The 135,992-nt window shown below is 36.9% G+C and overlaps 2 protein-coding genes across 3 annotated transcripts; one reads left to right on the top strand and one right to left on the bottom strand.

The window, feature by feature from the left end:
- Positions 1-40,987: 40,987 nt before the first annotated feature.
- On the bottom strand, positions 40,988-93,549 carry MRRF (mitochondrial ribosome recycling factor). Of its 2 annotated transcripts, none has more exons than XM_074292987.1 (7): positions 93,440-93,549; positions 86,594-86,804; positions 84,045-84,200; positions 77,498-77,616; positions 66,228-66,319; positions 49,475-49,634; positions 40,988-41,699 (listed from the first exon to the last, which is right to left on the bottom strand). In XM_074292987.1, the coding sequence occupies exons 2-7, from the start codon at positions 86,775-86,777 to the stop codon at positions 41,622-41,624; spliced, it is 789 nt and encodes a 262-aa protein (XP_074149088.1). In that variant the 5' UTR covers positions 86,778-86,804; positions 93,440-93,549; the 3' UTR covers positions 40,988-41,621. The 2 variants fall into 2 exon arrangements, with proteins under 2 accessions (XP_074149088.1, XP_074149090.1); XM_074292989.1 differs by having other exon boundaries at positions 93,327-93,479.
- On the top strand, positions 93,497-125,278 carry RBM18 (RNA binding motif protein 18). The gene is made up of 6 exons (XM_074292990.1): positions 93,497-93,679; positions 100,704-100,822; positions 111,004-111,130; positions 113,296-113,382; positions 117,038-117,123; positions 123,103-125,278. The coding sequence occupies exons 2-6, from the start codon at positions 100,710-100,712 to the stop codon at positions 123,260-123,262; spliced, it is 573 nt and encodes a 190-aa protein (XP_074149091.1). The 5' UTR covers positions 93,497-93,679; positions 100,704-100,709; the 3' UTR covers positions 123,263-125,278.
- Positions 125,279-135,992: the final 10,714 nt, after the last annotated feature.

The raw sequence follows: 135,992 nt of genomic DNA, 5'->3' as shown, positions 1-135,992 counted from the left end.
TCCAAATTTTCTCCTCTTTCTCCTCATCCCCTCCCCTAGATGGCAAGTAATCCAATACATGTTAAATATGTTAAAATATATTTTAAATCCAATATATTTATGCATATTTATACAATTATCTTGTTGCACAAGAAAAATCAGATCAAAAAAGAAAAAAAAAACTGAGAAAGAAAACAAAATACAAACAAACAACAACAAAAAGAATGAAAATGTTATGGTCCACATTCAGTTCCCACCGGCCTCTCTCTGGGTGTAGATGGCTCTCTTCATCACAAGATTTTTGGAATGGGGCTGAATCATCTCATTGTTGGAAAGAGCCATGTCCATCAGAATTGATCATCATATAATCTTTTGGTTGCCATATACCATGATCTCCTGGTTTTGCTCATTTCATTTAGCATCAGTTCATGTAAGTTTCTTCAGGCCTCTCTAAAATCATCCTGCTGATTGTTTCTTATAGAACAATAATATTTCATAACATTCATATACCATAACTAATTCAGTCATTCTTCAACTGATGGGCAGCCACTCAGTTTCTGGTTTCTGGCCACTACAAGAAGAGCTGCTATACACATTTTTGCATATGTAGGTCTTTTTCCCTCCTTTAAGATCTCTTTGGTATATAAGCCCAGTAAAAATACCGCTGGGTCAAAGGGTATGCATAGTTTGATAACTTTTTGAGGATAGTTCCAAATTTATGCATATGTTTTAAAACTAAAAAGCTTTAATTTAAAAAAAAGAAAAAAGGAAAAAAAATCAGGCTTCATGTAGAAATGGCGCTTGAGCTTTGACTTTCAAGACAAAAAGAGGAGTCTTTGAGGCAGAAGTCAGGAGAGAGTATATTACAGGCACTTATGATGGTCAGTCCAATTACATAGAAATAGGAGGTAGAATGCTATTTGGAAAACACAGAGGTCATTTTGGCTGTTTTGCAGAGTGTGAGAGGACTAATGTCAGCTGGGAATGGAAAATTTAATTGAGGCCAAGTCAGGAAAGTTTTAAAAACTAAACAAAAGAGTTTATATTTTATCCTAAAGACAGTGGGACCAGTAGAGTTGACTGGAGTGGAATGATATTATCAGATGTAGGCTGCTTACGGAAAATTATGTGGACAGCATTGTGGAGGATGGGCTGGAGTGGAGAGAAGCTTGATAAAGAGATACCTGGTGGCAGTGATCTAGGTAACTTGGATGAAGACCTGAACCAAGGCAGTATCTATGATAGTAAAGAGAAAAGATCAGATTCTCAAGAGGTAGAAACAGATTTTGGAAGAGAGACAAACTCTTAGAAGAGGAACTGTCAGCCCCTCCAAAGGAAAACTGAGAAATGACAGTAGAGGAGGAGGAGGAAGAGAAAGAAGAGAAAGAAACAGAAGGAGGGAGAGGAGAAAAAGGAGAAGGAAGGGAAAGGGGGAAGAAAGGAAGGAAAAGGAAGAGGAAGAGAGGGGGAAGGGAAAGAGGATGAATAGGGGAGGAAAGAGGACATTAGGCCCTCTAGAAGAGAAGTTGTTTTTTGTTTTTTTGGTTGTTTTTTTTTTTTTTTTTTTAACTGGATTTAGAGTCAAAAACACTGGGCTTGATTTTTGGCTCTTCCATTTAGCTATGTTCTTGGCCAAGTTATAGTATTCAACTTCTCTGAAGCTTGAGTGTTCCCATCTTTTAAAATGACTAGGTAATTTTGAAGATTCTTTTCAACTCTAAATCTATGATCCTTTGAGTCATATCCTTGTTGGGGAATTCAGAGTTGAGTCAAAGAGACAAAAGACACAGTAAAAATAGCATTCAGAAGTCACATATTGTCCTGAAGTCAGGAGGACTTAAGTTCCAATGTGGTCCTGGCTATGTGATCCTGGGCAAGTCACTTAACCTCAATTGCCTCAGCCAAAAATAAATAAATAAATAAAAGAAGTCTTGAATTCACAAGTGCCCAATAAACACACCTAATCAAGTATATAAACAATGCTAGTTTTCCAAGTGCTGGTCTTAACACAAACTCTTCTGCACCCTATGTCCTGAATTCAGGACATTTATTTGTGCAAATCACTTAGACCCCCCAAGTTTCAGTTTCTTCATTTGTAAAGTAAGAGGCTTTGACTTAGTTATCTTTAAGATCTTTTTAATCTTTAACACTGCATGAGTATACTATGAATATATTAGGTTTTTGGTACATTTAGGTACATTTTTATTTATTTATATATAATTAGATATATTTAATAATGTACCTGCCAGGAAAGAAATTTCTAATGGCTTGGCCTAAAACCAAGCTATGGGAGGGAAGGGTAAGAGTTCTCTGTTTAGATTCAGATGGGACTTAAGGTTCCTGGTTTGTTTGGTTTTCTAGGGAGGAAGTTTAAAATTTTATAGAGTAAAACTTCTTCCTCTCCAAGAGGTCCAGAGCTCAAGGTTTTTCTTCTTCTAGGCAGAGAAATTTGTTATTATTATTTCCTCTTGAGCCCCTTCCCTCACACTTATCTTTTCTCTGAGCTTTTTGAAATCCATTTTTCTAATGTCTAATCCATATGCAAGATTCTCTATCTTGGATATCAAAAATTCTAAGATGACAGGATAACTGTGTCATGTCATAAAAAATTTAATTAAACCACTTGAGGTCATATTTATCTGCTTTCATAAACATTTAAGTTTGCTTTGTTTTCAACCCATACTCAGTGCACTGATATAAAGAAATCTGAGGGGCAGCTAGGTGGCACAGTAGATACAAAGTACCAGCCTTGAAGTCAGGAGGATCTGAATTCAAATCTGGCCTCAGACACTTAAAGACTGCCTACCTGTGTGACCCTGGGCAAGTCACTTAAGCCCAATTGCGAAAGGAAGAAAGAAAGGGAGGGAAAGAGAGAAAGAAAGAGAGAAAGAAAGAAAGAGAGAAAGAGAGAAGAGAGAAAGAGAGAAAGAGAGAAAGAGAGAAAGAGAGAAAGAGAGAAAGAGAGAAAGAGAGAAAGAGAGAAAGAGAGAAAGAGAGAAAGAGACAAAGAAAGAAAGAAAGAAAGAGACAAAGAAAGAAAGAAAGAAAGAAAGAAGAAAGAAAGAAAGAAAGGAAGAAAGGAAGGAAGGAAGAAGGAGGAAGGAAGGAAGAAAGGAAGGAAAAGAAAGAAAGAAAGAAAGAAGAAAGGAAAGAAAGAAAGAAAGAAAGAAAGAAAGAAAGAAAGAAAAAGAAAGAAAGAAAGAAAGGAAAGAAGAGAAAGAAAGAAAGAAAGAAAGAAAGAAAGAAAGAAAGAAAGAAAGAAAGAAAGAAAGAAAGAAAGAAAGAAAGAAAGGAAAGAAAGAAAGAAAGAAAGAAAGAAAAAGGAAGGAAGGAAGGAAGGAAGGAAGGAAGGAAGGAAGGAAGGAAGGAAGGAAGGAAGGAAGAGAAAGGAAGGAAGAAGAGGAAGGAAGGAAGGAAGGAAGGAAGGAAGGAAGGAAGGAAGGAAGGAAGGAAGGAAGGAAGGAAGGAAGGAAGGAAGGAAGGAAGGAAGGAAGGAAGGAAGGAAGGAAGGAAGGAAGGAAGGAAGGAAGGGAGGAAGGGAGGAAGGGAGGAAGGGAGGAAGGGAGGAAGGGAGGAAGGGAGGAAGGGAGGAAGGGAGGAAGGGAGGAAGGGAGGAAGGAAGGAAGGGAAGGAAGGAAGGAAGGAAGGAAGGAAGGAAGGAAGGAAGGAAGGAAGGAAGGAAGGAAGGAAGGAAGGAAGGAAGGAAGGAAGAAGAAAAAGAAATCTGAGGCTAAAGAAAGAAAGAAAGAAATCTGAGGCTACAGATACCATGTTTCATTTCTTTAAGTTTTAATTTTCTCTTGAAAATGACAGGATCACAAGACTAAGTGTTGGAAGGGACCTTTGAAATAATCTCTTCCAGTCTTCCTTAATATTCTCATGTTTTAGATCAAGAAACAAACTCAGAAAAAGCTTAGTGACTTGGTCAAGTTAACACAAGTAATAACAAGTTAAGCCTGGGATTGTATACCCTCCAACTCCCATCTTCTCTTATTTCAGTTTTCTTGTCACTACTTCATGATAGCTCCTGATTGACCGTGAACATGGGTTTACAATGAGTACCTTCAAGGTGGGAGAATCAGTCAATCAACAAGTATTTATTAAATTCCTACTATTTTTCAGGCACTATGACAAGGAATAGTCAATCAACAAGTATTTATTAAATTCCTACTATTTTTCAGGCACTATGACAAGGAATGGGGGATACAGAGATAAACATGAAAAAAGATCCAACTTGCAATGAAATATCCTTACTTACATCCCAAGATAGCTTGGTTATGATAAAGAAAAGAGCAATCAGGAAGTAGAAATAGGCATTAACTTATTTTCATATGCCCAGGAAAAGGGGGAAAAAAGTTTTTCATGGTATAGTAGAATGATTGGCATATTTGAAGTGAAAGGGCTTGGGTTTTAATTCCAGATCTGTAAATTTTTTCTTGTGTGACTTTGGCTGTCAGTTACTCTCCTTATGCCTTTTTTTCTTTTTGTGTAAATGAAGGTGTTAGACTAGTTCATCAGGTCCCAAAGTATAGTTCGTAGACCTTTGAGAGTCAATCTTTAAAAAAAGTTTTATCAAATATCTTTTGTGAGCCAAACATGTTGCTAAGTGCTGCCAGTACAAAGAAAGACAAAAGACAATCCCAGTTCTTAAAGAGTTTGAAAAGAGAAACTGCATACAAATTGGAAATATTCAACAGAGGGAAAGTACTAACCTTAAGGAGGACTAAGAAAGGCTTCCTAAAGAAGACATTTTAGCTAGAACTGAAGTCAGGGAAGCCAAGAGATGGGTGCCTAAGATTTTCAAGGAATATGCAAGATCAAAACTATTTTTTATGATTATACTGAGATGTTTTCATGTCTAATTCAGTTAATATCAATAGATATAACCCAGATAAACAAAAGCTCTTTGGGGTCCTCAGAGACCAAAGTTCTGGAGAACCACTGAACAAAATGATCTCTAAAGTCCATTTCATTAGGATCACCCTATGATCTTACCAAAGGAAAGGGCTATAAAAGACCTTCTAAACTTAGGAGACAAGCAGGCTCAAGAAGCAAGCAAGTCAGGAGGATAGATAATGCTTCAAAGATTCAAAGACAGATCTGGGAAGTTAAGGAAACAGTGAAAGGAGGACTGCCTGGGATCCATTCCAAGCTGGAATCCTCAGGAAGCTAACATATTAGCAAAACTTAAGGCCCATTGACTAATCCTTTATAATATCCTCCAACATTATGCTTCTTTCTGAGTCATCACTTTCTATTTTGTTATGTCATAGTTTCCACTTTTATAATTTCCTCTGGACATTTTTGTCCTACCCCCTTCATTTTCAGTTAAAAGTGATCTTTCCCTTCAAATACTTTGTCTCTTTGCTACCTCTCTCATATTTTTTCTTGACCATATTTATTTGTCTCTGGGTCTCATCTCTCTTATAATATGTAATCTTGAAGACAGGGACTATGTGTTTTTTTATGTTTTTGTATCCTTAGCACCAAGCTATTTGAATATAGCAAATCCCTTTAAATTTTTTTTAACTTTGCTGTAACATTTTGTCTGTGGTCAAACTGTTTCCTGGTTGGTAAATTTATCCTTTTTTTTTTTTTTTTTTTTTTTTTTTTTTTTTTTTTTTGGTAAACTTGTTCTTGATCTTCTATCCACTAAAATAGAACTACAGCTTCACTTTCCTAATTGCTTTTGGTTTTTTGTTTTGTTTCATTTTTTCAATTTTTATTCTGAAATTGAAGACCCAAAAAAAGCATTTCCATATACACAGTACAACATTAAAAAGAGCCTCCCCTATGAAACTTCAAGACTATTTCATTCTACCTACCTTTTTTTCTTTAAAATATATAGTAAATTATCCACATAGCTCTCAACATTGCCTTGTGTGTCTGTATTTACTTCTGAATTAATTTATATCTTTTATGTTTTTTTTAAAATGTTTCAATGTCCCTCTTTTTTTTTTCTCACCACTATTGCTAATTCTCTAACCTCTTCCCTTGTCTCCTCCCACAATTAAAAAAAAAAAAACTGAGAAAATGAGAGAGGGAAAAAAACCCTCTTGTAACAAATAGAGTCAATCAAAAATACAGTGGTCATGGCACCAAAGATTATGTCTTTGCACCTTGTTTGTTTCCATCACCTCCCTCCCTATCAGAAGGTAATTCTGTTTCATCATAGGTCTCTGAAAACATAGTAGTTCACTATATTGATCTTTATTTTTAAGTCTTTAAAAGTGGTTTTTCTTTACAATGGATTACATTCTTTATAAAAACTGTTCTCTTGCTTGTGCTCACTTGACTCTACATCAATTCATACTGCACAGGATTCTCTGATATCATCTATTTCATTATTTCTTCCAGCACAATAATATTCCATTACATTCATTTACCACAATTTGTTTGACCATTCCATAGTTGTCTAAAAGGGAATGTAAAACTTTCTCTTGGATTCTGGTTCTTTGGTTTTTTTTCCCTCCCTTTCCCACCCCCAACCTTCTAATCTCTCCTTTAGGATCAGGAAGATTGTTTTGCTTGTGACTATTAGTTCCCTAGTATTTTGTTATTTCTTAACTACAACCCTTCCAATCTTTATTTTTTTCCCCTTCCTGAGTTTGATGTATTTCTACACCAAATTGTTTCTCTGTGTGTTCAAGTCTTTTCTATCTGTTTCAGATAAGAGTAAGGTTCACTCTGAGGAGTACTGGAGCCAGCTTTCAAGAGGCAACTGAAAATTACTAAAGCTATAAATCTAATGCTTGATTTATTGTTTTCTTGATTATCTAGATTTAAGGAAGTAATGAAATATCAACAATGCAGATTAAACTTTAAAAAGTTATGCACTACTTCCCCCACCACCACCATTAGTAGCTAAACATTTAACAGCACACCTCTGCATTTATATGATACTTACACTTCCCATGACTTCTTTCAAGGTTGTATACTCTTCTCAATTATATTATCATACAAATCCTCCCAACTGCTCAAACAAATTTATCTTCCTAGGTTTTTCCAGACTTTTGTGTTTGTAATTCAAAGTTCTTATTCAGCAAAGTTTTTTTCAACAGAAAAGTTTGAGAGTCCTCTATTCCATTAAAGATTTACTTTTTTCTCCTCTAGGATTATACTCAGTTTTGCAGGGTTAAGTTATTCTTGATCGTAAGCCTATATCTTTTGCCTTCTAAAATATCCTTCTAGAATCTCTTCTGGTTTATAATAAAAGCTTTCAGGTTTTATATGATCACTTAAATGCCTTCTTTGAGGATTTTTTTTAAAGTAGTTTTTCTTTGGTATGAAAGATCTGGATTTTGGCTAGGGCATATCTGAGATTTTTCTCTTTCAAGGTTCATTTCAGAAGGGGACCAATGGGCTCTTTATTTATTTTGTCCTCTGGTTCCAATAAATGTGGGAAATTTTCTTTTTTATAGTATTTTATATTTTCCAATTATGTATAAAGACAATTTTTAACATTCATTTTTATGGAATTTTGAGTTCCAAATTCTTCCCCCTCCCTCCTTCCCCTCTCCTCTTCCTAAAATAGTAAGCACTTTGATATATGTGCCATAATATAAAATATATTTCCATATTAATTGTGTTATAAAAGGAAAAACAAACCAAAAGGAGAAAATCACACCAAAAAAATTAAGGAAATATAATATGTTTTGCTCTGTATTTAGAGTCTATCAGTTCTTTCTCTGGATGTAGATAGCATTTTCCATCATGAGTCTTTTGGAATTGTCTTTATAATTTATTATTAGTAAATGTTTGATTTGTATATCCATTGAAAAGAAAAAACTGCATACAAATAAAATATATACAGGATAAATTGGAAATATTCAACAAAGGAAAGGTAATAAACTTAAGGAGGACTGGGTTGCATAAAAATTTTGGGGGTGAAAGGGGGTTGCTAGTGGAAAAAGTTTAAGAAGCCCTGCCCTAGAGTATGAGGACTTAGAAAGTCCAATTTTACCCATCTTGAGATAATAAGCCTTCTACCTATTGTACAGTTTCAGTGGCTCACAGTCTCATCTATTTCCTGTTCTTATCTACCACATTCTTCCACTTGCCAACCCCATGACAGTGGTTTCAATTCCTATCTGTTACCTCAGAATTTCTTCCTTCCTTATTTCCTTCTTGGGTTATTTCTTCCATCCCGAAGAGTAACTCTTTATCATCTCTACAAGCCAGAGTACTCGAAGAGATTCCTTTGAACACCTTTTCCTTTTCCTTTATGAATGAGATCAGCTGATACTTAATACACACCTGATTGATGAATGCCTCAACTAGAAGAACAAATCTCTGCACATCCTTAATCAAGCTCCCCCCCGCTCCCACCCTGGATTCCCAGAGGGTTGACATGGTAGAGTAGAGTTGGGGTCAGATTTCTCAGGTAGAATTCAGACACTTTATGCCTTCTCCTGAAAATTCCAGGGACCATCAAATTTAGAAATGCCTAGGGTGGGGACCCCTGAGAGCAGCAGCAGCAGCAGCAGCAAGAAGAAGAACCAATGGGAACCATAGAACTTGGACAGTCCAGACTATGAGGTTCTAGTCCTTATCTTTTCTGTTTATAATCTGCCTCTACCTTCTCTGTCTATAATAAATGAATTTCCAGTTCTCTTTAGTTTCACCATGTTATAGTTTGCCAAGAGCTAGCTATATCCCAGAGGTATAACCACAAGGGAAAATACAAAGCAATGGTAGCAAGAAAACAAGGAGTGAGCAGCTATTCAATTCCATTAATGAATAATCTCCTGCTCAGTGGTAAGCATAGGGTGCTTTGACCTTGGCTGTTTCCCATTTTACACAAACAAAAAGGATCATCTATTCCATTTTTTCCCTGGGAAGGAATCCTCCCAGGACCCAAGAGCTCCCTCTATGTTCCATTCCAAAATGTCACAATCACTCAACCAGGAAAGAGAGGCAATATAGTCGAAAGGAGCATTAGAATTGTGATTAGGAAGACTAGGTTCACATCATGATTCTGACACTTAACTGTTTTGTGACTATAAGAAAGTCACATAATCTCTATTATCATCTATCTCATCTACAAAATGAGGACATTATTTTGTATTCCCTATCTCACAGAGTTGTAATCAAAGTGCTTTGTTTACCTTAAAATGTCTTGAAAATATCTAAATATTGTCTTCTTGCTATTTTATTATTGTGGCACGGTTCTCTTTTATTGTCCTGACTCAGTTTCCCTAATTGTCCTGCTTCAGTTTTCCCTGAATTGTTCTGCCTCAGTTCCAAATTGTTCTATTCAATCCTGCAACACCACTCTTCCCTCTTAATCATCAGAATGTTGGATAGAATAAAGATCTTATATCTTAGAATATCAGGTGCCTCTCCCCATCCCAGTTAATTAGAATATCAGGTGCCTCTCCCCATCCCAATAATTAGAATATCAGGTGCCTCTCCCCATCCCAATTAATTAGAATATCAGGTGCCTCTCCCCTTTATGTCATCATTGTTGTTACCCTATAAAAGAATCTTTGTATCACACATTCGATGCTGAATTCTTGGAGACTATAGTCTCATTCATCCCTGGGACCAAACCATGGATTCATTTGGCCCCAGCAAATAAAACATTAAAAACTCTGTAATCTCTATCCTGCCTCAGTTTCTCTGGCATTACATCGTCTGTATCTTGCTACAGTGATATCACTAAAGAATGGATTTGTAATGGTGGGATCTCAGGCAGTTTGAAGGGGACAACTGTAGGTGCAAGAGAGTACTAAATATTAGGTCATCTAACTTATCCAGTCACTAGATATCCCTTGGGCCCTAAGGGAAAGGCTGGTACTGCCTGCTCAGAGAAGCCTAGACCTGTAGTTACCTGGACCCAGGGCTGCTCCCAGCCAGTTGGCCCTGAAAAAAAAGGAGGAGTAGAAGACCCATTGTTCCTTAAGCTGAGGAAAGCAAAGGGTGGGGAGACCTCATTGTTCTGGGAAAATAACTTACTAGCCAGAGAGTGTAACAGGAATAGATGTGGTATTCCTTTGGGTTCAGAAAGTGGGGAACTTAACTGGGCATGGGAAGACTAAGGACAATTCCTCTCAAAAGGCATGCAACCCCCCTCCAACCCTTTCTACTTCTCTCTCCCCTACACACACACACACACACACACACACACACACACACACACAAACACACACACACACACACACACACTTTGAAGTATGATTCTATGGAAGAGTCATACATAGATTTTTGCTGCTTAAATATTAGCTATATTCTCCCTCTCTCCCCATCATTACTTCCACACCTATTTACTCACCTTTCCTCCTTAAACTCAATCCCCTGGGCTGTATGGCAAGACCCAAGCTGCCCCACCCTAGGGATGGGGCCACATTCCTCACCCTCCCAGGAACTAGGTCTATCCAAGCTCCAACCTTCTTTCACCTTCACTTCACCTACTAGTACTAGGTTAATATTCAGAAGGGGCAAGGGAAACCATGAGCTAACTGCAGAAATACTTCCCAGTCCTCACAGGTTTATTCTAATCGTCCTCTGACTTCACCCTTGATAGAGTCCTTTTCCAATGCCTCATGACTTTCAGTCACCATTGTTATCATTCTCACCAAAATTTATCTTATACTTATGATATATGTTTTATATACACTCTTTATATAGATATTGTCTCCCCCTATAGACTGTAACCTCCTTGAAGGCAACAATTCTTTCTTTTTTTTTTTCCCTCTGTATTCTATGTTACCAATTCAGAGGTGTCCAACTTGCATGAGTTTGAAGGAGGTTAAAATTAAAATGTAATTTTTAATTATTTATCATAAAAATAAAAATATAATACAACATAGATACTATTAATTTGTGGTTTTTTTAAGTCAATATGTTACCTGTAGAGATCTGTTTCTGAGTTTAACCCCACTGACTAGACCTAGGAGGTACTTGAAAAACAGATGATAAATTGAATAGATGGCCTACCCATGCGTCCATCTGCTGCAAGGAGAAAGGATGCTTTGGAAGGACTCTAGCTCCCAAGTCCCAGGTCTAAAGAGCTGGAATTTTAGAGTTTAGAGTTAGAAGGAACTAAAGAGATTATCTAGTCCAGCCCCTTCATACTACAGATTTGGAAACTAAAACTCAGAGATATTAAGGGATTTGGCCAAGGAGAGACAGTAAACAGAAGAGTGAGGATTTGAACCCTCTGACAAGACTGCTAGATTGAGTTCTGCATGACACTCCTACTTCTACCCATTCCCTGCAGCTCAAAGGAACAGGGAATGAACTCTGCTCTGGGACTTCTTCAGAACTTTGAAAAGTCTTAAAATAAAAAGCAGAAGCACATGGTTGTGGCCTGGGTAGTCTGCTAGAAGCTGGGGAACTGAGTGGTGAACGAAGGGAATCAGTAACCCCTTGTTTTCTACCTTACCTCTTCTTCATCAGACTATTTTTAATGCTTTTAGGACCCCCAGGATCCCAGACTTCTTTTTCCTGACTGGTTCTAGCAATAATTGTCTTTCCCAAATTGCAGAATCTTAGAATAGTAAACAACCTTTTAGATACTTAAACACAAAAACCCTAGTCCCTCCTCTTCTTTGTAGACTGAAACCCAGAAAAGGGGAAAGACTGGGAAAGGGAAGGCCTAGAAAGCACGTACTTGAGGTTACTTATCAAATTGATGGCAGAAATGGTGGCAGAGATGTCCTAAGAGCCCAAGTCCGGGATTGGAAGTACTAAATCTCAGACTGGAAGTACTATAGAATAATGAAAACACCCCTGAATTCACTCCAAAGCCTTGGCCCTAGAACTCAGCTCAGCTGTTTATTTACCTGTATGATTTGGAGCACACTCTCTAGAGTTTCCTTTAAAATCCTTTCCAGGCCTAATAATTCATTTTGGGTACAATGTAAAGAATATGTTAATTAGAGTCAGTAACATGACTTGGAATCTTGCCTTCCTTAACTGGCTACCTATGTCACCTAGCTCAGACTTTCTTTTTTTGTTTCCTTAGATAAGGAGATGGGAGTGGGGGAGTGAGGAGGAGAAAAGGGTTGGACTAGATTATATCTAAAGTAGTGGTTCTTAACCTGAAGTACTTGAATTTATTTGTTCTTTTTTTTTTTCTTTTATCTATTAAAAAACATTTTTATAATTGCATTTAAATAGAATTGTTTCCCTTTATAATTTTATGCATTTTATTTTATTCATACATAGATTCTGGGAAGATGACCATAGGTTTTCCCATACTGCCAAAGGAGGAAGAGTCCATGACACAAACAAAGTGCTTCTAGTTATTCCTCATGTAGGGATCTTCCTTCCTCTCCATCTGAGGAAGTTCCCAGGGGCTTGAATCCACTATGGGTCCTAGTCCTTATCCTTCCAGAGGACTCTTTTTACCATCCATACCCAGGTTTCAATAGCAAGGGACACAAAAGCTATTGCCCACAGGACAGTCTTCTTGTTTCCCATCTCAGAATAAATCCTCTTTCTAATGAGGGAAGTCAGCATGTCTGTCCACCACTACCCCATTCAACCCTGGTCAGAACCTTTTATTGAAGTAAACAGTGAAGATATTCCTAAAGTCCTCCATCCTGGTCTCTGGATCTTCTACCCCATCTCCTTCTTTCAAAGAGGAAACCCTGGCTCAAACTCCACCCTTTCCTCTCCCCTCCTTTTCCCTCTCTCTCCTTTTGACCTCAGCCTGGTTTTCCTTCCCCTTTCCTCCAACCATTCTTCCCCCAACCTAAAGCCCCCTCTTCCCCAGGCAGTATTGGAGAGGACACAGGAAGGACAGAGTACAAAGAACATTCTGAATTTGGAAAATGAAGCCTTAGGTCCTGGCTCTACTTCTTACTAGCTTCAAGCCCTGGGCAAATAACTTTCTCATCTATAAAAAGATGGTTTCTAAGGCACCTTTGAGCTTTAACACTATATTCTAAGACCCCTTCCAGCTTTAAAAATATTTTATCGGGCTGAGGCCTGATTGGTTTTAATAATAATAATTACAACAATAAGTTAGCACTTATAAGGGCTTTAAGGATTACAAAATATTTTACAAATATATCTCTTCTTATCTTCACAACAACCCTAGGGATAGGTGCCAATTAACTCTCATTTTACAGATGAGAACTTTAGTAGAGAGGTTAAAGGACTTTCCCAGATTTAAACAGTTAATAAGTGTCTGAGATTAGATTTAAACTCAGGCTTTCCTAACTCCAACTTCAATACTGAACCTACTGTCTCTCCACAAGGTGAGGGATTAGGGGTGGGCAAAAGGAGTTAGTTGTTAGAAGTGCCCATGAGACTAAGCCCTACACCAAAGGTACCTGCCTTTCATGTTTCTTTTAGGTTTATAACACTGGGGAAATTGTCATAATACTATGAGATATCATCATGATTTTATAATCTTACTAGCCCAGTTATATAGCTAGGATGCATCTAATCTAGTCATAGTATGAACTTGGTAGTTTTGATTAACTTTTTTTTTTTTTTTTTTTTTTTTTTTGGAACATGTGCTGGCAGCTAACTTATTTGTTCTTCCAAAAACTGAGGTTTTTGAATGTTACCATTAGTAATTATAATTCCAGATATGATATGGTTGAAATTTGAGGTGAAAATAAATCATAATATGGTGTCATTTAAAGTGAAATGTGTTCTCCTATTAGAATAATTGTGGTAAATCAGAACTTAATGCAAAATATATTTACTATGAGACATATCAACTGATGCTGAGTGAAACGAGCAGAACCAGGAGATCATTGTACACTTCAACAATGATTCTGTATGAGGATGTATTCTGATGGAAGTGGATATCTTCAACAAAGAGAAGAGCTAATCCAATTCCAATTGACCAATGATGGACAGAATCAGCTACACCCAAAAAGGAACACTGGGAAATGAGTGTAAACTGAGAGCATTGGTTTTGTTTTGTTTTGTTTTGTTTTCTCTTCCCAGATTATTTTTACGTTGCGAATACAATCCTTCCTTTGCAACAACAACAACAAAATTCGGTTCTGTACATATATATTGTACCTAGGTTATACTATAAGATATTTAATATGTATGGGAATGTCTGTCATCTAGGGGAGGGGGTGGAGGGAAGGAGGGGAAAAACGGAACAGAAGGGAGTACAAGGGATAATGTTGTAAAAAAAAAAAAAAAAAAAAAAACCTACCTATACATATGTACTGTCAAAGAAAATGTTATAATTATAAAAATTAATAAAAAAGGGGAAAAAAAGAAAACTTTACAATTTGAATATATATATATATATATATATATATATATATATATATATATATATATATATGTATATATATTTACTATTTGGCATTAAAGCAACATGTTGGGACCACGTATAGATTAGGAAAACCTGAATTCAAATCTGATCTCAGAAATTTATTAGGTATGTGACCTTAATCAAGTTACTTCATCTCACTTTATTGAAGTTTCCTAATCTGTAAAGGGGATAAATGATAGCACCTACCCCCGATTTGCTGTGGACAGAATAATTGTAAAGTGATTAGTGTAGGGGCTGGCACATGCTAAGAACTATAAAAATAGGAGCAGCTAGGTGGTACAGTGGATAGAGCACCAGATAGAGCACCAGCCCTGAAGTCAGGAGCACTTGAGTCACCTGAGTTCAAATTTGACTTTAGACATTTACCACCCTGGTCAAGTCATTTAATCCCAATTGGCTCAGCAAAAAACCAAAAAAACAAAACTACATAAGTGTTAAAAAATATAAATACTCTACACTGGTCATTAATGCAATGAGTTTAGAATGCTAAAATCAATAAAATAAATGAGTTTCTATGTAAAATTACTTAGAAATGCATTTAACTGAATTGATGTCATCTGACTGGCTATAAGTTTTGTTTCATAATTTAAATATATGACGTTGTATAATATATATATATATATATGCATATATATATCATTATATGTATAATGATATATATATTTCCAAAAAAGTTCTTATCTTGTGAAATTTTGAGAAACCATTGTAGCAGAAATGCTATTAAAGTAATTTCTCAATCTGAATCCTGTTAGTTATTAAAGCTAACAGCTATTAGCTGTTAAAGAATGTGACCAAAATGTTTGAAAGCTATGAAATATTTTATTGTATATATTTTGCTCTAAAATGCATAATAATAATAACTTACTGTTTTTTGGGGAAATATAGCAAGTTGTCCTTATCAGTGAAGTTTTAGGACTTTTATTCTGGGCAGGGTCAAAAGATCTTATCAGTCTTGCAGACAGAATTATGATAAAATTTTAAAGTACTAAAATTTGAGAAATTAGGACCACACCCACCAAGGGAGGAGAGATGGAGGACCTTACAAGTTTCCTTTTAGTAAAGAATTAACTTTATGTGAGGTTATTTGACCATGACCTATAAATATTTTTATGTTACATTTTTTATTATAGTTTTTTATATATAAAACATATGCATGGGTAATTTTTCAACATTGATCTTTGCAAAAACTTCTCTTTCAACTTTTCCCTTCCTTCCCTCCACCCCCTCCCCTAAATGGCAGGTAATGACCTATAAAAATTATGAAATTTTTGTTGTTGTCCAGTCATATCTAACTCTTTGTGATCCTATTTGGGGTTTTCTTATCAAAGATATTGAAATAGTTTGCCCCTTCCTTCTCCAGATAAGGAAATGAGACAAACTGGGTTAAATGCCTTGCCCAGGATCACCTAGCTTTTAAATGTCTGAGCCAGATTTAAACTCAGAAAGATGAGCCTTCCCAAATCCAGACCACATACTTTATTCACTGTGCCACTCAACCATTGAAATTGTACCTGATAACAAATAGTATATTGAAATTACATCTTTAAGCCAATTTAGTAACACTAGAACTTAGACTGGAAGATTTCAATTTTACCTTAGAGGTTAATACGGATTAGGCATTTACAGTTGCCAGAAATTTTCTGGGGGGGTCTTAAGTAAGCTATCATGTATTCCTTGTATGTGTGAAATTCCAGAATATGGAATTTCTACAAAATAGAATACATACATCCTTCCCCTCTCCACCACACAGTCCTCACACATCCCTTGGGCCAATAGCCTCCCACAAGGAAAACTTGGTTAATTATACTGTCAAACATCTCCTGACATCCTCCCTAAAAGCTCGTCTTCATATCAGAGCAACTGGAGGAGTTCTTGTCAAAATGAATACTAATGATTCTCAACTTTAGACTTGATCCCAATGTTCATCCCTCAATAGCCACATGGTGGCAGCACACAGCCACCTAACAGGGAAACAACGGATTCCAAATGACAGGGAACAAGTAGTGAGCCACTGTGTGGTGTCCAGTACCTCCCCTTCCCTCAAGAACGCTTTGTGCCAAGCTCAGGGAAAGGTAAAGCTGGATAAAAGAAAGGCTGAGAATAGTTATAGAATATTAGCTTCAGAAAGAACCTCAAAAGTCATTTTGTCCAACTTGTACCCTGTAGGACATTCCCAAGCAGTGGTCATCCAGCCTCTAAGACCCTGTGAAAAGAGGACTTAACTCCCTGAACTAAATTCTTCCACCTTTGAATAATAATTTTAGATAGTGAGACCTGGATGAATCTATGATCACATCAATATGAACATCCCCATCAACTCTAGACTGGATGATTCATCCATGCCCGAGTACCTTATGAGATCATTGTCACTGTATATATCACATTTAGAATTAGGAAGATAATAGCTGATTAAAATTAGGCTTATAGAATTATCGATTTAAAACTGGAAAGGACTTTACTGCTGTTCAATTATTTTTCAGTCATATCCTACTTCACAACCACATTTGAGGGTTTTCTTGACAAAGATGCTGGCATGGTTGGCCATTTCCTTCTCTGGCTCATATTATAGATGAGGAAACTGAAGCAAATAAGATTAAGTGACTCATCCAGAGTCACACAGCTAGTATCTGAAGCTAGATTTGAACTCAGGAAGAGTTCATTCCATCAAAACCAAAATATGAAACCAGTTGGGTAGCTAGAAAGGCTACTAGGGCTGACATCTTTGGCTTCTAGAACCACTTTGGCATTCTCAGATTGAGGCCCCTGTTGAGTCCTTTGGTTTGCATATATACACAGGTATATTATTGCATTGGGGAGGCCTCTCTAAGGGAAGACCTGAGGATGGGGTACAATGGAAAGATAATAGGATGAGAGGAGATACAGCCATAGGGCCTGGGCATTAGACTTCTATAAATCAACTGAGCATTAGAAGGGACCATGTTGAGGAGGATCATGAGATGTGAAATGGGACTAGGGGCTAAAGGAACCATGGGAGCTATGCAAAGGTGTGCAGGATTGGGAGGGGGTGGGATGCAGGCCCTGCCTCTCTCTCATTAGTAAAGCTTTGTCCAGGACAAAAGACGAAAAGCCAAACTTTGGGCACCTGAATCTCCAAGTCAGAATCGCTCAATTACTCTGGATTCAAGCAAAACATCCTCTCTTTGAGTACTTCCACAGCCCGCCCCAATGCATCCTGATTGCCCATAATTGAGGCCATTACAGTCCCTTCTTCCCAGTACAAAGGGGCTGCCGAAGCTGCTGCTGTTACTGATGCTGCTGCTGCCGCCACCACTGGCCAACCGACTCCCTCCCCTCCCACCATTCTGCGCAGCTCTCCCAGCTGCTCAGCTCCAGTTGGAAAGAGAAAGTGCCCTGAGATCAGGAAGGGGCTGAAAGGTCAGCCTCCTACCTACCTGGCCCAAGTCAGAGACAATTACACTCAGAATAAGGGTTAGTTCAAGGACATAGAACATGAGAATCCAGAATGTAATAAATGGAAGGAATGTTAAACCATAGAATGATGGAGCTGAGTGCAAACCCACATGCTAGTCTACTTGGAAGGGACCCTTGGTGTGGAGTAGTAGAAAAGGGGGTGGGGTGATGCTCAGACCTCAGGATCTCAGCTGTCGCCTGCCTACTCCTATCCCCTGACCGTCCTAGGGCTGGGGGCTGGGGGCATGAATGAGAAAGGGTTGACAGACAGCATTTGAAAAGGCAACAGATCCAAAATGAAAAGGCCAGGCTGGACAGGAAGTCTGGTAACTTGTAACCCTATCCCCAGGAAAGAGGAATTCAGGAAGGAGCTTTTCAGCAATCATATTCATCAGGCTCAGCCTCCTGGCTCTGGGACAGGCCAAGTTTAGGTTGGGAGGCAAGGAGGTAGAGACCTCCGGCCCAATCCACCTAGAGAAGAGAGGGAGCAAAAAGGGAGGGAGGGAGTGTTGGTGGTAGTGGGGATGGTGGTGGTGGTAGATGGATAGAGGGCCAGAGGTTTTGCTTCCAGACAATAAATGGTTCCAGCTCCTTGGGTGGATTCCCTAGGTCACAGAAGCATCTGATGTCAATTACTACTACCCTGGTATAGGGTTCCTTGACTTGGGGCGGGGGAAGGAGGATATGGGGGAACAGTGCCTAATATACATACTAAGGCTGAGTTCTGGAGGACCCCCACATTTCACCTGAAGTTGCTTTGTTACTGCCTGGTGAAAAGAGGGAGAGGGTGGGGGATAAAGAAGTTTTTCAAGTCTGTTTAAGAGGTCCCCACCCAATTTGCTCTATGATCTATTCATTTCTCTGGGTTTCAGTCTTTCTAGCTACAAAACAAAGGAGTTGGACTGCAGGACCCTGGATGTCACTTCCAGCTCAAGTATTCATTTCATGTTTTATCTTCTAATAATTTCATATTCCCAGGATATCTAGGTTACCAGGTTCGAACTGTAAGCTCCTCCTCTGGATATCTTTTTAAAGTATCTCTTCATGCTCTAATAGTATATGTTCTAATATTCTGTATTACAAAGTTCCTTCCAGCTCAAGTATTTTATATTTAGGATTCTATTTTCTTATAGCCCTTTCAGTTCTGACATTCTAGAATTCTAAGTCATTTGACTTCAGCATTAACTGTGGAGATTCAGCCTCATCCTTTTGATGATGAGTTGGTAAAACAAAACCACTCTGAAATCCTGGATGGAAGGGTACTATGGAAACCACAAGGGATGCTGTTTTCTTAGTTTTATTTCTCTTGTTAATTACATATTAATGTCCTCAGACTGTACAGACCAAGCCAAAGAGCATCACCTCTGTGCTGCTGATGTTTAAATCTTATTGATACAATAAATATCCCAATCAGTGTCTATACATTGTATATTAATATTTTAATCCTGTTATTAAAAATACTTCAAACTAGCAGGAGAAACCCAGGATGAATTAGTGAAAAGTCCATACAATAGCAAAATTATTTCAGTCCTTCAAAATAACTTGGATTTCATCCATGAAGGTGTTCCTTCATAGGTGAAGACTACAACCTCTCCAAGAAGAACAAGAACAAGAAGAAAAAAAGAAGAAGGAATGGGGGAGGGGGGAGAAGGAGAAGAAAAAGAGTTTATATGGACTTTTAAGGTTTGTTTGTACATGTTAACTCACTTGATCCTCACAGAAACCTTGTGAGATAGGTATTATCATTCTCATTTTACAGATGAGGAAACTGAGGTAGCAAACAGGAAGTTATTTGCCCTGGATCATACAGTTTAAGTGTCTGAGGAAGGATATCAACTCAGATCTCACCGACTCTTAAGACCTTCACTCTAACTACTGAGGTACTAAGTTGCTTATATAATTTCACCCATAATTGAGACCTCAATTTTTTTTTCACCTTCTAGTGATAAGCCTTTGGACAATGGACACCCACCCATAGCCTGTGCTCAAAGGTTTTCTAGCTTAGAGAAGAACCAGCCAAAATTTGTTCTCTAATGATAGAATCATCAACAGTCAGGCTCATTTTCACACTATTGAAGCATCAGAGGCTTTATTAATGTTAATAACTATTCAGATATACATAAAGATATCATTCAAGTTTTATAAAATACTTTACTCACAATAATTCTATAAGATAGGTAACACCAGGATTATACTTAATTTTATAGATAAAATCAAAGAGAGGGTCATAGAGTTATCAGGTGTTAGAACCAAAATTTGAACCCATCTTTTGAATCCATCTCTTTTCATAGTCAACATTGGAGGAGTAGCGAGAAGACTAGTACAATGCTTTTAATGGAGCTGCAAAATCACCAAACTTTTCTAGAAAACAATTTGTAATTTACTAGGAAAGTTGCAAAACTGTTCATATCTCTTGACCCAAATATCCTACTGCAGGTCATATTACCTCAAGGAGTTCAAGAGAAGAAGAAAAAAAAAGTCCTTTATATTCCAACATATATATAGGAACACTTTTTGTAGTAGCAAATGACTAGAAATAAAATGGGCACCCACTGGTTGGGGAATAACTCAACAAATTGCAGTACATAAAAGAATATTATTGTGCCATAAGAAATTATGAATATAAAAGATTCCGAAAAACATGTCACTATTTGTGTGAATTGATAGAGAATGAAGTAAGCAGAATCAGGAAAACAATATACATAATAGCTACAACAATGGAAAATGGAAAAGCAATAAAACAAAGCTGAATGCTACATAATTACAATGGTCAGTCTTTGCCCTGGAGAGGAGATGAAGAAATATAGCTCCTTTTTTTCAGTGGTGAGGTTAGGGAATATGGTTGTGGAATATTGCATACCCTGTCAGATATGGTCAGTGTATCAATTATTGCCCCTACCCCAAGAGAAGGTTTATTGGAGATGAGATATTTGGAAATGACTATGATGTAAAGCACCATCAATAAAACTTTTAAAAGCTCAAGGTGTTATTACTTTCAATTTTTTAAGCAACCTACTAACAAAGTGCTACAAAAGTGTTGCCAAATAACAGCCAGCCAGGACTGATTTAGCAAAAAGATTAGACTCCTTTGTAATCTTTTATACTGTTTTCCTAACTGCTCTATCTGCCTCATGATTCCTGCCTGTCCTGCCAAGGCCAGTAGATTTATTTTCTAAATGTACTCTGAGAATATCACTACACAGCTCAGGAATCGTCAATGGCTCTACCTAATAAATAAAGTTCATTATCTTCAGCCTGAAGTTCATAGCCCTCATGATCTGACCCAAGTTTTTCTTCAATCTTATCTCCCACTATTCAGCTCTAATTTAATATGTGCTGAACTGGAAACTTTGTAACCCCTCTGTCCATCAATATATCCTGTTTCCCAATCCCTATGTGCTAATGCCCTTCTTGCTATAATATATCTGCTGAAACTCATCCTATTCTTTAAGAACCAATACAGATACCATTTTTCTAAGAAATCTTCCCTGATCACCTTCTAGCAGACATGATCTCTCTTTCCTCTGAATTCCTCAAATACTTTGTCTTATTATCATGTTATCACATCCTCTCATTCAATACTGAACTAAGCACTTCAGATACAAAGAAAGGCAAAAATAAAAACAACAACAACAACAACAACAACAAAAACAGTTCCTGACCTCAAGAAGGTAACATTCCCATGCAGGAGACATATTCCTAAATAAGCAGATGTAAGACACATACAAAATAGAAAGTAATCTTAGAGGGGAAGACTGGAGGAACCGTAGAAATGTCTGTTGAACAATAATTATAATACCTCCTATTCTTTCTTTTGTTTAACCTCTAAGGTGCTTTTTAAAAAATCAAACAATCTACAATCCTTAATAAGCATCACTTTATGTCAGCTATTGTTTTAGGCACTGGGTTTATAAATTCAAAGAATTGTCAGGAGTGGAGATGCATGTCTGTAATCCCTTCTACTAGTGGAGGCTGAGGATGGTGGATTGCTTAAGCTCTGGGGTTTTCAGCTGGTGCCAATCAATTTTGAGATTAAGTTTATGAGAAGCCATTGTATTTCCAGCCTAGGCGAGAAAGAAGAACCAGTCTCAAAAAACAAATAAAGAATAAAATAATCCCTATTCACTTAAATAAAAAATTTAATTGATGCTTTTTAATTTTTACTGCTCCACTAATTTTCAATATGATTCCTCTGCATTGAACCATCTTACAACAAAAACATTCAAGGAAAACTAGCCAACAACCACTTTACAGACTTGATGGCATCTTTACCATTTTGCATCTGTAGTCCCTTATCTTTCTATAGAGAGGAAGAAAATATATTTCATAAACTGTACTTTGAGACCAAGATTGATAATTTCAATTAATCTCAGTTTGGGTAACTCTTACTTCTATAGTGTTTTCAGGACATTATTGTACCCATTTGACAGAAAAGGAAATTAAGGCTTGAGCTTAGAGATAGGAAATACTTCCCAAATTTACACAATCCATAAGGGGTCTAACAATAATTTCTGCTAAAATGATAAATGTGGAAATATGTTTAGAAGAAGTGTACATGTTTAATCTATATTGGATTACTTACTGTCTAGGGAGAGGAAGGTGGGAAGGAAGGGAGAAAAATTCACAAAACACAAGTTTTGTAAGGTTGAATGGTGAAAACTATCTTTTCATGTATTTTGAAAAATAAAAAGCTATTATTATAAAAAATAATTTCTCCTAAAGTTCTTGAAATTAGTTGGCAGGGGTCCTTTTAAACCTGTTGTAATGATAAGTAAAGCATGTGAAATTCCCAGAATAATTTGTGAAAAAATATGCTGCAAAAGTCATCCTTGGAAACAACTGGTTAAACTTCACACCCCATTCCCCTCACTTACTCCTACCATCCCCCATCCTATTCATCCCTCACTACCTTGCAATCCTAAACAAGGGTACAATGCAAAGATCACTCAGCTAGAAACTAAACAGGTGTATTTCTGTTTGAAGCTCTGTCATTTACTGACTATGGGATCTTAGGGACATCCCTCAAGCTCTATGGGCCTTTATTTCCTCATCTATAAAATGGGAATAATGATCCTGTACTGCTTCCTTCATAAAACAAAGACAGCACAACTCCAATGGGCAAGCCACATTGCTCAGATACTAAATGTACATTTGTCTAAAAGACTATTTTATGTAGAACTCATGTGAGACAAGTGCTCACGTGGAGGTCAGAAGAAGCTATATAAGAATACTCTTCAAGGTCACTCTGAAATACTTTGGAATCAATTGTAATCCATCGGAAAAACGGACCACTCAGCATGATGTGCCTGCATTGCATCAAAGAGAGTGTGTTCTGTGAACACAACAGAATTCTAGTAATTCAAAAGAAATGGGAGATGTGCAAATTCAGAAACATCGCCACTCCAAATGTTCATATAGACTATTTGTGCCCAGCCTGGGGTAGAGCCTTCAAAGTTCATATTTGTTGTCTGACCAGTCATAGTATGACACACTATACCTTGACCCCAATATAGTGATGACATTTTGGTCCATTTTAAGCACAAAGGACAAAAGTCATTACCATTTTTTTATTATAGCTTTTTATTTACAAGATATATGCATGGGTAATTTTTCAGCATTGACAATTGCAAAACCTTTTGTTCCAATTTTTCCCCTCCTTCCCCTCACTCCCTCCCCCAGATGGCAGGTAGACCAATACATGTTAAATATGTTAAATACAATATATGTATACATATCCATACAGTTATTTTGCTGCATAAGAAGAATCAGATTTTGAAATAACATATAATTAACCTGTGAAGGAAAATCAAAAATGCAGGCAGACAAAAGCAGGGATTGGAAATGCTATGTAGTGGTTCACATTCACTTCCCAGAGTTCTTTTGCTGGGTGTAGCTGATTCTATTCATTATTGAACAAGTGGAGCTGATTTGGTTCATCTCATTGTTGAAGAGAGTCACATCCATCAGAATTGATCATCATATAGTATTGTTGTTGAAGTATATAATGATCTCCTGGTTCTGATCTTTTCACTCAGCATCAGTTCATATAAGTCTCTCCAGGCCTTTCTGAAATCATCCTGTTGGTCATTTCTTACAGAACAATAATATTCCATAACATTCATATACCACAATTTATTCAGCCATTCTCCAATTGATGGGCATCTATTCAGTTTCCAGTTTCTGCACTACAAAGAGGACTGCCAGAAACATTTTTGCACATACAGGTCCCTTTCCTTTATTTAAGATTTCTTTGGGATATAAGTCCAGTAGTAACACTGCTGGATCAAAGGTATGCACAGTTGGATAACTTTGGGGGCATAATTCCAGATTGCTCTCCAGAATGAAAAACCATTACCATGGTAAGGATCAAATAAGATATTATTATGGGACTGTGCTTTTTAACCACAAACCTAAGGAATTATTATGACTATCAGTAATTTCTTATATATTCAGAGGGAAGTTTGAGTTTGTAATCTTAACAACAAATTAATAACAAATCTCACATTTCTCTAGCGTTTTAGAGACTTACCAAGTGTTTTTCTCAAAATAACAAGTAAGAGATTGTTTTAACATTTTTGAAAAATCAGTAGATGAAGGGTCAGAAGAGTGAATCACAGGGTTTGTTGAGTCATTTGCAGAATAAGAGAGTTGGACCCCATGTATCCAATGTCTGCTAATATCACTTCTAGCTCTGAATCCTCTGTTACTAGATGTTTGGTATAGTTGTTATTATTATTCTCATTAGTTGAAATATGAAACTTATGCCCACAGTAATAAAATATCTTGCACTGGGCCACAGACCTAGCCAGAGTCAGAGTCCACTTGAGTCTGAAGTCCCTAAAAGCAATGGCTTTTTACCACCTTACCATGATTTGGGCAGATTAAAGAGGATGACCTATAATTGATTAATGATCTGGGTTCCAAGTGGCCTACCCAGCTGAGGGAGGAAGCTGCTCCTCCCCTCCCTGCCATGATCTAAATGTTTGGGGAACTGGTAGGGGAGGTGAATAAAAAGGATGGAGATGCTAGCTGAGGATCAGGGTCGGGCTTCCTCCCTGAGAGGCAGCCGCCCCAGAGCCCCACCGGCCTTGGGCCAGCTCCCCCGACTATCTCCTTTTATGTCCAACGGGGCAGAGGGAACTCCCTGGAAGGAAGCCACACTTCCCCTCCCTGTCTCCCCCCACCCCCCAAGTGAACAATGCAGCATTTCCTCCTGCTGCCTGGACTAAGGAATCTTCAGCCCTCCCAGGTCCCCCTGCCTGGCCTGCACTGTCTCTCTAGGGGCAGAAGGTCCTCATCTGGTCAGTCCTGCCCAAGCGCCAGGCTTCCCTTCTCTCCTGTTCAGCTCCTGTCTCCAGCCAGCAGGTCAGAAACAATAGCCTTAAAGGGGAATGTTTGCCCAATGAGACCCAAAGGCCTCTGACTGGTGGGAGGGGGGGTGGAGAAGCGGGGAAACCTGGCCAGGGCCCAAGGACAGCTGGGTGGGGAAGGAGGGCGGAGGGAGGAAAGAGGCAAGGATGGGGAATGTGGGCCTAACCACATGTGATGGAAGGGGGGATGGAGGGTTCCTCTCAAAGAATCTGCCTGTCTGCAACCTCTGGTCATAGGATTTTACTATGGGAAGGAACCTTCAAGATCATCTCTTCCAACCTGCGCATTTTATATAAAAGAAATTAAAATCCAGAGAGATGTCAGTTACCTAAGACCAGATGGAAATTAATGACAGAACTGAGACTTTAACTCGGGACTTGTGACTCCAAACCCAATTTTCTTTCCATTTCACTGATCAGATATAGTCTATGAGAGACCAAGTCAACATTTGCCTCTGTTGTCTTTACAAACATTAGGACAAGGTGTAAGACTAGAAGTGAGAACAAGGCTCATAGGCCTAACATTTTACATCCATTATTCTCATGGGTCACATATCCAAATCCCATAAAATTATATCAAAGGCATATAGATAGATCCCATTTCTGTGGATCACACACATAGACACACATGTATATCGCAATCAATTTACAGATTAGTCAATTATGAAAAATAAAAATCATAATAATAATAAATAAAATCCCTTTCACACATAGTTCATGCTACAGATTATAGAACTAGATAAATAATATATTTTCATCTTATATTACAATTATTTAATGCTTTCTTTTCCATTATAAGAATCATAGAATTACAAAAGCTAAGAACTGCAAGAGACCACAGATATTGTATAGTTTGGTCCATACCTAAACAAGTGATTATGCAACCTCCTCTCAAAGGTCTAAAAGGTCATTTTATTCCACTTTTGGAGAGCTCTCAGGAAGTTCTTCCTTATATCAAGCCCAAATTTGCCTCTTTCCACAACTTCTTATTTCTTCTAATTCTGCTTTACTGGGCCAAGAAAGCCAACAGATCAATTAAGTACATAATAAGCCAGATACTGTGCTAAGTGCTGAGGATACAAAGAAAATTAATAACAGCTTCTGCCCTCAAAAAGCTCACAGTCTCATAGAGAAGATAACATGTAAACAACTAACTATGTATGTAAAAGATATATACAGGGTAAATGGAGATAATCTCAAGCCACTAGTATTGGAATTTAAGGGGAATTTAAAAGCTTAGCAGAAGATGGGGTTTGAGATGAGATTTGAAGAAAGCCAGGGATACTTGGAGGCAGAGATGAAGAGGAAGGCTATTACTGGAATAAGGAACAGTTAGAAAAATCCAGGGAGCAGTGGAGTATCATGTGAAAAAACATGTCACTAGGTCCTAGAATACATGGAGAGAAGAAAAGTTTAAGACAGGAAAGGTAAGAAAGGGTCAGATTATAAAGGACTTCAAAAGCCAAATGAGAATTTGTATTTGATCCTGGAAGTAATAAGAGAATCATCACAATTATATGGTCAGACTTGGACTTTAGGAAGATCAGCTGACAGGTGAGTGGACAATGGATTGAAGAGGGACTGGCCAGAAGGCTACGGCAGTAATCATGACATGAGGTGATAAAACAAAATTAACCCCTCTTTCCTGTGAATGTCATTCAAATACTTTTAGATACTGAATCTCTCTATATCTCTTTCTTTAAAATATACATCCTAACCAAGCTCTTTCAACTTACCCACCCACAGTGATCACCAGTTCATTCATTGCCACTTTGAACCCTCCCAAATGAGGAGCACCTAAACAGAGAAGATATTATTGGGCCAGTCTTATGTTAAGTAACTTGCTCAATCATACATCTGGTAAATCACAGAAATGGAATTTGAACACAATTTTTGATTCCAAATCCTATGCTCTTTATACTATTCCATGATGCTACACACCGATCATACATGTCTTTATACACACATATATGTATACACACACACACACACACACATATATATATATAAATATATATATATGTATATATATATATATGCATATCAGAGATAGTCTGCTGGCAACCCAGACATATAGGCTAGAAGGAAGGAGATTTGGCTCTGGGTTCACAGGGACAGACCTTACTCCATCCCCCATCCCTAAGGACCACAGGACTCAGGTAGCCAGAAGACTTCCTCTCTGGAAGGAAGGAGTCATCAAGTGTCAATGCCGGAGGCCAGGAAATTGTAGCAGACACCAAACCAAACCAGTCCTCCTCCCAGCTCAGGTAATCAGGCTTCTCCAGGATTCGGATTGACAGTTTAAATGTTTTAATTCTGTTTCCAAGGCTCCCTTCCCCCACAACCCCCTGTACCGGCTTTCTCCCCAAACCACTCTCAAAGGATATCCAGCCATAATTGGACACATGTTGCATTACCCTGAGATTAGACAGGTTACCGACAGGGGACATGAGCAGCTGGAAAGGAACAATCTACCTTATGGACTTATTTACCTGATTATATAGTTTATTTTATAGAAATTGCTTGAGTGTTCAAGTCTCCCCCAGGCTGGGGTGGGGGTGGGGGTAGGGAGTGAGCAACATACCCAACTCTCAGGACAAGTGGTTTCTGTCTAATGTACCTAAATTTACCAAGAAGATCATTCTTCCTCCCCCTGCCAACTTCCCATATGACTCCTAATTGGAAAGAGTTTTTTTCCCATTAATTAAAAAACACTTAAGAAGATTAGAGCATGCAGTGTCCAGCTGCCAGAACTCTCTGCCTCCTCTCTCAGGTGAGTGATCGTGAGGAGGGGGCTCTGGGCAGGAGACCAGAAGAGAATCTCGTCCTAAAGCTATGGTCTGTGTCTGATGTGATGATTCCCACCTCTGTGGGTCATTATTTCTCTCTGGGACACTCCGTACTTTCCTCTTAGTCCTAAATATATTTTCAGAATCTCTCTTCTCTCTCTCCTCCTAGAAGACCTGCTGAATGGAGCCTGTGCATTCAGAAAAGATTTAATAAACCTTGGGAAACTTGATGATGCTTGACAATGCACATCAGCTTCCCCATGGAGAATCTTTTCTTATGAATTAGATTTGCCTCCTAAGCTAATGGGCAGCTAAGAAAGACATGAAGTCAGGAAGATTCATCTTCCTGAGTTCAAATCTGACCTCAAACACTCACTACCTATGTGAGCCAGGACAAGGCACTTAAATTTCTTTTTGTCCGTTTTTTCTTCTATAAAATGATGTGGAGAAGGAAATGGCTAATCACTTCAGTATCCTTGCCAAGAAAACCCCAAACGGGGTCACAGTCAGATAGAAGTAAAAACTACCAAACAACAACAACAAAATAAGTCAAGGCCTTATCTGTTATATTAAATTGGACAAGGAAGCTAGGAGGCAAAGTACAGAGAACACAGGGCATTGAATTACAAAAACCTGAATTCAAATATAGCCACAGACACTTATTAGCTGTGTGACTCTGGATAAGTCAGTTAATTTATTTGCCACAGTTTCCTCAACTGTAAATTGAATTTAATAATAGCACTTATCTTACAGGGTTGTTGTTAGGATCAAATGAGATAATATTTGTAAGGTGATAGGAATAAAATAAGTTCTTAGTCAATGCTTATTTTTTTCCAAATCATATTGACCTTTTCTGGACCTCAACTTTTTTTCTGGAAAATGAGCAGGTTGAATTTGAATAAAAGATTCTTTACCTGAAATTAATGAATTTGTTTTGTTTTTTTTTTCCTTTTTAAAATTTTGATCACTGTATTTCAACATAATTTGTTGCTTTTGTAATGCTATATATTTTATTTTGTGCATCTAGAAGCATGATTGTGAGAAGGGGCTAACAGGCACCAGACTGCCAGAGAGATCCATGTCACAAGCAATAACAGAACTTCTATCCTAAATGACCGCTTAGGACCCTTCAAGTTCTAACATCTCTTTTCTTATGTCCCTCCTAATTCCTTTTTCCTATACTCTAACATCTTGGGGGTCTAAGAACTCAACATTCTATGAGTCTATCAACTTTGCTTTAAAGCATAATGGAATTTTGACTGGGTGTTTAGAAGTGATAGAATCAAAGATTTAAAACTTTAGTTCAATATATCCAATGAAAAATGGGGCCCAAAGACAATAATGAATGACTTGCAAGTAGTAAGTGGCCAGGTTTTATTTATTTATTATGCAATTCTGCCCTTCACCCACTGAAATTATTTAGAAGTCCTTAACAAATGCTCCCTTTTATACCCTGATCCTAAAGAATAGTGGATAGAATGTGAATCTTGTGGGAGATGGGGGTTGGGGGTAAAGAATTTGTTCAAATCTTGTCTCAGATGCTTATTAGTTATATAATAAAGGACAAAGCTACTGATTTTTCTTTTCTTTTTTATCATAGCTTTTTATTTACAAGATATATATAGGGGTAATTTTTCAGCTTTGACAATTGCAAAACCTTTTGTTCCAATTTTTCCCCTCCTTCCCTCCACCCCCTCCCCCAGATAGCAGGTAGATCAATACATGTTAAATATGTTAAAGTATATGTTAAATACAATATATGTTTACATATCCATACAGTTATTTTGCTGCACAAGAAGAATCAGACTTTGAAATAATTATAATTAACCTGTGAAGGGATTAGAAACGCTATGTAGTGTTTCACACTCATTTCCCAGAGTTTTTTCCGCTGGCTATAGATGGTTGTATTCATTATTGAACAAATATAACTGATTTGGTTCATCTCATTATTGAAGAGGGCCATGTCCATCAGAATTGATCATCATGCAGTATTGTTGTTGCCGTGTACGATAATCTCCTGGTCCTACTCATTTCATTCAGCATCCGTTCATATAAGTCTTTCCAGGCCTTTCTGAAATCATCCTGTTGGTCATTTCTTACAGAACAACAATATTCCATAACATTCATATACCATAATTTATTCTGCCATTCTCCAACTGATGGGCATCCACTCATTTTCCAGTTTCTGGCCACTACAAAGAGGGCTGCCGCAAACATTCTTGCACATACAGGTCCCTTTCCCTTCTTTCAGATCTCTTTGGAATATAAGCCCCTATTGATTTTCCTTTAGCTTCCTTAGATATCTCTAGCAGGACTAGTCCTGATATTATGTGTGTACAGCATTAAAAGCACCCTATAAATGTGAGTTATTATCGTTGCGCAATCCTCCACAATGACTCCAAAGGTCAGCAGGAACATCCAAGAATCATCTTATTCCTTCCTCCTGCCTTCAGTTAGGATTCTCTCTTTTTGTGAAGGTATATGTTTTTAACACCCACCAACAAAACAGTATTTGCCTGCCCAAAAATCTCTTTGTAATCCAGTGGTATAAGATCAAAAGTAGTATAGGAAGTAATGGAAAAATCTATTATTGGGGGATATACTTTTGATCTCAAATTTAGCCTCCGCTCTTAGAGAGGCCAAACAGTTAACTTGGCATTTCCAATTATTCACATTAATGGTACCCATCCCCAGTAGTATCAGTAATCAAAAGTTGGATCTATTTCTAATCCTATCAGTGAGCAAATGTAGTTTTCTCCCTTGAAAAGGTAATCAGCCTCTCTTGGATTTTTCTACAACCTTCTATTTAATTTCAAGCTCTCAGATTTCCTTGATCTCCCCCAGAACAGAATACCTGGGGGGTTAATTTAATCAATCTCTAAAGCTGGGCCTTAGCCTAGGCCTTATCTTATCCTATCCCTTCATACAGCCTGCTTTTACCTGCCTTCTAGTTCTCCAATTCTGGAAGAAGTACAAGAAATTGGAAATTTACCACTTCCTAAAAGGCCAGCTTAAGCTGCCACTGATTCTCTGTCAAGACCTTAGTCAAAGAAGGAAAGAACTCCAGAAAAGTTGGCAAATAATCCTATAAGGTCCAACATTACCATGGCTATTGTTCAAGTTGTAAGAGATAGAATATTTGAGCTGGAATGGCCCTCAGAACACAAAATAATAGAGCTAGAAGGGACCTCAAAATTATCTATGATACAAATATGATATGTACAAAAAGGGGCAAGAGACATCTGAGGAGGAAAGGGTCTCAGGTTTCTCTTGGAAACTCAAAGAAGTGACCACAGAAAAAGTAACATAAGAGCTGGATCTTGAAGGATAGGTAGGATTTTTATGGGTAGAGTGAAATAAAGAAGGACATAACAGGTTGGGTTCAAAGAAAGACAAGCTTTGGTAGGAGGAGAAAGGAAAAAAGAGGGAGTGGGGAATATTGGTAGATTGGGCTTTGAGTGGCAAGTAGATATAACTTAAAATAACATCAGCATCATCCCTACCTAGAGGCAGCTAGGTGGTACAGTGGATAATATTCAGGGGAGGAAAGAAGACCTGAGTTCAAATCCATCCACAGATATTTCCTGGCTATGTAATTCTAACCTGTTTCCTCATCTATAAAATGGGGATTATAATAGCACTTAATTCCCAGAGTTGTTGTGAGTGCCTTTAGTAAAGTAAGATGATATTTTTTAAGTATTTGGCACCAACACTTAATAAATGCTTGTTTCCTTATCTGTGAGTGTAAGAGAATAATGCTTATTCTCTGAAACTGGAGATGATCAAAGATTTAGGCCTGGACTGAGAGTCACTTGTGTATGCTACAGGGGGCTACATCACTGGGCTAGTCAAGAAACTAGTTCTGTCACTCAGAACTTGGACAAATTATTTTCTTCCTTGACACTAAGTTCTGATATCTGGGAGATCAAGAATCTGAAAGATTCATCATCTAGTCCGATCTCTTCATTTTACAGATGAGGAAACTGAGGTCCAAGGAGGTGAAATGAGTTGCTTAAGATTCTACCGTGATATTTGGCAGAAATGATAGTCCTCCAATTCCAAATCTAGCACACTGCCTTCCAATAAGATCTCATTTCATCCTGATATTCTATGGTACTTTGGGTCACACATATCCCAGGCTATCCTTGGGAGCCCTGGGAAAAAGGAATCTGGGGAAAGGAACAAGGCAGTTTCAGGTCACACAGAGAGTAAATGTCTCACCAAAAAATAAGACTTAAGGCAAAGGGGAAAAGAAATAAAGTCTGTTTGCCTGAGGCACTACAGAAAAGATCCTTCATGTGGAAAGCTGCTCTCCCCACTTCCCTCCTCCCCCATATAAACTCCTCTCTGGTGACCTCAGCGCTGATGTATCCCAGTCGAACTCTGGGAACAGTAATAAAATGGGTTCGTGAAGAGAGAAAGAGTGATGGCTTTCTAGAAGCCTTTCCCCTCCCCCCATGCCATCCCAGGGGAAGAGGAGAAACTCACATTACTAGAAGATGGATGGCCAGGGGGGCTCTACCCCAGCCAGGGAGGGAGGTCACTGCAATGGGGCTCCTCGAAGTTCAGGCTTACCCACCCCCATTCCCCAATTCCTAAAGACCACTCAGACCTGCAAGGAGAGGGGGGGGGGGAGGTCAGCTCTCACTCAGCTGCAGATACAGCAGGGAGTGCTAGAGAGACAGGCAGGAAGGCAAACAAAGGAAGCTGAGACAGAGAGAAAGAGAAGCAGTCAGAGACATAAAGAAGGAAGAATGAGGGGTGAAAACAGAGAGAGGGAGAAAGAGAAAGAGACAGGGAGAGACAGGGAGACAGACAGAGAGAGAGACAGAGAGAGAAAGAGAGAGAGAGAGACAGAGAGAGAGACAGAGAGAGACAGAGACAGAGACAGAGAGAGACAGAGACAGAGAGAGACAGAGAGAAAGAGAGACACAGAGAGAGAGACAGAGAGAAGAGAGAGAGACAGACAGAGAGACAGAGACAGAGACAGAGAGAAAGAGAGAGAGAGAAAGAAATAAAGAGAGAGAGACAGAGAGAAGAGAGACAGACAGAGAGACAGAGACAGAGACAGAAAGAGAGAGAGAAAGAGAGAAAGAAAGAGAGAGAGAGAAAGAGAGAGAGAAAGAGAGAGAGAGACAGAGAGAAGAGAGACAGACAGAGACAGAGACAGAGAGAAAGAGAGATAGAGAAAGAGAGAGAGAGAGAGAGAGAGAGAGAGAGAGAGAGGAGAGAGAGAGAGAGAGAGAGAGAGAGAGAGAGAGAGAGAGAGAGAGAGAGAGAGAGAGAGAGAGAGAGAGAGAGAGAGAGAGAGAGAGAGAGAGAATTTAAACCATGGTGCTAGTTCTCCCTTCATACTCTCAGGGTACTTCTTTGTTAGAGCTGGAAGAGAACCTTAGAACAATAATAGGATGGTAGAACACAGAAGACAGAATGTTTGATCTGGATGGAAATTTGAACATGGAATGTTAGAACTTGAAGGGACCTTAGAATAAATGGAATGTTAAAATTGAATATTGAAGACAGAATAAACCTTAATGGCGATCTAGTCTAATTTCCTAAATGTACAAAGCAAGAAACTAAAGCCTAGAGAAGGAAAATGACTTTGGCTATAACTACTAAGACTTAGTGGCAAAGCTGAGACTGCAACTCAGCTCTCTTGCCAGTTCAGAGATTTTCCCACTATGCTATGAACTATAACTGGTGGGCTGATTGTCAGTTGTCAACTTTGTACTAAGAATAAACTGGTCATAGGGATAATAATTCACAAGTATCTGTGTATAAGCTTTAGTTTACAAATCCTTTGCTTGTATAAGTGCAGAGACCAAACTCAAACCAAGATCTCCTGGCCCTCTTTGCTGTGATGCCTCTCAAGAGATAACTGGAAAACAGGATTCCTCTTCCAAGCTGCTGTGTCTGGAGCCATGTGCAGGTGCATGTTTATTAGCATTCTCCAAAAGCTTGTAAGCATCTGCCTGCCTGGGCACAAGACAGAGCAAGGTAGCCAGACTACTACTTACTGGAACAAGGTCTCAAAGGTGTTTGGAGCTTGAGGCTGCTCTTTCTTGAGTCTCCATATTTCAGAAACCTCAATCTTGACAATTCTCTAGCTCACAGAAGGTACAGGATAGAGAATAGGATAATATACTTTCAAGGCTGGACAAATCAGCCCAATAAAAAAGTCATGTGAGAGAAATCTGAGCTGTCAGGACCTAGTTTGAGGGCACATTAGTAAAGCACAAAAAAAAAAAAAAATCACTCTCTGATTTCCTGAATCAGAAAATCTAAATTCAAATCCTACCTTAAATGATTAATGTCCATGTAATTTAAGAAAAATCACTTATTTGCCCTGGATTTTTAGTCTCCTCATCTGTAAAATGAGGGGAGTGAGGTAGATGGTTTTTGAAGATCCTTGCACCTGCAAATCTTCAATTCCATGATAATCCTCAAAGGTGGTCTAGAGGTAATTTGTACCAGCTTTTGAACTGGTTGCTAAATTTTCACTGTGTGCATTTGCACCTTAGAAATTGGCAAATATTACAAATCAGGGCTTGATTTAGCTTTTTATTGGCTGCCTAGTTTTAGAATATAGTTGAGAAAATGTTAATAATTTAGTTTAAATTTAAAAGTGTGTCATGTATTTTCAAAGAGCCAGTTGTTAAGCATTTACTAGCATACTCCTTATCCTTATCCTTAAAACAGAATATTTCTGGGAATGAGCATTAAAGGAGATTTGTCTCTAAGATGGTCTCCCCGAATTTGACCCTGTGGGCCCACATGGAATGAGTTCTAAAGTCTGAAGGACAATTTTTCTTGTATGTGGATTTCTTATAACTACAAATAGTCAAGCAGAAGATAGGTCAGGAATAATTTAGATACACTTCTCCAAGGTCCCTTCCACTTCTGAAATTCTATGTTCTCATAGTTTATGGTCTTTAACCTTCTATGCTATATATTCTAACATACTTTGTTTTAAGGCCCCTTCTAGTTTCAACATTCTATGGTCTCTGTTCTAATATTCCATGTTTTAAGATCCCTTTTAGTTTCAGTATTCTAGGCCTATGTTCTAATATCCTTTTCAGTTCTAACATTATCATACCCACTAGTTTAGTTTGTGTTTGTACCCATCTCTATAGGCTCCTGTCTTTGCTGCAGATCCATCTCATTTACATGTGTATTGCGCCTGCCGCCATGGGTGCTGGGGTCAATTGAAACTCAAGAAAAGGGAAGAAATTTATGCAAAACTGTTGATTGCATTTGTATGTAATGAAATCATCCAATATTCATCTGACTATAGAATCTAATCTGAAAGGAGAACTGGAGGACATGAGAGTCACTGCAGAGCAGTAATGAGCCTCGGTAGTGATTAAAAAAGCACTTGAGCTTTCTGAAAATCCAGGCAGAAATAGTGTCTAATCAACACTGAATATAGGAGGCAGAGATTGGACTGATACATTTTGCAGAGCTTGCCACAGAAAATGTCTGTGAGCGGTAAACTCTGACACACCATCCGTATTCTGTTTTATACAAATCTGGGAAGCGCACAATCAGGCGAATGGCTCATCCCTGCACAAAGCAATCTTAGTGTCTCTTTTGGATCACAAGGAGCCCAATCACATCTATTTTGAAGAGCAATGTTGGTTTTTTAACCATGTCAAGAGCTTGTCAGAGTCCTAAGGGTTTTTCTCCCTGCTGTTTCTGTGGAAGGTTGTGTTCCCAGCAGGCCAGCCTTAGGGTGGGAACAGCAGGGGGAGGAGGTGTCTCTGAATGATCTCTGTGCCACAGAAATATCTCAAGTCCCAGTTACAAATGGGCTTTGGGCATCACATAGGACTACAGGATGTTAGAATCTTAAAACATAGTACATTATAACATGGAACATGGTTTATAGAGCTGGAAGGGACCTTAAAACAAAGCATATTGGGGGAAAAAAGATTACTGACGGTCAAAGGCACATTAAAATACAGAATGTAAAAATATACAAGACCAGAATTGGAAGAGATGCTAGATCAGAGAAGCAGCATGGTGCAATGGAAAGATCAGTGGACTTAGAAGCAAAGGACCTGGATTTTAATCCTCATCCTGCCAATTACTACTTATGTGACCTCAGACAAGTCATTTTACTTGATGAACCTGTTTCCTCTTAGGTAAAAAGAGGGGCGGGGTTAGCTGTCCTCTAGACAAAATCTCATTAATCTCAGAATCTATTAATCTAGAATCTTAGAACAGAGAACATTCTATTTGGAAGGAACATTGGAAAATTCTATAAAGTCCTATAAAAATTCTGAGATATTTTTAGATCTAAGCCTCTTATTTTACACTGGAGCGAATTGAGGCCCAGAAAAATTCAATGACTCATCCAAGGTCACATAGTTGATTACTGGTTTAAAGTTTAAAGATCCAGGCTTCCTTACTCCTGACACAATGTTGTTATTTCTCTCTCTACTCTCCTTTATAGCATTCAGAGCAATAACCCTAATTCACCAACTGAAAGGATTGAACCCAGAACTTTTTCCTTATTAACAAGATGCTTTCAGCACTAGCCTGTCTGCTGGCCATGGTGCTGATTCGCTTAGGTCTCATTAGTACTTTTTAGTACCTGGATGCTATAGAAAATAAAATCCAAATAGAGACCTCCCACTTATACCAGCTGAGACACATGAGACTTATCAAAACATAAAATGTTAGTGACAAAAGAAACAAAGTATTAGAAGATAAATATTAGAATACAGAAAGGGAAGGATCTTCACACAGAAACTATCAAAACAAAACACAGGATATTAGAGCTAATATTAGTACCCGGTAAAAGAGATAACAATCATGTCTGCAACCAACTCTACTAACCAGTTACTGACATGGGTTATAATAAACAGGTTTTTACTGTAGTTTGAGTTTGCAATAAATAGGAGTCTAGAAAAAGGCATAGTGAAAGGCATCAGAGTACAATAGAAAGAACAATGGAATTGAAATCAAAAGACTCGAGTTTAAGTTATTAGGTTTTTGGAATGCAGAGCTGCAAAGTTAAACAGATCCCATAACCAGGAAAAAACATGGGACAAAATAGTCTCCCTGAGGAGACATTAGGCACTGAGTCAATGAACAGAGAAGAGTGATAGGAAAAACAAAACAATATTTGTTATATTACTGTATCATTGCTATTATTTTTGTTTGTATTATTATGCAATAATTATTGTTAATAATTATGAACAATTAAAACAATAATAGCAAAAAATCAATCAACAAAATTCTTCTGAGGGATCTGGACCTCAACTTTCTAATTTGCAAAATGAAAATAATAGTATCTGTACTACCTACCTTACACAGAGTTGTGAGGATAGCATTATTAAGTGTACTATTGTCAATTCACTCTGATCTTGAGTTAACAGTCATTACTAATGTTTTAAGGTTAATCCATTATGGAAGATCATAGAATTTAGAGTTGGAAGGAATCTGAGAAATCTTCTACTCCAACCATTCATTTAAAATAAATGTATGTATACATGTATACACATACACATATTGCTATTCTAAACATGACAAACATCAACAAATATGGGCATTTCCAAATACAAAGAATAAAAAAAGAGAACGGTGCATAAAAAAAAGTGAATCTCTATCATGTACAGGTTGGGATTTTTAGCAAATAATAAATTCAATATGTTAATTGCAAATATCTTGTCTATATCCCTTTTGAACTCAATCTTGTTCTCTTTTATGCATTTTTAAAAATTCTTCACTGATGCTTTTATCATAATTTTTGTTTCTGTTTAACCACCACACAATTCTTCTCAGCTCCTACCCCCAAATTTCGCCTTCTCTTATAACAAGGACAGCAAAAAACAAAACAAAACAAAACCCATAGTCAAGCAAAGCAAATCTACACATTGACCATGTTCAGAAATGTGCATGTCATTCTGTACTACTATTCTATCACCCTTCTGTCATGAGGTCAATCTCTCATTTTACAAATAAGAAAAATGAGGCAGTGAAAAGTTAACTGACTTGTTCAAGGTCACACAACTAGTGAGTGTCAGAACCAAGATTTGATGCCCAAGTTTTGATTCCAAATCCAGTGAACTTTCTACTATAACTCTGCCTCTCACCATGTCTTCATTACAAAAGTAAGTCCTTCTCCCTTTTTATTATTTATCCTCACAGTGGCAGATGGCAACAAATGAAACTATTAATTTTGTTCCCTTCTTTTATAAAAGTTTATTTCTTAGAATTTCTCTGCCTTTGTATATTTGTCAAAGCTCTTCCTTCCCCATAATTGTTTTATTAACATCAACACCTTCTGCTCGTTATTCCCCTAATCTAGTCTTTGTAGCCTTCACCAAATCTTCATCTTGTTAAGTTTATGGATTTGATTCTCTTAACAATTTACACTGGGGCAGCTAGGTGGCGCAGTGGATAGAGCACCAGCCTTGAATTCAGGAGGACCCGAGTTCAAATCTGATCTCAGACACTTAACACTTCCTAGCTGTGTGACCCTGGGCAAGTCACTTAACCCCAGCCTCAGGGGAAAAAAACAAAACAAAACAAAAAAACAAAAACAATTTACACTACCACCTAGGCTTAGGAGATCATTCCCTCTTCAATCTATGTACTCAAATGTATCCTCAGAAGAACCTTACTGATTGTGTTACTGTATTTGACCACTTTTCATCTCACCCACTCAATACCTAATGCCCACTCAGGTCAAACTATTTTTGCTCATTTCTTGTCATTTTGCCACCCTCCATCCCTGGTCTCTGCATCTGTTTTAATATACTCTCTTTATTCCATATTACCTCGTATCTAGAATTTAGATACTCTGATTATAACTATTTATCTTAAGAGTGTTAGAATGCTAAAGCTAGAAAAGATCTTAGAACATAAGATATTAGAACAAAGAATGTAAGAGCAAGGAAAGACCTCAGAATGAAGAATAGTAGAGCTAGAAAGGAACTTAGAAGACATAACCAAAAAATAGAGGAAATAAGAGAACTTGAGAATGTTAGCATATGGACAACTGAGCACAACTCTCTCATTTTATAGATAAGAAAACTGAGATCCAGAGTGGGGGAAGTGATTTACTCAAGAATATGCTTCTAATTAAAGGAAGCTGGAGCTTGGATCTGGATATTTTGACACCCCCCCCCCCAATTCAGTGTCCTTTACATTACAGTACACTGCTTCTCCATCCTGATCTAGCTTTTCCCCTTTTAATAAAAGCTCAAAATCACTTGCTCCAGAATTTCTCAACTTAATTGGGCAGGTAAAGTCATCCAGTCTCTGCTATCTACTCCTGCAACACAGACATAGAGAGGGACCAAAAAACTATTTGATAAATGTCAACTGAAATAGAGTAATCAGCTGAAAGCCATTTGCTGAGCTGTCTGGACTGCCTTGGGCTCGAGGTTTTCCTTTATTCATTTATCATGATATAGGGCTCTGGCCAAAATACACACAGGGGAGAAATTGTTGACATGTGGAACCCGAGTATAGAAAATCTTTCATTTTTTCCCCGTCTGTTCACAAAATAAGTTTTTGTTTATTTAAAGACTACAGAGGCCTCAGCTGTTAAGAACCAAATGCCTTTGGAGTGGAGTTACTACATAATTTATCATTTCCTCTGTTTATTAAAAAAAAAAAAAAAAAGCCTGTGTTGGGGGGTGGGAGGGAGTCTATTTGCTGTTGGAGGTCTGTTTCAGCCACTAATTAGAAGCAGTTATTGCAGAATCTCAAGGTTGGAAAGGACCTCAGAGGCCAAAGAATCCAGCCTAATCCTGACCAGGAACCCCCTCTGTAACATCAAGCATTTTCTTGAAGATTTAAGATAAGACCCACTCCCATCCATGGCAACCCATTCAACTCTAGAATGACTCTGGTCCTTTAAAGTTCTTTACTGAATCAAACCTAAGTTTATCCCTCACTGATAAGAAGCAGAATAAATCTAATCTGTCTTCCACATGATACTTGAAGACAACTATATTTTTTCCATTTCCACTTCCATCTTCTCTATGACAAATATCCACCCCCTTCCTCTGACTGCTGTTCATTTGCCAACATCTCAAACCCTTTCACAATCCTAATCAGCTTCCTCTAGATACTCTCCTTCCTGAAATGTGGCAACCCAGAAGTAGGAATCTTAGTGAAGAAGTGGTCTGACTAAGGCAAAGAACAGCAGGACTGTCACCATCCTCACTTTGCACACTGTGCTTTTCTTTCTTTTCTTTTTTTTTTTCTCACTGAGGAAATTGGAGTTAAGTGACTTGCCCAGGGTCACACAGCTAGGAAGTGTTAAGTGTCTGAGACCAGATTTGAACTCAGGTCTTCCTGACTTCAAGGCTGGTACTCTATCCACTGTGTCACCCAGCTGCCCCCTGTGCTTTTCTTAATATAATATAAGACTTCATTAGCTTTTTTTGGCTACCATATCAAAACAGCTGATTCATATGAACTTACAAGTAACTAAAAACATCAGATCGTTTTAGGAGGAACAAAATTAGAGCTGTGACATTAAATGGAAAGCATTTATCATGTGGACTATGGAAAGAAATGCTTGCCTTAAGATTGGTGGGCTCCATGGAAAGGTAGCATGATGTGACCCAGGTTTAAATCCTGCCTCAAATATATCCTAGCTGTGTAATCATAGGTAAGTCACCCAAACTCTCTGAGATTCCACGTTTATAAAATTGAAGGAGCTGGACTTGACGACCTTGTGGCTCTTAAGATTTTGTTCCATTCTAAAATTCAATGCATTTTAATCTCCCTTGTAATTCTACATTCTATGATATTTGCATTATGTGTGTTCTATTCATTTTCAGGTTCAACACTGTATGTTCTAAGGACCCTTTCAGTTCTACCAGTTAGTGATTCTGAGACTCAACGTTTCTATTTCAAGTTTGAGCCTCTTGTTTTTCCCCAGACAATTATATCCTTTGACAAATATAGATTCAGTAAGTTGGGTAAGTCACTTAACTTGTCTTGAAATATTTCTCTGTATGTTATTTCTATGTCTCTTACAGCCCTAAAATCTTCTATTTCCATGTTTCTAACTTAACTAAATTTCTGGAGGGTTTCTACAATTGTTTTGAGGTTTGTTTTTTAGTTACTGGAACAAGTCAAATATATTATAATGGGTGAGAAGAGATGGAAATGAAAGATTTCATCCTTGTTGGTTGTTTTCAATTATTTCATTTTATTTAGACTTAATTCATCAATGAAAACCCACAACAGGCAAAATACAGAGGCATTTAATATTGAGGCCTGGCTTCAGAACATGAATTACAGTTAAAATTTCCCAACATTGAACATGGAGTTCAACCTCAGAAACGATTAGTGGTATGAAATGTACCCACTTTCACATTCAAAAGGAAGAAAATAAGCCCAACATTAAATATTCCTTGAGGTAATATTTAGCAGAAAACAGAGATAGTCATAATTTACTAATATTCCTGCTCCCTCTGGAACATCAAAATAAAGAAAACTAAGCCCAACAGGGTATATTTCACTACTATAAGTGTTTATTTAGTGGAGGCTGCCCCTGCTAATAGGCCCAGCATTAAACATCAAGGTCAGCGAAGAGTTGTAATGGTCCAGTGCTATACAAGTGGATGCTGTGGGGGGAGACAGAAAAGAATCTTTTGGCTTGAATAAGACACCCAAAAATGACACCTCCTAAAAGTAACATACAAAGCCCAGGAGAGAAGAGTGCAATCAACTGCAATGCTCCAAAGCTCTGGCCCTAAACAACAGCCTAGGACACAGCTGCTTCTGCAGGCTTCCCATAGCTAGCCTCGTCAGGAGCTTTTCTTATCCCAGGAGTTCCTTGGTTTTCTGTGCCAAGTGCTTGTCCATTTCAACTGCTGTGTCATCAGCCATTTGTCCAATCTGTAGCAAGACAGAATAAGAAATTCAATACTGGGCAAATTCAGTGCCCCAATACAAGGATGCTCATGTGATGTTGCACCAACCTATGTCATTTGGGGATAATAGTAGGAATATGTGGAAATTTAACCCCATCTGAATTTCTCGTCTAATCCTGTTTTTCCTTCTGTCTATGTGCTCTGCTTGGTGGAGAGCATCAAGTCTGATCATTTAAAAATGACTGCCAAAGATTGTAAGAATAATTAAGTTTGAAAGACTTTGTAACTTTAGTGCACACTATGACCAATCATAATTCCAAAGGACTCAGATGAAACATGCTATTCATTTCAGTAGAGAGCTGATGGAATCAGAATGCAGATGAAACATTTTTTCTCCCTCATTCTTTTTCTTTCTTTTTTTGAACATGGCTAACACAGAAATTTGTTTTGCATAACTAATACATCTTTGTAATGAGTTTTGGTTTTTTTGCCTTCTCATCAGTTCAGGATGGGAGAGGCAAAAGGTGAAAATTAGAAATCAAAAATAAAATAAAACTGAATTAAAAAAAAAAAGAATGTAGTTGCAGAGGCAGTTAGGTAGCACAGTGGACAGAGCATCAGTCCTGAAGTCAGGAGGACCTGTGTTCAAATTTGATCTCAGACACTTAACAATTCCTAGACCTTGGGCAAGTCACTTAACCCCAATTGCCACAGCAAAAAAAAAGAAAAAAAAAAAAAAAAAAGAAAGAAAGAAAGAAAGAAAAAAAGAAAAGAAAATTAAGAAAGAAAGGGAAAAAGAATATAGTTGCTAGTAAAGTCCAAAGGAGATATCATTCCTCATGCCCCATTCCACACTTGGCCCCACCCTTCCCTAGAGAGAAAAGAGGAAAGAGATCCTACCCGATAAAATTATTCTCTGTTCCAGTGGTTTTCAAAGTGTGATCTAGGAACCCCTGAGGATCCTTTCAGGGGGTCTGTGAGATCGAAATTATTTGCATAATAACACTAAAACATTTTGATTTCTGATATGACAAATATCAATTAATATATTTAGCCATAAAAGCAAAAGTACTGGGGAGGGGGTTCAATAATTTTTAAGAGCATAATGAGATCAAAAGTTCAAGAACTACTGCTCTATTCTAATATCATCTGCCTACCCAGATGATAATACCCAGGTATTGCAATGCTTTTCTAACAATCCTTCCCACCTCTACTCTTTCTCCCCTCTAATTCATTCTTTATAGAATTGCCAGGTACAGATCTGGTGAGGCCATCCTTCTGCTCAAACTCTCCAGTAGCTCCCTATTACCTACTAAATGAATTGCCTTCCAGCCTTATGTAATATGTAAATATTACTTTCCTCTTCTTATTCTATAATCTAAGCAAACTGGAACCCTACATGTTCTGTGCCCTCCCCATCTACCACATATCCTGTTATTTGCCTTTCTTCCCCCTTTTAGGAAATGACCTTGAGAGGTTAAAAAATTAGAAATAACTTTGAACCTCCCATAGTGCTTCACACGTAATATAACATATTGTACATTAGCAATTCCTGTGTGTGTATCTTATCCTATATGGTCTGAAGGGTGTGTATCTTACCTAACCTTTCTATTTCTCACAGCTCCTGAAGAGAGCAGGTGCTTAATAACTATTCCTTGAATGATCAACTAAATTACATTTAGAGAGGAAAGGAGGATAAAGACAAGGAGAGGTAGGAAGAAAAGGGTAATAGGGGAACTAAGGGCAAGAGATTCTACCAGGAGAGGAAATAAAAAATGAGAAAATTCAATAGGCTTTCAAACTCCTCTAAGTTTTATTCTGCTTGTTCCTTCACCTCAAAGACTAACTTTCTTCTATTGTGAATGTATCTTATATGTTCATAAATAACTATGTTATTTACATGTCATCTCCCTCATTAGATGTGAGCTCTTTAAAAGAATGGATTATATTTCTTTTCTTTGGATACCCAGTGATTAGTGCACTATTTCACTATTTTCATTGATTCTTTTTGACCGTATAGAATTCCCTTTTTGATTTTAAATTTCAAAGACTATTACCAAGAATATATTTCCTATTGTCCCTACATTACTAATCCACCTAATAACTTGTTTTCAAGGAACCAATGACATTAGTCAGGATGTGCCCAAACTAATAATTCTCCCAATATTTAATCACATGCTGAAGATAAAAGATTAAGACCTCAAGAAACCTGAAACCAGAATATTTTTTTCCTAATATTCCCTAATATTACCAAGTTGAAAAATACTTTACCCTTGAATTCCTAGGTTAGCATTATTACTAACAACAGTATAATTTACTGCAAGGATATATGACTTGATTATCAGTGTTAACACTTCTTCCACTGCTATGGATGCAAGCCCTTGTACCCATCAGGACATTGTCTAGGAAAGTTGCTGTGGACAACAATTTGTCACCCTATAACTAATTAGATGATGGATATATCCGTAGTTGAGCTGATTCTCAAAGAAGACACACAGTCAATGGAAAACCCTTAATGGAAGCCTTTCCAGATCAGTGTGACCTGGAAACACTCTGGTTTCACTAAATTGGTCTTGAAGGACTCAAGAATCAACTCTGCAATTCTAGAAGATACTGTCTTAAAGATTGCAGGCTTTACAGCTGGATGGGGACCTTAAAATTCAAACTAAAATGAAGGGAAGTAACTTGTTTAGAGTCACAAACATAAGTATCTGAGGCAAGATTTGAATTCATGTCTTTATGAGTTCACTGTGCCACCTGTCTACAAAAGCTGTTGGCGTAGAGGAGGAGAGGAGTAGGGGAGAGGAGATCAGGAGAGCATTACAAATCTGGTACCATTTTCTCTCTCAAGTCTCATCTCCCCTCCATCACTCTACATTACATCCAGGCAGGGTTCCCCTGTTTCCCCAAAAAGCTCTGCACTTCCCCAGTACAATGCCTTGCTCATGTTGTACTCAGCAGCTGGAATGCAGAGGGGTATCAATGCATTCCCTCCCTAACTAGCACCTATCATGATTCTTATCGACTCATTACAGCTGAATTCATATAGTAACTGTTTGATTTTGAGCAGGTCACTTTTAGGCTGACAGATTTAAAGTTGAAAGGCACATCAGAGAGTATATAATCTAATCTTCTATTTTGACAGATAATGAAACAGAGGCCCAGGGAGTATGACTTGCCCAAAAGTCAGTCAGGAAGTAGCTGAGTCTGGATTTCTAATTGGCTTTCTAATTCCAAAGCCAACACTCTTTCTACTATATAATAGTGACTCCCAGATAATTTATATCCAGTGACAAAAACACATTCATGGTCACACACACACACACACACACACACACACACACACACACACACACACACACACACAGAGTTTTCTTTGATCCTAAATGTCACCTCCTTCAGAAAGCCTTCCTATCCCACTTCTACTCTAAATAATAATGACCTTTATCTATCTCAAATTTCATGCAGCACTGACTCCAGCTTTCTGATACATTTACTTTGGATTATTGAATGTTATAATTATTTGTGTATTTGACATATTCCCCTTCTAGACTATAATCTCTACTGAAAACAAAGACCATACCTTATTTTTCTAATAACTCAGCACTATACTTTGTATACAGAAAGTGTTTAATACTTAATTGAATTGTTTAATATGTTTCCTCATTAAACCTTCTAATAACATGATACGCTGCTTCTCAGTACCTCAGTACCCAGGCTCTGACATTGTGAAGAGCTCTTAAGAAAATATGCAGGAATGTTGAAGCAGGAAACAACTTGGAGGGCAGGAGAGGAACAGATGTAAGGTTAAGGAGGTGTCCTCAACCAATCAGCACTTCCCTCTATCCCATCCATATTCCAGAATGCCATCGTGGGCCAAAGAGGACCATGGCCAGCTTGCTTGGAATTCTGCTTTTTCCCCTCCTGTTCTATTTCTCCATCTGTCTTTTAGTAGAAATTACTCCATTCAACTCAATTCCATTTTGAAGAATACTATGTGAGCACTGGAGGGAATTTGAATTTAGATAAGGCAAAGTTCTGGCATTCAGGAGCTTACAATCTTGAAGGAGGTGGAATAGCTCTGATATCTCTGCTATTTTAAGATTTACAGAGTGCTTTTCTCATCACCCTGTGAGGTGAGTAATGTTCAGCGTGATCACTCCCATTTTATAGCTGTCAAAACCATGATAAAGGAATGTGCTCTAAAGTGTGGAAGACAACTAGAACCTAGGCTTCCAGCATCCTCTCTTGTACCTCATGCTGCTTCCATACACACAGAATAAGACCTACATACATAATGTGATATGACAATTATGTCAACAGGTATAAACAAAGAACTCAGTGAGGACTGAGGAAGTTCCCTGGAGGGAGTGCAGTTAAGGTTTCTGGGAGAACATGACATGTGGGCTGGTTCCAGGAGGACAGCAAGAATGAGAATACCATCTTGTATTTTGAGATCCACCTTAAAAGTTGCCTCCTCAAGCATGCTCTCCCTGACCTTTTCTCCCCTACCTCTACTCTTTATCTCAACAGCTTTTGTAGACAGTTAGGTGGCACAGTAAACTCATAAAGATTTCAGTTCAAATCCTGCCGCAGATACTTATTTATTTGTGTGATTCTAAACAAGTTACTTCCCTCCATTTTAATTTCTCCATCTGTTAAATGGGAATAACATTAATAGCACTTAGCTCCCAGGGTTATTATAAAGATAAAATGAAATAATATTTATAAACTTTACAAACTTTAAACATTATATAAAAACTAGCTATTATTATTAACAATAATTGACCTTTTCTACCCTTTAGCTTCATACTTTCATGTGTCTTTTCTATTTTTGTCCTATAACAGTTTACTTTATGGAATTACATATTTATTTAATATCATGTTAAAATGGCAGGGACCACATCATCATTATTTCTGTACCAAAATCAACTCTAGCACCCAACAATGATTGGTACCTAGTAGGTACTTATAAACATCTATTGAAATGACTTAATTTAATTGCTATTCCCAACTCTTCTACCCCTAAGATCTGGCATACATTCTATAATTTAATTTTCAACACCTAGAAAAAATATGATGTCATGGATGGACATAACCACAGAACCAAGAAAATCTGAGATCAAGTTCTACCTGTAACTCATGCTGATGTTGTGATCTCAGAAAAGTCACATAAGTTCTTAGAGCTCAAGGCCACAATTTGGCACACACTATGTGCTTAACTGGGCAGCTAGGAGACAGTGGAGAGAGCATTGGGCTTGGAGTCAGAAGATCTGAATTCAAATCTATCCTCAGACCAGTTGTGAGACCCTGGGCAAGTCATTTAACCCTGTTTGCCTCCTATCCTCATCTGTAAAATGGGCTGGAGAAGAAAACGACAGAATCTCTGAATCCAGTCTCTCTGCCTAGAAAACCCCAAATAGGTTCACAAAGAGTTGGATGTGATTAAATGACTAAATAGTTCTCTAGGGGCTGGGAAAAACATAGTTTAATCTTTGCTTATAGAATGAATACAAAGTTACATTATTATATGGTGCTTTGTACTTTCCAAAGCAGTTTTACAAATACTATCTCATTTAATTCTCCTAACACCTTCATGAAACAGGACAGGGATAACTCCCCATTTTATGGAAGAAGAAAGTGGAGCAGAGAGGCACAAAGCAAGTTGTCCAGGGTCGCACACAGTCAAGCCATGGTTGATCTGGGACAGAAATAAAAGTTCCCTTCCCTAACTGCAAGGGAAGGGCCTGTTGTGCTCTCCTGGAGTGATGGCTCTAGGGTAGAGTGCTTCCTCTCTTCTTCTCCCCGCCCCCACAATTTCCTGAGGCTGCTGGGAACAGAAAAGGGAAGAACTAGAGGGAAGCTCACAACACGAATGTAGGGGAGGAGAGTTTTTGTGGCAGGGGTGGGACCTCAAAGTCACTGAGGACCCTTCCAACTCTGAAATTCTGCTTCCATGGACAGGGCTGCAAGGGACCACAGAGACCACTAGTCTAAAACCCACATTTTATGGGTAAGGAATTTGAGGTCCAGAGAAGAAAACTGATGTGCCAAGTCACACAAATAATTAGGTGGCATTAGTTTTGGGGGAGTTGAGTCCTCAGGATTAGGACCCCAAGGTCTTTCTGGGCTGGTCCAGCCTCAGGCACATGGCTGGCTTCAAAGAAAGAGGAGAGTAGGCCATCTGAAGTCTTCTATAAAAGTAGGTCAGCTTTCAAGACTACCTTTCCCAAGCATGCCTGGGAGTCAGGGGAAGGAACAGCCCCTGAGGCGAGTTCCAGCACCCTGAATTGATAGTTTTCCTCTCTCAATCTCCCAGCAGCTAGTACACTGACAGTGTACTATTTCTCCGTCCCCACTGGCAACATGGTTAGTTTATTTCTGAGTGGCTTCACTCCTCTGAAAGGTTTGTAGTGAAAGCTTCTTGGCCGAAGACGTCACCCGTAGCTGCCAAGTGCTTTCATGTTTAGCAGGCCTGTTTCAGCAGCAGGACAGATCGAAGATAAAACAGAAGGCCAGCAGATGTCGGAGCCAGAGAAGGACCTCAGTCCTCACTCAGCACAGCTTTGCCAGGTCAAGGGGCTAGGAGACTGGGAGGGAAGAGAGGGAAACTAAATCTATAGGGACAGAAGTCTAGAACTTTCCTTTCTTATAAACCCAAAGTAGACTGTTCTTCTCGAAAAACAAAGGCAATCTCTTCATTGTGGAGGACCAAATACTACAGCAGACAATATTTGGAAAGGTAACACAAAGTAGTGGAAAGGGTACTAGGTAAGAGTGAGAAGACTTGAATTGGAGTCCCAGGTCCTCCACTAATTTGCTATAGGATCTTAAAACTGTCAGCCCCCCTTCTCTGTGTCAAAATTTACTTACCTGTAAAATGGACATAGTAATCCTTGTATTGCCTACTTTAGGTCTACTATAAAGAGAATACTTTTTTTTTTTAAACTATAAAGTGCTACTGAAATTCAAACTGTTAAGTGAACTAATATTATCCTCATATTAAAACTTGTGCATGCATAAAGGAGATTTCGAAAGAGATTTGCAATACTTTTTTTTCCACAAAGAACCAAAGCCTTTTGATGACATTATTGCTGGTCTCTGTGCCATCAACAAAAACTCCAGCTCAATGTTTTAAATGATGAATAGAGGAAATGAAACTAAAAACAAAGGTATACTTCCAAAAAATCTATGATTTCACCCTTGTGGGTATTCCCCAAGAAAAATCAAAATTCCTCCATGATTTAGTAGTTATCTTCCTGAACTTCCTTGGCCAAAAAATTAATTATCTAGTGGCCAATCTTATAGTGGTGGTGAGCTTCTTTACACAGAGAGATTGAGTTCACAATTCGCAATTATAGATGATCACAGGTTGAGGGCTAAAAGGGATCTCAGAGGAGATCACTGCTTTACAGATGAGGAAATAGGCTTTAAGAAGTCAGAAACAATACCTAGATAGGGCCTATAGTTATAATAAAGCAATACAACAGACATTTATTAGACCTTATTGTGTGTAAAAAGCAAACTGTCAAATGCTGGATAAAATAGAACTATCTTTCTAACTGGGTAGGGAAGGGAATGCTAATAAGAGTTTGTGCTAAACTACAGGTCATCTTTCAAGGTCCCTTCCAGGTTATTCCATGGTTAATATTTTATTTGATATCTTGGCTTCTAAACTCTCTTCCAGCAATATTTTAACATTACTTCTATATTTTTATTTTTAACATATGACATCAAATAGACAACATTGTTGTGTACAATTTATATACATTTATGTGCTGATGCGAAAGTAACAATTACCTGTTTCTCTATTAGTTTAATTGTATCTTCTGCCACTGTATCCTTGGATTTCTTCAGTTTATTCATTGCATTGGTCCGTACTTTCCTTAGGGCATCCTTAGCCTTGTTTGTATTCTGTTTTGCAAGCTTGACCAACATTTCTCTGTGTTCCCTTGTAACTCTGATCAACAAAGAAAGAGGGCAGAGGGACATTAAAAAAAAAAAAAAAAAAAAAAAAAAAAAAAAAAAAGAACATTTGTTACTGTATTTCAGGTGCTGCTGAAAAGAGAAAAATAATGAGTTAGAAAGCCTGATCATGCCCAGGTACAGAAACACTGGGATTAGTGTAAAATCTGGAGAGCTATATGATGTTAGAAAAAGCCCATGACCTCTCTGAGTCTCAGGTTCAAGCAGAGATTGGATAGCCATTTGTCATATGAAAGAAGAGATTTTTTTGAGTGGGTGTGGGTGACTTTTGTGAGTACTCTTCATGGTTATGTGATTCATTTTTTAAAACACAGATAAGAATATTTGCATTCTTGTACAAGGATATTTGGAGGATCAAACATTTTATTCAGGACATAAAAACACTTTGTAAATTTTAAAGCACTATACTCAACCTAACAGTGGTTTATTAAGCACTGATATATGCATAAAATCCCTTGTCTATTGCAGAGGACACAAAAATGGAAGAGTACAGTTTCCACCCTTAACAAGCTAAAAAAGAGGAAATAAATGTTTATACATTTGCATAGTAGCTATAATACAAATCAGAATAAGGTAAAGCAGATCAGCAGAACTAGAAAAGTGGGGAGAAATAGTGGAAAGACAACAATCCTAGAGTCAGGAAGCGCTGGATTCAAATCCTGCCTAAGACACATATTGGCCGTCACCATGAGCAGTGTTCCAGGCAATTCTCTAAGGCTAGGAATTAGAGATGTGTTATTGATCTGCTTTGGTGCAGGTAGTTCTCTCTGTAGAAGTTCCCTATACCAGTGATGTCACCAGTCCAAATCAGTGGGTTTTTTTTTTTTTAATAGCAGTGTTTGTTTTTTTTTTTAAATAAGGCTGCTTTACAGCTTATACTTCACTTTATTCACAATCATCTTTTGTGATGAGTAAGTACAAAAACTAGTACTCCTATTTTATAGAATAAGGAACTGAGACTAAGAGAGGTTAAGCTATTTTTCCAATATCATACAACTTAGTCAGTGGCAGAATTGGACTCCAAACAGATCAGAGTCCACATTCCCAGAGCACCTGGCTCATTAAATAGTACTTTATTGTACTTCATGGGTTTAAGATGTATGATTTTTTAAGATTCCCTGTGAGATACAATGTGGGTATCTCTTCCTGTATGCTGCTATACCTATGCTTCCACATTCTTACCCTCCCCTCCTTTAAACCAACCCATTCAATCTCCTTGTTAAAAGTTTAAAGAAATTTAAAGAACAATGGAAAAGAGAGCATTTTGAAGAACAAAGAATATGCCACAAAGAGAATTGTGTGTCAGAATACCCCATGCATGAGAAAGGGAAGAAGAGAGCATTATACATAAATCACATACATTTAGGCACCTAAATTGTGCCTAAATGAATATTTTTTAGGTTCTAGACAGAATACACTTTCAAAGTAAAAAAAATATGAATCCCAGAGCTGAATGGGGGATTGGAATTTAACTACCATGTCAGTAATTTAAGAATTTGGACTAGCTCATGTTGCTTTCGTGATTTTCAATCCAATTAATGAAAAATCACCAATGATGTTCTTCTTTCAGGTTCGATTTTTTGGCAAAGTAAAAGAAACAAAGAAGGAGCATGAAAATTGAAACTTGATCCACCCAAAAAAACAAACTCAAACCTTAATCATATTGTAATGCCAGGAAGAACATTATGAATAATCTGTGTCAGTGGGAAGCCATTTAAACTTAAACTAAAACTAAACTTAAACTTCCATCACTCAGTACTTATGTGACTTTGGGGAGTCATTTAATCTCTGGGAAAAACACTACTTGCCCCTGACTACTTCACAGGATATTTGTGAGACTCCAATGAGCTAAAGATTGTAAATATAATTTCAATATTGTAAAGTGCCATAAGGCTAATATCATATTATCATCACTACCACCACCAGCAGCACTACCACCATCATTATTCCACAATTAGAGGCAATGAAATAAGGCACAAATAACTCAAATTTTTACAAAGGCTTAAGTCAATCATTTCCAACCTGTTGATGATGATTGTTAACCTTTATCAATCACAGAGCCCCCAAAGGAGTAAAATGGCAAAAACATCAAATACTGAAGATAACTTTTTCTTATATTTCATAATTTTGTTAAAAGGTGGTCCTGGATATTAGCATTTTTCTTGCTAGGGAAGAAGCTACTACTATAAACTGCTGGGTTCAATGCCCTTAGAAACTAGAGACATGTTTGTTTCTCACATCATTTCAAGGGCTTCATCCATTCAATCCAATAAGTTTTGATTAAAATATTGTGAGAGGCAAGCCAAACATAAAGAACAAAGGAAAAACAGTATCTGCCCTCAGGAATTTTACATTCTTCCCCCCCCCCCCCAGGCTGGGGTTAAGTGACTTGCCCAGGATCACACAGCTAGGAAGTGTTAAGTGTCTGAGACCACATTTGAACTCGGGTCCTCCTGACTTCAAGGCTAGTGCTCTATCCACTGCACCACCTAGCTGCCCCCTAGGAATTTTACATTCTACTGGGGAATATAAACACCTTCAGTTCAAGTCATACAGGCATTCTTCTCCTCCCCTTTTCAAACCATGAACAATGTAAACTCTATAACCTTTCTTATGACTTTTCTCTTTTAGAATATTCTCTTCTCCTTCAATCTTTGAGATCTATACCCTGATCAAAATTCCTTCATTTATGCTTAAGTTCCCCCACACACACTTTCTCTTATTTGCAAAGAGTATTCCCTCTCTCCTACATATTCTGATATAAATATTCTGGAATATTTACTATTACTGCTATTTAGTTGTCAAGTAACACTGTCAAGTAAAATTAGGGAAGAAAAAATTGTGAGAGAATCTTTAATTTAAATGAATGAGGTAAAACCCCATCCAGGTCTGGTCAAACAGCATAGATACCCAACCTGTAATTAAAAGCCATCATGAGAACCACTGAAGATCTACAGTACAAATACAGTTTGATAAACTGCAGAAAATGAATAGTCTGAAAAAGATTAGAATAGATGTTAATGGCTTTTGGAAGATGCTCATAGAACATAATTTTATATATACATACATACATATACATATATGTGTGCTTATTGTATAGAAAGCATTTTATCAATCACATTTGTTATGATTTATTTTCTGTTGCAATACAAGCCATGAAAGAACCTAGCAAAATGATATAGAAAATTATCTTGGAATCAAAGACCTAGTATAATTAGGAATTGATCAGTAGCAGCATAAAGAAGGGAACATGGTAAAAGAGCACAGAATATAGTACAAAGAGCAGTGAATGTAGTCATGATAGTTTTCAGTTCTGCCCCTTGGATTAAAACAGAATTCTTTTTCCCTGTAATAGTATATATAGTCCCTGAAGATGATCTCGCCATTTTCCTGTCGCTCTCCATTGCCCTTACTCCAAACTTTCAAATTCAAGGTTCTCTTCAACTAGATCTTTTCCTCTTCTTTCTTTTTTAATTGTTTCCCCACCTCTCCCAGGCTCCCATTCCACCAATGATGGGCACGAGAGCCTTGATACACTCTTTTCTTTCTGGGCAACTTTAATCCTGAACTAAGACAGATGGGCCCTCAATACTGGTGTCAAATTTAGCTCAGACATGCAATTGGTTTAGTCTTATTCTTACAACTAAGTGATCCACTAACCTTAACTTCCCCAATAACAGGAACCTTAAGTGTGGGCCACTATTCCTAATCCAGATCTTTCAATGAGGCAGCCAGGAGGACAGAATACTACAAATGGAACTAGGAAGACCCGAGTTCAAATGCTGCTGCAGACACTAGCTGGGTAACCCTCAGCAAGTCACTTTAGCTATATGGACCTCAATTTCCTTATCTGTCAAATGAAGAAGCTGGATTCAATGGTCTCTAAAATCCTCTTCAGCTCTAAATTTGTCATCCTATGATATTGTAAAATGATAGGAAGAATAATATAGCAGAAAGAACATCAGATTTGGAATCAAAGGAGCTCAAATCCTTATGTAGCTACAATCTATATCAAGTTCACTTTACCTCTCTGGGTCCCTGTTTCTTGTCTTTAAATAAAGGAGCTCTGGAATAGATAATTTTTTAACAGTATTTTATTTTTCTTAATACATGTTACGATAGGTTTCAACATTCATTTTTGTAAAACTGTATGTTCCAAATTTTTCTCCCTCCTTCCCTTATTTCTCCTTATTTCTGTCCCCAAGAGAGCAATAGGCTAAATTTATGCAATTCTTTTAAACATTTTTTCCATATTTGTCATGATGTGTAAAAAAAATCAGATCAAAAGGAGAAAAAAAAAATCACAAGAAGGAAAAAAAGCAAGGCAACAACAACAATAACAAAAAGGTGAAAATACCATGCTTTGATTGGTCTAGAAATGTTCTACTTTTAATTCCATTTCTAAAACCTGTTACTCTTATCATCTCAAGCCCTCTCTCCATGCTAACTGTCCTCCTCTGAAAGTGTTCCAGTTTCTTAGTGTCCCTTCTTAAATGTTGTGCTTAAAAGTAAAAATACCAATCCAAATGTGTTCTGCACAGGGAAGGTGTGTGGTGGTACACCAGGGCAGAGTACAGCAGGGATAGTGTCCCCCTCATTCCAAAGGACTCCACAGACTGAATGTAGAAGGGCTCCAGACAGCACAGGGTCCACCCTCCAGGCGTAGTGCCAGCTGATGAATACAGCAGCCCCTTCCGTTAGGGTCAGAGATCCCCCATGACACAATACAAAGGTTTTAACCACTCAGCAGGTTTGGCCCTGGCCACAGGGTGAGGCATTGTTTAGACAAACTTTGCTGGTTAGGTCTTCCTGATACATCCAAGACAGACACCTTCCTGGACTTCTTAAACATATCCCCTGGAACAATGTGCAAAGGGCACGCCCCACTCCCAACACGTGGCAGACAAGAGTCCCCACGGTAAGATAAGTGCTTCCTATTATTTACACATCAGTAGGACAAATGTACATAGAGCTATCTACCAGGTGATGAAGGAAGAGAAGGCAACACACATAGACGTAATGACTTCAAAAGATAGCTATTAGGAAGAACATTCAACTTTAAATAGTTTTCTGATTACACTTATGAAAAATGACTTTAAGAAGTTTTCAATTCAATTCAGTTAATATCTACCAAGCACCTACTATGGGTCCAAACTTGATATCTTCCCTGCTACCTGGCACAGTGCTTTATCTACAGCAGACATGAATACATATAGCACCTTGTATCAAAGCACCATGCTAGATATTGGGAATATAATATTTTAAATTACTGTGTTATAGGAGAATATTTTTTCACCAAGACAAGGGAGCAACTCCATCTGCAGCTTACTACATAGTCTTTGAGAAATGTTATGGGAAAAATCTGTATCAGTCTATAATGAGCTTCTACAACTTTGACAATTGGCCTTCAGACATCGGATATATCTAGATTCTTCACCAGAACCATATTTGAGAGTCTTTTACTACCACTACCATTATTTGCCTAATACCAATGGGAGGGTCTGTAAGAACCCCATGCAGCCCGTGTGTGATAAAGCATTGGAAAACAGCATTAGAACTAATATATATTAGGTATTAACTTTGTGCTTATACTTTTTGTCTTTCCCATCATAATGTTTCATACAAAACAAGCATTTAATATATACAGATTCAAATAAATTAAATTGCAAAGTACTATATCAGGTGCTAAAATACATATTTAGCCCAATTTTGCAAATACTTTTTATTTACTACACTTAAAGAAAGGTACACATTTAAGGTAGGGAAAGATACATCTGTGCCCTCACAATCCTGGTTTTCTATTAAGAGAATAGAAGCCAGTCAATTAATGAACTATGATGCAAGGAAGAACTACTTGGAAGTAGTTCAAAGTAGCCATCAAGGCAAAATGTCACAATAAAGTAAGGAAGGGAGAGATAGATCCCTTTCAGTTAGGTACAATGAACAGGGAAAGCTTCATCTTTGGCAATTCCTTCTAAAGCCCAGGGTTACTTACATACCTCCAAAGATTTCAGTTTGGCATTTACTATTTACCAAACACCTTCTTCACAATGTCTCTATGAAGTGCATGCTAAGAATGATCTGACAATTTTACAGAGAAGGAAACTGAGGACTGGAGAGGTACTTGACCAAGATTACATCACTTAATGCCAGAACTGGAGCAAACCAAGATCTCCCAATCCCCAACTCTGTGATCAAGATGATACTTGCAATGTGTTATTATACTTTGTTCAGTGCACATTTTATAAAGAGGAGTCTATTTTTCCTAGACTCCTAGACTCTGTATTTTTCCTACTGACTTGCTTTAAGTCCTAGAAGAGTACTATTTACATGCCTAATAGATCTTCGATCAGACCCCTAGATTTTTTATTTATGGTTCTCCAATCTAGACCTCACTGTCACTCTTTTCATTCCTGAAAGGGATCTTAAAACCAGTTTAGTCCCTTTATTTTACTGATAAGAAAACTGAGGCCTAAAAGGTCTGATGACTTGTTCAAAGAGAGCTGGTTAATAAGTAGGAGAACATGATTCAAACCCAAACCTTCTAATATCTCAACCTGGTGTGGTATTCCTTCCACTAGCCTACAGTGCCACCACTAAGATAAGAATTTACAAACCAAGGATCTTAATCTATGGTTCAAAGACCCCTTAAATTACTAGGGGTTCCTGACCCCAGATGGGAAAAAAATATATCTTTATTTTCACTAAACTCTAAGTGAAATTAATATTTCCTTCAATTAAAAACTAAAAACAATTAAAGCTAACCGGGCACAGAAAAAAATTCAGGATTCTGAAGGACACAATAAAGGATCCGGACTTTAATTCCTGGCTGCATTTTGGGATTATTGGAAGTGAACTGAAACTAAGGTTGCCTCCAGAAGCTCCCCAAGAGACCTGCACCCAGAGAACGTTTACCAATTTAGAGAGAAACAGAACATTACATTACATTAAAAACAAGAAAGGGATCCATAGGTTTCCCAGAAAGCCAAAGGGACCCATGATACAAAAAAGGTTAAGAACTCCAGTTATAATAAATAATCAATACTCTACTAATCTTAGTGTTTTTCATATTTCTATGATCTTTGTTACAATGTCTATTATAAACTGAAGATCCTTTTGTTAATGAACCATCATCTCTTAAGATCTGAAAATATCCAGATACTTTCCCTAATCTAAAAAGTGCCCTAGCTGCTGAAGCAGGAATTCAAAACAGCAGTTGTGACAGTTAAGTCAGCTAAAATATGTAAGTGCCTACTGTGTTCCAGGCTGTGCTAAGTACTGGGGTTTACAAAAAAAGTCAGATCTGGTCCCTGTCCTTAAGAATGTCAGTCTAATGAAACAAGAAACTAATATACCCACTTTTTTTCATGAAATTAAAACCTTTCCTTGCCTAACTCTTTGAAAAATATATTTTTTGAGTCTCTAACTCCCTCATCTGTAAAATAAGAGAACTGGACTAGATGATCTCTTTTCCAAGATTCTTTCCAAATCTAAGTTCAACAATCTTATCAGGCTCTCTACAACTTATAGGATAAAATACAAATTTCTAGGCCTGACCTTCAAAGCCCTGCTCAATCTGATTCTAGTCTACCTCATTTCACACTATATCCCTTTCATGCCCTCTAAATTCCTGCCAAACTGTACAATTCATAGTGGCCAATCTCATCCTGTTTTCCCTAGAAACTGCATTTGGGCAGCCTGTCTTCTGTCCTCTGGTAAATATACCCTCCTCCACCTCCCCATCTCTAATTGTTGGAATATCTCTTTATTCAATGTCTAATTCAAGCATGAAATTCTCCCCCTATATTACAAAGCTTCTTGAGCAAGGTGCTTACAAATCTAAAAGACATATCAAAGTTATCCTATGCATTAAATGAGAACTGCTGTACTTTAAACCTTCTAGGCCCAAGATCTGGCAAAAGAAATCACACAAATAGATTCCAGAGAAAAAGAATGTTCTGCTGTTCTAGGGAAAGGGATTTTTCCAGCACTTCATCTCTAACCTTCTTAAGAGGCCAGGGGAAATATAGGAGTGTGAATCTAGCCATCTTCCTGCTGGGATTCTGTGAAAAGAACTCCTCCCCAGGGATGGGAAGAGCAGGACGGCAATCTGCCGTGAGCATACTCACCAGCTTTATTGTTTTCAGATAGGGGCAGCCTGGGGACTTGGGGCTGCGAGGACTTGAAGGAAATGTTTTTGTTTGTGCAGTGTGGCCTGATTTCCTATGCTTCTTGGTTTGAGGTCACAGAGCTCATGCATCCCCATCTGTCTGACAAATACTAATGCCATCTCCCATTTAGGTAATTTTACCTTTTGTTGTTAACCTTTTTACCCAAAACAATGACAGGTTATTATAGGAGAATTGATCTAATTCTTGGACCTTAAAAGTCATGGAGTCCAATCTCTTCATTTGACAGTTTAGGAAAGTGAGGCCAAGAGAAGCAACATCTTGGCCAAGGTCATGTGACTACATAATGGGGCAAAACCCAAATTTCACCAGATCTTTGACTCAAACCCTAGGGCTCTCCACATCCTACTAAAATATGAAATTAGTCAGAAGAGATTCCAGAGGTCAACAACTTTTACCTCCACCTGAGGTGGAGCCCCAACAAGCGGCCATCTGTCCTGGGTGTGAAGACCCTCTGGCGATATAAGATATAACCACCTCTTGAGAAAACCCATTCCACTTCCCAAATCCTACCAGATTTCACTGAGTTGAAATTTGCTTCCTTATAACTTCTTCCCCACTGGTCCTGGTTTTGCCTTCCAGAGCCAAGAAAATAAAGTCTTGACAAGTTGTCAGATATTTGAAGATGATAATAACATCATGCTCCAAGTCTTCTCTTCTCTAGGCTAAACAGTTCCAGTTCCTTCAATTAATCTTTGTACGGCATCATCTACAGTCTCCTCCCCCAATCTAGTCAATGTCTGGACAGGCTCTGACTTGCCAATGTCCCTCCTACAATGTGGCACCAGAATTGAATGCTGCACTGCAGCTGTGGGATCAAGGTTGCTGCATCCAGCCCTGCTCTAAAAGAACTGTGCTGTGACAATGCTGTGACCCCATCAGTGGTACTGGGAAATTCTGAGCCCGTGTAGATGTGTAATTAGTCACTGTTGTCCCTGTCCCTCTTCCAATCTGAGTGCAGCAGGAGGGGTGTCTGCTCAGAGGGGTTAGACACGTTAATGATGCTATCTAACCTGGAAGATTGCTGGCAACTTTCTTTGCATTTTAAATCAGTCTATTAGGTGATGGAAGAAGATATCAGAGAGAAGAGGACAGAAGTGGCCTCTTATTTATGCAACGTTTTGCATAGGTGTTGGTGACAACTTTCTCTCCAGTTTCTGTTGAAAGCTCAATTCCTTTAGAAGTGTGTCTGGGAAGCTGATTGCTTCTCTTTGTGTCTTTCAATCAGGCAGGCAGGTGCCTAAACACTGGGTCTCCTGTCTTAGGAGTATGCTGCAATTATTCAGACAAGGCAAACCATGGAAATATGTGGGCCTCTCTAGAGCTGAAATACAACTTCTCTTGAAAAATATGGTTCTCTTTTGGATGTGACAAGGCTAAATAAAAGAAAGCAAGTGTCCTGCAGATTGATGGAGGCCCACCAGATACTTACTTTTAAAAAGCTCTATGTGTGGAAAATCATCCGACAGAATGAATTACTCAAAAATGGACAGCAATGGCTGGTATGGGTTGTAATGAAAGAAGTAGCAAACTCCACTGTAAACAGCTGCAGTTGCTCAAAGGAAATTTGTGGGCTCTCGATCCAAAATGAGGTCTTTGAGTCATTCTTAACTGATTTTTCTCTTTAGAGAAAGCCAAAGTTCCATGTATGCGTGTGTATGTGTGTGTGTGAGAGGATATTACCAATATTTCCTGGAATGTATAATTCAGACACACTATCCCTCTAGCACAATTAACCACAAGACAGATATAGTAAATGCACATAGATGGAGGAGGGTAGCATTTGGGGCTCATCATATTATAGGAAAAAACTTTGGAAAGATTGAATTTAGGTTACAGTACTTCAGCTGAGATCATAGGATTTCAAGTAGGAAGGAACTTAGAGCACATTGAGTACAACCTAGGGAAACTAAGGTTCAGAGATAGAAAGGGATTTTCTCAAAGTCCCAAAGAGGAAAAAAGCAGAACTGGAATTTGAAACCTATAACTTTTACTTGAATTCACTGATATTTTTCATTATACTATATGAAACTTTATGGTGAGCAGCCTATCAATTAAGGATAGGAAAGTCCTAGACAAAAGACTCTGATTGGAATTTTCTTGATTATCAGGCCCCTCCTCAAAAAGGCAGAAGGCACACTAACTTCCAAGTGCACAGGGGCAAATGACAACAATTATTTCAATTGTTCCCAGGATGTCAGGACTAAAAGAACTCTGAGTGGAAAGATGATAAATGTGATTTTTAAAAGAATAGGACCAAGGTCGCTAACCTCTTCCTCATCAAAGAAACAAAGGTATTACTAGAAATAGAATTAGTTGTTTTTGTTTAGGATTTACCTACATTCAAGGAATAAAGTCTATGTTCATTAAAATCAAACTACTCTACAGTAATTTGAGCTGAATGAATATATGAATGAAAGAAAAGACATTTAGGAAGCACTTTTATGACAGGCAATGAACTAAGTTTTGGGGATACAAATTCAAAGAGACAATCCCTAAATTCAAGGAAGTCAGCTAGATTGATAGAGCCCTAGACATAGAATCAGGAAAACTTGAACTCAAATCTAGTCTCAGACACTTCCAAGCTTTGTAACCATATGCAAATCACTTAACTTGTCTGCCTCAGTTTCCCCAACTGAAAATGGAAATGATAATAATACTCAAAAGATTGTTATGAAGATCAGATATTTGCTAAGTGTATAGCACTGTGTCTAGAACATTGTAAGTGCTTAATAAATGCCTGTTCCCTTCAAGGAGTTTATAATATAGTAGAAGAAAACAACACAAATAGGGAAGTGATAACTAGGGAAGGGAAAAATGGATAGGCAGGTGGATGATCTGAGAGGAGATGTGATGAGAAGGTTGAGACATGATCTACAATCAAAGCAAAAGGAAATATGCCAATTCAAAGATAATCAGAGTGGATGGTCAGCTCTATCTATCCCCAAAAAATGGCAGAAGAAAAAGAGACGTAGCACAAAAATCAGGGCATGAGAAGACATTCAATTCTAGGTATCAGTTTTTTCATGGGTAAAATGAAGACAATGGTATTTGTGCTATCTACATTACAAGTTTATTTTGAGGTAAGTACTTGTAAACTTTAAATCATCATACAAAAGATTTATTAAAGACAAGACTGTACAGAAAAGTCTGTAAAGACTTACATGAACTGCAGCTGAGTGAAATAAGTAAAACCAGGAAACTATTGTCCACAGTAACAGCAAGACTATGTGATGATCTTAGCTCTTCTTAGCCAGACAGTAATACAATTTCATAGACTTTAGATGGAAAATACCATCCATATCCAGAGAAGAACTATGGATGCTGAATGTGAATAGACGCATACTATTTTCACCTTTTTATTATTGTTGTTGTATTCTTGTAGTTTTTCCTTTTTGTTCTGAGTTTTCTTTCCCACATAACTCATATGGAAATATTTTTTAAATTGGTTGTACATGTATAACTTTTATCAGTTTGTCTGCTATCTTGGGAAGGGGGAAGGTAAGGGAGGGAGAAAGAAAAAAAAATTGGAACTTAAAAATCTTACTAAAGACTTTCCTCTAGTTCACAAATCCTAATGGAATATTCTGGTTACACACCTCTTTGCATGTGGGATAGTCCTAGAGTGACAGATGATGACAGATATGTATGGACTTAAAAGTCCATATTCAAAACCTTTCCAACTTGGTGGAACTGACCAGAGCTTGTACTCTCAATGGCAAAGACTCTGAAATTCTAAATCATACCTCTGGGCCCCTCTCTCTTTTCTTCCCCTACCCCTTCCCGAATCTGTGTGTGTATGTAAAAATATAAATATGTGTGTGTGTATCATAAATATGAAGATCTATTCTCTAGTTCTATCTTCAATAATTCATTTATATAGTTATTTAAAGTTGATAAGTATGTTAGTACAATTAATTCAAAGATACCATTAATGGATTCAAAGTAATAGATGTTTTTCCTATAACATTAATATCTTATTTATATAGTTTCTACCTTTTTAGGAATTCAAAACATTTAATACATTATCTCTATTACCCCCACATTATTCTTCTAGGTATATGTGTCATGTATGTCGATGAGATAACTGATAGAAAGGACACCAATATTTTATCTACGGTAATCAAGTTAGGGCAAAAGCAGAATAAGAGCCTAGGTCATCTTGCTCCTACATCAGTTTTCTAAATCATGCTATCTTGCCTTTGTAATAAAGAACAGAGAAAGCAATTTCTAGCTGGAAAACTCCCCAAAACATAATCCAATAATGTCCTCATGATCCTCACCTACTCTGTTAAAGGAAGAAAAAAAAGTATGTAAAATAGAGTTTACAGAAGCTGAAATGCTTGTTTTGTCATTTTTCTTGGATTACCATTATTCCTTACTCTAATGGAATAGATTCCTTTGCCTTTGCAAATGATAGTTAAATTCCTCAATCCTTCAGTCTGAAATTATATAGTTCACACTAAAAGGAATGAAATTTTCTAGGATTGCAAAATTCTACAATGTGCAAGTAAGATGTCTGACATACAAATATCCTTATGAATGGGCCTTAGCATTGGAGAACAGATCCATTACAACAATGTATGTTTAATCATAACAAATCTTGCAGCGAGCACTGCACAAGACCTTAGAGAATGTCAAAACTTAAGAGAATAGAACAATGGAATTAGAAAAACTCTAATATAAAATAGAGGAAAATTGGCCATAGGATATAAGTAGTGAAAGGGACCATAAGACTACAGGATCATTTACTAGCCAACTCCATTATCATCTCCCATCCACAAATTCTACACAAAATAAACTCCTAAACATGATCTGGTAGATGAGATTTTGCCTTAACTTGCCCTGAACTAGACCTCTCCAATACTTACTAGCTACTGCCACATCATGCCACAGCACATATGGCTGCACCACCACCTCACCCCCAACTTCTCATCTTCTAATTTATTCCCTTTTCTATGATAACTTCCTTCATTAGAATTCTGCTCATTGAGCACAGGGACTATGTTACCTGCTTATATATGCATCTAAAGCATTTAAGACAATGTCTGACACATAATAAGTATTTAATCAATGTTCCATCAGATGTTAAAATACAGGAAAACATCATCTCAGTGCTATAGGAGATCTTGTAAGATCATATAGTCTAACTCTTCATTTTCAATACAAGAAAATGAAGGCTAGAGAAGCAAATGACTGAACCAGGATTGCCTGACCAGATAGTTAGTGGCAAAGCCACAGCTGAAAGCTGCTTCTCCTGTCTCCTAGTTGAGGGTTCATCCCAGTGCAATGTGCCACTAATCTGGACAATAATATTAATATGAGTGTACTAAGGCATCTGTTTAGAATCTAATAGGGAAGGGGAGGCAGAAAGTACCTGATAAGCTAGTTAGGGGCCAAAATGAAAGCATTCTGAAATTTTACTTTAGTCTCATGAAGTCTAAAAACCATATCCTAACTAACTTTGTACCACAGCCAGCTACTCTGATCATTTATAAAAATAGATGGAATGACAGACATATAGATTGAAAAAAAATCCACAAGGATCTTAAAGTAAGAAATCCATCAACAAATTACTCTATAATCCATAATGGACAAAGGCTAATGGCTGGTCAATATGGTTATTAACAATGGACAGAGATCAAAGAAAGAAAACCACATGAGTACTAGTTACTGAGTCTTTCCCACTCAAGAATTTGCTTACACTGGTCCCCCTAGCTGGAATGTTCTGCCCAATTCCACCAGCTAAAATCCTCAAAAGACCTATCTCACATGCTACTCCTTTTATCAGACTTTCCCAAGGATTTAATCCCTCCTTTTTTTTTTTGACAAAGGAGGGCAACATGTAACTGAACCCTATTAAAAATTTGTTTTTAACTGACTTATGATATCAATAATTCTCTAGGAAACAGAAATAGTATAACACAGTAAACAACTTGGAAGTTAAAAGATCTAGGTTTAAGCCCAGGCCTTTGTCACTTTCTAGCTATATGATAATGGGTAAATCACATAGCTTTGGTTTTGTCTGTAAATGGAGATGATTATTCTCATGCTATTTACTTCAATATACAAATATGAATAATTATTACTACATTTACAATTGTTATGATATTTATTTATATACTTTTCTCAACTCCCCAAACCAAACTATAGTTTCTCTGAGGATAGCAAGAATAAGACAGGGTCTTATATTTAACTTTAATTGTTTCATTGGACTGAACTGGAAATCAGCTCCAGTTTTCAGATGTTCCCTCTTTGAAGCATTCCATCAATTAGTTTTGTTTGGGTTTTTTTCTTTTAATTTTTTTTGCTGAGGCAATTGGGGTTAAGTGACTTGCCCAGGGTCACACATCCAGGAAAGTGTTAAATGTCTGAGACCATATTTGAACTCAGGTCGTCCTGACTTCAGTGCTGGTGTTCTATCCACTGAGATATCTAGCTGTTCCTCATCAATTAATATAAATAAAAAACAAAACAAAACAATACAAAAAAAAAAAAAAACAACAACAACACAAATATTTATGAGCACTACAGATTATGCCATGGAGTGTGCCAGTGTGCCAAGTATAGGGATGCCAATAGAAAAATGAGTGTCCCTGTCTCCTCCTAGAAGTTTATATTTATCCTGGTAGGATATGATATGTTCACAAGTAACCACAAGAATTATATGCAAAATAAATACAAAGTGACTGGGGGAAGGGCTCTGACAACAGGGGGAATCAAGAAATACCACTTGAAGAAGACAGTATGTGAACATAGCCTTAAGGGATCAAGAGGTTCCAAGAGGTGGAGAATATTCCAAGCATATAGGATATCCTGGGAAAAGGCATGGAGGCAAAAGATGGAGAACTGTATACGTAGAGAAGCAAAGAAAATGGTTTGGCAGATACTAGACGGTGTGAAAAGGATGAATTAAAATCATCCTAGAAAGATAGGCTGGAATCAGTTTATAAAAGGTTTTTGAAAGTCAGACAGAAGAGTTTGTATTTTATTCTAGAAAGATTGGAGAACCACTGGAATTTTTAAAGTAGAGAAGCAACATGATCAAACCTGTACCTTTGGAATATTAAAAGGGCAGCTGTAGAAGATGGACTAGGGAGAAAAAACTTGAGAGTCTGGATTTAGGGAGCCAACTGTGAGGTTACTGCAATAGTCTATATGAGAAATGATGAGGGTTTGAAGTATGACCATGGGGTTTATGAAGAGGAAAATTTAAATATTTATGTTATATGAAATGTTGTGGAATGAGAAATGACAAGACATATCAATATATTATATATAAGTAATAGGTAAGAGTAAAAGTTGAGGGATAATGCTTAGGCTGAGAATTTGGGCAACTGGAAAAAACAGAATGATTAGGTTTAAGGGAGAGACGATCCATTTTGAAAATGAATTTGAGATGCCTTTGAGAAATCCAGGTGGAGCTGTCCAGCACACAGTTAGAAATCCTAGACAAAAAAGCTAGATAAGTAGATTTAGAAATTATCTGCATGATAGTTAAACCCAAAAGACCTGATGAGATCAAGAAGAGAAATATGACAAGAGAGAAGAAAACCCAGAACAGAATCCTTGGGTCTTCTCTTACAAGGGAGTAAGGCATGGATGATGGCCCTAATAAAACTGACAATTAAGGTTTACAAAGCACTTTATACATCCTTTGAAATTCATGGAACAATCCTGTAAAGTAGACCCTATTATCCACACTTTATGGATGAGGAAAATGAGGCTTAGAAATGTTCAGTGACTTGCTGGATGCCACAGCGCTACCAACGGCCATGAGCAGAATGTAAACCAGTTCCCCTTGAATCCAAATCCAACACAATGTAAAATAAGTCATGGGTACAGCTATGTTCTTCCACATAGTAAGTTCTTTCTCCTTGATTTTCACAGCTCTTGGCCTAGACTCTAACTTTGACCTTATCTTAATTTCCTATCATATCAATATATTTGTGTATGTGATATTGACACGAGCAACTTGAAAGCAAAGCCTGTGTCCTATTTAATCCAATTTAATCCTCAACAGCACCTTTAATATACTGGCCACCGAATAAAAGATTTACTGAATTTATAGGAAACTATCTGGGCAAGTCACATGGCATCTCTAGACCTGCTTCCTCATGTATAAAATGATATATAAAGGGACAGTTTCTAAAATTAATTTTCCTTTCTTAATAATAAATGTTCTAAAGTCTCTCCAATAGTTGATATTTTTCCCCCCTGGGATTGCTTCCATTTCTGACATCCTAGAGATAATAAAACCATGATGATAGCCCATCTATCTCTACATGCCCAGGCCTAGAATAGAGCATTGCACTTAAAACCTATTTGTTGAATTCAGTTGAACTGTATGAATTTCACCTGAAAGTCACTTAACTTACTTGGGAATTGGAACCCGAATTACTGTCCCATCGACTTCTGGGTTCAGATTCATTCCACTTTCTCTTATGGCCTTGATAGCTGCAGCTGTACACTGCAAACCAGATCAAACGGTAAGTAGAATTAGTAAATAATTATTGCCAGATGCAACTGCTCTTTCGACAGTTGGCGATCCATCTCAGCTGAACATGGAAACATTTAGTTCTGTTCCCCGTAAGATCAGGAAGTTACATTGGTGCAGACTGCTTTGATCAAGCAGAATAGCAAACTGTGTCCACTCTTGGTACCAGGATACTGCAAAAGAAAAAAAAAAAAAAGTAACAAGGAGAAAAAAAAGGAAAAAAAAAAAAAACTTCTGCTGCTTTGAAAAGATTTCAATGGTTTGAGGCAATGCAGATCAAAACCACAATAAATCCTCCAGGGAGGGGGCTGGATTGTGCAAAGATTGGTGTAAAGACAGATGAAAGATTTTGTCTGTTAAAAATTCAGTTGACCAGAAATCTCCCATGCCGATTGTGAAAGATTAAATCAATTTAACTCCTTAGGTGCTAGATTGTGTTCACACCAAACCTATTTATTCTTTTTCCTGAGTGATGAAATGCCTGGTTATATGTTCATGGGCGTGGTGAAAATGTCTATCTTTAAGGATCCAAGGAATTCTGTCTTTGAACTCAGGGGCTGATGACCTGTCTTCAACAGCTCTTGGAGACTGATTTAAACACAGTCACAACTTACTAAATACCACAGAATTACAGTCACTCAAAAGTTAAAAGGTATAGGCATCTCAGAGATCATCTAGTTCTGGGATTCTTAATCTATTTTGTGTCCTGGACCCTTTTAACACTCTGATGAAGTCTGAGACCTATCCTCAGTATTTTGAGATGCATAAAATTAAATAAGATTGCAAAGAAAACCAATTATACTGAAAATAGTTAACAAAATAGTACGTATACACATACACACGTTCATGGTCCTTTGGTTAGGAAACCCTGATAATTCAATTCATCCATATCCAAAGAAGAATATACTTTATAACATCCCTAACAAGTGGCTATTCAAGCTCCATAAATATGTGTAACCTTTTACCGTTCCAGTCCATTTTTTTTATTAGGAACAGCTCTTATCCTCAGAATATTTTCCACTATGGAAGTCCAAATCTACCTCTCACACACTGCTCCAGGTGGTGGGGTGAGGACTCTGAATATCTCTGAATATCTGAATATTTAATGACTTTTCCTCATTTTAAAACATTGCTGCAGCTATATCTGCTCTGCCATACTAAGGAACAGCTCAAAACCGAGACATTTTCATTGACTGCCTGAAAAATTAATGAAAGCAGCCTCCACTAAAGACATTTTCTGGAAATTAAATCTGACAGTGATACCCATCCAAAACCTGTTAAAGACCTCAATATCTTAATTCTAAGTCCAGCTCATCTTCCTCCAGATATTCTCAAGTTCATGTTGAATGACTTTCTCTGAGAAGGGAATGGAATGAATGAAATCTGTTCTCTTCCATTCCCAAAATATCTTTGCTTCCATATTCAACATTTATTCATGAAACATTAAAGGCTATTTTGTGCAGAGCACTATTCAAGGTACAGGTTCAATAAGAGGTGTGACTATAAAGTAATGGGATTTTACTGACTGTTGTCATTGAGGTTTTTTCTTTTTAATATAAAGAAACCAAAGGTTATTTATCTGAATGACTACCTTATCCAGTTCAGTTGTCCTCTTAGGACATAATAATAATTTACATTTACAAAATACCTTTAGATTTACAAAAAAGTCTTTTCACAAAAATTTAAGTAGAATCCAGAGCCAGAATCTAAATGCAGATGTCTTCAGACTTCTAGAACAATATTCCTCCCACTATATGACACTGCATTTCTCTAAATTTATACTTATTCCAAATATGCTGCCACTGCCCAAGCCAGTCTTAGAATAAGGTTTTCAGTATGTTCTTTTGAAAATCCTCAATGATGGCAGACCTTTACCTTCTAACTCATAAGTCACAGATTACTATTTGACCTAATTTCCTGATTTAATTAAAGAAAAAATAAAAACTCAGGGAGTGAACTGTGCAGGGTCACCAAGCACATTAGTAGCAGAAGGATAAGGCCTCCAGTTTCTCAGTTCCCTGGGCCAATTCACTTTCTACTTATACTAAGCTTCCTGTATCATCTCACCATCTTTACATCTCCTCAACCTTTACAGTAACATATGTGTTAGATCAGAATGAAGAGTAGTCATTGGGGGATGGATCTGACTTATGAATACAGCCAAAAGAAATTTGAATAAATCTAGCACATAATATGGGTAAATGAATGATCAAGTTCTGAGATCAGGTTCTAAAACTGGCTCCCACCTATTAGCTGTGTGATCATAAACAAGTTTAGCCTCCTTGAACCTCAGTTTCCTTATCTATAAAATAACAAATGATAATAGCTGTGTTTATAGTGACAGTGGCACCATAGTGCACAGAGCACTGGGCTTTGAATCAAAGATTCATCTTCCTGAGTTCAAATTCAGCCTCACTTACCTGACCCTGGGCAAGCCACTTAACCTTGTTTGCCCCAGTTCAACTGCAAATTAGCTGGAGAAGGCAATGGTAAACTATTCATGTACCTTTCCCAAGAAAACCCTAAAATGGGGGTCAGAATCAGATATAATTGAAACTGACAAACAAAATACATAGGTTCATTAGGAAGAAAATCTACTAGAAGTCTTTAAATGTCTTGCATTTTCACCTGTACACTCTACATATAATACACATTCTGCTTAGGGTCAAAATTGGGATATGCCTACAAAATCATAAGGTTTATTTCTAGGCACAACTCATACTTTGGCCCTAAAATCAAAACTAGGGACATCATCTTAGAACACGCAGAAAGACAATCCTAAAAGATCTACTTTTAAGAGGACAATATCCATTTCCACATATGTAGCTCTATACATTAATGGATTAGTGATTGATATTTATGCCCCCTTAAGCAATACAAATAACTCTCCCATATCTTCTCAGCCACTACAATTCTTGCCTTTGGCTTTTCTTTAAAACTTGCATGAAGGATGTACCCAACAAACTAAAAGCCTTCTTCTGGTTCTCTTTTTTATTATGAACTTAGCAATTATTAACAAATATTTCAATATACAAAGGATAAAAAGGATTGTTTTTGAATTTCTGTTAGTTTGTTTTATTTAACAAGATAGTAATACCTTTTGTTTAAAAGAAAATTTTCTTTAGAATTTTTTTTTTTTGGCTTCCTTCTGCGTATTTTTAATTTCTCATTGACGTTCTTTTCTCTTTTTTTGTGCCTCTTTTGCCACTCATAATATATTGTAAGGAGCCTCACAAAATAATAGATACTGTCAAAGAAAACACTCTAATACATGGGCCATGTCTGATGCAGCTCCAGTGACATCCTTTATCTTCTAAAGTCATGAGTGATCCAACATTGCATTTTCACTCTTTTTGTTGTTGTTTGCTTGCATTTTATTTTGCTTCTCTCTTTTTTTTTTTTTTTTTCTAGTTTGATTAGATTTTTCTTGTGTGGCAAGATAAATGTATAAATATGTATGCATATGTTGGATTTAACATATATTTCTACCATGTTTAACATATATTGGACCACTTGCTATCTAGGGAAGGGTGTGGGGAAAGGGGTGGGGAGAATGGGAACACAAGGTTTACAAGGGATAATATTTAAGAACTGTCCACACATATGTTTTGAAAAATAAAAAGCTTTAATAAAAAAAAAATTTATAGACATATATATATATACATATATATATATATATATATATTTATATGCCCTGTTAAAAACTGATAATTATACTAAACTTATTTACTATATTATAGATTATGCTTAAAAAGCTTTGTAGAGACTCAATAAATTTACTACAGTGTCTTTGAACTGAATCACTCAGAAAACATCTTCATCAGTTAACTAATCAATAAACATTAAGTACCTTTAGCAAAAAATAATAATAATAAAGTCAAGAGTGATCTTATCTGAAGGCAACTTTTCATGTTTAAAATGAGAATATCAGTAGCACTTACCTCACAAAGTTGTTATAAGAATAAAATGAAATAGTGATAAGCCTTAAAAAAGTTTATCAGCTATTATTATCAACAACCATTAAAAAAAATGCTCCAATTAACCACAAGGTACTTAAACATATTGTTGTAGGGCTATGATTGGTTCAACCACTCTAGAAAGTAATTTGGAAAAGTAATTAAACATCTATATCCTTTGACCCAGAGAAACCACTGATAAGCATATACTTTCCAAAAGTAAAAGAAATAAAGGTCACATGTGCAACAAAATATTTATACTTTTCCTTAACACTGCTCAATGATTCAATGCCAGAAATGGATATGGTTTTATCATTGGAAGTATTGGAAAAGATATGTTCCCTTGTGCTTTGCTGCTGCATTCCAAGGGACATGGGACCTCTGCCTTTGATCTGCTACTGATATATTGTCTCTTTATAATAGAATGTGAGCTCCTGCTTATCTTTCTGTAGCTCCAACCCATAGCAAAATGCTTTTTACTTAATAAACATGCAATAAATGTTTTTTATTCATTCAATAAGAGAAGGATGTAAATAGAAAGAATGACCCCCCCAAAATCTGAATTATAAAAAGAGAGATTTAAAAAATTGTCTTCCTCTCATTTTCACAGAAGTAAAATCTTTTATATGTGGAATACTGTATTGTCAAAATTCAAATGATACCTCATTTAATCGTGCTAAGTTGTTTTTCTTCACTTTTTAAAATTCACTGTTATATGGGAGGGCTTTTTGGGGGGAGGAAAGATATATTTGGAAATAAAGGTAATGGGAAAAAAATTAATAATTAAAAATTTATAAAGAAAAATAGAAAATATCCACAAAGCACATGACACTAGCAAAATAGATGGGATGGTATATTAGAAAGATAACTAGCTAAAGGAGGAAAAAAAAATTTTGAATTACACTTCTAATACTTACTCTGTGGTTATATTAAAGCACTTAGTACAAGCCCTGGGATATAATAGATGCTAAATAAGTGCATATTCCTTTCCCCTTACTCCACTATTGGCAAGTCACTTAGCCTTTTGACAGCATAACTCCTTATCTTTTAAATCAGAATTTCTTAAACTTTTTCCTGACTCGATCCCTTATAAACCGAAAAATTTTTATGTAACTGGTTATATGTAGTTATATAAAATAGGCTTACAAATCAAACTTTACTAATAACAAACCATAAAAAAATTTATTTTAAAACAATTCTTTGGTATACATATAATTTTACCATTTATTAAAGACAAAAGCAAATTTGTATACTAAAAAAAAATTTATACTTTTCATAGGAGCAAAAACAGGAACTAGGGCTATCAACTAAGGAATGGCTAAACAAACTGATATGTGAATGTAATGGAATATTACATCACTGTAAAAAAAATGACAAATAGGAAGAATGCAGAGCAGCACAGGAAAATTTACCTGAAAATGATACAATTAAGTAACCAGAATCAGATAAATAACATACATAATGACTATAATATGTAAAATGGAAAGAAAAATTGAGAATGGATGCTATGTAATTATGATGACCAAGTTTGGTCAAAAAAAAAAAAAAAGATGAGAAAATACACGTTGTTTTTTTCTTTGCAGAGATGGAAAACTATGGAATTAAACACTTTGCATATGCTATGTCTTGATTAGTTTTGCTGAATTGCCTTTTTTTCCCTCTCTATTTTATTCTTGCTGCAGAAGATGGCTCTTGGAAAAAATTATATTGGAGGAAGGAAAGAAGTTCAAAAAAATCATCAAAAACTTTTGAAAAGGGAAAAAAATGTTCCCAATCACTAAAGAGAAATGCATATTTTAACAACTGAGATTTCACACCACATCATCTATCAGACTAGCAAAGATGATAAAAGATAAAAGTAGTTAATATTAGAAGGGCTCTAGAAAGAAAGGAAAATTAACATACTGCTCTTAGAGCTTTGAATTGTTATAAAGTTCTTTTAAAAAAAAAGAAAGAAAGAAAGAAAATAAGACTTAGAATTGAATAAGGAAAGCCACTAAACTACAAACCCTTTATTCCAGTAATTCTAATACTGGGGATGAATCACAAAGAGGTCCAGGACAAAAAATTCTCAAATAAAAAAAAATTCATAGAAGCACTTTTCAACAAATGCTTTTATAGTAGCAAAAATCTTAAAACAAGGTAGGTGCTTATTGAATAGAAAATTCCTAAACAAATTGTGGAATTCTACTGCATTGTAAAAATGACTAATATGAGAAATACAGAGAAGCATGGGAAGACTTTGAGTGAACTAATAGAGAGGAAAAGTAAATCAGGATTACAATATACATAATGATTATAATAATGTATATGAAAACATTATAAGCCAGGTCAATTTAAGTTCAGTGACCTATCTTGATTCAAGAAAGATTTCCTTGCCCTCAAAAGAAAAGTAGAGGACTAAGGATACAGAAAGCTGCCTACACTATCAGAAATGACTTCTGAATCAACTGGTTTTGCTTGACTGTTTTTCTGTATAACAGGAGAGGGTACATGGTAAGAAGTGAAGAATTGGGGTACTTTGAGAAATAACTGTTGGGTAAAAGCAAAAAAGCAGCAATAATTATTTCTAAAGATTCTGGCATGCTGGCTTAAAAAATACTAATGACATTATACTCCATCTATGTACCATCAAATAAAGTGAATTTTGAGTTTCTGATTCTAGTTTTCCATACTATAATGAAAGAATTCTGATTTCACAAACAGGGAAAAACATAATAAAAATATCTTTCTACTTGAGAAAGATATAAAATATGTACAGTTTACAAAACATTCTTGAAAATTAGTTTTAAGTCTACTGGGACAGAAGTCAGTACTTTCAAAGAAAAAGAAGGTTTTATACAATGTGTTATTTGAACAATTTATTTTTCACACGTAAAGTACAACCTAACATTTACACACAAAATGCTTTGAATTTCATTACATTCATGCATAGCTAGAAAAAATTCAATCCACAGATCTCATTTGAAAGATAACTTAAAAGCTGAGAAGGTGATTTGCCCAAGAACCACAGAGCTGGGAAATGGCAAGGCAGGGATTAGTATATAGGTCCTCTGATTCTCAAATTCCTTTAAACCATGTTGCCCTATTTAAACTCTCTTGTCTCTACTTGCAAATGTTTCATGGGTCACATTAGCTGTACCCCTTTGGGAAGAACAATGAAAAGATGTGAGCAAAAACCACAGAATAAGAGTATTAAGGGGATAGATACAATTTGTACTATAGAGAGAAGATACAAACTGATGAGGTCATGGGTTCTTTGGAGTTCTTATAGCCTTCACTAAAATATTCCTCTAATGCCTTGTCATGGTATAAAGGCAAAATTGAACTCTACTAAAGACCCTGACAATAGATTGCAAGCTCTGGCAGCTCTATCCAAGCTAAAAAGCCTCAAAATGTAGCACGGGGCTAGCCTACACTTACTGTTGGAGAAGTATCCCAGTCAAGGGTGAGGGACAAGCCCAAGCCACCCAATGCCAAATGAAGATAGACTGCACGTAGGCCTTCACAGGTCAGGAAAGGTGGCCAGCTCCCAAGGATTATATCACTTTAAATGGTAAGATTCATTTTAAGTTGTCTGAAGTCTATTTAATTCTAAGAGTCATCTCGGAGCTGGTTGGAGACCTCGGAGATAATCTAGTACAAATGTTTTACTTGACAGAGGAGGAAATAGATTTTGCTAAGGAATTTGACTTGGCCAGTATAACACAGTATAGCAGTTGCCGTGTCAAGACTAGGGTCCAGGTTTTCTGATTCAATCTAGTGTTCTATTACATTGTGTATATATGCGTGTGTACAATGTAAGCATCATAAGATTCAGTGAGATAAAGTATCTGAGCAAGATTTGAACTTCGGACTCCAAATCCTGTGCTTTCATCCTTATTTCTAAGTAATCTCGTTGCTGCAAGAGGGCAGAACTGGGTGTAGTTTTTTTCCTACTTGCCTTGTTTGGCTAAAAATCAGGCTGTGGTTTCTCTTTCTTTCTTTTCCCATCATTAACTCTAGCTGCAGGCAAGTCTGTGGATGGCAGCTATAAGCTTGTATCATTTATCAGTCAAGACATATGTTAAACAAATGCAAAAGAGTTTTTTTGGGGGGGGTTTTGGGTTTTTTTTGCTTTGTTTTGTTTTGTTTTCATGGTGCAATAGAAAGAATGCAGGGCTGGAAATCATAAGACCTGGATTCAAGTCACAATCCTGCCACAAACCTGCTGCGTGACTTGGGGAGAATTATTTCCCCTCTCTAGGCCTCCACTTCCCTTTGTGCAAAATAGAGAATTTGCATTAGATGATATTGAAAGTACCTTCCAGTTCTTACACAAAGCACTTAGTTTTGAATCAAAGGATGTGAGTGAAAATCTGAGCTCTGCTTCTTCCCTTCTGGGTAACCTTGGACAGATCAGTAAGCAGTTCTGAGCCCGATCTCCTGCCATGTAAAATAAGAAGGCCGAGACAAAGGCCTCTCGGATCTCTTGGCTCTACATCCTATGAACTCTGACCCTATGATGCTATGGTGCACCAACAAACATCCTCAAATTTGAAAAGAAATCAAGTCAACAGATGGAAGAATAGGTCAGCATGTTGAAATAGGCACATTCAATCCTTTATGTACTGTTCCTAAGCTATAGGAAGGAAATATTTAGTTACAGCATATGCTATTCCCAAATAACACCAGACAACACAAAAGAATCACAAAAGCAATGAGTAACTTATATTTCCTCATGATGCCCCTGGTAATGAATTTTTGTTCCAAGTCATCTGAAAGTGCTTCTAAAGTCATCAAGTTGTAATGGGCAAAAAATGAGAGTGAGACAGTCTGACTTCAAAAAAAAATTAAGTGCTTTAATTTCTATGGGTCCTCTTCCTGCCTCCTATCACCCTGCAGTGGCCAATCAGGTTCTTCCTTTGTGAATGACATTTTATATTTAATAACAGAAGTGGCTGGAACTGCAAAGCAATCCCACTGATGAGGTCTTCAAGCTGTGCAATTAGGAGGCCATTCTCTAAATTGGCTCTGCAGTACCATTGGTATAAAATAAACTAGCTAGGTATGGCTGAGGGGTCTAAAGGAAACAGATATGGGAAATGTTTTCCAATTCTAAATCTCCATATTCCTGTCTCAAAGGGGCAACAATGATTCTCATGAAAGGGCTCACCTTCTCAGGACAGGGTCTGATTATTTCCCACCTCCCATGTTTTCAGCAGTACTGGTTTTATTGAATCCAGGGGTGTCCAAACAAAGCTTTGGGGTTGGGTGGGAAAGAATGGGGAGTAATATAGAAACTTCTTTCTGTAACTGCTCTTGTCAAATGTTCTCTGGCTCAACAAGCTGGACATTTGTTCCAATGATATCACTATTGCCTTCAGAATCAAATTATAAGTCACTAAAGAAAATGAGATTCATTAATCTATAACCAAAATGTTCTGGGGTTTGTTTCTTATTTGAAAGGCTTTGGGGCAGAAGGGCAGTTGGGAAGAAAGGAAGAAGAGAAAAGGGATTTAGATCAGTGCTCTATTAGATCTATTAGATTAGAGATTTTAGATCAGAGAGTATAACATAAATAATGTAGTATAATCTCCTTACTTTACATATTACTATACTTAGAGACAAAGTGCTTTGTCCTAAGTCACATGGCAAACAGGCATGACCAGAATTTAAATCCACATCTTCTGGCTCCAAATTAAAGGTCCTTTCAATTATATGAAAACTGTCTCCTTATAGTAGTTTTTCTTGCAAATTGCTAGTTTACCTTATGCAAATCATTTGGCTCTAAGTAACTTTTGGTTGCTTTTTTTAATCTAACTGCCCAATTCCACATCACAGCAAAAGTTGAGGAGGATACAGGAATTGACAAGAAAGTGTAGTAGAAAGCTTTGGAATCAGTAGACTCTGGATCTATTCCTATCCCTGATAACTCAGAGGAGTTAACTGAGTTAATTCAGTGGAGCAAATGACTTAAACCCTTTGTATTTTAATTCTCCCTTCAGCCAAATATATGGCTTAGATTAGACATTCTCTAAGGCAATGGTGTCAAACAAATAGAAACCTGATCCTTGTATATGTGAGAAATTCACAAATTAAAATATCTATTCTATTCTATATTTTTATTTACTTTGTTAAATATTTCCCAATTATATTTTAATCTGGTGGGAGAAGGAGGTAGGGATGGGGAAGAGGTGTATCTGTTCTAAAGTCCCAATAATTATATGAATCTATGGTTTTCAGTATGTCATATAATGCATGGATCCAGTGTTCAACATAGGCTGAATTCACACTGTAGAGATGACAATGAATTTTAGGAAGTAAAGAAAAAAAGAATTTTATAGAATTTAGACCTAAAAAAAGGGAAATCTGAAAGTGTAAAAACTTGTATTTTATAAGAGTAAATTGGACCTAAAGGAGTAAAGGGAGTTACACAAAGATGCACTAGTAAGCAGCAGAACTAGGACTTAGAACTAGGTCATCATCATCTATTTTTTTAATAGTATTTAATTTTTCCAATTACATGCAAAGATAATTTTCAACACACATTTTTATAAGATTTTTGAGTCCCAAATTTTTCCTCCCTCCTCTTTCCCCAAGACAGCAAGCAATCTGATAAAAGGTGGAACTAGGTCTTCTCACTCCTTATTCAGTGCTAATTTCCTTACCTAGCCTCAGAAAAATTGAATCCCTCTCTATATTCCCAAATGGTCCACTCAGTCCCATTAGAAAGCAGTATTAATGATGTAGAGGCAGCAAGATGGTACCATCGATAAAAATGCTGGGCCTGGAGTCAGTCTTTGTAAATTCAAATCTGGCTTCAGACACTTACTAGCTGTATGACCCTAGATAAGACACAATTTCCATGGCCTTAGTACACTGGAAGAGGAAATTTCAAACTACTCCAATAGCTTTGCCAAAGGATAGCATAGTCATGAAGGGGTAGACAATGAATAACAACAATTAATGGTACACTTTGCAACACTACAGTGCTCCATAATCAACCAAAAAGAAACTGAGTAGCAAGGACATTTTTCTTTATCCCCAGATAAACATTCTCTCTGCATTTCTATTCTATTCTATTTTCTATATGAATCTGAAAAAAACTGTGGGAGCAGAGATAGAAATGTTTCCTTCTTTTAATCTAGCCTTTTTGCCTTCCTTCCCACTTCAATTTCAGCCTGCATAGAACCCTTTAGCAATTCAATCTTACCTCTGGGAAATTGGTCATGTTTACTAAAATCAGCTGAGGCGATTTCAGGGAGATTTGACCAATCTGATTTAGAGCAAACTTCCCATCACCAGTTGTCACAGATATATGATCCAGGGACCCTGAAAGAGAATATTCCATGCTTCTCCATTACCTTGCTTGCATACAGTTTGTAGATCTTTTCCTCAGGCCCTCCCCCCCCCAAAAAAAAAAAAATTTAAACTTCTAACAGGGCAGGGACTATTTTGATTTGTACTTTGTATCCCTCTGGAACTCAGTTGTTTTTGTTTTTGTTGTTGTTGTTGTAGTTGTTGTTGTTGTTTAACATAACAGACACAGAAAAGTCTGAATTAAACCAAATTTTTGCCACTTCAAATTCTCTGTACTGAGTCCCACCAAGCTCACCTTTGGAAAACACTAGTGCAAAGCCTGACAATGGCAAAACCCTTCACAGTTATTTATACTTTAGTACTTCACAAACCAATGATTTCATTGGGACTGATGTTCTCTCTTCTAATGTTAGATAGATAATGGCTCTACCAATTTTGGCCAGCTTTTTAGTCACATTTTAACTGGTCCTCAGAGACTAACCTTCATCTATCACTGGGCCCAATCCCCAGGTCCTTCTACCTTGGATTGGCCTTCCCAAACATGTACTTTGCTAACAGCTATAAGGATCAAAGATAATGGGGTTTGGTAGAGGTACATCTATAATAAAAGCCAGAAAAAATACTTTTTTTCAAATTCCCTAATTTCCTGGGCAAAATATAACCACAACAATAGGAATCACTTGACTATTGACATAGAGACTGAGAGAACCAAACAAAGCAAAAGAAAATAAAAGGTCACTTGCAACTAAATTTTAGACTACCTTGATCCACTTTTGTTATTATAATTCAATACCTTGCCAGGAACATAAGAGCTGAGCCAAAGTCTTAATCTGAAATTGTTGCCTTCAAAAAGTATGTTTGTTGGAAACTACCCAATTTACCAAAAGCAAAACAATGGGGACCACTGCTCTGAGTAAATTCAGCCATCATAAGGGACTTTAATAGCATATAAAGGGAAATAAGGAGAGGAAGAAAAATCTGGTCAATTGATAATGAAAAGGGATTTGAATGTGTACCCTATGAATTAAAAGGCTCTGATTCCACTAGACTAATTGAATATGATGGTGAAACAAAAAAGAATGCCATACTTAGAATCAAGAGGCTTGAGTTTAGGTATTTGCTCTGTCACTCATCAGCCCTGTGAATAGTGAGCAACTGACTTCTTATTCCTTAGCTTCCTCAGCTGTAAAATTGGGATAATTATCTAAGTACTTGTCCGTGGTATAATAGAAAGAACAGCTAATCACTAAATTTCAGAGAGAAGGGATTTCAGATGCTAGTATATCCCATATCCCCAAAATAATATCAATAACAACATCCAATAGTTGGCTATCCATTTTCTGCTTGAGAAATAACCTCTTCCAAGACCATCCACTCCACTTCTGAATAACTCTATTAAATAGATCCTCTTGGCATCATGCCAAAATCTTCCTCTCCATCTTCTACTCACTGCTCCTACTTCTGACTTTTGTGGTCATAGCAAACAAGTTTAATCTCTCTTCCATGTGACAATGCTTTACCCTGAAAGACAACCCTCATGTTCCCTCTCCCCTGGGACAATTTTTATTCTATTCTTTCAACCAATTCTCTTATGGCATGAGTTCCAGGCCCTTCACCCATTTTGGTTACCCTTCTCTGAACCCTTTCTTGCTTATCAATGACTTTCCTAAATTGGAAACAAACATGATATTCTAGTTGTGGTCTGACCAAAACAGAATACAGAAAACAGAGCATCACCTTCTTCTCAGAAACCATGCAGCCCAAGATCAAAACAGCTTTTTTTGATGGCATATCACTAGTGCTTACACCAAGCTTACAGTCTGCTAAAATCTCCTAGTCTTTTTCAGACAAATTGCTAAGCATGTCTCCTTCCATATAATACTTTTAAAATCTGTTTCTTTTTTCTTCTTTCTTTTTCTTTATCTTTTTTTTTGAGGCAAATGGATTAAGTAATCTACCCAGGGTCATACAGCTAGTAGTCCAAGACTACATTTGAACTCAGGTCTTCTATTCCAGAGTTGGTACTCTATCCACTGTGCCATCTAGCTGCCCCTAAAGTCTGATTTTTTGAATCCTATACCTTTATCCAAATCATTAATATAAATGTTAAACAGCACAGAGCCAAGTACAGATCTCTGTGGCACTGCACTGGAGACCTCCTGCCAAGCTGTCATTAAGCTACTAAGAGCTGCACTTTTTTGTCTTGCTCTAGTGATTTACCAAGCTCCAGCTCAATCTAACTCTACTATTCTCAAGCCTATCTCTGTCCATCTTTTCTGCAAGAACAATCAGAAAGATTTTATCAAATGTTTTGCTTAAAAAGAAAAAAAAAAAGGGTAGACTACATCTTCAATGTTCTTTTATACACCAGATTAGTAACCCTTTTGGAAAAGGCAATAAGGCCTAGGATGCATTCTTGATGCAAGGATCCATCACAGCTTTCTTCAACAAATGGTAGCAAACTATATCTCTAATAAAGAGATGATAATAATCTCTAACAGAATTCTGCCAGAAACTGAAATCAAGGTAACTCTCCTATGGTTTCCAGATTCCATTCACTTCCCTTTTTTGAAAATTAGGACATGTAATCTTTTTCAATCCTGCAACCCCTTTTCTGTTCTCCAAAGTCACTTAACAATTATTGATAGTGGCTCAGAAATCACATATGCTAGTTCTTTCAGGAATAGAGGAAACAGTTCAACTGGATCAAGTGTCTTGAATTCATTAAGGCCTGATAACGTGCTCTCTAATGATTCCTTATTTATTTATTTACATCATTTCTGTCCTGTCTTCTCCAAGGAAAAGATCACTTTTCTTGGCAGAAAAAACAAATAGAATAAGAATTAGACAGTGATCATTTATCCTTGTCCTAGTCATTCTAAGCAATGATTCTTCTCTTTCCCACCATATCATTAAAAACACAACAACAAAACTTATTCTTGTCTATTTTTCCCTTGCTAACATCAGCTCATTCAGAACTTTGGCATCTCTGAAACTGTTGGTATAGTGCCATAAAGGCACCTCCTTGATGTTTTCTCACCTGGGGCCACACCATAGAAAGCCTACCCTTTATTCCTTTCTTGTCCAGTTCCAGAATATAATCACACTAATTTTGTCGCTGCTCCTAAAGAGGATATGTCTGTCCACTTAAAGGCTCTATGATTCCACTCCCCATTCCTATAACTTTCAAACCAAAATATCTCTCCCTGACCACCACTCTCATAGATGTGTTTTCTCCCCAAAATTGTAACATCTAATGGCCTTTATTAAATCCTGATTCTTTTTTCCCTCTCTGCCAGCCTTCAACACTATGGATCATTCTCTTCTCTCTAGGTTTTCATGATACTGCTCTCTTCTAATTCTCCCTCCTATCTGGCCATTTCTCATTCTCCTTTGCTGGATGCTCACCCAGGTCATGCCCACTAAGTATGCTAGTCCATGAAAGCTTTGTCCTGGCCCTCTTCTCCCTGATGATATCATCAGCTCCCATGGATTCAATTGCCATCTCTTATCTCTTGACCTCCAGTTCTCTATCTCTGCTCACTAGATATGTAGAATTTAATATCCTATAAATACCTGAAACTCAACATATCCAAAAACGAACTCCATCTCTTTCCCCCAAAATCCTCCTCTCTTGCTAACTTCTCCCTGTCAATTACCAAGGCTCAAAACCAAGGTGTCATCTGTAACTCGTCTCAGTCTCTCACTCCACTATCGAATATGCTGCCAAGCCCAATTCTACCTTCCCCATCTCTCACATGTGCCTTCTTCTCTCCTCTGACCTTGTCACCACCCTGATGCAGGTCCTCATCATACCATCCATGTACAGCTGCAAAAGCCTTTAAGTTATTCACACTGCTCAAGTTTCTCCCCACCTAGTTCATCCTCCACTAAGCTATCAAAAGTAAACCTCTCTGAAGCACAGATAACCACATTATTCCCTATTTAACAAACTCTAGTGGATCCCTATTTTCTCCAAGACAAACAAACTCCTCTGGCTTTTAAAGCCCTTCATAATCTGGCCCCTTTTTATCTTTCCAGTCTTTTTAAATCTTATTTCTCCTCCATATGTTCTAATCTGGGTCTTTTCATTGGCTTTCCCTTATGCCCCCAAATCTCTCCTTCCTCAATCTCAGTCTCCTGGATTCCTCAAAGTACTAACTAAAATCTCAACTTCTACAAGGAGCCATTCCTGGTCCTCCTCAATGTTAGTACCTTCCCTTAAAGATTCTTTCTCATTTTTACTGTTAAATAACTTATTTGTACAGTTATCTATATATTGTATCCTCAATCAGCTTCTTGAGGGCAGGAACTAGTTTTGCCTTTTTTGTATCTCTGGACTCAGCACAGCAACTGGCACACAGTAGATGCTTAATAAAAGCTAGTTTATTTGAGTTGAGAACAGTCACTATCTTTGCTTTTACATATATATATATATCTATATATCTCCAGTAGTTAGCATATAGTAAGCACTTGCTAATTTTTCACTCATTCTCCCACTTTGTATGAATTCTTTGTATTGAATAACTGTTCCTGTTTCTATCCTTTAAGTATCTTTTAAAAATCTAAGTTAATTAGTAGGTTCTCTGTATACCCATATTGGTCCCTTCAGACATATCCCATTTTTCTTACACATCAGAATTATTCTTTGTGAATCAGAGCTTAGGTTCAAATACTTTGTGTCTTGATCTGATCAAATCAAGTATCTTGGACTCATTTTCTCATTTTAAAGTAAGAGGATTGGGAATGATCTTTTAAGATTTCTTTTGGTTATAAAACCTATGATCAAGGAGTATTTTGAGGAAAAACTGTAAATTGTCAGGTTGGTCCTAGTGTGAACTTTTGCTATTACCATTACTACACAAAAATTATTCAGAAAATTTAAGAAGACAAAGGGGAAGATGCTTTCTGAAGCATCTTAACTCTATTCTTCCTCTTTTTCATGAGATTCTTTGTCAAAGAAAGTATCTCTGTGATCTCAGTAGCATGGTGTGTGAATAGAGTAAGGAATCTGTAATCAGAAGATCTGTATTCAAGTCCCAATTCCAACACAAATTAGTTGTAACATCAATGACAAGTCACTTAATTTTCCCACTTGTAAATAGAGTTATTATCCCTGTTTGTCCCCTTACCTCAACAGTTTGGTTTAAAAAAAAATCACTTTATGAACTTTAAAATACTATAAAAACAGGTATAATTCTTAGTTTAAGTTGATGACATTTATCACACCCCTTATACCTATCCACAGCATATTCATTTCTTCCCTCTTACTGGTCTTCAACAAGGATCTGGCTCACTCATATCTCTTTTTCTGCCCTTCACATTCTCTAAGGTTAACATTTAACAAACTACTCTCCATGGCCTCTTTCTGCCAGTTTAGCAGATCTTTTCTGGTCAACGGAATAGAATTTACTGGCCAATTTTAGGTATCATATTTCTCCCAGATCTCCCCCCTCCACTTGCTCTCTGGTTTTAACTACAGAATGTTAGCAGAAACAACACACCAGGGAAAGAAGCCACCTTTTATTCATTTCATACCAAAAACAATAAGCAGGGTTAAAATAAACAGTTAAAGAGATTGAATGGCATATTCTCCTGTCAACAAAAGACAGCTATGTCCCAGCTGACAAAGGTTGACAAAAGAGTAGAATGGTCTTCTTGCTTAATGGTGGTTGTATCTTACAGCTTACAGGGCATATAATGATGTTTACAAATGGAACCATATGTTTTTCTCTTTGTTTGCTCAAGAGCAACTTAATAAAATATTTTCAAATTTCTTATTTAAAACAGCCTATTCTGAAGAGGAATGGAAAGAGGGATTCCTGCCCATACTCCCTCATCTCCAAAGATGCCAATGAGCCTGACACTAGGCTGATGACAATTTCCAAAAGGCTCATTTGGTGGAAATTGGATTTTTCCTGCCTTGCTGACGTGCAAGCTGACAACTTGCCTCTTCGTCACATCTGCAAACAGTTCTCATAGACATTTCTGACATTTCCCACTTGCAAAAAGCCATTTTCAGGAAGTTATTAACCCAAACGAATTCTTCCTGGTCAAGCCCAGGATATAGAAACTCTTTAGTTGGAAATTTCAAGGTTATAATCATTCAGTTCCCAGTGAGTGATGAAAAATAATAAACTAGGAGAAATCTGAGGATGCAGATCAAAGCTCCTGGTTCTAAATTGATTATTGTGTGGCACAGTGGATAGAAAACTGGCATCAAAGACAAGAAAACCTGATAAAGATAAAGTCTGAAGGAACTTAACTTTTCAATGCTCTAGGCAACTCCCTAAGACTAGAAATTGCAGAGGTGGAGAAAGTTTCCTTATCCCTGAGTTCTGTATACCAAAAGCATTGACTAAGTCTCTATCCCTATATATTCAACTTAAAGCAACTACATATTATTATATATATTAGATAGAAATATATATGTTACCAACCTGGAGAAGTCCTTATATTGAGATTTTTGTTAAAATTATCCTTAAGGGCTTCTACCACAGATTTCATTTCACCATCTACCTCTTCCAGACGGATTATGTCCTCCACCAACGATGCATTAATGTTGACTCTGGGCTGGGGATGTCCTTTACCTTTGGCTAGACATAAAACATATATATTGAACACAGGTGGCAGTAGCAGCCCTAATATCAACAAACAATGGACTTATGTTCCCTTAGAATATAAGTATCTTAAAGGCAGGGACTGTTTTTGCTTTTTCTTCTTACCATCAGTGCTTAGCATAAATCCTGACATAGAGTGATCCCTTAATAAATGTTTGTAAATTGGTTGGTTAGGCTCAGAATCAAGAGACCTGGAGAGACTTCAAACCTAGATCTGGGTTTCAACTCTAGCTTTTAATATCTATGTACTAAGCAAACCATTTTCCAACAATAAGGCTCAGTTTCTTCATCTGCTAAATAAGGATAGTAATAACCTATCAAAGAAGCACTGTGGTATGACTGATAAAGAGCCAAACTCAGAGTAAAGAAAACCTAGGATTCAAATCCCATTGATGACATTTCCTGGCTGTGATTGTGGGCAAGTCACTCTATCTTTCAGCACCCAAGGGAATTCTCTAGGACTTTAAGCTGCCAAACATTTACATATGGCCAGCAGTAGAAGTAGTTTATACAAAAGAGCTCTCTACACTAATGAAACCACAACTTCAGACAAAAAGTAATAATTGTCTTTCCCACCTCCCGGGGATTTTTGGTAAAGAAAACACTTATTAAACAGCAAAATACAACAGAAATTTCCTTTCTTAGCATAAATATTCTAGAGAAGATTTTTTATTCAGATATGGGTAGGGCTACAAAGTCCCTTCAATGCTGAGATCTGGAGTCTGCGATTCTTTTATTTCAAAAGATTTCACTGGTTTGAGCAAGAGTGAATAACAGCCCTCCCATGCTTTGGAAGATAGTCTTTAGTAATCACTCTGGCCAAAAAACAAAACAAAACAAAAACCACCATCACGTGGTTGCCACATTTTGGGTGATGAGTTTTTCTGTCCTTACTTAGCCTGGTCCAGAGCTAACAGACATAGTCTATTCTTTAGCCCATACTAAGGTTTTCTGAGTTGCTAAGACTCTACCAATGGTAGAAGCTTCAGGATATTAGAATTAGCTTCAAAAGAGGATGGGCCAAAAGAGACAATTATCACCAAACATTTATTGGGTGCCTAAAATAAATATTAGGATCCTATAAAAGGCTTATCTCAATAGAAAGCCAGAATACATATTAAAAAATATTAATGTAAGGTGATGGTGGTGATGGTGGTAGTGGTGGTGGTAATAAGAGGAAAAGGAAGAAGAGAAGCAGCAGGTAAGTAATAATTTTTTTGTTCTTTCAAAGCAGTTAGCATACATTGTTTCATTTCATTTTCACAATCACTTTATGAGGTAAGTAAGGCAAGGATTATTATCTTTATCTGATAAACAATAAATTAGGTTCGGAGAACTAAATGGCTTGCTCAATGTCCCTCAAGTAATAAAGAAGTTAGGGTATAAATGAAGTGACAAATGAGTAATAGAGAAAATAAGTAATATCCATGCTTGGAACACTCTGTGTGTGTGTGTGGGGGGGGGGGGGTTATATCTATAGGTCTGTGTGTCCATCTCTGTCTCTGTCTTGCCCAGGGAAACTCTTTGCCTTAAATATTCAGTTCACTCAGTCACTGGGATTAATATACACATGTGTGTGTATGTGTATGTGTGTGTATGTATGTGTATTCATGTACGTATAAAATGAATGAAAACATTCAGAAGTTTGTTGAGATGGAACCACATGTTATAATAAATATGTATCATTTGGCAATAATATTCTCCAGAGGAAAGTTTAAAAGTGGAGCATTACAAAGTTAGGTGCTTTAAAGAGGAATGATTGTTTAACATTATTTTAGTGCTCATAAGAGGCAACTGGACTTACAGTGGAGCCCCAGGCCTGGAGTCAAGAAGACCTGAATTCAAATCTGGCCTCAGATACTTATCAATTGTGTAACCCTGGGCAAAACACTTTACCCTGTTTGTCTCAGTTTCCTCATCTGTGAAAATAAGAAATAACAACAGTACTTACCTTTGAAAGGCTGTTGTAAGGATCAAGTGAGGTCATAAATGTAAAGCTGGCACATAGTTAAATACTATAAATGTTATCTGTTATTAATTATTATCATTATTAAGATGTGAGACCACATAAAACTTATTCTGTATTCTATTATTCTAACATTCTGTGGCTGAGGAATCTTCTACTTCTAGCACTATGAGTTCTAGGACTACTTTCCATTTTAATATATATTGTGTTTCATTGCTTCAATATTCTATATATTAAGATTTCTCTCAGTTCTAAGAAATTCCATTTTAACTTGAATGAACTATAATTATTATCATGTGTTATGGTACCTTCCAGCTCTGTTCTGTGATAGTTCTATGACTGTATCTGAAAACCACAACAACAACAAAAGAGAGAGAAAGAGATTAAGGTATGCTCTCCATACCTTTGGCTTTCTTGGTAGCAAAATGTCGGATTGGCACAATTGGAAAGGCCCCACATTGCTGGCAGTCATTGCAGGTTATATTCATACTACTCAGCCTAACTTCTGAAACAGGCTTTATCAAGACTAAAAGAGAGTTGCAAAATGCAGGCTGCACCCCACGAAAGCATCTGAGTCCCAAAGCCATGGTTCAAAATGATTCTTGAGAAACCACCTATAAAAGAAAGAAAAGCCTTTCACACACATGAAATACACAGTGAACATTGAGACAAGAGGCCATTCCAGCAATCTGAACCTCGTTGAGTATAATGAAATGCTTATGTGGAAAAAACATACAAAATTGTGAGTATGTTATATTGTAAACAGGGAATACAGATTATAGGAGGTAGGTTTTAAGCTGATTTTTTTTAAAAGCCTCAACAGGCACAAAATGATGGGAAAAATTGCATGACAGCTTTTAATTAAAATTGTCTTCTGCTCCATATGCACTGATTACAAATTAGAATGTACTTTTCTTCACTACAAGTCTAAAGCATGGATCAGATCTGAGGCTTTTAATGTTTTTGGTGCTAGAGCTCTGGAAGATGCCATTCTCCTCTGTGTGAACACAAGTTACTCATTATATTTCTATAGTTTTAAACCCTCAAAGATTTTCCAGCCTGCAGCTACCTCTGTGATAGAACTACATAATTGTTGAATAGCAATGTTGTATTCATAGCTTTGGAAAGAAAAAAGGGGCTCTCTCACACAGCTGGGGAATGCAGGGAGATAATATAACTTAGTGAGTATTTTGTTCATTCAACAACTATTTCTTGAGCACCTGCTCTGTGCAAGGCACTGTTTTAAATGAATAAATTAGCCAACACCCTGAGTCTGCCATCTTTACCAATTAGTTCCAGTTTTCATTTATAAACTTCCTCTCAAAATGAATGAGTCCCTCTAAAGAAGGAATATGATACAGTGTATAGGGATGACAATTAAGAAACCTGAGGTCTAGTCCTAGCCCTGCCACTTACTAATTATATCACCCTAACAGCTATTTCCCTTCTTGGGGCCTCAGGTTCCTTTACCTGTAAGATGATCTCTAAGGCAACTTTCAATTTTAACATTCTCTGTTCAAACATGTCATACTCTGAATTCCTTTACATTTCTAACTTTCTATAATGCCTTGGTTTTTTCTTTCAAATACTCATATTTCAGTTTAAGTCAATTAAGAGTCACATGTATCTGTAACTTCAGAGTGGAAGACTGTATGGCAATCCATCTATGACTTAGTAGATAAGTACTCAAGAGCTTGCTGCCTGAGAAACATAAAAATTTTAGTAACATGCCCAGATTCACAGAACAAGATTTTGTAATGTGCCATATAACCTCAGGTCTTCCTGATTATAAACCCAGCACTCTTGTCTACTTTGCAATGCTACTTTCAATAATCACCATTATTTTTTATTTCATTTTATTTTTTGCTGAGGCAATTGGGGTTAAGTGACTTCCTCAGGGTCACACAGCTAGTAAGTATTAAGTGTCTGAGACCAAATTTGAACTTAGATTCTCTTGACTTCAGAACTGGAGCTCTATCCACTAAGTCACCTACCTGCCCCATCACCATTAATTTAAAAAAAATTTTTTTTCTTTATTTATAAATGGCCTTTCCCTAAATGCAAACCAATGGGTTAAACATGAATAGTTTCTCCTCCTGTTACTATGAACACATGAATTTTACAAAAGTAATTAGTATTTCCTTAGCAGCAAAGAATGCAGGCCATCGCCCAGCTATGTATGGAGCCAATAGGAACACGGGAATTTATATTACCAGGTATAGCAGTACCACTGATCTATTTTTGCAGAGCTCTATGTAAAAGGTTGGCTTCAAGTGAGGTTTCTAAATCTGGGCTTCTGCCAAATATGGTCACTGTTCAACCCATACCTATGTCCAAATATGGGCTTTTAATTATGTGCAGGGTTGGATGGTGTTGTGGTTTTTTTTTTTGGGGGGGGGGGAGAAGGAGGAGAGGGTATTGGTGGGAAGAACTGTTTGAATTTTTTAAATTTACCATGTGCTTCAATCTGCCTGCTCAATTTGAGATAAGCTTGCTGGAAGTCATAATATAAAGCAGTACACCAATAAAAATTAGAATTAAGTCAGAAATAAATAACTTTTCAAAGAAAATACAGAACCCCAAAGTAGAACTAGTATAAAAGAACCGGAAAAGAGCTTCTATAAATAACCTACATTTACTGCAACATTTAAGACTAAGATTTTAATTGCACATAAGTCAGGAAATTTGAAAGGAAAAGTCCAATAATGTTACTAGCTTATCAAGTAATACAATGATACATTTATTATAGGGTACACTAAAAACAATGTTTAATTACATTTGCAAGGAGAAAGAATTGCAAAAGATTAAAAACAAAAAAGAAAGAAATGGTATATTAGAATTATAAGAGACATTGTAACAACATTTTAGAAAATAGAACAAGCACTAGCTGAGGAATCCAAATACCTTAAATTCAAATCTCAGCTTTGCTACCCTCTTCTTGTCTATGTAACACTGAACAGTGTTTTCCTCTCAAACTATTTCTAAGGTCCCTTTCAACTCCAAAGCTTATGAAATTTAATTATATAAGAGATGGAAGCAGCCTTACAAAATACTGCTAAATCTACAAGGAATTGGGGGGGGGGGGAATCATTAGAGCTAAGGGGATCTCAAAACATAAAACATTAGAATTAAAATTCTATTTTAGAGCTGGAAATGTCCTTAGGCATAAAATGTCAGATCTGAAAGGAATCTCTGAACATGAGGTTAGGACACAATAATATTAACACTAAAAGGAACCTCAGAACATAGAATTTTAGGCCCCTAGATTTCTAACCATCCAGTTCAGCCCCCTCATGTTTTAAATGAAATGGAAGTCCACAGAAATGAACAATATGTTCATTACTTTTATCCAAAAAAGTCCAACTTGTTATCCTTTTGCTACACAGTCTTTTCTTTATATATTTTTTAAAAATCAGTAACAACTTTCTCCAAAAAATTCATCTCTAAAATTCCTAATCCCTAAATCATTCTTCCTCTTTCTCTTCTAAACCTTTTTATTAACAGGGCAGATGTGGACCTACATCATTGCCTGACTCAAGTTTCACCTTCTTCCTCTCCCTCATTTTCCAATGAAGTATTCAATAAGTTAAGGAAATAAAAAATGACACATGACAAGGTGGCTAAGGGATCCAAAAGAACCTAGACAATCAACTCATCTTCTGAGTATCATTAAGATTATTTGACTTTAGTTTTGAGGCTAAGAGACAAGTTCTCATCAGGAAGACTCTACTAATGGTAATTTTTCCAAGTTTCTGATCAATTAGTAAAGAAAGTAAGGTAAGGTCAGTTGGAGGGGAAAAGTTTGTGACTCATCAACAAATATTAAATGCCTACCCAGCATGAGGCACTGAGGTTACAAAAAACAAAAATGAAACAGTCTATCAGTTCCTCAGAAAATTTATTTTCTACTGGAAAAGACAGCAGCTACATTTGTAAATAAAAGTATTTCAAAATATTTAAAACATGTAAGATAATTCAGAAGGAGATGGAAGTATCAGGAGCTAGGGAAACCAGTAAAGGCCTCAAATCTGAAGGAAACTAAGGAGTTTCACAAGTGAAACAAGGCACAAAAATGAGATATTTGGCCTGGGATGTTTCAAGGAAGAGAAAGAAAGTCTGTGGCTGAAACAAAAAATGAATGAACATATGAGTAATATAAGTATGTTGGAATAAGAAAAAGGTTCACCTCTATTGGTTTTAATCTTCCCACATGTAAAATGAGAGTATTAGACTTTATTATCTCCAAGGTCCCTGCCATCCAATGCAATGATTTGGAGTCGAAATATATGGTTTTAAACAGCAGCTACTATATTGCTTTAAGTTTTACAAAAGGATTTTATATATGTTATTGTAGAAATAAGATATAGGGCAGGTATCATCACATCCATTTTATAGGTGAGAAAGATGAAGGGTAGAGAGGTCTAAGTAACTATCCAAGTAACTTATTCATACACCAAATAAGTATCAGAATAATTCCAAGCCAGGTCTTTAGCATATTCCAAGCCAGACTAACATATTTGGTACTATATTGCTTCTCCAATAACTTAAATAATGGGACTGAACCAGATGACCCTAAAGGTTGAAAGAATCATGCAACCAATCTGAACTAGAATACTACAAATTTATAGTATACAACTTCAGCTGGTTACTCACTGCTGCTAGGTAATCTTCCCATACCTACCTTATAAATCGTTCACAAAGACTCTTGTCCAGCTTTTCCTTCCTCCTCAAACCTCTTCCTGCTTACACTCAGCTGAGAACCTTGACTCTAATTTTACAGAAAAAATTGAGGCCATTCACTCTGAGTTCCTTCTTCTCCACTCTTGACTCATATCCTTCATCTAGTGGTTTTTTGCCACTATCCCCTTCTTCTCACACAAAGAGGCCAAAAACCCAATGGCCTTTTCTCTATCTTCATTCTTGACCTCCCTGCAGCTTCTGACACTGTTGAGCACTCTCTCTTCCTTGATACTCTTTTCTCTCTAGACACCACTCTCTCCTGGTTCTCTTTCCATCCATATGATTGCTCCTTTTCTGGATCCTCCTCCAGCTCATGCCCTCTAACTCTAGATGTCCCACAAGGTTCCATCCTGGGCTGTCTTCCCTTTTCTCTCTAGACTATTTCTCTTGGTGATTTCATCAGTGCCCACAGATTTAATTTCTCTCTATGATGATAATTTTCATATCTACCTCGCCTGTCCCAACCTCTCTGTTGACCTCCAAACTCATATCTCCAAGTGTCTTTCAGATATCTCAAACTGGATGGATATTCAATAGATATCTTTTTTTTTTTTTAGAATTTTTTCCCCACAGTATATATGCATGAGTAATTTTTTTAAATAATATTATCCCTTGTATTCATTTTTCCAAATTATCCCCCCCTCCCTTCACTCCCTCCCCCCGATGACAGGCAATCCCATACATTTTACATGTGTTACAATATAACCTAGATACAATATATGTGTGTAAATCCCATTTTCTTGTTGCACATTAAGTATTAGATTCCGATATTCAATAGATATCTTAAATTCAATATGTCCAAAACAGAACTCATCTTTCCATCTAAAACTTCCTTCCCTTCTGCTTTCTCTATCATTGTAAAAGGCATCATCATGCTCCTAGTTCTTCAAGCTTGAAACCTCAAAATCAGCCTGAGCTTCTCAATATCTTTCATCACCCATGTCCAACCTATTGCTAAGGTGTGCAGACTTCACTTTTGCATTATCTCTCATCCCCCTATCTCTTCTGACACTTCCAATGGCCTTCTGGTGGGCCAGCCTGCCTTGCCTCTCCTCACTCCAATCCATCCTCCATCCAGACACAAGTGATTTTCCTAAAGAACAAGTCCAACAATGTAACCATCCCCACTCAATAAATTTCAGCACTTCCGTATTATCTCCAGGATCAAATGCAAAATCTTCTACTTGCTGTTCAAAGCTTTTCACAACCTAGTCCCCTACTATCTTTCCAGTCTACTTATACCTTATTTCTCACCAGGTACTCTTCAAACCAGTGATACTTAAACAAGACATTCTATCTTTCACTTGTGGGCATTTTCATGCCTAAGGGCTCTCCTTCCTCAACTCCCTCTACTACCTTCCCTGGTTTCCTTTAAATCTCAATTAAAGTCCCATCTCCTATAGGAATCCTTCATAATTCTAATGCCTTCCCTGTGCTAATTATTTCCTATTTATTTTACATGCAGCTTGTTTGCATATGTTTGTCTCCTTCACTACATGTGAGCTCCCTAAGGGTAGGAACTGCCTTTTGCTTTTTTTTTTTTTTGCAACCCCAAAACTTAGCACATAGTATGCATTTAGTAGCTAATTGAATGAGAGTTGTTTCTAGCATTAAATTATATGATCAATGATTGTTGCTTGAGGCTAATGGAAAATTATGACTTTCTTAGGTTTCAATACTCTAGGTCACAAAGGTTTTCAAGATATGGGCCCCCTAGTGGGAAGGTGATTTTCATAATAATATTATTTATCTTATTTATGATATTTTAATATACCCCAGCAGATTAGAGGGAAATAAATATGAGAATCCAGCTGTCTTCTATTAAGCCAGATATGTAAAAAAAATAAAATAAAAATAAAAATGCTATTCTAATTTTGTTTCAGAAAATATAGTTTTTTGCATTATTATTTATGCTAATACCTAATGGGTTTATTATTGCTACTTTGAAATGAATTACTTTTTAATTTTCTTTTAAATTCTAATACAATAAATATTGTATTTACTAATACAATACAATATAATACAATTCCTAAATAAATAAAAGGTCTTCCCGGTCCTCAAAAATGTTTAAGAGTGTTAAGGAGCTGAAATGTTTTAAGAAGCTCTTCATTAGCCCACGGATTGGCTAAAAACTACTCGCTCCAGAGTGACGAACACCGCCCCCTTCCCCTTAAACCTTTAGGATAGAACGCAGGCCCTGCCCCAACCTCGATCTGAAATGACAGGCCCCACCCCCAGCCCACTTAGTCTGCAGAGTTCAGAAGCCCCGCCCACGCCCCAGCCTCACTTTAGGGCGACAAGCTCCGCCCTTCACGCAAAGGTCAACTCGAACTCTTGGGGGGCCGGGAGTTGGGGGGGCCGAGGATTGGGAGCTTGAGAGTGATAATGTTTTGGACCTGTAAGCCTACTCCTTTCAGGGCTTGGACTCCTGCACGCACGCTTCTGTCTCTCAGGCTCCGCGGCGATCCCACCTGCCCAAAAGCGAAGCTGGGCCGAGGATCGGACTCACCGTGGCTTCCGCGGCCGGGGAAACAGGCTTCGAGCTGGTCGCACGTCATCAACGCAGGCCTGTGACGTCACGAAACGGCGCAAGTTGCGCAGGCGCATCGGTGGTGGCTGTGGCGGAGTCAAAGAGGGGAAGAAGGGAGGTCGGGGTCCGGGCCTGGCGGTTGGAGTCAGGTGGTGGAATCCCGAACCGTAGCCGCCTTAGCGGCGGGAGGAACCGAGGGATCAGGCCTGAATCCAGAGGGTGAGTTGAGGCCCGCCGGGGACTCCCCCGTTCAGTGTCAGCCGCCTTCTCTCCCTGTTCCTCTTGTAGCGACAGTTCCTCCTTGCTCCCTACCCCCATCTCCGCTCGCACCTCGCTCTCGGCTTCTCCCTTGTCCCCCGTGCTCCTCCGTGCCTCCTTCCCTTTCGCGCCCCTCCGCCTCTCCCCCTCCTCTTCAGGTCAGTTCTTCAAGCATTGGTTACATGCCCTTATAACTGCCCTTCGCTTCCCGTGCGGTTCCCAGCATGCTCCGAACGGGCCTGGGCCACTTTGTATCACTCTTGTGGTTGTTTAATCGGAACTGTCTCCTAGAAACGCCACAATTCTTCAGAGATTTCAATAAACCAGTTCAAGTCAGACATTTAATTACGCGCTGTGCGGCTGAAGTTGTGCAAAACTCCAGATAAAAAGACCAAACACATCCTCTTCCTTTGGGAAGCCCAGAGCTTGCCGAGGTGTGAAACTGACCTGTGTGTTCTCGGCCCCACCAAGAAGGCTACATACATAGGTAACGAAGGACATCTCCAGGAGTGAGACAAGGAGCAAGTCCATCTTTCCTCCTTTCAGTTGCAACAGTGACTGAATCTCACAAACACTCCACTTACACCCCCATGGCTTCCCGGCCATTTCTAGGGTCACGTGTAAAGATCTGGGTAGCATTTAAAGCTCTTCACAACCAGGTCTCTTCCAGCTTTGTGGACTTCATACAGCTTACTCCCGATCTTTTCCTTACTGACTGCCTGCTAGTCCTGGAACCCAGCATTCTGTCTCTCGTGTTGCACTTCGGCATTAGCTGCCCCCAGTTCCTTTACCTTATTGCAGACGTTTAATTAAGTCTGAGTGACTCAAAGGCTTCAAAGAGGTCCACCCAAAGCCCATTTTCTTCAGGAGGCCTTTCCAGGTCCCACGTCCCCTCCCCCATCTCTCATTGCTAAAGTTTTCTTTAAAGTTATTTTCCATCCACTCTCTACATATCTTGTATAGAGGTGTTTACATGTTATCTTCACCATTAGAATATAAACTATATACCATAAACAATCAGCAGGATGATTTCAGAGGCCTAGAGAGACTTATATGAACTGATGCTGAGTGAAATGAGCAGAACCAGGAGATCATTGTATACAACAAGATTATATGATGATCAATTCTGATGATCGTGGCTCTTTTTACCAGCAGGATGATCAGTTCCAATGCTCTTGTGAAGAAGAGAACCATCCCCTCTTTTCCTCCTCCAGAGAGGACCCTGGGGATTGAGTATGGATCACAATATTGTATTTTCACCTTTTTTTGTTGTAGTTTGCTTGTATTTTGTTTTCTTTCTCATTTTTTTTATCTGATTTCTCTTGTGTAGCATGATAATTGTAGAAATATGTATAGGAGAATTGCGCATATTTAACATATATTGGATTACTTGCTATATGGGGGGGAAGGGAGAGAAAAATTTTGGAACCCAAGGTTTGCAAGGGGGACTATTAAAAATTCTCTATGCATGTGTTCTGAAAATGAAAAGCTTTATATAAAAAAGAAAAAACCAAACATCTTTAGAAGCTTAAGAATGCTGACTAACTGGGGAAAAAAAAAATATATATATATATATATACATATGTATAAATTACACAAATTCAAGACCTGTTTTTGCCCTAGTGCCTGATAAATAGTAAACATTTAATAAATGCTTATTGATTGATTTTCCCTTCAAATGCTTCAGTACAGAGTGCTTCTCAACTAGAAGAAACTGCCCCAGATGTCTATACTACATATATTTTATATAACACTTGTTAAACTGAAATTAACATGTCCAGATCTTTGTGGTTTTCTTTTTATATTTTTTAAATTTTCAATAGCATTTTATTTTCCAAATACATGTAAAAAGTTTTCAGTATTCATTTTTTTATAAGACTTTGTGTTCCAAAATTTTCTCCCTCCCATACATATATACCTTTACCTGTGACAGAAAGTAATCTGATATGTGCAGCTCTTGTTAAAACATAGTTCCATATTTGTCATGTTGTGCAAGAAAATCCAGCTCAAAATGGAAAAAACCATGAGAAAGAAAAGAACAACAAAAAATGAAAATAGTATGCTTTGATCCCTTCAGTTTCCATAGTTCTCTTTCTGGATGTACTTGGATAGCCAAGTACATTGAAGTTATCCTAGATCACCAAATTGCTGAGAAGAGTCATGTCTATCACTGTCTATACTTTGTTACTCTTTATAGTAGTTCACAGTCCACATTGTGTTACTCTGTATAATGTTTACGAGCCATACTGTTACTCTGTATAGTGTTCTCTTGCTTCTACTCCTCTCAGCATCAATTCATATAAATCTTTCCAGGCTTTTTCAAAATTTAGAAATCAGTTGTTCATGAATTCTTATAGAACAGTAATATTCCATTATATTAATATATCATCACTTATTCAGCCATTTCCTAATTGATGGGCATCTACTCAATTTCCAGTTCCTTGCCACTTACATAAAGGGCTGCTACAAACATTTTTGCACATATGAGTCCTTTTCTCTCTTTTATGATCTCTTTGGGAGACAAGCCCCAGTAATGACATTGCTAGATCTAAGATGCATGGTTTTATAGCCCTTTGGGCATAGTTCCAAATTGCTCTCCAGAATGGTTGGATCACTTCACAACTCCACCAACAATGCATTGATGCCCCACTTTTCCCACATCCCCTTCAAACTTTATCATTATCCTTTCCTGTCATCTTAGCCAGTCTGAGAGGTATGTCTAGAGTTGCCTTAATTTGCATTTCTCTGATCAATAATGATTTAGAGCATTTTTTCATATGACTAGAAATGGCTTTCATTTCTTCATCTGAAAAATTTATGTTTACATCCTTTGACCATTTATCAATTGGGGAATGACTTGTATTCTTATAAATTTGAGTCAATTCTATATTTTAGAAACGAGGCCTTTATCGAAATGTTGGCTGTAAAAAAAATTTCCCAACTTTCTGCTTCCCCTCTGATCTTGGCTACATTGATTTTGTTTGTGCAAAACCTTTTTAATTTTATGTAATCAAAATGATTCATTTTGCATTTCATCATATTCTCTAGTTCTACTTTTGCCATAAATTCCACTCTTCTCCACAGATCTGGTAGGCAGACTATCCCCTGTTATCCTAATTTGCTTATAATATCGCCCTTTATGTCTTAATTATGAACACACTTCAACCTTATCTTATTTTGATATAGAGTGAAATGTTGGTCAGTGTCTAGTTTCTGCCATACTATTTTCTAATTTACCCAGCAGTTTTTTTCAAGTAGTGAGTTCTTATTCCGGAAGCTAGAGTGTTTAGATTTATCAAATATTAGATTACTATTATGATTGACTATTGTGTCTCTTGTACCTAACCTATTTCACTTATCCACTTCTTAGCCAGTACCAAATGGTTTTGATGACTGCCATTTGATTATATAATTTTAGGTCAAAGGGAACCTGCCTTTGCATTTTCTTTTTTCATTCTTTTTTTTTTTTTTTTCATTTTCCTTGATATTCTTCATCTCTTGTTCTTCTAGATGAATTTTTAAAAAAAAATTTTTTTAGCTCTATCAAGTAATTTTTTGTCAGTTTGATTGCTTTGACACTAAATAAGTAGATTAATTTAGGTAGAATTGTTATTTTTATTATATTAGCTCAGCCTACCTATAAGCACTTGATATTCTTCCATTTATTTCAATGTAACTATTTGTGTGAAAAGTGTTTTGTTAATTGTGTTCATATATAGTTCCTCTTTTTTTTGAGGCTGGGGTTAAGTGACTTGCCCAGGGTCACACAGCTAGGAAATATTAAGTGTCTGAGACTAGATTTGAACTCGGATCCTCCTGAATTCAAGGCTGGTGCTCTATCCACTGTGCCACCTAGCTGCCCCCAAATGCTTTTTCAATATCTCTTAAGATATCATGATTTGTTAAATTTTGTTGTTGATATGGTCATTATGCTGATAGTTTTCCTGATATTGAACCATCCCTGCTTTCCTAGTATAAATCCCATGTGGCCATAGTATATTATCTTGCCAATAAGTTATTTTAATCTCCTTGCAATATTTTATTTAAAAAATTTGTACCAATATTCATTAGGGAAATTGGTCTGTAATTTTCTTTCTCTATTTTGGCTCTTCCTACTTTATGTATTAGCACCATATTTGTGTCATAAAAAAGAGTTTGGCAGGATTCCTTCTTCACCTATTTTTCCAGATATTTTATCTAGTATAACAATTAATTGTACTTTACATGTTTGATACAATTCACTTGTAAATCCATCTGGTCCTGGAGATTTTTTCTTAGAGAGTTCATTGATGATCTTTTCAATTTCTTTTTCTAAAATGTGACTATTTAAGTATTTTGTTTCCTTTTTTTTGTTATTCTGGTTAATCTATATTTTTGTAAATATTCATCCATTTCACTTAGATTATCAGATTTGTTGGTATACAGTTAAATAAATAAGGTAAAATAACTCCTAATTATTGCTTTTCCTTTTCATTGGTTGTAAGTTTACCCTTTTCATTTTTGATACTTGTAATTTGGTTTTCTTCTTTCCTTTTTCTAACTAAATTAACCAAAGTTTTGTCTATTTTGTTGGTTTACTCTTAGTTTTATTTATTAGTTCAATAGTTTTCTTACTTTCAATTTGATCGATCTCTCACATTCAGAATTTCTAATTTAATATTTATTAGGGGATTTTTAATTTGTTGTTTTTCTAGCTTTTTTAGTTGCATAATTTCCCCTAACAACTGCTTTGGCAGCATTCTATAAGTTTTGGTATGTTGTCTCATTGTCATTCTCTTGGATGAAATTATTGATTGTTTCTATGATTTGATTTTTAACCCACTCATTCTTTTAGATTAAAGATTATTTAGTTTTCAATTAATCTTTGGTCCCTTTTTCCACGACATTTTATTATATGTAATTTTGTTGCATCATGATCTGAAAAGGATACATTAACTATTTATGCTTTTCTGAATTTGATAGTGAGGTTTTTTAAAGCCCTAAAACATGGTTAGTTTTATGTAGGTGCCATATACTACTGTTTTCTCTAAAGTCATACTTAGCTTTTCTATTCACCTCCTTAACTTCTTGTTTATTTTGTGGTTAAGTTTATCTAATTCTGAGAGAGAGAAAGGTTGAGATTCCCCACTAGTATAGGTTTATTTTTTTTTAAAAGATTTTTATTTTTCAAAACATGCATGGACAATTCTTCAACATTAACCTTTGCAAAACTTTGTGTTCCAGTTTTCCTCCCTTTTTCCCCCACACCCTCCCCTAGATGGCAAGTAGTCCAATAAATGTTGAACATGTTAGAAATATACATGTTAAATCCAATATATGCATACATATTTATACAATTATTGTGCTGCACAAGAAAAATCAAATCAAACCAGTAAAAAAAAGAGAGAGAGAGAGAAGCAAAATAAAATGCAAACAAACAACAACAAAAAGAGTGAAAATGCTATGTTATGAACCACATTCAGTTGCCACAGTCCTCTTTTCGGGTGTAGATGGCTCTCTTCATTACTGAACAATTGGAACTGATTTGAATCATCTCATTGTTGAAGAGAGTCATGTCCATCAGAATTTATCATTGTATAATCTTGTGGTTGCTGTGTCTGTTACAGTTTTACTGTCTATTTCTTCTTGCAGCTCATTTAACTTCTCTAAAAATTTGGATGTTGTACCACTTGGTACAAATATGTTTAGTATTGTATTTGTGGTACCCTTTAGCAAGATGAGGTTTCTTTCCTTATCTCTTCTTTTTTTTTATTTTTTTATTTTTTTCAATTTAGCTAAAACATAGTATGTTCTACTTCAGTCTTTTCCCTTTCCTCTGTATATATTTCTCTGCTTCAATTGTGTTTTTTATAAACAACATATTGTAAACATCTGACTTTTAATCAATGCTATCTGCATCAATTTTATGGGAGAGTTCATTCCATTTTTGTTCATAGTGAATATATGCATACTAACTCTATATTTCCTGCCATCTTATTTTCCCCATATTATACTTTCATCTCTCCTTTCACCCTTTCCCTTTTTCACCAGTATTTTGCTTCTGATCCCCATCTCCCTATCAATCTGCCTTCCTTTTCTTTTCCCCAATCTCCAATGAAATTAACAAGGCTTATTCACCTCCCTTCTTTCCTTCTACTGTCTTTTGTGCCTCTTCATGTAATTCACCCCACTTTACCTCTGTCCTTTCCATTTTTCCCAGTACAATCCTTTTTCCACCCCTAATTTCTTTTTTATATCATCACATTAAAGTTAATTTACATCTACACCCTCAATCTTTGTATACCCTTTCTCAGGTCTTCCTGACTCCAGGCCCAGTGCTCTATCAACTGAGCCACCCAACTGCCTCCATAAGTTCTATTGACATTCTGCCTATTCATCCTCAGCATTTCATATAGAGTTTCTTTGCCACAGCTATCAAAGGAGCTGTCCCTAGGTATTGGTGCTGAGGTTAAGGTAGCTGAAATTTGTGATTTGAATGGGAACATCAAGAAGTCATATGGTCTTACCTCCTCATTCTGAAAGCAATATGTTATAGTAAAAAGAGAACTGATATGGAGTCAGAGGGCCTGGATTCAAATCCAATTCTAAAATCATGTGACTTTAAGCTAATCACTTCTTTACTCTGAACTTATATTGCCACCTCTTTTAAAAGAAGGAGTTGGACTGAGTGATTGCTAAGATCCCTTCAAGGAAAAGATTAATGAACCTCTGATCTTTAAAACTCTTTCCAGGACTAAATCCTTTATGCCTATGAGAGTAATATTAGAGGGACTTACTAAAGTATCAGGAAGAAAAAAGTCTATATTGTGATTTTTCTTCTTTCTCTCCTTCATCTCTAAAGAGTCTGTATTGTGATTTCTCCTCTACTTACCCCCACCCTCTCAAAAAAAAATGTATGTATATATATATATATATATATATATATATATATATAATCTTAGTTCTTGGCTGAATATCTCTCCTTGTTTTATCTGAAATTCCACAGAGATTGATGGAGGCAGAAACCAAAACTCTTCCCCTGGAAAATGCATCTATCCTTTCAGAGGGTTCCCTACAAGAAGGGCATCGGCTATGGATTGGAAACCTGGACCCCAAGATCACAGAGTAAGTTTAATTGACTTTCTTTCAACAATTATAAATGGTTAAGTTAATGTAAGGAAGGAGGATTGATTCAGTGTGAGTTTTGAGCCTGCTATGTGCAGAACACACTGTTAGGCAATGGGAGATCACAAAGATAAATAAGTCAGCTTCTGTCCTCAGGGAGTTTGCACCTAATTGGGGAAATGAAATGTGGATATACATTAATAGATATTACATATCTGGGCCTCAGCTTCCTTATTTATAAAATGAGGGAGTTGGATTAGGTCACCTATAAGATTTCTTCCAGCTCTAAATTGTTGATTCTTTGAAAACAACACATATTCAAATCTGGTTAAGTGCATAATCAGAGTATAAAATGCTAGATCTGATAAAAGAAAAATCCTTTCTAACTGGTAGAGTTGGAAAAATTTCCTAAAAGATATGGCATTTGCTCTGCTCTTTGAAATATAAATAAAATGTACAATTGGAATAGGGGAGGGGAACTGGAGAAGGAGGAAATGTACAATTTGACATAGAGAATAGCATGGGTAAAGGTGCAGAGGCAGAAACATTGATGAATTTTTTTAAAAGAATTTTAAGCATTTTGGTTTTTTGAGGGTATGTCTTCTCCCATCTCTAACTTTCAACTGCTTTGGAGATTTAATATGCATTTGGCACATTTATTAATCCTGTCTCTTTGTGTAAATTTGAAGTTTTCAGTGGCAATCCAGCAGGATAAGAATCCTTAAAACTATAGGTTCGTTATGATTTAAAGTGGAAATAAACCTTAGAGGTCATTTAGTCCAAACTTTTCATTTTACAGATGAGGAAACTGAGGCCTAAAGAGATGAAGTGGCTTGTCCCAGGTCACAACTAGTAAGTAGCAGAGTCAAAATTCACAACCAGGTTTTCTGATACCAAATAAAATGTTCTTTCCATACCATACAATGCACCCCTTCTGGCACTCTGTGGCAAATTGCTACTTTTTTGAAAAATCTTTACTTCAAAGGTCTTTGACACCAGTAAACTTCAAAAATTAACACATCTTTTCTCTCCTGTATCCTATTCTTCCCACCTTTGATGCCCTCATTCTCTTCTAGAATTTAAATATATTACAGATCTTTTATATGGTTTGGATTGGGAGATATAACTTCAAATGGTATAAATGTGATCCAGTTTATGTTACTGAACTTTTTAAAAATTTTATATTACTCCTGCTAAATATTTTCTCCCCAATTCTGCTACTCAGACCCATTGTTTTTCATATTTATCACTCAGTAGTTAAGGTGAACTATTTTTGCTAGAAATCATTTCCAGAAGGAGCACAAGTACTCCTATCCAATGGGAAAGGATCTCATTACACTAATTCATAAGTGTTCTGCTCAATACAGATTATTAAAAAGTTAAAGTTGGAGAAACCATGGAGTCCAATGCCCTTGTTTTACCAATAGGAAAACTGAGACCCAGAGATAAGGAACAACTTGCTCATAGACACACAGGGTATTGTAGCTAAGCTATAAGTGAAACCCAGTTCTCCTGACTCCCAAACCAATGAATATTTTTTCCAGTGTACCATATAAAAGAAAACATTCTGGGGAGATAAGAAGGGGACTTTTTTCCCCTCAAGGTACTCTTAATTATCATCATAGATAATGGTCTGAGTTGGGTAGCTCCTTTAATGGAGTTTAGACCACACTCTCTGAGCCAGAAATGGCTCCCACTTGAAAAGAATCTTACAAGAAATTGGGAAGAGGGGGAAAATGAAATAGAAAAGAGCCATACTGCAATTGGGGTTTGGGACAGCAAAAAAAAAAGGTACAAATGACTGGGAAGTGATTGTATATAGGTCAGAATTGTTGCAGAATTTTTCAGCTGCTAGACACCTCAGCAGCCATCTAGTCCAACCCTTGGTAAAAAAAGAATACACTGCAACACGTGCAATAAATGTTTATGATCAGGACCTTCCTTGAAGTCCTCCAGTTAGGGGAAACAACCACTTCCAGAGGCAGTCCATTCAATTTTTGGATAAATTTGCATAACTAACTTTTGAAGTTGTTGTTTTTTTATATAAACTTAAATTTTATCAGTATATACAAAGCACATACAAAATAACTGGTTGGAGAAGGCATGAGGAACTGAAGGAATCAGAAAAAACCTACATAAGGAAACCCAGGTTTCCAAGAGTTGGAGGAAGGGAGGAAGGACATTCAAGGCATAGGACTCTGAAGGAGTTGGGGAGTGGGGATGGGAAAGGGAGTGCAATAAGAGATGAGAAACAGTCAGAAAGCTAGTTTGACAACACCGTAGTGGGTAGAGTGGAGTAATGTTATGAGGCTGAAAAAAGAACACAGCCAGATTATGAAGGGCTTTATAGTTTATTCTCAATTTAAAAAAGAAACAATGGGAGGACTTATAAGAAGGTGATATGGTCAGACCTGCACTTCTAGAAATTACTTTGGCAACTGTATGAAAGATAGATTAGAGTAGGGAAAGATTTGAAGCAAGGAGATAAATTAGAAAGTTATTGAACTAGTTCAAGAAAGAAAAGGACCTGGATTACGGTAGTGGCAGTTGGGGGGGGGGGGCGGAGACAGGTTGTGGAGATAGAAATTAGATTTGGAAATTAGTTGGATGGTTGAGATGAGAGAAAGTGAAGAGTCAAGGATAACACAGAGACTAAATTGCAAATGCATGATGCTATTGATAGGAATAGGGAAATTCAAAGGAGGAATGGGTTAAGGAGGAAAAACAAGAAGTTCTATTTGGGGACATTTTGTTTGTAAACATATAAGAAGGAACTAGTTGAAAGGAAAAAAATTAAATAAGAATGGGTATGGCAATGGGGCCAGTCAGAAAAAGAACTAGAGGAGATAAGATCAAAAGTAAGGATAAAAGGGTTGGCATTGGCTAGGAGAATGGCCACTTTTTCATTAGAAACTGGAATACAGGAAGAAAGAGTGATAAGTGTTAGATCAGCAAGTATTTATTGCTGGTGCTTTGCTAAGTCTGAGGATAAGAAAAAAGGCAAAAACAGCCTTTGCTCTCAGGAACTTCACAGCCTAATTCCAAGTGGTTGTAAGATGGGGAGAAAAGAAAGATCATGTTAAATGGCCTCGATTTTTTGATGAAGTATGAGTTCAGGTCTTCAGATGAAAGGATGGAGTTAAGAATTATAGTGAAAGGCTTGAGGAGAGAAGTTTAGAAAAGTTGCTTTGGTGGGTGGAATGAGAATCAACTAGTGAGGGATAAATAAATTGTCTTGTTGCAGGGAGAACCCAGTTGAGATTAGATAACATAAATTTTAGGTTAATATCTGTTATAGGATTTCATAAGTCAGATGAAGAAACCGTGTTCCCTATTAATGATGCAGTGGGGGTAAGGAGTACAGGTATGTAGTAACAAGAGAATGTAGCTAGTACTTACTAAGCACCCATGTGCTATGCATTGGGGATACAAAGACAAAAATGAGGTAGTCTCTGACTTTAATCTCTAAGAAGATTACAATCTACTGGTGAAATACAACATGATCCTGATTGAGCAATGGGCCTGGGAAAAGCCTTTTGAAGGGGATAGATAGCATTTGAGCTGAGCTTTGAAGGAATGTAGATTCAATTCAGTTCAAAGATTCAAACTCCAGTGTTTTTACCATTACACCATGCTGCCTTTCTAATTTTATTTCTTAGGACTTGTCCCTTTCAAAATGGATCAATCTAAGTTAGTAGTTATCACCACTATGAAGGCCATGGTAATTTCAGTGTCCATTGCTCTTGTGGCTTCTTAACTTCATTTATCAAAACCCTGACATAGAATGCAGATATAACATGATATTATTGTAGGAAGCAAACTAAATATGTAGTCAGATTCTCTAAATTTTAATTCAACCTCTCACCTTGGTCACATTCTTGCCTCATTCTGCTCATCTGTAACAAGGAAGCTAGACTAGGTGATATTTAAGATTTCTTACAGTCCTAAATCCTCTTATCTGATTATTCCATTTCTGTTGCTATTCTTCTTATACTTTATTGACTTAACCTACTTGGTTAATGTAATATTCAATCACAATTTTGTTAGGTGTAACACATCTGATTAATGACTGCCCATGAGAAGAACTCTTTCCAACATACCCAATGCTTCTCTCATTCCCTACTCTGCATATTTGAATGGAAATCTGAAGGGTAGAAACAGTGCCTAATGTAGTTCCATGCAATAATATGGTTGTTCTAAAGGTGTCCTGATATCCAAAAGGAAAAGTCCATTGAGGTGTTTCCCATTTCATATGAGTAAAAAGTTGAGTCATTGAATGTCCTTATCCATTAAAACATCTACCATCAATGATGCAGATTTCCTACTTCCCACCTTTGTACTTTAGTTTCCTTTCTTCCAATTGACAATATTATTTAGTAATCTGCATAATTTAGGGCCTGATTGGCCTAGTTAATGGATTCATTCTCAAATTTTTCCTTTTTAAGCCTCTTACTGGATTTTGCCCTATGTGAAGTTTTCCCTTGTAACCTATAAGTCACTGACTGATTCCTGCTGTATTCTCCTTCCACATCTCCTTATCTTGATACCCTACTCATATCCTTGCTCTTTTCCACACCTCTTCCTCCTTTTTCACATGAATCATGACAGATGCCTCTTCATATTGAGCCTTGGCTCCCTGCCTGTCATTAATATGCATGAATAATTTGTCAACATTAACCCTTGTAAAACCTTGTGCTCCAATTTCTCCCCACCACCCTTCCCCCAGATGATAAGTAATCCAATGTGTGTTAAACGTGATAAAAGTATATGTTAAATCCAATATATGCATTCATATTTATGCAATTATCTTACTGCACAAGAAAAATCAAATCAAAAAGAAAAAAAAATGAGAATGAAAATAAAATGCAAGCAAACTGTTATTTTCACAAAGAGAGTTAAAATGCTATGTTGTGATTTACACTCAATTCCCATAGTCCTCTCTCTGGGTGCAGATGGCTCTCTTCATCATAACATCATTGGAACTGGCCTCAATCAACTCATTGTTGAAAAGAGCCATGTCCATTAGAATTGATCATCACGTAATCTTGTTGTTGCCGTGTACAGTGATCTCCTGGTTCTTCTCATTTCACTTGGCATTAGTTCATGTAACTCTCTCCAGGCCTTTTTGAAATCTTACTGCTGTTTGTTTCTTATAGAACAATAATATTCCACACCTTTCATATACCATAATTTATAATTTCTGACTGAAACTCCAAAACCCAAATCATATAAAAAAGAGAGTCTAGTTGTTTTGCTAAGCCCCAGGGTTCAAAACTGTGAACAGTATGCAGAGAAATTACTGTGACAATAGATTTGGGTTCAGAGAGCACATTAATAATCAGATCTGCTTGAAATTGGAGTGTACTTCCACATGAAATTATGATCATTGTTTCCCTGGAAGCTTTCATGTAATGATTGAATGAACACTTAGAGGATGTGGTAGAACAGTGGTGTCAGACCCATATAGATACAGTTCCCTGCAGCCTACGTATTGACTTAGAAAATCACAGATTAACATCAGGGCAGTATTGTATTTTTATTTATTTTGTTAAACATTCCTAATTATATTTTAATCTGCTTTTTGGGCATACCAGGGATTTTTGAGGGCTCCAAGTTTAACACCTCTCTTGTAGAGGACTTTTATCCTTCAGTTTTGAGTAAGACTGAATGATCTTAGAGGTCACTTTTAAACTATAACTCTTTGAAATGCCACCTTCTCTCTGAAGCCTTCTTTGATGCCTAATATCAAAAATTGTCTTCCACCCATCTCAGGGACCTCCTAATCTATAAAATGATAAGGTTAACCTCTGTTTCTAAAATCTAACTCTAAATCTGTATCCTAGGATCTCTTCCTTGCCTATCAAATCATTTCTTGTTAACAACTGGGTTTGACAGTGTAGCAAATATTCTATACCCTTAGTCCTTCAAATGTCCAATAAAATAGGAAGGAGGATACAGTTTCTGAACTTCAACTTCCCCCAAACTTTGTCATCATTTGCACATTTAGATATATTTTCTTATGTGTCTGTGTCTTTATGTATATAAGAGTTCCCAAAAGATTTTTTAGTGAGTTGAAATTTTATTTCAAAGCTTTAGGAAATTAAAGAATTTGAAGCCATTGTAATATATGAGGAAACTGAAGCCCAGTGAAGTTTATTCAAATCCAGATATTCTGACTTAAGAGAACCCAAGTTGTTCTCTTATTCCACACATTATCTCTATTTTATGTGAGGAAAATGTGGTTAAGTGAGGTTGTATCTTGCCCGGGTTACTAGACAGAATGTGGTGGATTTGAACTCAGAAATCCTCATTCTATGTTCTAGCAAGCTTTTTGGTCCCACATACTGAGGTGAAGTCTATGGGAAATATAATAAATATAAATATAAAACAATCCCTTTCTAATAGGAAAGAGAATAAGATATATTTGTGAATAGATATAAGACAAATTAGAATGTAAATGGAATAAAAAGTGCTATGAAATCAATCACATGAGGGAAAAATCATCTTCCATTTTAAGAAGTCAAGAAAAACTTTATGGAGGTGTTGTTTGAGTTAGGACTTCAGAGAATAGTAAAATGTCAGTAAGCATTGATAGAGGATTCAAGGAGAAGTTATTGAGGGGAACAGAGGCATCGAGACCCAAAAATATCTGGGGTCAACAAGGAATCCAGTTTGGTTGAATCAAAGAGATGTGATAATTTGTGTGGGCTAATAAGACTGTAGCCAGGTTGTACAATATCACAAAAACTTCTGATCTAATCTCACAATTTTACATTGAGAAAGTGCCAATAGAAGTGCAGATGGATGCGACCACAGGATGAGAGAGTCTTTCTCTAAGAGAGTGTTGTAGGGCTATCTTCCACTATAATTCTAGAGTTAAATACTCTGATGACCACAGTTCATTAAATAGAGCCAGTTTCTGATGACTAATGAGCTCTTACACTCTCCTCCTTCCCTTCCCCCCTCCCTACTTTAGCAGATAGAAGTGCTTGCAGATGTGAGAATAAGCCTCTTCATGCTTTGTCCACTATCAGGGTTTGCAGTCCCCATCTCCAGGAAGCCAAATGGTAAACAGTTAATTCCTTTTGTTTCAGTGTTCTGATAATTTTGAGAAATAATCAAACAAGAGAAAGGTCCTGGAGCAGTTGAAAGACATAGACCTCACAGATGTTCCTGAACTCTTAAGGTCTTAATCCTTGGGCAAAATGTGTTTGTTACAGCTTTTCAAAGAATAATCTTTTGGCATGTTTCTTTCTGATTAGAATAAAATTCATTTCCTAGGAAATGCCCATCACTTTATCTTCCTGCTACTAAGCAGAACAGCTAAAGAAAAGATGACCCACCTATAGTAGCCTTTGGGTCAGTTAACAAATGTACCAAAAAAAAAGAATCTGATTTGATCTGACATTGGATCACTGCTGGCACAAAGTAAGAGTTACTGGACAGGCAATAGTTTGAATGGTGTCATGTGTAGACCGTAGCTGAAAGCCAAGGCATTTTGGAAGCTTTTATAGCTCATCTGTGAAATCTACAAGCTCCACTATAGATTGCCTTTACAAAAGAAAAAAATGAGCAAAACCACCACTTATATTTATTGTGTATAATAACCCTTTCCTTTCTCATAGGAATTTAGCTATCACTAGCAGGTAGTAATCTCAGGAGAACTGAGAAAAGGGGGGTTAACGGTTATGTTGCCTTTCTTGAGCACTCTGGATGGATTAATACTAGTTCAATTCAGCAAAATGTTTTCAAGTGCCTACTGTGTACAGTCACCATAAGGCTCTTACCAGCAAAGACAAAATGGATATACTCCCCCCAGGAGTTTGTAATCTACTTGCAGGTTGAAGAAAACAAATAAATAAAACATAAAATCAAGTATAATGGGGGAAAGAGATCCAAAGAAAATTATGCTCTAGGGAAAAATTAAAAAGAGAAAAAATTCATTTATAGCCTGTTAGATCAAATGAAGGCTTCATAGAGGAGGAAGCACCTGAGCTAAATGTTAAAGGAAGAAAAGAGTCCCCAAAGTTTGAGGTGACAAGGTATGGCATGCCAGGAATAGACTCTGTGGCCTGTGTGAATGCTGAATTATAGAATAATGTGAAAAGAAATACTGCACTCAACTCAAGGTAGCTTGGAGCAGCAGTTACTTGGAGCCTGAAATCCAGTACTAGTAGGTCTGTGTTATATCTCCTTGCCCCCTGGGAACTCAGGAAAATGTGCTGTTCATGTCCATCAGTATCAGATTATGCAAAGGACAATTCCATTTTGTATCTTCCACCCTTCCCAAAGGAATCCTTACTTAAAATCCCTTTCTTGATGAGTTTTTGCCTAGAAAAAACCATGAACATAAATGAGGCTATGACAACATTACTAGCTCCCTATGGGGTAGAATTCCCAGTAATAACAGATTTAGCATGTGGTCTGATACCTTTTTAGTATCCCAGGGACAGCATTGTTTAGAGAGAGCCTTGACTCTCGGTTTGAATAGTGTGGAGGGTGCCAGGAGGAAGACCAGCGGAAAAGGAAATGGGAGAGCTGTTGGTTTGTCTCACCCTCGACATCAGATGACAGGAAGTGGAAATTGAGCTTGGCCGAGGCAACCTGTTGAGGCCACATCTGTTTGAATAACTTAAAAAGCTCTATAGAAACCAAACAGTTCTTGGAGTAAGTAGTCCAGAGAGAGGGGTGAGGGGCAGGAGAGGCAAGCAAGAGCTTGGGGGTGAACACCCTTGTCTGGATTAAATTTCTTCTTTGGCTCTCCATGATCTCAGCTCTTCAACAGCTCGTGTATCTGGCTAATTATTCAGGGATGATTCAAAGGCACTGGCACTGTTCCCCAGCTCTGCACCAGGCCAGCCACTCAGTTTGGGACTCACCATTGTCCTGGTGTTCATTCACATCAGGGAATAACTCTCAAACCATTATGGAAATGCTACTGGTGGTGGTTAGACCATTAAAAGAGCCCTTATCTGATGGGAAAAGCTTTCTAGGGGGTTGTGGGTAGATGGGGGAGGAGAGGGGGAGGGGCGGGTAGGAGCAAAGTTGTTTTGTTTTGTTTTGTTCTTGGTGGTATTGTAGTTATTTACAAATATCACTCTGATGCCAAGAAATTAAAAATAAATAAATCGACACTATTTTTGAGTCCTTGTCCAAAAGGAAAACAAATGGAGCTTGCAGGCCAAACAGCTGTTTGTTGCGGGTGGGGGAGGGGTTGTTTTTTATGTTAGAACTACAATAATTTTAGTCATGATTCCAAGTAGAGGCAAACAACTTCGTTTGCCAAACAAAATAGGACATCGTTGGACAGGGTGGAATGCTAAGAGTCAGAAGGGTGTGGTAGAGCTGGATTTAAGCATCAGAAGTTATGGGTTCAAGTTCAGGCTCCATAACTTAGTAGAAGCCACCTCTCTGAGTCTCAGTTTCCTTCTGAGTAAAATGAGAATAATACTTGAACTAGAATTACAAAATATTAGAAAAAACAGAAGATTTTATAGTCAGTACTTTATTTTAATAGAGGAAGACCAGAAAGGGAGGGACTAGAAATCATTTTGTATGACCTCCTCATTTTGCAGATGAGAAATTAAATGTGGAAAGGGAAAGTCATTTGCTAGCTTACAGTCATACACATAGTAACATCCAGGAACTTAGCCCATATACTCTTCCTCTAAATCCAGTGTTCTTTTTCCCACATTCTAGTAAATCCCTTCCCCAAGCTATCTTGTATTTATTTTATATCATTATCTTCTTTGTGTAAACTGTCTCTCTACATTAGAATGACAACTTCTTGAGGCCTGAAATTTCTGTCTTTGTATCTCCAAACTGTGCACAGTAGCTGGTATACAATAGATGTTTAGTCAGTGCCTTTCCGTGAGGATATGAGACTCAGAAAACAAAAGTAATTTCCCCTAAATCACACATACAGGAGGCAGGCAGAGTCAGCATTTGAACCTAGGTATTCTGATTCCCAAGTGTAGGCTACTTAGTTTCCCCACACCTTCCTTAATAGATTTGTCATGAAAAAAACATTACAGAAACATAAATTGTTAGAATTGAGTATCTGTGAAGCAAATGATTTTCCTCTCAACCCCTTTGGCCTTTTCCAATTTCATAATAAGTAGCTAACCAAATGTGGCATGTTCTTTGCATGTTGTCCCTGACTATTATTGTTCTTTTAACAGGTACCACCTCCTCAAACTTCTTCAGAAATTTGGCAAAGTAAAGCAGTTTGACTTTCTTTTCCACAAATCTGGTGCTTTGGAAGGACAGCCCCGAGGGTACTGTTTTGTCAACTTTGAAACCAAACAGGTACCTGTGCTGTCTCTCCAGTGCAGTTTTGAAACTAATTTATTGACTTCTACCGAGACATATTTTTAGGTACAAAGTTTAGGCTCTTGACTTGTTTTCCAATTGGGCTATTGAATAAAAGAGAGTGTTAGTATTTAGCATAAAAATGACTTTTCCAATGTTCAAGCAGTTTGCTCGTGTTTTCAGGGTCTGGCCAGCAAAGCCAGTTTTGCTTTTGGGCCTTGAGGTATTAGAACTCTATGGGAAGGGTCATCCATAAATTTTATTTTATTATGATTGGTTTATACATTCCTTACCTCCAAATCTTCTAGAAACATATACAAATATGAGTATGTGGAGAGCAACAAACAATCTTAATTTTAGCCAGGATGCTTTTTTTCTCTTATGTTAAATCATCATTCCTTTGAAAGGGCTAGCTTTGATCATGAAATTTACAAATAGAAACTCTATACAATATAGTATTGCTGCACAAGGGACTTTGCTTAATAATTTTTTGAGTGAACTGAACTTTTAAAAATTATCTCTTAGCAGATGTTCCTAAAAAGAGTGTACTCTAGGTCTTTTCTTGATTTTTCCCAGATATTAGAATGTGATGGGTACTTTCTTTGATTCAGAATCACTGAAAATGGCTACTATTTTATCAAGGAAGCTGGAGAGAGCACTGTCTCACTGTTCAGAGGACGTACTGCATGACTTATTGATAGTATGGTATAGTGGAAAGAGTTCTGACCTGGAAATCTGAAAACCAGGTAAGATCTCAAGACTGTGGGCAAGTCATCATCCCTTTCTCAGGAGTGTTTCACCTTTGTAAAATGAAGGCTAGATCTCCAGAGATGTTCCAATTGCACATTCTGTGATTCATAACTTTAGTCACATGACCTGGATCATGGCCCTTCTTCTCCTTGTCCCTCAGTTTCCTCAGCTATAAAATAAAGGTAATACCTATTTTTGACTACTTTTTACTACTACTTAGAGCCATAAAATGAAATAGTGAATAGGGAACTACTTACATATCAGTGATAATTGAAAGCATTATTTGTATCTTTATTTTCAAAACAGTATGCCTCTACTACCTCTCAAAGATCTTGCACACAATAGTATAAGAAATGGGCAAAGTACTGTGACCATTCACATTATGAATTAGAAATGGTTCTCCATCTAGTTATGTGTGCAATATAATCAGGTATAATAGAGTAGTGTTAGCCAACTCCAAATGGTAGAGGTTACTTCATATACTGGAAGGCAGAACTTGGGCATAAACAGAAAAACTCTTCTGATGCTCTATCACAATCTCTCTTAGTAGTTTCCCTTCACTCAATGGCTTTTTCATCCCCAGTACATACATGAAATAGACATTTGGCTGATTGCCCTTTAGATCTTAACTTGGTCAACACAGACTGGGCAAGGATGTTTGGTAGCGCAGGAACATAGGGCCAGGTTTCCTGGGGGTGACCTAGGCCAGCTAATATTCAGGTTCAGGAATTCCTTTCAACTTTTTTGCTCCTTGAAAAGGAAGGGTGTTTTCATTAGTTGAAAGTATTTGTTTCAGAAAACCAGGTGCAAAGATTGACTCACACAGCTACCTTCTTGCTTAGTCTCCTTGACTGACTCCTGCTTTTTCCTGCCCAGTGTTTCCTTGACTCCCACAGCATCTGAAAGCAAGGCTGCACTGAATACAAAGTATGGGTCCAGCTCCATGAGAGTTCCTTGCCCCCCTGAGGGGCCTTTAGTCTGTGAAGGTCCTCATGATAAAAATGTACAGCAAGGCCACTTTTTGTTTTTGTTTTTTTGATGCAGTCTTGAAGCCTAGATCTTCAATGCTGAAAGGATCCTTAGAATGTAGAATATTACTGCTTAAAAGAATTTTAGAAACTTAATTCTATTCCTTCATTTTACAGATGGGGAAACTGAAACCTGAGGGGGAAGAGGGGAGGGAGGGGAAAGGGATGACTTGCCTTTGGTCACAAAGGAAGTTAGCAGCAGAGTCTGGACTAGAACCCAGGTTCCCTGAATCCCAGCTCAGTATTCTCTCCACTGTATCACTTTCCCATTGGTTAGTTGCTTGTTAAAAGCATAGCTCCCCAAATTGAAATCACCCTGTAATAACAGATCTAACCCACCCTATATTTACTTTGTTTACTAACATGGGTCTTTTTCCTGTGTAGGAAGCAGAGCAAGCAATCCAGTGTCTCAATGGCAAGCTGGCCCTATCTAAGAAGCTGGTGGTACGGTGGGCACATGCCCAAGTCAAGGTGAATCCCAATCAATAGAAACATAAAAATAAAAGCATCTTAGATGTAAGAGGCTGAAAACACTGGTCATGTACTTTGAGAGCAGCAGATTTTGCCATGCAAGACTAACCAGTTGTTGTTGCAGATAAAGAAAATGTCCAAGCATTCATTCTTTTTTAGGAATGACTCTAGTTTCCATGATTAATTTTTTCCTTAAGCTGTTATCCTCGATATTAGAATGTAAGCTCTTGAAGAGTGAGGACTATCTTTCTCTCTGCTTATATTTATATTTCCAGTGCTTAGCACAGTATCTAGCACACAGAAAACACCTAAAGAATTCTTTTTGCTGACTACTAAACTTGGACTCAGGAGATACTGGTTCTGATTATTCTTCAGACACTTTTTTGCCACACGATACAGTCATTCCATATCTCAGAACCTTGGTTCCCTCATCTGTTAAATAGCTATAGTGATATTTATTATACTTACACATAAGGATATTGTGAGAAAGGCACTTTATAATAACAGCTTATTTCTAAAACATGTTAGCATTGTTAGCCTCATTTTATGTATGGAAAAACTGAAGGTAACAAATATGACCATTTCATTTTCCTATTCAAAAAATTCACTGACTCCATTTTAACTTTATACTAAAGTATAAACTTCTCTGTTTGACATTTAAAACTTTTTACAGTATGGCTCTAATCTATCCTTCTAGACTGATTTCATATTATTTTATATCACATACTCTGTATTCCAGCTATGCTGACTTCCTTGATGTTTCCTCTAAACAACATTTCTTCTCTTGTCGTGCTTTAGCACAAAACTATTTCCCATGCCTGCAGTGCTCTGATAGTTATCATCACTTCTACTTCTTGGACCAGCTCCCTCCCTTCAGGCTCAGCTCTAGTGCCATCCCCTACATGAAGCATTTCCTGATTATATATTTGTGCATTCTCTCCCTGCCCTGAAATTACTTTTGTTATATTTTATATTTACTTACTTGTGTGATGTTCTTGCCCCCTTCTCATAGAATTTTAATGCCTTGAGGGCAGAGTTTTTTTTGTTTGTTTTTTTGTATATGTATCCCTAGTACAGTGCCCTGCATGTTTTTTTATTTGTTTTTGGTTCATACTTGTGGTGTTATTGATGTGATGTTTAGCAAAAACTCTCCACTGATGAATATCTTGGGGCACTAATAAGTAATTTGCTGGGTAAGACCTGGTCCCAGGTCTTCCTGGATACAAAATACCTAGCATCACATAATTAACAGATGTCAGAGTCAAAATTCAAAGTTTAAGTCTTATGACTCCAAGTCCAATACTATTTTCACTTTCTGGTGCTATCTCATGCTAGAAAAACTAGAAAACTAGAGCATATATATATATAAATATATATATATATATGCTCCTTTCATAAAATCTGAGGGTTAGAAGTCTCCTGATTGAGTTTTAGGGATTATAATCTAGGAGGGCTTAAACCAAAGATTGATCTGTTAGCCATTAATGCCACAGTTTCTTTTGGAGTTAGCTAGAATAAAGGTAGTACTACGGTACAAAAAAAGGTCCCCAAAGCTATGCAATAGTACTTTCAGAGATATGACTGTTGACAACTACTATATAATATTGTTAGCTTAAATCATTATATAGATTTGTGGTTCTATAATTTGAAGGTATTTGTTTATTCTGAAAACCTGCTAGATTTAAATTTCTTTGAGGTCAGTTTCTAACCTCACTTTCAAAGCTCAACTATAAACAAAACTACCCATATTACCCAGGAAACCAAATTAACCAAGTATTAATTTAAGAGTTTTTTGCTGAAAAATGAATTTGAACATTTGGAATGTTTTCAGCTTTCATAGAATCCAACATGTACCTTTAGATGTACCCATCTTTGAGTTCAGATGAATCCTCAAATCTCATCCTTGTCTTCTTGTAAATCTTCACACAGAATTAACCTTCTTGTCCTTTTGATTCTTCCTGGATAGCAGTATAACATTCAGGATGTCTGTTTGTTTACCCCTCGGTCCCCTTACATGACTGACCCATCTCTTTTTCTGTGGACGATTACTCTATCTGCAAGGAATAGAAAAGGCATAGGAAAATCAATGGGTGTCTTTTTTTCTCAAAGAAAAACTAGAGCACATTTGTTGAATGAGTGGCTGTGTCTATAAAATATGATCTTCATCTTGTTGAAAAATGCAAACAAGGGAAATTGTCCTGTCTCTTTTTCACTGAGACTATGCATTATAACATTGTTTTTTTTTTCTGCATTGTCTCTCCCTACAATAAAAAGCTCCAGGGACTCTGATTTACTATTTCACATTTTAGGATTATAGGCTTAGAGCCGAAAAGAACTTTAGAGACCATTTAGTCCAATGGCCTTATTATATAAATGAGAAATTTGAGGCCCAGAAAAGTTAAGGGAATTATCCATGTTCACATAAGTCCACATACATGTCAAAGGTCAGATTTAAATCAGGTATTTCTGACTCCTGAGTCCAGCATACTGTCTACTATATACATGCTGTTTACTATTCATGGAAAAACTTTATTTATTTTCACATAAGAATCCCTCAGGTAGCAAATTTCCCTCAGAGCCTTGGTTTCCTGAGTTGTAAAAATTCTATTCAATAAGCATTATTAAGCACCTACTCTAGATAATAGACTCTGTAAGTGCTGGTCAAAGAAATTGTGGGATTGAGACTCCATGACCTCTTAAGAACCCTTCAGCACTAAATATGCTATATTCTGAAATTCTTTCCAAGAGCTCATATTGTGTTCCAGTATTCTTTGTCATGAGATCCCTAACAGCTGTAACAATGTATGTCCTAAGGTCTCTTCCTGTTGTAATATTCTAGGGTCCCTTCTAGCTCTCTATTATAAGTCCTTTTCAACTCTGACAGTCTGATTTCTCTTTTACCATAGAACTTTTTCTAGATCAATAACTACAGGCCTACTTCCTATTCCTCTCCACACACTTCAGACCAGTGGAGACTTGCAGGATTCAGCAAACATAGGTAGAATTCCAAGCGTAACATTTCTGACCATGATTTTGAGGTGAGTTGTGAATAGTCAAAATGAATATGGAGAGAATCCAGGTGTAGCAGTATTAAAGTTGAAACAGTGAAATTAGATTTAAGTATAGAATAATACAAGAGATGCCCATATTGGTTTTGTGTCATATGTGAAATTGAAACTAAAACTTCCTGCCCAAAGAAGAGAGCCTGTATCAAAATTGGCTTTTCATATTGTTTCCACACTTAAAAGTTTAGAGCCAGAGCACTGTATTGTTTTGCACTTAAATCAAAATGTGAAAGAATTTTAAGTTTGAGAGTGTATGGGCTGAGAATTTCTTAGTTTTAGGCTTCAAATTAAAGACAGCAAAGGTGGGCATAATAAAATGTTGGACTTGGAGTCAGGAGGACTTGAGTTCAAGTCCTACTTCAGACACTAGCTGTGTCCCCCTGGACAAGTGATTAATTCCCTCAGCCTCAGTTTCCTCACGAATAAAATAGGTTAGTTATAGTACACACCTCAAAAAGTTGTTGTGAATCTTAAATGAAATAATATGTTCAAAGTGTTTTGCAAACCTTGAAGTACTACATTAAATGCTAATTAGTGTTACAGGCTAGTCATTGCCAAAATGATTTAATTCCTTTTTTCCTTTGTTTCAGAGGTATGATCATAACAAGAATGACAAAATCCTTCCAATCAGTCTTGAGCCATCATCAAGCACTGAACCCACTCAGTCCAACTTAAGGTAAGGCTTTATATTTCAGAGTCTTGCAAAATGCCCTCCCATGTTATAGTCTATCTTTGTTGTTGTCATGCTGGGGCTTTGTGACAAAGGAAACTTTCTGCCTCATCAAAAAAAAAAAAAGGATTTGTCTTCTCCTGTCCATATTAATAACTGTTCAATAAATATAGAGATGTCCATATTGGTCTCCTTGTGTCTATTCCTTCCCCTCTCAGTCCATCTACATAGAAATAAAATTGATAATCCCTCGACATAGGATTGGGCAAAGATCACTTCTGCTCAAGAAGCTTGAGTTAACAGTTTCCTGTTAACCTCACATTCTGACTCCACATACTTTCTTAAAATCTAGCATAAAATCACTAATCCCTTCCTCCCCCAAGTAATTTTTCAGGCCATTACCCCTGCTCTACTTCAACTTCCCTCTTTTCCAGCCTTGACCCTATAGCTAGGTAGTCTGATGCTGTTCTGCCCTCTATTCTGAAATTCCTTAACCCTTGTCCCATCACTTTTCTTCCTTTATCAAACCTTATTCCTGACTTCCTCCTATCTTCCATTGCTTTTATTCCTACACATATGCTGTTAATTAGAACTGGAGAAAGTCACACAATCATGCTGACCAGGTACATTATAAATATATATATATTTTTTTTTTTTTAATCAAATTTTAACTGGGATTTAACTAAGCAGGTTAATCCATTTATTCCTTTCTAATTGCTTCCCTATTTTTTCTTCCTACAAAAGCTTTTCCAAGCCTCTTCTCTCCTCAAACTTCTCTTATCTTCCCTTCTCCCTACCTATAGCAGCTGAGGACTTTTCCTCTTATTTTGCTAAGAAAACTGAATCTATTCCACAAAAGTCTTTAATCCCCTTGTCTGCATCTCCAAGCCCCTAGACATCATCTTCTGGTCTCTCCTTCTTCCTCCTTGATTCTGAAAAAGAAAAGCCCCTTTGCCTAGGCCAAACCCTCTGCTCTAATGGACTACAATTCCAATCACACCATCCCCCTAAATATTCAGCTTCTACTACTGGTTCCATCCCTCCTACTTCTAACATGCCAGAGTCACCCCCATCTTTAAAAAACATTCACTACATTCTACTCTCCCCTCAAACTTTCATATCCTATACCTAACCCTACTCCCTTCTCCCCTTTCTCAGCCAAACTCTTAGAAAAAATATGTCATTACTTCTTTCATTTACTCATCAGCCTTTTGCAGTTTGGTTTCTGACTTTTTTTTTTTTTTTTTTTGACTGAAACTGTTCTTTCCAATGTTCCTAATGATCTCTTAATTACTAAATATGATGATCTCCTCCCAGTCTTCTTCCTTCTCAAGCTATTTGAAATTTTTGCATATCCTCTCCTCTTAAATATTTTCTTCTACAGGTTTTCATGGTACCACACTTCTGGCTTTCCTCCTATCTTTTTAACCATTATTCTAACTTCTTTTGTTGGTTCATCATCTATATCACACATAACCACAAATGTTTCTCTAGACTTTGCCTCCCACTCTTCTCACTCTACCTTCTCTCTGGCAGTGACCTCATTAGTTTCTGTGATATAATTATCATCTCTATGTTGGTAACTCTCTGATCTATATAGCTAACCCCAGAATTTCCCCTGAATTTCAATGTCATTTCAGTACTTGGCTATCAGACATTTCAAATCCTGGAGAAATCTCAAAGTCACCGTGTCAAAAAATTCCCTAAATACTGCCCTTCTTCCCATCTCTCCTTTTTCTATCAGAAGCAATGCTAACCTAGGTTCATAAGCTTAGCATTATTCTTGACTCCTCACCCTGAACTACTTGCTCTTCTCCTCATCCCATTTCTGTGCTTTTTAATATCCTGTCCCCCATTCCCAACTGTATGTCATCTTCCAAAGGCCTTTTCCTCATTCCTCTAGTTGTCAGTGCCCTCTTCTCCACTTCTAAGATAAATCATTTTGTATTCATCCTATATGTATTTATTCCCTATGTGTTCAAACATTTACTTATTTGAGATCATGTTATGTAATTTTGTCCCTCCTCAGTAGAAGGGACAACCTCCTTGGGAGCAAGGACGATCTTAATTTATATTTTGTTTACAACATGTAACTCCATGCCTGGTACACCATAGTTGCTTAGTAAATTCTTATTGTTTCATTTAAAATTTCTTTACAGTTTACAAGTTCTCCAACTATATCACTATTTCTTTTGTGTTTTAATTCATTTCTAAAATATTAGTAGGTATCTCTTATGTTGTGCTAGAATTTGTAGGTTGTTTTTTTTTTAAGTTTTAAAAAGAGTAGTTTCCTATGTTTTTTCAAATTTAAAAAAAATTATTTGCCTGTAATTTCTTGAGAGTTAGCTGAATTGATACTGAAAAGAATTCTGAAGTTGGAATCAGAAAACCTGAACCTAAGTATTGGATGTGCTACTTACTCCATTCCAAAAAAAGCATATTATAAACTATAAAAATACTATATAAATGAGAAGCATTCTAGCATTGTAGAATTAACTTACAGCTTGATGGAACAGACTATCTGTCCAAGTTTTTTCACTTTACATTCACTGTAATAACACGTAGTTAATAAGGAATAGAACTTGAATTCAAACTCCTATCCCAAGATTCTGAATCTAGTCATCTTCCCATTATTCTAAGCTATCCTGCTTATATGTCTTCCCTGTTTTTCAACCTCCAGGTCATATTACTTTGCCTTTTAGATTTTTTTAGAGAGAGGGAGCAAAGTGAAAGGGAAAGAACTGTTCCAGGAGTCAGGAGTCCTGGATTTCCCACTTAATGAGTTTCCAGAGAAGCACTTTGTCACTCTAAAGAACAATATCAAGGCAAGCTGTGATTATCCATATATTGCACACATTTGCTCAGTAGTTATGTACTTACCTTATGACTTTTTTTCTTACATAAAAAATATCAACTTTTATCTCTCATTAAATGCAAATATATATTTAAAGAGAATCATTTGCCTGCAATTTGTATCCAAATGGCAGAAATTCTAGAAAAATGACATTCTTTAATTGCCCTGGATTTTAGTAGACTTATTACAGGTTTATATAAAACCAAAGTTGCCTGTGTTTTTCTTTTTAAATCACAACTTTTGTGTTTCCACTCCATGTCTCATCTGAGCTCAAGACTCAGTTTCTGTCTTGAACTGTATCTCATTTGGAAATTCAACAAAGGCAATAAATAGATTGTCTTTATGGTCTCTTAGAAGGAATTACTTTTGACTCTTGGCATTTATGGAGCATTATGTTCAGTATTAAATACCTACTAAATGCAAAATATTAGATAATAACTCATATTTAGAAAGCACTTTAAGGTTTACAAAGTACTTTCTTTACAACTCTATGGTAAGTAGCATAATAGCATCATGCTCTGGTTACAGATAAAAATCTGAAGTATAGAGCACCTGTAATTTGCCTAGGCTCACACAAAAAGTATACAGTCTCAAAGTGTGCTTTAAGCAAATTTAAGAAAGAAGAGATGACCTGAAAAAAGTTTCTTGGAGGAGGTGGCATCAGAGCTGGTCCTTGACAAGGAAAGAGAAATAAGTGGAAATGAAGGAATGTAACTCAAGCTTTAAAGTTGGAAAAAATAGTGACCCACTTAATGACAGATGTCCCAGAGAAGCTTGGTATAAGGCTTGGTATTTTAACTTGTTGAATCTAGGGAAACTCCAGACTTGAAAGGAAATCCACAGACTGCAAGAAGTCAACACCACACAATCTTCTTCTCTTTCTTATAAAGGAAAAATCTCTTGACAAGAAGAGGAGGAGATGAGGTGGCCAGGCACCTAGGAAGATGAGAAAATGAGTTAGCAATTCTCTGAAAGGGCTCCAAATACTTTTGTTTGTTAATTCACCAAGAGACTATAAGACTAAAACAAAGTAATTCATCCAACAAATATTTATTAGATACTATTGTAGAATATTCTGCTAGATGCGAGGGAAGATAACAAAGTTTAAATAATTAAGTTTATCATCTATTAGGAAGATAAAATATAAGATTACAGTAAAATATATTATATAGACATCTATACCTGTTAGTATAAAATCTTCTTATGTACAATATTACTTAAATTCATTAAAGGGATATAAAACTGGGGGCAGCTAGATGTTAAGAGTGCCAGCCCTGAATTCAAATCTGGCCTCAGACTTAACATTTAACACCTCCTAGCTGTGTGACCCTGGGCAAGTCACTTAACCACAATTGTCTCAGCAAAAAAAAAAAAAATCTTATGTAAAATGTGATTGGAAAAAGAAGATTGCTAGCTAATGGGAAATTATGGCATTTGAATTATGCTTAGTTAATAAAGTAAAGCTTGAGACAAGAAAGAGCAGAAAATATTCCAGGGACAGTCTCATCCAGTTTTCTTGGAGAAATAAAAAGACAGAGAGGAGGGAGAAAACTGGAAATGTGAGAAGACACCACATTGTGGGGGGCTTGAATGCCAAACAGAATGGTTTAAATTTTACTAGGGAGTCCCTAAAGATTTTTGAGTAGAGAAGTAACAATCAGATCTTTTCATAAGTAAGATTATTTTGATAGTGATGCAAAGGATAATGTTATCCAATTTCCTTTTGCTGAATTAGATCAAGTTATTATCTTTGATCATCAATTCTGATAGCAAGTTCTGCTGACCATATTTTCATTCTTTTCTGACCCCAGGTCAAGTAACATGATGTATCATTATCTTGTTCAAAAAACAGTATTATTCACTGTAATAACACCAAGTTTTACATAGACCTGTATGAAGACTTCCTATCTGAAGATTCCATTGGTTAAAGTAACCACATTTCTATAGCTCTTGAAGTTTACAAAGGGGTTTCCTCACAACAACATTAAGAGATAGGTCAGAGAGAGATTATTATCCCTGTTTTATAGAGATAAAAAAATGAAACCTAGAACAAATAAATGAGTTTATTTTGGTTATGAAACTAATAAATGTTCAAACCAGGATTCCATCCCATGTCTGTGAATTTCAGATTCAGTGCTATCCTCTGTACATGTGCTTTACTCTCCATTGAGTGGAAGCAGTAAGATTTGAGCTTTTTTTTTTTCAGATAGCAAAAGTAATAGAGTAAAGTAAAAAGAAGACTGGCCTTGTAGTTCCAACACCTGAGTTGAGGCTTCAATTCTGACACTTGGTATCTGCTTGGGGCTAGGAACTGAAGCTGTGATCTTACTTATAGAGAGCTCCCTTTGAGGAAGAAGTTCTCTGTTTAGATCACTGGAAGATTAAGTAACTTGTAGAGGGTACAGCTCTTTGTCGTCCTCCTCAGAGAGAATCATGACATCAGGGAGGTGATAACATAATATGCAAGTTACTTGGATTTAAATGAGGGAGAACTGTTCATGGTCACCTGCCTCACTTTCCCTTCCAGAGCCATCTGGGTCCAATGGCCAGATATAGATTAAGACGACTGGAAATGGTCCTGGATGAAATGGGAGACCTTGGCCTTTTCAAGCTAAAGTCTTCAACAGGTCTTAGTTTGACTGAGGCCCCATCCATTCAGAGATTTATAACTAGGTAGCAATTGAGACAAAGAATAGCCTCCTTTACCTAGTCCAAAAAATTAAGTAATAGTTAAATCTGGGAGGAGAAAACCCTTTTATTTCTGGCCAAACAAAAATGATTGCTATGTACATTTATTCAGAGTCAGTCAGGACCTAAATAATGACCAAATGGGGCTTGAATCTGGGACCTATTTTAAGGTACAGTAGCTAGTATGTATAAGAAGTAGGATTGAATCCAAGTTCTGAAATTAGTTCTCTATTCACTACACCACCCTCCGTCTGTGTGCCTGATTCTGGGAAAATCACTTTACCTCTCTTAGCCTCAGTTTTTGACATCTGTCAAGTGGGAATACTAATAATCTTTTGTGTTGAAAGCACTTTATAAGCTTTCGCTATAGAAATCAAAGTTCTATATCATATAGAATATCATTTCATCACTTACTCACGAACTCTTTGCTCTTATTTTTCCAGTGTCAGTGCAAAGATAAAAGCAATTGAAGCCAAGCTGAAAATGATGGCCGAAAATCCTGATGCTGAGTACTCAGCAGCTCCTGTCTATTCGTACTTTAAACCACCAGATAAAAAAAGGACTAGTCCTTATTCCCGAACTGCTTGGAAGTCTCGAAGATGATAATTGGGAAGAGCTGTAGCAGCCGAGAAAACTGCTTTATACACCTAAAATCCTCTGCCTTTGTACTTTGTAGATTTAAATGGTACTATCCAAGAGCACAATCACAATGTTAGAGTTTTGTAACATGGCATTTTAAACTTTTCTTATGGCTATTCCTTGCCCAGAGTATGTATAGAATTGAACACCATCCAGAATAAATTGGATTGCATCCAGAGCTCTGACTTTAACACAGGGATATTCTAGTTGACTGAGCTGTTTGCATTTTGTGAGTCCAGAAATGTTATTCAATATACCACACAAAGAGAAGCTGATTGTTTTAACCGAGAAAATTAACTTTGTCAAAGTGTCATTTTCTAAAAAAGTAGGAATGAATGGGGTGGAAAATTGTGTATTCTGCTTTGCATAAATGCCTTCCAAACCTAAGGGCAGCCACCAGACCTGGTGGGAGAAAGTGACCAGAGACTACTTTTGTTATTCTGTTTTTCAATTGTGTTCAGAGGTGTCCCCACAGTTATTATTGTGTGGAAATGCCTCAAATAAGAAATGAAAAGGAAAAGTTTTTTGCCAAAGAGAATAGGTCTTTAATCTGTTTAAGCATTCCTTTTCTCTTGTTTTAAATTCCAAATAGGAAGATATAATGGATGTCTAAAAACTATTTTAAAGGAGATAAATATATAGAGCCCATTGATTTTTTTTTTTTGTTGTTGTTATTTTTTATTTTACCAAGACAATTCAGTCTTGAAAATCTTTTGTCAAGCTAAGGATGCATCTTTTAAAAAATTTAGCCCAATGAACTAGTAACTTATAAGAGTATTAATGAGAAACTTATAGAAATTACAAGTCTGCCAAGGCAGTTTTATAGCATGAGAATGCCTTTTTTCAGAACTATATTTTGGCCACTTTTGTGAGCAGTAAAATTAAATAGCTCTTTTAGCAAATGTGAAGGCTAAACAAGCCCTGTCAAGACACTCTCTTTCCTAATCTATCACTCTTAATTCAATAGCAGAGATTGAGCTTTGTTATGGGAGAAGAGAAGTAGGGAAAGTGGAGGGAATAGAAGCAAGGACTTTGTATAATAGGTATTATTTCAGTCATTGGCCTAGTAATTTAGGGATTTTCCTTTGATAAGAAGTGCTATATGACTGTTAAAATTTACTGTTGATCTGAATAAGCTGTACTTTTTCCTGTAAACCTAGAATGTGGCCTCTAATCCAGGTTGAAGTGTTTTTTGTTTGATTAAAAGAAATCTCTTTTTAAGTCAGCCTGTATTCTGACAAATATGCTTAATTTTCATAATAGAACCACCTTTTTGTTTTCTATTTTATTAGATTTTTTAAAAGCCCTTATGATAAAAGAAAGATGAAAATAACCATGAAGCAGTAGGGATGGTGTCTCTGCCAGAATTGTTTTAATTATTTAGGATAAATTTTGGCCAAGTGTTTCTTTGGGTAGCTTGTTTACTCCTCCAGGTCATTTCATTTATACTGGGTGATACCTAAATTTATGGTAAAGAGGTTCCTCTATTTATAATAAAGCATGCTCTTTCTCTAAAGCAATATGAGCCTTCCTATATTTGTTGAATATCAGAAATGAAGCTTCTTGGCAATTTCACTGCATCATGGTATAGTTTCAGGAAGTATTGTAGTGAGGGAAAGGGGTTTATTTGTTGGTTCTTGGTTAAGTGTCTCTCTCTTGAGCTATCTTTAGGTAGCACATATTGGCAATTAAGTAAAGACATCTCTTTGGTGCAAGTGATAATCTCTTCCCATTCAGAAAGATGGGAGGGCTTGTCTGGCCATTGTCTTATAGATGGTATCCCCAGCAGGTTTGGGATGAAGTAGGACTTATTTAGTGCAAACCAGTCTTCTATTTTTAATAGGAATTTTGAGAATATTTGACTTTGAATTATATAGAGCTGTTTCCTTTAGAAACCAGAGCTATTTATTTGTATTGAAGGCAATGTTATGATTTATAGCAATTCTTATTTCTCTATGTGAATAAATGGAAGAAAATGTTGATTCCGTTTCTTTTTCTCTTGGGTCATTGGAATCAAGATCATGAAACTTCAAAGTTGTAAACTTCCCTCAATACTTCCTTTCCACCTCCCATAACTTTTAAATTGTTACCTATCTTTTAAAACTAAACTCAAATGCTACCTATGCCACCATTAACTAAGAGAACACGACTAAAAAGGGACCATAAAGATCATGTAGTCAGTCCAGCCTCACTTTAAAGATGAAGAACCTGAAGCCCAGAGGTTGTCATTTGGCCAAGGTCACACAAATGGTAAGCAGAGACAGGATCCAAACCCACATCCTCTATCTCAGATTCACTGTTATTAACTAGTGGTAACAATCAGAGCTGCTGTTGGAAGTACAAGCACCTTTGGGCTTGAAATTCAGGCTTCAGTTCCACATAATATTCTATCTCCCTTAACTTCTGCTTGGTCAAGAATGCTAGAAATGAGGTCCCTTGAGCTTAGGTTTTATAGTCTATAAAGGAAGAACATTTAGTTTTAGGTCCCAACATTGTGTATTCTGGGATCTCTCACAGCTCTTCTATTCAGTGAACTGCAGTCTTAACATTCTATGTTCCCTTCAAGCTCAGGCATTCTGTTTGGATATTAGTGTAAGGGACAAGACTTTTTATTCCAATGTTTAGGCACACCAATCTTGCCTATTAGATTTAGTGGATTGCTCTGTTTCTATCTTGGTCTCATTATGGAAAAGTTCCATGTGTTGGCAGAAACTTCACTGGGGCATCATAACTTGTTCCTTTGCACAATGCAGTCTTGTCATTAAGACCAGCAACTAAAAAGACAGCAAAGATTCTAAAAACAAGAAGGTAAATTTGATCTCACAAATAACTTTGAGACTAGCAAAGCTTAATGGATCATAATCCCATTTAGGCTTGCATAATTGAAAGTGCAGGTCATGAAATTATGATTTATTATCAGTAAATGTTTCATTTGTATACCTATTTTATATACCCAGGTTTGCATAAAAAGGATGAGGAGTGAAAAAACTTTTTAAGAATCCCTGTACTATATGATGAAACCTTAGCTGAAATATGGCTTATTCCCAAGAAACAGAATAAGTTAGAGTAACTAGGAAGAAGAAATCCGGGAAGCAGAGAGGAAAGTCTTAATAAAGACCACTTGTTTGAAGATCTGTGGAAGAAAACAAGTGAGTTAGTCATAAATATGCTATAGACTACCTGTTCAAAAAGGGAAAATGAGTTTAGGAAATATTGCAAAGTTGCCAGATAGTATGGTAATGATGGGAAAGGAAAGGGAGAGGAGGAAGAGTTCAATTATTGAGGTATCTAACAGCTCTCCTGCTGCCCAAATCAGAGTAGCCCTAGTCACTTCTTGACTAGCTTTAACAATTTCATCTCTCCAAAGTCACTGAAATCAAGGGGAAACTTCTGCATATAGTTGCTGTAGGAGAAATGAAGGAAATTTTGTGGGAAACTTAGCAATCACACAGAGAGGACAAGAAAATCAAGCACTAGGGGCAACTAGTTGGTGCCGTGCATGGAACACACCAGTCCTGAATTCAGGAGGACCTGAGTTCAAATGTGGCCTCATACACTTAACACTTCCTAGCTGTGTGACCCTGGGCAAGTCACTTAACCCCAATTGCTCCAGCCAAAAATAAAAAATCAAGCACTGTGTTGTAATATGCTCTTGTTTTGGGAAAAGCAGCTTTTAAAGGATTGAGAGGAGGGTTGACAGGTGAGATTCCATGGACCAAAATTTTAGAGAAATCAGATGAGCGAGGACAGGAAACTTGAAAATTCTGAAGACAGAGAAGCAATTCCTCTGCAAAAATAATTGTCTGAAGAGACCAGAAGTAGATACAGAAAACTCATCAAACAACTGAGAGGTTTTTGGGGTTTTTTTTAAGATATGTTTAGGAGATTGAAGTAGTAATAGATAAATAGATGGTGAAATCTAAAAGCCTGACTTAATTCTGTAAGAATGATATTAGGAGTGCTAAGGTTCTGAAGGACTTAAGGCTAGCCAGGAAAGCTATTCTGTTCTGTTCTGTTTGAAGCCTTGATTGAGGGAAGAAGTAGGACCAAAGAAGAGATAGGCCACATTGCTGGAAATGGAATGGTAACTGACCATGGAGGTTATGCCAAGATAATGTCTTTAGTCCACAAATGTCAAAAATGGAGCTAAAGGAAAGGTATAGCCAAGGCTAGTAAGGTCTAAAAAAGAAATATCTAATTATAAAGGGCCAAGCTGAGAAGGTGTGACAGGGACCCACTCAAGTGGGTCAAGTGAACGTGGCAAAATAAAAGGCTATCTTGGTCTCATTATTAACTAGTGGTAACAATCAGAGCTGCTGCTGGAAGTACAAGCACCTTTGGGCTTGAAATTCAGGCTTCAGTTCCACATAATGTTCTATCTCCCTTAACTTCTGCTTGGTCAAGGTTGTCATGAAATGAAATGAGATAATATTTATGTTTTAATAAGGTATCATGTAAATGATAGCTATTATTAGAGATTAGGATGCCGAATAGTGAGATAAGAAGACTTGGGTTCAAATACTGTTTCTATATGTATGACCATATGAAGTCAATTAAACTCTAGCCATCTTAGTTTCTTCTTCTGAAAATTAGGGATAATGTTTGTAGTACCTACCTCAAGGGTCAAATGAGATAATGTGTGTTAAGTATTTTAAGAATTTTTAATTAAATGTTAATAATTATTATCAATATACACTTCAACAACAATACTGTATGAAGATGTATTCTGATGGAAGTGGATATCTTCAGCATAAGAAGATCCAACTCACTTCCAGCTGATCAATGATGGACAGAAATAACTATACCCAGAGAAGGAACACTGGGAAGTGAATGTAAAATATTAGCACTACTGTCTATCTACCCAGGTTACTTATACCTTCGGAATCCAATTCTTAAAGTGCAACAAGAAAACTGGATTTACACACATATATCTAGGTTATACTGTAACACATGTAAAATGTATGAGATTGCCTGTCATTTAGGGGAGGGAGTAGAGGGAGGGAGGGAAAATCTGGAAAAATGCATACAAAGGATAATGTTATTTAAAAATTACTCATGCATATATACTGTCAAAAATGTATAATTATAAAATTAATAATAAAAAAAGAAAATGGGAACATTAAAAAAATTATTATTATTGAACAGGGAATCAGTATGGTTGGGCATGTATTTTAGAAATAATTTGCCAGTTGTGTGAGAACAACTTAAGAGAAGAAAAAAACATAATTAAGAATACATTGTAATAGTTCAGATAGGAGGCAATGTGGGTCTGAACAAGTGTAATAACTGAGTAAGTTGAGAGAAATGGGAGATGAGATAGAATTGACAAGATTTGGCAACTGTTTGGAGTTTGGATTTAGGGGGAGTAGAGAGTGAGATGACTTGGAGATATTGAGACCTTAGGTTACTCAAAAGACAATGGTACCCCCAATAGAACTAAGGAAGATTGAAAGTTGGTTTCAGGAGACAGGATGACAAGGTTTGCTTTGAAACCAAGTTGCTTATGGGAGATCCAAGAAGAGAGGCCTGCCAACCAAGTGATGTAGGTATGAAACTCAAGAGTAGGACTGGATATATGGATTTGTATTGAAATGGCAATTAAATCTATGGAAACTAATTAGATAAGCTAATGATCAGATATAGGAAAAAGAAGAGAAGAACATGTAGAAACTTGAGGAATATCTACAATTAGGGTTCAGGATGTGAATAATGAAGCAAGAGACTAAGAAGGACCATCATAGGAGACATGAGAGGAATGGAGGGACTAAAGATTGCAATCAGTGAGAGATTTAAGAGGAATGAAGCAGAGGTACAAATGAGAAGACAGATTAGAAATATTTTAGCATTGCAAGTAATTGAGATAGTGGATAATGGTAAGAATTAAAATGTAACCATCCCTGTGGGTGGCTACAGTAGATTAAAAATATGGGATCTGAAGGGGTAGTTGAACTAAGAGGAGACTAGAGTGTTCAAATGCATAGATGAAGAAGGGAGGGAGGAAAGAGAAAGGAGGAGAAGGAAGAGGAAGGGTAAGAAGAAGAGGAAAAAAAAAGGGTGGAAAAGAGGGAGGAGAAGGAGAGAGAGAGAGCGAAGGAAGAAGGAAAGAAGGAAGTTAGTTGAAATATGCAATCATGATATAATATGACTGCTGGAAGAAATGAGCTGATTGATTTTAGAAAAACGTGGAAAGACTTGCATGAAATAATGAAGAGTGAAAAGAACAGAACTAAGAGAATGTTGTATATAGTAACATCAACATTGTTTGAAGAATAACGTGAACGTGGGTATTATAAACACTCAAATCGCTACAAAGGACCTGAAGAAAAATGCTATCCACTTTCAGAGAAAGAACTGAGTATAACAGTATACATAGTGTACTTTTACATATATTTAGATATCTGTGTCAAATTGTGGCCTTTTCGAGGACAGAGTAAGGAAGAAAACAGTTTAGAACTTAAAATGTAACAAAAAAAATTTAATTAAATTTTAAAACAAGAAAAGATGGAGATAGATATCTAGAGCATTTATTATGATCTTACTATGTTCTAAGCACAAGACAAAATCAAGAAAACAAGATGGAGCCTACTATCAAGAAATTTATATTCTAAAAGGGAAGAAAACAGAGAGAGGAATTGACAATTGGGGAAGGGGAATGAAAGGGGGGAGTGTGTGACTGAGTCACCTAAGATATCATTGTCTCAGATAATCAGCAGGGATTCCTCAGAATGGAATCATACCTAAGTGGCCAAGGCAGAGGTAATTTGATTTTAAACAAGAAGTGATGAATGATTGTGTTATAAGAAAGTCAAGCGTGTATACACACACACACACACACACACACACACACACACACACACAAACACACACACAATAAAGTTAGCAAAAATAGGAAAACAATTTACCCAATGACTACAGCTCTGTAAAGAGCAACAAAGTGAAACATCAAACAATCCCAAAGAAGAAAAAAAGAAAAAGTACTTCCCTCTCTCCCTTCTTTTCAGAACTGGGGAACTACCGCTATGGATCACTGAATACATTGTAAAATTCAACTGATATATTGGTTAGTTTTGCTCATCTGTTTCACTATCCTTTATTTTGTTTCAAGTTTTCTGGCTCCTAAGGATAGCAGAAGAAAGTTTGAAAATAAAGTTGATGTGAAACAAAAACAAAAACCTATTTTTTAAATAGAGGGAGGAGCTGAGAAAAATATGGTCTTTGGAGGGCCAAGGATAGAATTGAGAAAATGGGGAGTGATGGCAGAAGTAAAAGGATTTTCATTTTAGTAAATGATGACTCCGAAAGAACAAGAATTTGAGGAATAAGGTGTGGGAGTTTGCCAGTCATGTAGGGGGAATAATCAGTTTATTAAAGATCCATCTTAAAGGGAATTTCTGATGACTGAAATAGAAGCAGTCCATGTACAGTAGTATCAACTTCACTCCATTGCCACTCCAAAAACTGGATAACTAAGTACGCTGGGGAATAAAGGTTACAAAGAGATCTCTCTGGACATCTGGGTTAATAAACACTTGATTCAGGTTCTTCTGGGCCTGAACTCACACTGAATCCCAAGATGAAGTATACGCAAAAGATAGTCTGCAAGGAGATCAAGTGTTAGGCTCCTAGTTTCTGAATCCCTAAAAATACAAGCCCTCTAGTATCTCTGATTCCCAAGGGCTTGGGATCTCTGATAAATTTGCTCCGCTAAATGGAAATATCAAGATATTGATAAGATAGGATCAACAGTGATAGAATAGGAACGGGAGAAGGAGGAATCCAATATAATCCCAAAGTTATGGGCGTGGGAGACAAAGTGAATGAATCATGATGCATAAGGGGAAAATAGTCATCAGAAGGAGGAGCAATTTTGTGAGGAGCACTGAGGTCTGTTTTGTACATATTGTATTTGAAACTGATGAGAGACACAAGGATAGAGATTATCTATAGGCAGTTGGAAATGTGAGTGTGGAACTCTGAAGAGATCAGAAATAGATACAAGAGTATTAATACCTGCATGAAGCCTGGGATTGAATGAATTTCAGTGTAGAGGGAAAAAAAGAGGAGGATCATGGACCAACCTTCATTAGCACTAACATTTTGAGTTTGTAAAAGAACCTGAAACTAGAGAAGAATTGACTAGAGAGGTAGGAGGGAGACCAAAATAGCAAGATGACTTTGAAGTTGAGGGAACAGAAAATGTCCAATAAGATATTGGAGCCAGAAGGCTGCAGAGAAGTTGAAGAAAATGAGACATGGGGAAAAAATTGCATTAGATTTGTGGAATAAGAGGTCATTGATCATCTTAAAATGATGCCTCAATAGATGGTTAGGATAAAAACCTTATAATAAGGATTTGAAGGAATAGGAGGCAATAATGAAATGGAAACATTGGGTTTAAAAAATTTTAAGAAGTTTAGCAGTAAGGGGCTGCTAGTTGGTGTAGTGTATAGAGTACCAGCCCTGAAGTCTGGAGGACCTGAGTTCAAATTTAGCTTCAGACATTTAACAATCCCTGGCTATGTGATCTTGGGCAAGTCACTTAACACCAATTGCCTCAGCAAAAAAAAAAAAAGAAGAAGAAGAAGAAGAAGAAGAAGAAGAAGAAGAAGAAGAAGAAGAAGAAGAAGAAGAAGAAGAAGAAGAAGAAGAAGAAGAAGAAGAAGAAGAAGAAGAAGAAGAAGAAGAAGAAGAAGAAGAAGAAGAAGAAGAAGAAGAAGAAGAAGAAGAAGAAGAAGAAGAAGAAGAAGAAGAAGAAGAAGAAGAAGAAGAAGAAGAAGAAGAAGAAGAAGAAGAAGAAGAAGAAGAAGAAGAAGAAGAAGAAGAAGAAGCTTAGCAATGATTGAGTATTAGCAAAAGATTGAGTATTCGTGAAAGATGATGATTAAGGGTGTGGTGTCCTGGAAAAAGAGAAACAGGATTAAGTGTGAAAATAAAGGATTTATTTTCATGAATAGTAGGGTTATCTCTTTTTTTTTTTCTTTTTTAATCTGATTGTTATTGCTATGTTTTGCTTTTAACTACACCTTCATTTTCAAATATATCCTCACCACAATAACCATATGTTATCTAACTTGTGACCTGACCATAAGATAAGGGGAGAAAAGGGCTAAAAGTCAAAGGAGTTTCTGTCCGAGGGCTTCAGTTTTCTCAGTAAAGAGATTAATCTCTGCTGAATGTAAAAGTGCCTGGGAAGATGGCAATCTGTCAGAAAACTTTTGGGTCTCCAAATTTCCTCCACAAAAACAAACAAAACCCAGAACATTGCCACAGAGGGAATGCAGAGCAATGGAAATAAAAATCAGGGTAAAGCAGTAACTCTTCTAAAACCCTAAAAATGCTCACTTCCGGGGGCAAAAATTCAGTCTAAGTAAGTGCAAAAACCTTCAGGCGAACTCTGCCAAATCAACAAACAACAAGCCCTGGGGACATCTGAAGTTGGGAAGGAGTCTTCTCAGAAGACTTACAAATTTTCGTCTCTTGAATGTGAGGGTTTGATGGCTATGTTGGAGAAGACTAAAGAACCTTCCATTGTTGAGAAATACAAGCACAGCTGTGCTGACCAGACAAGTCCTGGGCTGTGACTGGGGGAGAAGGAGCTAGCACACACCTAATGAGTGCACTGGCTAGGGTCCGGGACCCTGTTGGCTGTGATCACTTGCAGGAGAGCAGAGTCCCTGATTTCAGTTTCAGGGAAGAGAGGACAGCTGTAGTTTGAAGCCACCAGAGGGACTGCAGAGAGTAAGATCATATTCCAGATAGGTGTTATCCAGGGCTGTAGCCATGACTTAGGAGTGAAGAGGAGAGTCCAAAGTTGAGCCCTGGAAGGACCTGACTCTGGGGGCATTTCCCCCTATATCTTCAAACCAGAACTTGATTACACTAATAGCTACTTCAAATAAAACAAAAATAAATAAATAAATAAAAATGAGCAAGCAAAAGAGAAAGAACTCATAGCTACTATGAGGATAGAGAAGATCTGGGTTCATATTCAAAGGAACAACAACAAAAAAAAAAAAAAAGCCACTCCTTTTTCAACTAGATATGTCAAATGGCCCCAAAGACAAATAGATTAATTCTGAGAACTTTAAAAATCAATAAGAGAGATCAAAGAATTAAAATGGCAGAGAGAGGAGGAGAGTAGAGAACAATCCAAGAAAATTAAAAGAAAGTCAATCAACTTGAAATAGAGAATCAAAAAACTTAAAGAAGAAAATACCATGAAAACTAGAATTGGATAAAGGGAAGATAATGGCATTATAAGACACAAAAAAGTAATAAAACAAAATTAAAATAATAAACTTTCAGCAGAATAAACAATTGATCTGTAGAACAACTCTAGCATCAAATAATATAAGAATAATCAGACTGCCTGAAAATTATGATTAAAATAATTGTACAAATATGTATATTATATCATTTGTCTTGATACAGTAGTCCAAGAAATTATCAAAGAAAATTTCCCTGAAGTTCTAGAACAAGAAAAAAAAAATAGAAATTAAAAAAAAAAAAAATCCACCAATTCCCTGAAAGAGATCCCTGGAGGGAAACTTACAGGAATATCATAGCCAAGTTTCAAAGCACCCAGGTTAGAGAGAAAATATTGGAAGCAATAAGAAAGAAAAATTAATTAATGTCATGGAGCTACAATAAGGATTACACAAAACCTAGCAGCTAGTACATTAAAGGCTCCTACATTTTTAAATACTATATTTTGTAGAGCAAAAGATCAGGGGTTATGACCAAGAGTAACTCACCCAGTTTCCTGAATGGGAAAATATATATATATATTTAACAAGTTGAAAGACTTTCATGTATTTGTGACAAAGAGAAAAATTCAACATATAACATCCAGAAGAAATATAAGCAGTAAGAACCAATTATAAGGGACTCAGTAAGGTCAAAATTTTTACTTCTTATATATGATATCAGTTCCTTGATCCATCCATTTTGGAGAGCAATTTGGAGCTATGCCCAAAGGACTATCAAAATGTGCATACCCTTTGATTCAGCAGTATTTCTACTCAGCTTATATCCCAAAGAGATCATAAAGGAAAGAAAGAGTCCCACATGTGCAAAAATGTTTATAGTAATCCTTTTTGTAGTGACAAGGAACTGGAAATTGAATGGATGTCCATCGGTTGAGGAATGGCTGAATCAGTTATAATAGATGAAGTTCATGGAATATCACTGCTCTAAAAGAAATGATGAGCAACAAATTTCAGAAAAATCTGGAAAGACTTACATGAACTGAGCCTGAGTAAAGTGAACAGCAGGAGAAAACATCATACGCTGTAACAAGATTATGTGATGATCAACTGTGATAGACTTGATTCTTCTCAGCAATTAGGTGATCCAAAACAATTCCAATATATTTGTGATGAAAAATTCCATCTGCATCCAGAGAAAGAATTATGGAAACTGAATGTGGATCATAGCACAATATTTTCACCTTTTCTTCTTTGTTTGTTTGCTTGGGTTTTTTTTTCCCCTTGGATCTGATTTTTCTTGTACAACATGACAAATATAGAAATATGTTTTAAATATGTTTGCCTAGAGAGGGAGCAAGAGGAAAAGGAAGGAGGAAAATTTGGAATGCAAAGTTTTACAAAAATTAATGTTGAAAAGGATATTTACATGTCTTTGGAAAAAATAAAATACTATTGAAAAATGAGAGTGTCATTTAGAAACTGTGGCACTAGAAATACATACTAGCAGTGTTCTCTGTTTTGTTAAAATTATTTATTGAAAATTCACAAAGCTAAATAAAGGAAAATTTTAAATAATTAAACTTTCAAATTATATATTTTTAATTTTGTATTCTTCATACTTGAAGTTATTAAAGCTTAAACTTGTATTAAAACTTTTAGAACACTATATTTTTGTATAGAGACAATGAGAAAATTTGTTTTGCTTAACTATGCATATTTATTACAAGGAGTTTTTCTTTTCTTTTTTCAATGAGGTTCGGGATAGGAGAGGGAGACAATAGATTTTTGTTCATTAAAAATAAAGAGGTTAAGGAAAGCTACAGAAATGGAAATTTCCCATGCACTATTTGATGAAATCACTATATTGTTAGTTTTGTTAAATTTAGTTTTATTTTATTACAAGAGACCTCTCAATATGAAATGTAAAAATAAAACATGTCAACAAAACTTTAAAAACAATATATACATATATTAAAAATTGGTATGCAATAAAGATTTAATGGAATATAACAAAAATGTGTAAGAGGAGATAAAAAGGAACAATTATCTTATACAAATGAAGCAAAATAGGAAAAAAACTGATACAAAAGAAGTTAGTAGGAGGAGGGCAGATAGTGCTGAAACCTTAATCTTACTGAGAATGGATTAAAGAGGAAACAACAGATAGATAGATAGATAGATAGATAGATAGATAGATAGATAGATAGATAGACAGACAGACAGACAGGCAAGCAGGCAGGCAGAGAGATATAGAAGGGTATAAAAGTCTTCTAAATTCAGAAAGCAGTAAGAGGGCATGGGAGTAGGGCTGGGGCAAGAAAAGGATGAGGAAAGAATGGATGGGTAGGCTAAAGAATAGGCGGGCAAAGTAACATGTAGAAGTGAAGAAGAGAAGTGACAAGGGATAAGTATAGGATAAAAAGAATAGTGAGGAAAAATAGACAGGAGGAAAATATACAACAAGAAATTATAGCTTAAAATATGAA

The sequence above is a fragment of the Sminthopsis crassicaudata genome, chromosome 2 (genome assembly GCF_048593235.1).
Source record: "Sminthopsis crassicaudata isolate SCR6 chromosome 2, ASM4859323v1, whole genome shotgun sequence".
In the NCBI taxonomy this organism is placed as follows: domain Eukaryota; kingdom Metazoa; phylum Chordata; class Mammalia; order Dasyuromorphia; family Dasyuridae; genus Sminthopsis; species Sminthopsis crassicaudata.
The sequence above is the reverse complement of the archived record's forward strand: the minus strand, read 5'-3'. Positions and strand labels throughout refer to the sequence as shown.

Bases quoted from the DNA above. Each gene is read 5' to 3' on its own strand.
- MRRF (XM_074292987.1), bottom strand. From the start codon at position 86,777: ATGGCTTTGGGACTCAGATGCTTTCGTGGGGTGCAGCCTGCATTTTGC. The intron at 77,617-84,044 runs GTTGGTAACATA...ATTCTCTTTCAG, and splicing joins CAATATAAGGACTTCTCCAG to GGTCCCTGGATCATATATCT. The intron at 41,700-49,474 runs GTAATTGTTACT...GTCTTGCTACAG, and splicing joins TTAAACTAATAGAGAAACAG to ATTGGACAAATGGCTGATGA.
- RBM18 (XM_074292990.1), top strand. From the start codon at position 100,710: ATGGAGGCAGAAACCAAAACTCTTCCCCTGGAAAATGCATCTATCCTT. The intron at 111,131-113,295 runs GTACCTGTGCTG...TTTCCTGTGTAG, and splicing joins TCAACTTTGAAACCAAACAG to GAAGCAGAGCAAGCAATCCA. The intron at 117,124-123,102 runs GTAAGGCTTTAT...TTATTTTTCCAG, and splicing joins CCCACTCAGTCCAACTTAAG to TGTCAGTGCAAAGATAAAAG.